Source organism: Acomys minous, assembly GCF_964271855.1.
Source record: "Acomys minous genome assembly, chromosome: 19".
NCBI classification, from domain to species: Eukaryota; Metazoa; Chordata; class Mammalia; order Rodentia; family Muridae; genus Acomys; species Acomys minous.
In genome coordinates this window covers 65,168,732-65,289,785 of record NC_140499.1, presented here as the reverse complement: position 1 = coordinate 65,289,785, position 121,054 = coordinate 65,168,732, and the positions used below count along the sequence as shown (strand labels likewise).

General features: G+C 50.2%; 3 protein-coding genes and 1 pseudogene across 11 annotated transcripts; 3 read left to right on the top strand and 1 right to left on the bottom strand.

The window, feature by feature from the left end:
* Nucleotides 1-11,476: 11,476 nt before the first annotated feature.
* LOC311590218 (small ribosomal subunit protein uS5-like) lies at nucleotides 11,477-12,410 on the top strand (annotated as a pseudogene). Its single transcript has one exon. The product of its transcript is annotated as a small ribosomal subunit protein uS5-like (transcript).
* Nucleotides 12,411-19,782: 7,372 nt separating this feature from the next.
* Nucleotides 19,783-20,197, bottom strand: LOC311589985 (large ribosomal subunit protein eL34-like; the record flags this gene model as incomplete). The annotated part of the gene is made up of 1 exon (XM_084768760.1): nucleotides 19,783-20,197. The coding sequence occupies one exon, from the start codon at nucleotides 20,195-20,197 to the stop codon at nucleotides 19,844-19,846; it is 354 nt and encodes a 117-aa protein (XP_084624886.1). The 3' UTR covers nucleotides 19,783-19,843.
* A 22,879-nt stretch (nucleotides 20,198-43,076) lies between these two features.
* On the top strand, nucleotides 43,077-69,768 carry CGN (cingulin). 5 transcript variants are annotated; one of them, XM_084769210.1, is made up of 22 exons: nucleotides 43,080-43,211; nucleotides 46,434-46,537; nucleotides 49,809-50,692; nucleotides 51,152-51,252; nucleotides 51,347-51,416; nucleotides 51,531-51,626; nucleotides 53,325-53,452; nucleotides 55,067-55,193; nucleotides 55,868-56,080; nucleotides 56,460-56,608; nucleotides 57,022-57,154; nucleotides 59,781-59,990; nucleotides 60,453-60,659; nucleotides 61,265-61,522; nucleotides 62,389-62,559; nucleotides 63,514-63,675; nucleotides 64,690-64,779; nucleotides 66,555-66,638; nucleotides 66,721-66,839; nucleotides 67,140-67,248; nucleotides 67,890-68,053; nucleotides 68,307-69,768. In XM_084769210.1, the coding sequence occupies exons 3-22, from the start codon at nucleotides 49,841-49,843 to the stop codon at nucleotides 68,446-68,448; spliced, it is 3,585 nt and encodes a 1,194-aa protein (XP_084625336.1). In that variant the 5' UTR covers nucleotides 43,080-43,211; nucleotides 46,434-46,537; nucleotides 49,809-49,840; the 3' UTR covers nucleotides 68,449-69,768. The 5 variants fall into 5 exon arrangements, with proteins under 5 accessions (XP_084625340.1, XP_084625336.1, XP_084625339.1 ...); XM_084769211.1 differs by lacking the exon at nucleotides 43,080-43,211 and adding an exon at nucleotides 43,282-43,417; XM_084769212.1 differs by lacking the exon at nucleotides 43,080-43,211 and adding an exon at nucleotides 45,669-45,747.
* Nucleotides 69,769-71,422: 1,654 nt separating this feature from the next.
* TUFT1 (tuftelin 1) lies at nucleotides 71,423-120,137 on the top strand. 4 transcript variants are annotated; one of them, XM_084769281.1, is made up of 13 exons: nucleotides 71,432-71,572; nucleotides 92,356-92,430; nucleotides 92,786-92,887; nucleotides 97,293-97,379; nucleotides 98,311-98,400; nucleotides 101,641-101,706; nucleotides 106,204-106,317; nucleotides 110,509-110,637; nucleotides 111,149-111,243; nucleotides 115,867-115,972; nucleotides 116,793-116,876; nucleotides 118,022-118,122; nucleotides 118,666-120,137. In XM_084769281.1, exons 1-13 carry the CDS (start codon nucleotides 71,513-71,515, stop codon nucleotides 118,727-118,729), a joined length of 1,173 nt encoding a protein of 390 aa, XP_084625407.1. In that variant the 5' UTR covers nucleotides 71,432-71,512; the 3' UTR covers nucleotides 118,730-120,137. The 4 variants fall into 4 exon arrangements, with proteins under 4 accessions (XP_084625409.1, XP_084625410.1, XP_084625408.1 ...); XM_084769283.1 differs by lacking the exon at nucleotides 92,356-92,430 and having other exon boundaries at nucleotides 71,423-71,572; XM_084769282.1 differs by lacking the exon at nucleotides 101,641-101,706 and having other exon boundaries at nucleotides 71,431-71,572.
* Nucleotides 120,138-121,054: the final 917 nt, after the last annotated feature.

Sequence of the window (121,054 nt, the reverse complement as noted above, 5' to 3'; positions counted from 1 at the left end):
TGCCTGGCAGCTCAGGTCTCTTCTTCCAGTAGAAGACCCTATTTCTAGCCAAGAAAACCTTTAAAAAACCTTTTCTGTAGTCAGCATGGTGGCGCACGCCTTTAATCCCAGCACTCGGGAGGCAGAGGCAGGTGAATCTCTGTGAGTTCGAGGCCAGCCTGGTCTGTAGAGCGAGTCTAGAACAGCCAAGGCTACACAGAGAAACCCTGTCTCGAAAAACAAAATAACTTTTTCTGCATCTGAGCCCCTTGAACATCATTTTTAAAAAATATTTATCTATTATGTATACAGTGCTCTGCCTGTATATATACCTGCACACCAGAAGAGGGCACCAGATCTCATTACAGATGGCTGTGAGCCACCATGTGGTTGCTGGGAATTGAACTCAGGACCTCTGGAAGAGCAGTCAGTGCTCTTAACCTCTGAGCCATCTCTCCAGCCACCTACCACTTGCTACCTCAAACATCTTGATGAAAAGGATAGACCATCTTTCCCAGAAAAATGCACACTTGAACAGCCTGAAGATTTTGCTGAACTTTCAGACTCAATTGTGAGTCTGCTGACCCCGAGGTTCTTTGGATAAGATTCTTTTCTTGATAATCATATGGCACATGTAGGCAAAGAACTGAAGGCTGTTCTGATCACGAGTGGCTTCTCATGATTACCCCATCGCTCACGTAGGATGTCGCTTAATATCTGGGATGTTGAGGAGCCTCTAGGTCCCAACAGTTGACCAGGAAGCCCAGCAGCTTCAGTGACTTGAACTGATTGTCTTTGGCGTGCAGGAAAGCCGCTCAGCTTCCACACCCCTGCAGGTTTGGAAGCTCTTCTGGAAGGCCTGGTCGTAGTGCAGTACCCGAGCCACGACTCAAGTGGTTGAGTATTTGTGCAGACTGCTCTGCATCCCCGAGAACCTGCTCCTGTTGGTATACATTGTCACCCTGATGGATGCAAGCGTCACCTAAGAGGAGGGAGTCTCAGCTGAAAGACGGCCTAGATCGGACGGGCTATGGCCATGTCTGTGGGATTATTGATTGATATGGAGGGTTCAGTATAAGAAAGATGAGCACAGCACAACGCCTTTAATCCCAGCACTTGGGAGGCAGAGGCAGGAGGATCGCTGTGAGTTTGAGGCCAGCCTGGTCTACAGAGTGAGTCCAGGACAGCCAAGGCTACACAGAGAAACCCTATCTCGAAAAACCAAACTAAACAAAAAACAAAACAAACAAAAAATAAAAACAGAGAAAGAAAGGTGAGCACTGGAGAAGAAAGGAGCAAGCCAGTAAGCAGCTGTCCTCCTGGGTCTCTGATTCTGGTCTCGCTTTCAGGTTCCTGCCTTGAGTTCCTGCCCGCCCTGACTTCTCTCAGTGACTGATTGTTATCTGGAATTGTAACCTGAAATTAACCCTTTCTTCTCAATTTGCTTTTGGTCGTGATGTTTATCACAGCAACAGAAAGCAAATTTGAGCACCTCTCTTGCAGCTGAAATAAGACTTCAAGAATCAGTTACGCTCAGAGCATTTGAGAGTTAATTTCAAAAACCACCAGCCTGGTGGTACACACCTGTAACCCCAATATTGGTTCCAGAAGCCAAGGCAGTAGGATCACAGGTTCAAGGCCAGCCTGAGCTACATACATAATTCTAGGCCATTCTGGGTATAGCAAGATCCTGTCTCAATGAACAAACAAATGTGATAGGCCCCCATCGGTAAGAAAGTACACCCCTGTCCCCAGCACTTAGGAGGCAGAAGTGGGCGGATCGCTGTGAGTTCGAGGCCAGCCAGGTCTACAAAGTGAGTCCAGGATAGCTAAGGCTAACACAGAGAGACCCTGTCTCGAAAAACCAAAAAAAAAAAAAAGAAAAAAAGAAGAAAGAAAGAAAGTACACCCCTGTCTTAGTTTCCATTCCACTGCTGTGAAGAGACACCATGCATGACCAAGGCAACTCTTATAAAAGAAAGCATTTGGGGCTGGAGAGGTGGCTCAGAGGTTAAGAGCACTGGCTGCTCTTCCAGAGGTTCTGAGTTCGATTCCCAGCAACCATGTGGTAGCTCACAGCCATCTATAATGTGATCTGGTGCCCTCTTCTGTCATGAAGAAATACATGTGAACAGAGTACAAACAAATAAATATTAAAAAAAAAAAAAAAAAGATAGGGTCCTGCTACGTAGCACAACTTGAGATCCTACTGTTTTGGCCTCCTAAAGCGTTGGTGCTGCAGGTTGAGTACCCTTTGGCCCTGCTAAGGCACATACCTGCACAGCACTCTGAACATTTTACCTAGAGAGTCCTGAGAGCAGTTTCCCTCCGGCTGTCTGTTTGCAGGCAATTTATCCCCTTTCACCTGGTAGGCCAGGAGACTGCTGGAGTAGGCCTGGTATGCGTCAAATGTCACTTAACAAGGTAAGACTATAAGGTTCTGAACGCTCTCACAGATGCCAAACTGTGTTTTAGGGAGTTGGCATTTAGGAGCAAAACTCATGCTTAGTGCTCAGTGAGTGCGTGAGAGCAAAGTGAAAGGACCAGGTAGAGACGAAGGCTCCTACCCGCATCCGTCTGTGTCAGCCTGAGGCAGGTGAGTCAGACTTCTGATGCCAAACCCTGCCTGGACCACCGGTTATCACGTCAACTTATCCAGGCCACCTTTCAGAGGAGACAGTTATAAGGCAAATTCATTGTCTTAAAGCATGTACAGTGTGAGTGCAGACAAGAACTGATGGGGCTGGAGAGATGGCTCAGTGGTTAAGAGCACTGGCTGGGGGCTGGAGAGATGGCTCAGTGGTTAAGAGCACTGCCTGCTCTTCCAAAGGACCAGGGTTCAATTCCCAGCACCCACATGGTGGCTCACAACCATCTATAATGAGATCTGGTGCCCTCTTCTGGCCTGCAGGTGTACATGCAGGCAGAGCACTGTGTACATAATAATAAATAAATCAATCTTGAAGGAAAAAAAAAGAATTTACTAAATTTTAACTATGAAAATAACTAAGGCTGGGTGGTGGTGGCGCACGCCTTTAATCCCAGCACGCGGGAGATAAAGGCAGGTGGATCTCTGTGAGATCAAGGCCAGCCTGGTCTGCAGAGTGAGTTCCAGGACAGTCAAGGCTACACAGAGAAACCCTGTCTCAGAAAACAAACAAACAAAAACAAACAGAAAGAGAATTCAGTCCCAAATCACAGGCCTGCTTAGCACAACCCTAAGCTCCTTTAGCTGAGTGGGGACAGAAGCAAATTCAAGCACCTCAAACTTCCATGTTCCCCAACAGGTGGGTGAAATTGTAGAAAAGTGTCAGCAACAGTGGAACAGGAGGAGCCAGAGACAGGTCACGCTACACGCAGAAAATTGAGACGTTCATTTCGGAGACCTCTCTACCGCGGCGAAGCCAGGGCTGTGCCACAGAAAAGAACTTCAGGGTAAGCCAGTTCAGAGCAGAGTAAGAGGCTTAAATTATTAATTTTTATGTTTTATTTTTTTGAGACAGGGTTTCTCTGTGTAGCCTTGGCTGTCCTGGACTCGCTTTGTAAATCAGGCTGGCCTCGAACTCACAGCGATCTGCCTGCCTCTGCCTCCCGAGTGCTGGGATTAAAGGCGTGCGCCACCACTGCCCGGCTTAATTTTTTAAAAAATTCTTATTCTGAGTGTGTGTGCACATGCCTTTGCACACATGTGGGGGCCAGAGGGCAACACTATGAGGCGGGTTCCAGGGTACAGCTTAGGTCACAGGTTTGCTTGGAAAACACATTGTCACTACCCCAGACACGGACTTTATTAAGAGGAGACTTCAGGATAGATTTGAGTATAGAAAAGAGATCAGAAAAAGGCTAGTTCACACCCAAGCATGCTGTGGGCTTCTCAAGAAAGAGTGCTGCTCAGGCATACGTATAAATCAGGTGGCCTCTCAATAGGTTGCTAAGAAACCTTTTTAAAAATTTATTTATTTATTGTAATGAGGTCTATCGTGTAGTCCTGAGGTGTGTTAGATAGGATTGCAGTCTAATAAATTAAAACCATAGATCATGGGCTGGAGAGATGGCTCAGCAAGTTAAGAACACATACCTGCCGCGCCTCCTTCGACCGGCAAGAGCAAGAAAAACGCGACCACCGGTTCTTCTCCTAAGCAGCTTTATTCAGGCCTTCTTTCTCGGAAAATCCCCCAAGCCACTCCCCTCACGCTCATTTATACCCCAAACAACCAATCACACTAAGCTACGTCTCACGTGCTGATAGGCTCGTGAGCAGCGGGCCTTTTTCAAATAAGGGGTTGTTTGTTTAAATCGAGGCGGCTCCGGCTGCATGCCAGGCGCCATGTGGAGGCGGGGGTCCACAAAGGGCTCTGTGGCTCCCCAAACATACCGCTCTTTCAGAAGATCAGAGTTCAGTTCCCAGATCCTATACAAGGAGCCGCATAACCATCTGTGACTCCAGGTCCAGGGGATCCACTGAGTCTCAACTCTAAGGCCACTGGTGCTCATGAGCACACCCCTCACACATTTACATATATATATATATATATATATATATATATATGGTTTCTCTCTATAGTCCAGGCTGGCTTCGAACTCATACAGATCCCTCTGCCTCTGCCTCCCAAGTGTTAGGATTAAAGGCTTAAAAATTCTGTCTCAAGCCGGGCGTGGTGGCACACGCCTTTAATCCCAGCACTCAGGAAGCAGAGGCAGGTGGATCTCTGTGAGTTTGAGGCCAGCCTGGTCTACAAAGAGAGTTCCAGGACAGCCAGGGCTGTTACACTGAGAAATCCTGCCTCAACCCCTGCCCCCCCCCAAAAAAAATTATGTCTTGGAGCTGGGCGTTGTGGCAGGTGCCTTTAATCCAGCCCTCAGGTAGGCAGAGGCTCCAGGACAGCCTGGTGTACAGAGAGAGTCCAGGACAAGCAAGGCTACACTGAAAACCCTGTCTCAAACAAACAAACAAGCAAAAATAGGAGTAGAGGAGCTAGAGAGATAGTTTAGTGGTTAAAAGCACTAATTGCTCTCCTACAGGGCGCAGGTTCAATTCCCAGCACCCACATGACTGCTAACCCTCTTCTAACCTTTGTGGGCACCAGGCGTGCACGCATGCGTGCGTGCGTGTAGGCAAAACATACACATAAAATAAAATACATAAAAAAAAGAGAGGGTAGAGATATAGGTTAGTTAATAGAGTACTTACTTAGCATGCAGACCCAGCATCCATAAACAAGGCATGGTGGCTCACACCTGCAATCCCAGTACCCAGGAGGCAGAAGCAAGGAGTTCAAGGTCATCCTTGGCTCCATAGCGAATTTGAGACTAACCTGCGCTACTTGAGACCTTGTCTCATAAAAACCCAAAATCACACTAAATAATAACAATAATAATAAATAATAAAAAAAAAACCCCAATTAAAATAGATTCACAGGGTATTTGAGTCCACGATAGCCCAGCAGCCCAGGCTTCTCTGAGAGTCCAGGGGTGAAGGCGGGAGAAGCGTGTGATCTGAGCTCATTTGAAATGTGTCCATTGTCCAAGAGACAGGACAGAAGGAGAAGCTATAGAAAGTGAGGAGCCTGGCAGAAGTGCCTTCCTATTTCAATTTATAGCCTTCCTAACTGAAATAATAGCTCTAAGGAAAGAAATTATTCGCAAAATATTCAGAGCAAACGTTGAGATGCAAAGATGATAAGAAAGATAATTAAGTCTGCACTATTCTTAAAATGAAACCCTGTCTAAGCAGAGGAATAAATTAGATGCCTTTTCAAACCTTTCAAATCTAAGCATCCTAAAAATATTAAGTGCACTGTGTAGCGTGGTGGTTTTCAGACTTTTTTTTTTAAAGCAGCAGTGCACAGTCAGACACACATCCTAGGGCTGGGGGGGGGGGACACAGTTCGGGCGTGGGACACTTGTCTGGCATGTGTAAGGACCTTGGTTCAAGGTCAGCGCTGCAAAAAAAAAATTATTATTGTTGTTCTTGTATTCTGCATCTTGATTGCATACGCACAACGTTCACTCCATATTTTCATGATTTCTCCATTCAGGTTTCATGAGAAAGCACAGATCCCGAATATGAAATCTTTCTTTTATCGCCGTCCTCCTCCTCCTCTCTTCCTAACACTCCTTTTCAAGCTGATTTTGCCAGCCGTTTTGACAAACGCAGGTCCAGTGGAGTTTCTTAATCATTAAATATCTCTGCAGGTGTACCCACCCACAATATGGAGACAATTTAGCAGTGCCTGAAAGGGCAGCGTGTAGATGTGTCATTTGTATTAAGCATGCAAGAATCCCTTCTCTGGAGACGTGGCTTTCTCGACCACTGAAAACTGAGGACTTGGAGGCAGAGCTTGACAGACGCAAGACCTGCGAGTCTCGAGACGACCATTTGTCTAGCGGAATCTACCCTCCGTCAATATTCTTTAACGCGTCTTAAGTGTTCAGCGCCAACGTGAAGACTTAATAATTAACCAACAACCACTACTCTGGCTCTTCACAGAGTAGAGAGAGAGCACTGTTTTTTTCCCAGACCCTGGCTCTCCAGGGTTACCCCCGACCTTCCCCCCCGGGGGCCCCCAGACCGGCTCCAGCCTCAGGTAACTTTTCCCTCCAGTTTGGTGGAAGGTTACATTGGAAGAAAATAGTCCCTACCGTCTAGAAAGTTTTCAGGGAAAAAGAGGGCGTCAGCCGTGCCTGCGGTGCGTGTGCCCCGCCGCTGCTGCTGCTCCGCGGACCCTGCACCCCGGAGCCCCCCGGCGCCCCCCGGCGCCGGGCAGCGACGCAGCGGGAACCTCCCGCAGCTGGAGCCCGCTGCGCTTGGCCACCACAAGTCTTTCCTTACTGATCAATTCCACTTCATGCACTCGGAGCCTTAGACTGTGCGGACAGAACCACAGTTTGGAGTGCAGAAAACGAGGTGATTTGGACAAAAACAATAGTTAGAATATAGATTTTTTCCCCCCTTCTTTCCCTCCTCACCCCCCCCCCAAAAAAAAACCTAATTTGCACGCAAATTTCGTCGTGACAGGCCCTCAGACCCTGGCAGGCCTTGTGGTCTGCACCAGCATAAGATTTTAGTGTGGCGGTAATTTTCCCAAATGGAGCCACACTCTCCAAAAAAATATCAACCGGGAGGGGGCGTGGCGGATGATGGCTTTGTATTTTGGTTCACTTCTTGCCACGCCCCCAAGCCCCTACCCCACCCCAGACAGAGTTTCTCTGTGTAGACTTGGCTGTCCTGGAATTACTTTGTAGATCAGGCTGACCTCGAACTCACAGCGATCCTCCTGCCCTTGCTGGGATTACAGGGTTTCATTTCTTTCTAATATGTGCCCTTTGTTTCAAACTGTAAGGCCCTACACCTAGCTCAACTCCGTGTAACCCAGATCAATTTTTAAAAATTTACTGATAAGCAATTTACATAACTTCGATTCATATTTAGGCGGTGTGGTTCTTGCCGTGTTAGTGTAGCAGAAAACGGCCTCATTCTGCCTCTTGACGATGTCAACAACAGACAGTCAGGATGTTGTTGGGTACCCCAGATCGCACACCTGACATACTTATCCACAGCATTAAAACAACATTAGGAGCAGCTGGCTGTGGTGGCGCACGCCTGTAGTCCCAGCACTCGGGAGGCAGAGGCAGGAGGGTTGCTGTGAGTTTGAGGCCAGCCTGGTCTACAAAGCAAGTCCAGGACAGCCAAGGCTACACAGAGAAATCCTGTCTCAAAAAAAAACAAAACCAAAAAAATATTTTTTTGGTTTGAATCTCTAGTGAGATGGAGTTCATCTCACTGCAGTGCTGTGCAATTAAAGAAGCCTGGGGGGGGGGGGGGAAGAAGCCTAGGAAATAGTACATATTTATTGATTGATTGATTTATATGTTGATTTATTTAAATGGATGTCTCCCAAAATGCTTTGCGTATGTAAAATAACAAATACCGGTTCAGAAGGGTGAAGGCTTCGTACTGCAGACTGTACACGTGAGAGGGGACTGAGGATGGGGACCTGCTCGCGCAGTAGCCATGTCACTGAAGAGTCCTGGTGTGGTCCTTCACCAGACGTCGGCCCTCTTGACCTTGTGATGTAGCCACTTAAACACGTTAGGGGGAGGGAGTGTGTCTAATCTGCAAGTAGGACCTCCCCTCCTGCCAGCATGGAGCCAGAGAAGTCGGTCTAAACACGGAAAGGCTAAGCTCATTTGATGAAGATCAAGGGTAAAAGAATTTCTACAAGTTATTCAAGCTATTGATGTCAAAAGCGATTAGGGCCCCGGCTTCCAGGCCATCGTGTAATGGAAAGTATTTTCCGGGAGGCCTGAAGTCATGTGACTTGCTGGGGGACTTAAGTCTGGATTTCTCTGCCTTGAACTGTATAGAGTTTCTGGGGTGTGTGGGGAATGACCGGAGCCCAGCTTGCTGCGGAGCTGTTTATTTTCGGGCTGTCAGCTAAACTGCGGAAACTTGTTGAAGAGATTTACTGCGCTGTTTGCTTAGATTAAGACTTCAGCGAGTTAATTAAAACAGGTTCCGAGAGATAGAATGTGCCAGACCCCTACTGGCTCCTAAGATTGTGCTTTCTTACTGATATGAGGTAACAGCTGAGCTCAGCACGTGGGACCTGCCGGGGAGTAATTCAAGAGCCGCCGCTAAGTTCAAAGGCGTGCAGGTGTTCAGAATCAAGCCGGCCCTGAAACCCCGGTCCAGGGAACTGGACTGTTGGCTTCTGCTCAAGCAGCCTCCGCTCAGACTGACAAGAGGCTGCTGCGCCATTTGCCAACAAAGGAGTCACAGCTTCAGAAGATTAACTCAAGGCCTCCCGTGTGCTAGGCCTCGCTCTATCACTGGCCCATAGCCACACCCCTTGTTTTGTTTTTTTCTTTCTCTCCCCCCCCCTTTGTTTTTTTTTTTTTGAGACAGGGTTTCTCTGTGTAACCTTGGCTGTTCTGGACTTACTTTGTCCAGGTTGGCCTCGAACTCACAGAGATGCGCCTGCCTCTGCTTCCCTAGTGCTGGGATTAAAATTGTGCGCCACCACCTGGCAAATATTAAAGCACTCTTAACCTTCTCCCGAAATGGGGGCAGTGGGCGGGGAGGGAGGGGGGCCTCAATATTCAGGTCTGGCTAGTTTTGAAGTCACATTCCTTCTCATGAAAACACCAACCTCAGGGCTGGGCGTGGTGGCGCACGCCTTTAATCCCAGCACTCTTGGGAGGCAGAGGCAGGTGGATCGCTGTGAGTTCGAGGCCAGCCTGGTCTACAGAGTGAGTCCAGGACAGCCAAAGCTACACAGGGAGACCTTGTCTCAAAAAACCAAAAATCAAAGCAAACAAACAAAAACCCCCAGAAAAACAGAGAGACACAGAGAGACAGATCTTTGTGATAGAGATTCATTCATTTATTTACTTCTTTCTTTCTTTCTTTCTTTCTTTCTTTCTTTCTTTCTTTCTTTCTTTCTTTCTTTCTTTCTTTCTTTCTTTCTTTCTTTCTTTCCTTCTTTCTTTCTTCCTCCAGACAGGGTTTCTTTGTGTAGCCTTGACTGTCCTGGACTTGCTTTGTACAGGCTGACCTCGAACTCACAGCGATCTGCCTGCCTCTGTGTGTCCTGAGTGTGGGATTAAAGGTGTGCACCACCACGCCCAGCTAAACTGTTTGTTTTTTTACACAGAGTGTCATATGTGATTCTTTTTGTTTGTTTGTTTGGTTGGTTGGTTGGTTACGATTTATTATTTTACAACATTCTACCTGCATGTGAGCCAGCCTGCCAGAAGAGGGCGCCAGATCTCTTTCTAGATGGCTGTGAGCCAGCATGTGGTTGCTGGGAATTGAACTCAGGACCTTTGCAAGAATAGCCGGTGCTCTTAACCTCTCAGCCACCCCTCCAGCCCAATATATAATTCTTATTGGCCTGGAACCCACTATGTAGCACAGTTTGGGTTTGAACTTGTGGTGCTGCTCCTGCCTCTGCTTGCCATGAACTGGGGTTACAGGCATGTATCACCACATGTAGTCATAAAGTCATTTCAGTCCACTGTAGTGAAAGCTGTGATGAGCAAACCATAAAGTACAAAGGGTGTACACAGATTGGGCCTCATACCTTTGTGTCTTCCCTTAAATCCCATATACTTCTGGGGTTTGTTTTGTTTTTTTTTTTTTCCAAATCTTTCCTGCCAGTTCTTATCCAAAGCAGATCATCCCTCTTTTTCACAGCAGCCTCTGTCTGTGCCTCTGCCAGCCAGAGGTCTATTAAAAACGTGTGTCAGGGAGCTGAAGAGACGGCTCAGCAGTTAAGGGCACTGGCTGCTCTTCCCGAGGACCCAAGTTCAGTTCCCGGCACCCACGTGGCAGCTCACAGCTGGGTATAGCTCCAGTTTCAGGGAATCCTATGTCCTCTAGCTCCCGTGGGTACCAGGTGTGCACAGATATAGATGTGGATAAAACACACAGTTGGCATATAAGCTGCTTGCCTCCTAGGTTGCTTAGCAACCTCTGACATCATGCCCTGTCTGACACTAAGTGTGTGCCAGGGGTCCAGGATGAAAGGGCAAACTCACCTGCATTGCTCTCTTACTTTGTCTCTCTTTCCCTTGCACTTTCTCTAAGGGTGCCTCTCTCTCTCTCTCTCTCTCTCTCTCTCTCTCTCTTTCTCTTTCTCTCTCTCTCTCTCTCTCTCTCTTTTTCTCTCTCTCTCTTTTTCTCTCTCTGTCTCTGTCTCTGTCTCTGTCTCTCTCTCTCTCTCTCTCTCTCTCTCTGTCTCTCTCTCTCCTGTGTGTGTGTGTGTGTGTCTGTCTGTCTGTCTGTCTCTCCCTACCCTCATGGCTCACTCAGGTCCTAACTCTTCCTCATTCCCTTCTTCCCAAATCTCTCCATATTCATATCTGTGTCCTGCCGCCTCATCTTCAAATCATAACACACACACACACACACACACACACACACACACACACAAAGTATGCCTGGCCGTTAGTCCCAGCACTCAGGAGGCAGAGGCAGGCGGAACTCGGTGAGTCTGAAGCCAGGTCTACAGGGCAAGTTCCAGGACAGCGAGGGCTATACAGTGAGACTCTGCCTCAAAACAAACATAGAAACAAAAAACAAACAAAAAGTGCTTGTCAAGAGATGTCACTCCCGGGCTGGAGAGATGGCTCAGAGGTTAAAAGCACTGACTGCTCTTCCAGAGGTCAATTCTCAGCAACCACATGGTGGCTCAGAACATCTACATGTGATCTCTGGCCTGCAGGTATACATGCTGATAGAGCACTGTGTACATAATAAATAAGTAAATCTTAAAACAAAACAAAACAAAACAAAAATCCCAGAGGCTGGAGATGGCTCAGAGGTTAAGAGCACTGACTGCTCTTCTAGAGGTCCTGGGTTCGATTCCCGGCAACTACATGGTGGCTCACAGCCATCTATGGTGTGATCTGGCGCCCTCTTCTGGCCTGTAGACAGAGCACTGTATACATAATAAATAAAAATCTTTTTAAAAAAAAAATACCGCTTCTTCTTCTTCGGGTGGTGGATGACGCCGGTGCAGCGGGAGGGCCCGAAGTACCCGGGGCCCAGGATAAGGAGGGCGAGGCGGCTTCCGCGGAGGACTTAGCAGCAGTCTTAGGGGCCGTGGTTGTGGCCGAGGCCGTGGCGGTGGTCGAGGCCTCAGGGCTTGTGGAGATAAAACCAAAGACAAGGCGTGGATCCCCGTCACCAAGCTGGGCCTCCTGGTTAAGGACATGAAGGTCAAGTCCTTGGAGGAGATTTATCTGTTCTCCCTGCCCATTAAGGAATCTGAGATTACTGACTTTTTCCCGGGCGCATCCCTAAAGGATGAGGTTCTCAAGATCATGCCAGTGCAGAAGCAGACACGGGCTGGCCAGCCGACCAGGTTCAAGGCTTTTGTCGATATTGGGGACTGCAATGGTCACGTTGGTCTTGGTGTTAAGTGCTCCAAGGAGGTAGCCACTGCTATCCGAGGGGCCATCATCTTGGCCAAGCTTTCCATCATCCCTGTACAGAGAGGCTACTGGAACAAGATTGGCAAGCCACACACTGTTTCATGCAAGGTGACAGGCCGCTGTGGCTCTGTTTTGGTGCGTCTCATCCCTGCCCCCAGAGGCACTGGCATTGTCTCTGCTCCTGTGCCCAAGAAGCTACTGATGATGGCCGGTATTGATGACTGCTACACATCAGCCAGGGCTGCACTGCCACCCTGGGCAACTTTGCCAAGGCCGCTTTTGATGCCATTTCCAAGACCTACAGCTACCTGACACCCGATCTCTGGAAAGAAACTGTGTTCACCAAGTCTCCTTATCAGGAACTCACTGATCATCCTGTGAAAACACACACCAGAGTGTCTGTTCAAAGGACCCAGGCTCCAGCTGTGGCTACCACATAAGGGTTTTTACAAGAAAAATAAAGTGAATTAATTCTGTTTTTTAAAAAAAATCCCAGCACTCCACAGGCGGAGGCAGGCAGATCACTGTGAGTTCAAGACCAGCCTGGTCTACAAAGTAAGTCCAGGACAGCCAAAGCTACACAGAGAAGCCCTGTCTAGAAAAACAAAAAACAGAAAAACAAAAAAACATACACACACTGGAAAAGGGGGAGAATTTAACAGAATCTCATGCTGGGCTAAAAAACCAAAAGAAATCTTTTTTTTTTTTTTTTAAAGACAGGGTTTCTCTGTGTACCCTTGACTGTCCTGGACTCACTTTGTAAACCAGGCTGGCCTCGAACTCACATTGATCTGCCTGCCTCTGCCTCCCAAGTGCTGGGATTAAGGGCATGTGCCACCATTTGCATATGTTTATATGTATTTATTTATTCTTTAGTGTGTGTGGTGGGCTCCTGGAATTGAACTGAAGTCAGCAGGCCTGGCCCAACTCACCAGTCCGTCCTGCGTTTTAAATGTAGAACTTTGAATACAGAAGTTGGTGACTGAAGCACACATTTTATAATCTTTTTACACTCAATACTATTATTGGCTGACATATGAAGGAAAGTAAACGGGAGTAAAAAGAAACTGGAAAGAAAGTAGAAGGAAAACAGAAATTCAGATGCTAAGAGTCCACTGGGCAACAGAGGCTGGGAGGATGAGTGGACGGGCCGTTGGGACCACACACTTTGTATCACCACACGCTTGCCTGATGTGCACGCAGCGTGCTGAGTTAAGGTTTTAAGTAGGGAGTGGCATCTTTTTTTTCCCCAAGACAGAGAAACCCTGTCTCAGAAAACCAAAAAAAAAAAAAAAGAAGAAGAAGAAGAAGAAGAAGGAGAAGGAGAAGAAGAAGAAGAAGAAGAAGAAGAAGAAGAAGAAGAAGAAGAAGAAGAAGAAGAAGAAGAAGAAGAAGAAGAAGTAGTTAAGCTCAGAGGCCAGGATGTAGCTCAGCAAGCATCAGCAGTTTGCTTAAAGTCACATAAGGGGGCCCAGTGAGACGGCTCAGTGAGTAAAGGCACTTACCACCAGGTCAGGCAGCCTGAGTCCAGTCCCCAGGCCCCACATGGTGGAAGGAGAGAACTGACTGAGGTCCTCTGACCTCTGCATGCTAAGCGGGGGCAGGGCTAGATTCAAACCTCGTACGCTGTTTGAAAGTGAGCATTTTCCACCCTGCGCCCCAGAACCTGATGCAAGCTCGAGAGAGTTGGTGCAAGATGAAGGAACAAAAGAAGAGAGCACCCCAACCTCTCACTCCTGGCCTGGCCTTCAAGTCCTCAGAGCGGAGGAGCTTCGTCCCTCTCGCCCTCTTGTGGTCATAGGGCTCACCGTAGGCTCTGGGTTTTCAGAGAAAGCCGGAGGGGCTGGCTAGCCTAGCAAAGAGCTCATCGCTCTGCTCCTCTCAGGGGCAGTGGGCTGTACCAGATGAGGGGCGGTTAGCAAGTTCGAAGGACCATGCCTGATGCCTGCTTCTTTACTTCTTTTCTTTTTCTCCCCGTTTCTCTCTGTCTCTGTCTGTCTGTCTGTCTCTCCTTCTCTCTCTCTCTCTCTCACTGGTCTCCCGTGCTGCCCAACTTCCGAGTCCCAAGTTCACTTACAGGGACAGGAGTGTCAGGTCAGCCTGCCGTAAAGATGAGGCCCAGAAAATGCTGGGCGGTTGATAAGATTTTTCCTGAGGACGCTACGGGGCTCCCAAAGGGAGAAAGTTGTCTCCTCACCTCAGAACTCACCACGTAATGTGAATCTACTTGAGCAACCAAGGGGCAGGATGACATGTGGCTAAAAGCAGATTCTAGAGCCAGACTCTGTGTGACCTCGGGCCGGACACCTATGTCACTTGTTTCTTTCCCCTAGGGCCCGGGGATGGAGGCGCTGGTCCGGGCTTCCCCTAAGGCTGGATCTATGGAGAAAGAGCACAGCGCCTTCTCTAAAGTCAGGATTATGGGAGTCGGAGCTGGTAATGGCCTGGGGCCAGGGCCCTGGGGGGGGGGGGGGCTGTGGCTTCAGATCCTGAGAACCGGAGGCTTCCCACTCTGCGGGGCTATGGTTATCAGTCCCAAGGCTGCTGGGAGCTCAGTCTGTAATGTTCTTGAGATAGCCTGTGTTCCCTTTGTGCAACATTGTTTAACTTCCCTCTGACCTGGTCCCTTTAAGTGATAGTTCCTGCTGGCTCTGTCCCATTTGCCCACTGTAAATAGTATACAAGATGCTGTATTTGTTTCTTTGTTGTTTTGTTTTTTGAGACAGGGTTTCTCTGTGTAGCCTTGGCTGTCCTGGACTCACTCTGTAGACCAGGCTGGCCTGGAACTCACAGCGATCCGCCTGCCTCTGCCTCCTGAGTGCTGGGATTAAAGGTGTGCGCCACCACGCCCGGCTCAGATGCTGTACTTGGCATAAGACATAGCTTGTGCACGACCTCTCACCCTGAGCTCATCCACCCTCTGATCTTCTGGTTTCCTGGTCCTGTCTCTCGGGACCTGTCACTGAAAAATGACCTGCTTGTTGAGGTCAAACGGAAGAACACTTGCCTAGCATGGACAAGGCTCTGGGTTTAATCCTAGCATCATAAGTAAGTACATACATAGATACATACATACATAGATACATACATACATACATACATACATACATGTTTCTTCACTTAAAATTGGGTTAATATAGCTGGGCATGGTGGTGCATACCTTTACTCTCAGGAGGCAGAGGCAGGCAAATTGCTGAATTAGAGGCCAACCTAGTCCACAGAGTGAGTTCAAGGACAACCAGAGCTAGACAAAGAAAACCCTGTCTCAAACAAACAAACATTAAAATAATAAATAACGGGGACTAGAGAGATGGCTCAGAGGTTAAGAGCACTGGCTGCTCTTCCAGAGGTCCTGAGTTTAATTCCCAGCACCCACATGGTAACTCACAACCATCTATAATGAGATCTGGTGAGCATGTGTCGTGCAGGAAGAACATAAAAATAAATAAATAAATCTTTAAAAAAATAATATTCTTAAAGATGGGGCTAATACCATCTACCTCATAAGGTCACTAAAAAGATCAAACAAGATATGGAGGCTGGAGAGATGGCTTAGCAGTGAAGAGCACTGGCTGCTCTTCCAAACGTCCTGAGGTCCCGAGTTCAATTCCCAGCAACCACATGGTGGCTCACAACCATCTATAATGAGATCCGGTGCCTTCTTGTGGCAGGCAGGCACACATGTGGGCAGAATACTGTACAAATAATAAATATATCTTTAAAAAATAATAAAGTAATTAGAATTTAATTAAAATAGTAACTGCTTAACATTTTTTTTCCAAGACAGGGTTTCTCTGTGTAGCCTTGACTGTCCTGGAACTCACTTTGTAGACCAGGCTGGCCTCGAACTCACAGCAATCCACCTGCCTCTGCCTCCCGAGTGCTGGGATTAAAGGTGTGCACCACCCCAATGACAAGTACTTAACGGACAGGGTTGGGCCAGGGAGAGAGGTGAGAAGCCATCCTGAAGGTCAACAGGCAAGTGTCCAGAAGCAGAACAGAGCGTGGCTCAGGCCTAGGCGGGCAGGAGGGAGAGCAGGCAGTCCCAAGGCTGAGACCTGCTTACACTTTGCAAGCCGGATCTGCTAGGCTGGTGATGAGGAAAATGTTCAGACTTTCCAGAGGCAAATGACGTAACAGAGAGGGTGCTTTAGGAGAAAGGAGGAGGGAGGGCTATTAGGAATTGATCACGGTCTGAATCTGGGACCTTAATTTATGCCACAGATGTAAAGGAGAGGCGAAGAATTTGATGGATACGCTTTCACACTTATTTTCAGAAAATAAGTTTTCCTTAGAGTAAAATCATCAAATAGCACATTAAGGTATAAAAGGGGAAACAGGGTTGGAGAGATGCCTCAGCAGTTAAGAGAACTGGCTGGAAAAAAAAAAAAAAGAGAGAACTGGCTGGATTTCCAGGAGACCCTTATAACTTCAGCTCCAGGGGACAGATGCCGTCCTCTGGCTTCTGTGGACACACTCACACGCATGACCTACACTCTCTCCCTCTATCTCTCACACACAAATACATGTAAGTTAAAAAAAAAAAAAAGTAAAAATAAGCCAGATGTGGTGGTGCACACCTTTAATCCCAAGACTTGGGAGGCAGAGCTAGGTGGGTCTCTGTGAGTTCGAGACCAGCCTGGTGAGTTCCAAGACAGCCAGGGCTACACAGAGGAACCGTGTCTTGAAAACCCTTATGTTGATAAACTGTTAGTATTACTAAATAAATAAATATTTATGATGAAAAACAAATTTTTCTTTCTTACTCCCAGTGCAGTTCTGCAGATGTGCAGAGTTACAAGCACGTACACATCACACTAAGGAGGCAGAGGCAGGAGGATCACTGTGAGTTCAAGGCCAGCCTGGTCCACAAAGCTAGTCCAGGACAGCTAAGGCTACACAGAGAAACCCTGTCTCAAAAAAACAAAATAAAAAACAACAAAACAAGCTGGGCGTGGTGGCGCACACCTTTAATCCCAGCACTCGGGAGGCAGAGGCAGGTGGATCCCTGTGAGTTCGAGGCCAGCCTGGTCTATAAAGTGAGTCCAGGACAGCCAAGGTTACACAGAGAGACTCTGTCTTGAAAAATCAAAATAAATAAATAAATAAAAAACCAACAACAAAACAAAACACGAAAACAAAAAAACATGGCGGCAGCTGTGTCAAAGAGTAGGCCTCAACAATTTCTGCCTGCCTCTGCCTCCCCCAGTGTGGGGGTTACAGGCTTTAGCCATCACTGCCTGATTTGTCTCGCACATTTTAAATTGACCAGTGTGCGAGATGTGTCCACTTACACTCATCTCCTGGGATGCATTTTGCGGGCTCCCTAACACTGAGCTCACAGGTAAGTCACGCCGAAGGAAGCGAATCTAGTAAACGCGGAAGGCGTCTCCGGCCGAGGAACTCGACACTGCAGTTCCACGGGACCCAGAGGATCATTTTAAATAACCACCCTGCCAAGCATGTGTCACACTAAATATAATACATTAGAGAAAGAGATGCTTATTTATGGAGTGAGCCAGGGGCCAAAACGAGAAGCAATGTTGCCTCATTTGACCTCAGCTGGTAATGTAATAGCCGGTGACATCCCCACTCCCCACCCGTACATGTCCATGAACGACCATGTAAGCACTCTGCGTCTCGTTTGGGAGATTATAAAATGATTTTAGCGCGTAAGACGAACCGGCAAATGCAGAATTAAATAATGACAACCAACTGCGTGTGGCGGGAGGCGGAGCCTCGTGGGCACGTGACCTGTGCTGGTGGGTTCCGGCCTTGCCTGGAGCTTTGCCGCAGTTATGTATGCTGGGGACTCTTGGGAACACGGGGCTCCTGCCCTTTAATTCTGCACTGAGCTGGGAACTATGGAGCTGTTCCTGCGTGTCTTTAACTTCACGCCTGAGACCGTATACACACACCACTCTGAACTTGGCTTCTCCGGCCCGCCCTGTCTTTTCCGTCTTTAAAGAACTCGGGCAATCTTATTGACACGTACAAATCTGTTTCCTTCTAACAGCCCAACACCTATGGTACAGGTAGGGGCACTATAATTTTTTTTTTTTTACTCATAAGCAAAATCTATTTTATTTAATAAAGATCTTTCCACATTTCCAAGGCAAGCACAGCCGAAGGAGAACACCTAACCTACATGCGGTGTAGTTAGAAGCTCCCTAGGACAATACAAAGTGCGCGAGCGCATCGCCGCTTTCTTCTTCAGACCTGTCTTAGGGATCCTTTGATAGGATTCGGGTCAGCGCTGATGTCACTGAAGAGAGCGAGGGAGTCAAGCTGGAAGCTCACAACACTTTCTCGCTTTGCTGCTCTCTCTTGCCTGCGAACACTTAGAACACTGTGTGGCCCCATCACAGTGAATCCTACACTGGTCCTCCTGACTCTGGAGCGTGCGGTGAGGGCGCCAGGCATCACAGATTTCCCATGGGGCTTCTCCTTCAGCTACTTCATCTGCTTCAGCTGCTTCATCTGCTTCATCTGCTTCAGCTGCTCCAGCTGCTCAGCGCCCATCTCTTGGCTTTTTCCAGACCCTTTGTTCCCGCTCAGCTCTGTCTCATTGTGATGTACTGGAACCAATCGTGGAGGGACATCTTTCTTTCTTTCTTTCTTTCTTTCTTTCTTTCTTTCCTTCTTTTCCTTTTTGGTTTTTCAAGACAGGGTTTCTCTGTGTAACACCGCTGGCTACCCTGGAACTCGCACTGTAGACCAGGCTGGCCCCGAACTCACGGAGATCCGCCTGCCTCTGCCTCCCGAGTGGTGTGCGCCACCACCACCTGGCCACGGGGGGACATATTTGTTAGACGCTCGTTTTACAGATTTCTTCCCTACAGCCTCAGACTGGCCTTCCTCTCCTTCATCTTCCTCTTCATCCTCAGAGCTCAACTTCCTCATATTGCTGGGATGAATGAAGCGGGCCATTCTCACCGAGGTCGGCCGTCCCTGCAGTCGTGACCAGTTTGTCAGCTTGATATTTCAGGGTTTCGGTCCAAGGTCCAAGTCTTTCTAAAACCGTGCGAATTTCCACCAACCTCAACACTGCAAGGTGTCCCCGCAGGGTTCCTCCAAGGCTTTGTCAAGGATGAGGTGGCTCAGGTCCATAAAGGTACTTGAGCAACGGCTGGGCTTTCACTTCCGGGAAGCGCTGACCGCTGTCTGTGGAGAATGTTCCAGCTCGAACCGTTTCTGTCAGACTGCAGTGTAGTTGTGCAGTCACAGCCATCACTGGCACCTGGAGGTCTTTCAAAAGTGTCATCAAACCGACTCCAGCGCCTCCAGAGCCGCCATCTTTGCAGAGGCCCCGCCCCCCTTAGTCCATAATGTATTTATTGACCCTTACTTTATTCATAGGTTTGGTTGGTTGGTTGGTTGATTTTTGGTTTTTAGAAATTATTGATCTGGGCATGGTAGCATATGCCTTGTGATCTCTCGGTACAGGCAGTCTAATTATGGGTAGCCAGCACCATATAGAAGCACATAATCTCAAAAAACAAAACAAAACAAAAACGTGGGGCTAGAGAGATGGCTAGCAGAGGACCCAGGTTAGGCTCCCACCATCCCTCTAGTTCCAGGGAATCTGACTCTGTGTTTTTGACTTCCATGGGCAACTAATACACACATGTTACACAGACATACATGCAGGCAAAACACTCATACACTGAAAGTAAAATAAAATTAATAAATAAATCTTTTCTTTTCTCCTTCCCCCAGACAGGATTTCTCTGTGTAGCCTTGGCTGTCCTGGAACTCCCTCTATAGAGCAGGCTGGTCTCGAACTCACAGAGAACCGCCTGCCTCTGCCTCCCACCGAGTGCTGGCGTTAAAGGCGTGCGCTACTACCACCTGGCATAAATCTTCTTTTTTTTGTTTTTCATAGACCAAGTCTTGACTTTTATTACTTAAAAAAGCTACATATTTATTTTGCTTTCTGACTCTGTACTTGTGCCTTCAACACTTTCACAACGATTTTCTGCTCCTCAATAAGGAAAGCTCGCTCGATCCTGTCTCGGACACACTTGGCACACGTGGAGCCACCGTAGGCCCTGCTGACATGCTTCTTAGTCTTGGACAGCCTCATCAGGACTTTAGGCCTCACAGCACGAACCCCGCGCAGTCTGCCTGAGCACACAGCGCATGCGGATTTAGATGCGTTCCCAACCTTCTTGGTGTACAGGTAAGCAATCCTGTTGCCAGGGGTTCGAGACAGCCTAGTTTTGTTAGAGGCTGTACTGTAGGAGAGCCTACAACGGTATGTCCAATGTTGGACCATTTTAAGTGCCTCTAAGCACTGTCCCCAGAAGAGCAAATCTTCTTCTTCTTTTTTTTTTTTTTTAAGGGAAAAGACTGTGGAGAGCCACAGATAGCAGCGCCCCCTGCTGCTTCCCTGGCACAATGCGCCCTTTTTGCGCATGCGCAGTGAGTAAACCTTATGCGCATGCCTGAAGACATGGCGTGAGGTGGCGTGATCCAAACGCACCAACCAGGAGGGACAACGTGGCAGTCTCTGATAGGACCAGGCACACTATAAAGGTTCTGTGGGCGCTTTTCCCGGAGTCACTCCGGTAGTCCAGGATCCTGAATAAAACTGCGGCAAGAAGAGTTCCCGGTGTTGGCGTCTTTCCTGCTGGATGGGGCGGCATCGACAAAAGACTGTGTCTTCACACACAGCGTGCACTCTGTCATACCTCAAAATCATGGTCATCCACCACTGTAGCAACGGGACTTGTGACTGAGTCAAAACGTTGTATTTCAGGTGACAGTTACCGGATGGTTGCTTACCAAAAAGATCGTGACTTCCACTCCCGACAAGAATATTTGAGATTGCCCGTTTTCTCACAGCATGCTCCCTTCAGAAATTTCCAGATCTTAAAACAAAGCAGTGGTGCACACCTTTAACCCCAGCACTTGGGAGGCAGAGGCAGGTGGATCGCTGTGAGTTCGAGGCCAGCCTGGTCTACAAAGTGAGTCCAAGACAGCCAAGGCTACACAGAGAAATCCTGTCTGGGGGAAGGAGAAAAGAAAAGATTTACTGATGTGCCTGCCTCTGCCTCCCCAAGTGCTGGGACTGCAGGCGTGCACCACCGGACCTGGCCACCCTTTTCATTGCTAATTTAGTGGGGGTTTTTTTTGTTTTGTTTTGTTTTTTTGTTTTTTTTACCCCATTCCAGATTCCAGGATCCTGGCCAGGACACCATATTTTTTATTTTACTTATTCATATTTCTGCTGCTTGTTTTTTTTTTAAAGTGCTTGATTTATTTATTGCATATGAGTGCTTTATCTGCAGAAGAGGGCACCAGATCTCATTATAGATGGTTGTGAGCCACCATGTGGTTGCTGGGAATTGAACTCAGGACCTCTGGAAGAGCAGGCGGCGCTCTTAACCACTGAGCCATCTCCCCAGCCCCCTGCTGCTCGGTTTTAACAGGTGAATTCCTGCTGCTTGTAGACAGTTACCGTTTCCTGTTGATTCTCTGACTGGTCAGAGCACAATCCCTTCTGTAGAGCCCTGTCTAAGACAGGAACCAGCCGGAGCCTGAGTCCAGGCTGCCAGCCTGGTGCTGCCTCCCACCCCTCCGTCTTCTCTAGGCTCTCAGAGACTTTTTTTCCCCATGTTTGTGCCCTGTACAGTCTGACTTAAGCCTAGCAGTGGTAAATCTTCTCTAAAGTCCCATGCTGCTTCCCAGCCTGCTTTGCCCAAGGCTGAGACTACTCTGCACAGTCCATAAAGTCACCCTGCACTTAAGTACTGGCTTGTTTTAAATGTTCCATATTCAAGGTAGCTAGCAGGTGGTTGCTAGCTTGGTTTGGTTTAGTTTGTTTGTTTTCTCTTTGATTTTAAATTTATTTTTATATCATTTGTGTGTCTATGGGGGTGTGGGGGGGGTATATGTGCATATGAGTGTAGGTGCCCTCAGAGACAAGATGAGGGCGTCAGGTCCCTTGGAGTGGTGGACACAGCAGTCTGTGAGTATCTAGATGTGGGTGCCTGGGTTTCTGTTTCTCATGATTGAGCAGCGAGCTCTGTTAGCGACTGAGCCATCTCTTCAGCCCTGGTTTGGTTTTTATCATCATCATCATTATCAATTTGTTTAAGGGATATGGTGTTTTGCCTTCACTTATGTCTGTGCACCACATGCCTGGTGCCTTCAGAGGCCGGAAAAGGGCATTGCATCTGTTGGAAGGTACAGTAGGTACTTTGTAAACATGAACCGAGTGGGTACATCTATGTTGTCAGCAGGTCAGTCTATGCTGGTGGACCCATAGGGCTTTGTCATCTTTTTTTTTTTTTTTTTTTTTTTTTTTTTTGGTTTTTCGAGACAGGGTCTCTCTGTGTAGCCTTGACTGTCCTGGACTCGCTTTGTAGACCAGGCTGACCTCGAACTCACAGCGATCCTCCTGCCTCTGCCTCCCGAGTGCTGGGATTAAAGGCGTGCGCCACCACGCCCGGCCTGGCTTTGTCATCTTATTGTTATAGTTGATTTTGTTGTTGGGTTTTAGTTTAGATTTTATGTGTATACATGATTTGCCTGCATGTATGTATGTATGTGTGCCATGTGCATGCCTGGTGCCCAAGGAAATCAGGATTGGGCATCAGATCCCCTGGAGCAGGAGTCCCAGATGGCTGTGAGCCACCATGTGGGGGCTGAGAAATGAACCTGGGAAGTCCTCTCAAAGAGCAGTAAGTGCTCTCAGTCACCGAGCCGTGTCTCCAGCCTCTCTGCTTTGGCTCTTTTGAGACAGGGATCCACTCAGTAGCCCAGGCTGCTATAACTCACAGCAGTCCTCTGATAGCACAGGTGTGGCCACAGTGCCTATCTGGTTTTCCCAATTGCTAGCCTCTAGAATAATCTAAAAGAGTCACTCACCCCAAATTTGGATGATCAGGGCTCTGAGAAGTGGACAGATAGCTGACGTGTGGCAGAAGTTCACACACCTAGTTTGTGCCTAATCAGAGGTCAGGTACGCAGGTGCAGTGGCAGCAGAAAGCAGCAAACAGATTTGGCCTACGGATTATGGCGAGGTCGGGGTGGAGGGAGTGGAGAGTTGTCTTGATTTAGAAGCCAACTTGGAAAGTATGAAAGTAAATAGGCACTGAAGGAGAGGAGCCAGGCACAGACCAAAGGGAAGACCTTTCCCAAGGTGAGGAAACAGGGGAGAAACACCGCAGATGGTCCAGGGGAGGGCCCGGAGCCGGGGAGGAACACACACACACAACAGCAGTTGCAAAGCCAAGGAGGAAAGAGGGCAGACGCCTGGGACTAACCCACAGGTTACAGCCCACCAGAGTCCAGCTTTTAGTTTCCCCACAGGAGGAAGCCTAAGTTCGGCCCAGGCAGGCGGACAGCCCTGCTTGACTTCTGCTCCCTACCCTGAGCCTGAAACAGTGTTGTACCTGGTGACAACTCACTGACTACTGCCGGATGGCGGGGAAGAGCAGGCTAGGAGGGTAGGCAGGCAGGATGCAGGCAGGAGATGTTTCCGCCTAGTCCACAGGGAGTATTAAGCCTCATGCAGGAGCCAGAGCTACTGCGGAGCTAAGGGCAGAAATTCTTGCTGCTCCCACAGCGAGCGCTGGGCTGGGGTCCCACTGAGCCCCCTGCATTCCAGCTGAGCCCTGAGTATAGCAGGGAGAGAGAGAGAAAAAAATGACAGCGTAGCAACAAGATTGCCGTTAATGAGCTAGTGAGCACCTGCCAAGTGGGTGGGTAAGAAGTCGCTTTTCTTCACTACTTTTGCAGATTTTCTGTGTGTGTGTGTGTGTGTGTGTGTGTGTGTGTGTGTGTGTGTGTGTGTGTGTGTGTGATTTTGTTTCATTACTCAGGGTACAAATGTGTGAGCTGATAAAGAGGTCAAAACCCAGGACAAACAGATCCACCCTGCACCTCCAAACTCTGCACTTGCTATCTTGTGTGGAGGAGAAATTCCATGGATGTGTACACACACGGGAACTTTCCCACAGTACACTTTACAACTGGAGTTTACCATATGTCGACCATACTTTAATAAGCCATCTTTCTTCCTTTCTTTCTTTTTCTTTTCTTTCTTTTTTTAGTTTTTCAAGACAGGGTTTCTCTGTGTAGCCTTGGCTGTCTTGGACTGGCTTTGTAGACCAGGCTGGTTTCAAACTTACAGTGATCCATCTGCTTCTGCCTCCCCAGTGCTGGGATTATAGGCGTGCGTCACCATGCTCGATTTAAGCTATTTTTCAAAAGAAAATAAGAAAATAAAAAAACAAACCCACTGAACCTATGTAAAAAATTTAATTCACTTAATCCCAACACTCAGGAGGCAGAGGCAGACAGATCTCTGAATTCGAGGCCAGCCTGGTCTACAGAGTAGGTTCCAGAACAGCCAAGGCTACACAGAGAAACCCTATCTCTAAACAAAAAAAAAAAATTTTTTTTTAAATCACACAGCTTAGATAGTTAATTTATATATGTTAATTTGCATATTAGAATGCATCTAATTCATGTTTGTGCTCAAACAAAAATTTGTTTTGGGTTTTTTTTTCCCCTCCTGATGCAAAGAAAGCAAGCCAGGGCCTCTCCCATGTTAGATAGTGCTCTTTCTCTGAACTACACCATAGCCCTAAGATTAAATAATTCTTTGAGAGGAAAACAAAGGACATCTCAGAGAAACAAGGATTTCTAGCCACACACGAGGAGGAGGAGGAGGAGGATCTCTCCCTTCTCTAGGAACCAAAGAGACGTCTTTGTGAGTGGGATGAGGGTGCCCCTTCTTTTTGTAAACAGTTTGTAACTTTCATTTAACTGGCTAGCTTCCTCCTGATACCAATCTTTTCTTTAATCTACAGAAAACCCTCCCTTTTACAGCCCCAAGGAAAGGGAGGCGCTCTCCTGGGAAAGCCAGAGGCTCTGGCGTTCTGCTGGCCGAGGGTCCTAGTGTGCTTGTCCTAGTGTGCTGTAGGATGCAGTGACCAGCGTAGCCCACTCCGCTCCTAGTGTGCCCAGGATGCAGCAGCTTGTCTGAGGAAAGCTTATTTTAGACGTTCCCAAGAGCTTTTGGCCCCAAATTTAAACACCAGTTGTCAAGAATTGAAATGGCTTCTGGTTGGGTCTCTGTCATTGTGGTCTTTGGGTTTTGTTTTGTTTTGTTTTTTGAGACAGGGTTTCTTTATGTTATCTTGGCTGTCCTAAAACTCTCTTTGTAGACCAGGCTGGCCAAGAAACTCACAGCGATCCACCTGCCTCTGCCTCCTGAGTGCTGGCACTAAAGGCGTGCGCCACCACGCCTGGCTCAGTCTTTGGATTTTTATGCCAGACTAAAAACACAAACGCTTCTGGGTTCTGTTTTTAATTCTAGAGACAGAAGTTAGTTTTCTTCTTATTTTTTAGGCTTATTTATTTGTGTATGGGTGTTACGCCTGTGGTGTGTCTGGGCACCACGTGCATGCAGTGCCCAAAGAGGCCAGAAGGGTGCAGCGGGATCGCTTGGAACTGGAGTTACAGCTGGTGCGTTGCAGTGTGGGTGCTGGGAATTGAACTCGGGTCCTCTGCAGGAACAGCCAGTGGTCTTAACCTCTGAGCCATCTTGCCAGCCCTGCAGCCAGTGTTCTTAACCACTGAACATCTCTCCAGCGTGGCTGCTCTTCCACACCCCAAAACACAAAGCTTTACTTTTTAAAAAGGGTTTTAAAATCATGGCATGGATGTACTTATTTACGGAGGAGGTGACTGCGGTGCACATGTGGGGGTCAGGGGTTGACTGAGGTGCACATGTGGGGGTCAGGGGGTGACTGCAGTGCACATGTGGGGGTCAGGGGGTGACTGCGGTGCACATGTGTGGGTCAGGGGGTGACTGCAGTGCACATGTGGGGGTCAGGGGGTGACTGAGGTGCACATGTGGGGGTCAGGGGGTGACTGCAGTGCACATGTGGGGGTCAGGGGGTGACTGCGGTGCACATGTGGGGGTCAGGGGGTGACTGCGGTGCACATGTGGGGGTCAGGGGGTGACTGCGGTGCACATGTGGGGGTCAGGGGGTGACTGCGGTGCACATGTGGGGTCAGGGGGTGACTGCAGTGCACATGTGGAGGTCAGGGGGTGACTGCGGTGCACATGTGGGGGTCAGGGGGTGACCAGTAGGAGCTGGTTTTCTCCTCCCCCCATGTGGGTTCTGGGTATCGAGCTCAGGTCCACAGGCTTTGTAGCTGAGCACCTCGTCTTTGTTGACTGTTGTTTGTCCGTTTTTGAGGTCCCACTCTGTAGACCAGCCTGCCCTGGAACTTGTACCAATCCTCCTGCCTCAGTCTTCTGAGGAGATGGGTAATAAGTCAATGTTTTCTTTGAAATTGGAGCTCATTTATGATTGTGGGGGGGGGCAGGGGGGTTGGCAGAGCTGAGCTCTAAGGAAAAACTAACGTCTTGAGCCAGCAGGCCTACACGTCGAGAAAAATCAGGAAGCACGGGGCCAAAGGTGCCTGTCATTGTTTCCAAATTGCCCAAGCTTTAGCTCAAAAGCTGCCTCCGCAGACTGACTCCCCCACCTCAGTTCCCAGCTCTACACCTAGTCCGCCTGCTGTAACTTTTAAGCTGACTTCATTGCGGTTATCAGCCTCTGAAAGCTCTAATTTAATCCACCTGTGCGGCTGCCTTGCCTTTTATAATACAATCTCCATTGACCTCTAAACTCAAGGCTAGGCAGGGTTACATAGTGAGAGCTGACTCAAAAAACAAAGAGCCGGGCTTGAGCAAGGCATGGTGGTGCATGCCTTTAATCCCAGCACTCGGGAGGCAGAGGCAGGCGGATCGCTGTGAGTTCGAGGCCAGCCTGGTCTACAAATTGAGTCAGGGACAGCCAAGGCTACACAGAGAGACCCTGTCTCGGAACCACCTCCCCCCCCAAATAAAGCACGAAAAACAAAAAATCAAACAAAACAAAGCAAAGAAGAAGAGGAAGAGAAACAAGAAAGAGGCAAGAACAAGAAGAATAAAAGAAGAGGAGGAGGAGGAAGAGGAAGAAGTTGGTCTTGAGAAGGAAAGGAAGGGAGAAGCTAGCACTGACTGTGCCTTCCAAATGCTGTGATATCAGTTGTGCCACCACGGCCGGCCAGGAGCTGAGAGCTTCCCCTTTTAAAAAAGATGAATTTACTTATTTATTTATTATGTATACAGTGCTCTGCCTGCATGTACACCCAAAGGTTGGAAGAGGGCATCAGATCACATTACAGATGGTTGTGAGCTACCATGTGGTTGCTGAGGATTGAACTCAGGACCTCTGGAGGAACAGTCAGCGTTTTTAACCTCTGAGCCATCTCGCCAGCCCTCAGACCTTACCTTCTGCATCACAATAATAGTGTAAAATATTGTCCTCCAAAAGATGTCACCATCCTAAACCCAGGAGGTTCTTGGTTTTATAGGACAAGAGGTATTATTGTCCAGTGTAATTAAGAATTTTAAAACTAGGGACTGGAGAGATGGTTCAGAGGCTAAGAGCACTGTCTGCTCTTCCGAAGGTCCTGAGTTCAATTCCTAGCAACCACATGGTGGCTCACAACCATCTGTAATGAGATCTGGTGCCCTCTTCTGATGTGCAGGCCCACATGCATACAAAACACTATACTTAATAAATAAATAAGTCCTTAAAAAATAAAAGAAAGAAAGAAATTTAAAACTAGGTTTGGTAGCCCATGTCTGTAATCCCAGCATTTGAGAGGCCGAGGCAGCAGGATTGCCACGAGTTCAGGGCCAGTCTGGGTTCAAGGCAACCCTAGGCTACATCTGAAACTATCTAGGAAGAAAAAAAAAGTGTCTTGAGATGGGTAGATTATTCTGAAAGGAAGGAGTTTCATAGTACTCAGGGAAGACTTGGTCAAATCTGAAGATGAATTCTCAAGACACAGATAAATTAGATTTAGCAGAGCTTATTTGGGCAACGACCGATTTATGAGTGAGGAAGCACTCAAGACTGGAAGGCATTTAAGCTTTTATAGACTGCTCACAGAAGCTAGGCAGAACAGTCATCTGCCTGGCCAGAGGCAGGTGCCTGCCTTACTTGGGCATGGATTGACAAGTTGACAGCCTGTCATTGGCTGATGCTGAGCTCCTCCCCCTTACTCCTAAGTGAGGATTCAGTTTGCTTACACACTAACTTAGGTTACAGTTTGTTACCTGTAGGAACTGGGGATGCGGAGACAGCCTGAGGCAAATGACCTCTTCCTTTACTTAACACTGTTACCATGCCGCCTTTAAAGATGTCTAAAAGAACCAGGAGCCAAGGAATGCGGACAGACAAGGAAGCCAGTCCTCCCGAGATCCTCCAGGCTGCAGAGGCCTGCTGGAGCAGGAATTGTGGATCTTTGGCCATAAATATGATAATAAATTTGTGGAGGGTTTTGTCTTGTTTTGTTTTTTTGAGACAGGGTTTCTTTGTGTAGCCTTGGCTGTCCTCACAAAGATCCGCCTGCCTCTTCCTCCCTGAGTGCTGGGATTAAAGTCCTGTGCTACCACATCCAGCTAGTTTTGTGGGTCTTCTTTTCTTCTTCTTCTTCTTCTTCTTCTTCTTCTTCTTCTTCTTCTTCTTCTTCTTCTTCTTCTTCTTTTCTCTCTCTCTCTCTCTCTCTCTCTCTCTCTCTCTCTCTCTCTCTCTCTCTCTCTCAGTTTTTCAAGACAGGCTTTCTGTGTAGCCCTCCCTGGATGTCCTGGAACTCACTCTGTAGACCAGGCTGGCCTCAAACTCAGAGATCTGCCTGCCTCTGCCTCCAAAGTTTTAGGTTTTTTGTTTTGTTTTGTTTGCTGGTTTGTTTGTTTGTTTTTTGATTTTTTTGAGACAGGGTTTCTCTGTGTAGTCTTGGCTGCCCTGGACTCACTTTGTAGACCAGGCTGGCCTCAAACCCACCGTGATCCACCTGCCTCTGCCTCCTGAGTGCTGGGATTAAAGGCGTGTGCCACCACGCCTGGCTAGTTTTGGGATTTTTAAAGGCATGCGCTACTACAATTTATTTATTTACTTTTTTTGTTTTGTTTTGTTTTGAGACAGGGCCTCTCTATGTAGTCCTAGAACTCACTATGTAGATCAGCTTTGACCTCACAGAGATCCACTTGCTTCTGCCTCCCAAGTACTGGGATTAAAGGCTTGTTTCATCTGGCCCAGGGACTTGCTAGGAGGCAGAAAGGAGATCCCAGCACTTTTGTGAGGCATGGGCAGGAGAATCACTAGTTTAAGCCTTTGTTATCTCAAAGTAACAATCAAACAAACAAGGGCAGAAGGTGGTACGTTTAGAAAAAATATCATTGTTTTTATTCTGTAATTTATTTATTTAGATTTATTTAATTTTATTCTTGGCACTTTGGTATGAGGGTGTCAGAATCCCTGGAACAGGAGCTACAGTCGTGAGCTGCCATGTGGGTGCTGGGAATTGAACCCTCCCCCACCCCTCACCCCCATCCTCTGGAAGAGCAGCCAGTGCTCTTAACCACTGAGCCATCTCTCCAGCCCTCCTTGTTTTTACTTTTAACTAATGCCAACAATAAGGGCACATAAAAGGCTATTTTACCATCCTTTCACGCTGCTAGGCTTCTTGTTACCTTCCTCAGCCCTCATCCACATATGTATCTCTTGTGGTTAATATAAACTATGGCTGTTTATTATTAGCCTGAGAATTATTGCGGTAGTACTATCTAACCTGCCATCACAATCAGTAAGGACACAGACACCTGATGGATTTTAGAACAGCCTTATTTCACCTGGGGCCTGGCAGATGTTGCCTCCTGCTCCCTTCCCACCTCCCAAGCCCCCAGAGCGTGGCATCTGTTCTAATCCTTTCTACCTGGGCTACCTCCCAGCCAGAATTCCAAAACACTTGCTGGTTCTGGGCAGCTTTCCTCCATCTGTGCCAATCTTGCTGGTCTCAGGTGGTTTTGTTTTCTTCTTCCTCCCTTTCCCCCTTCCCAAGATGCTTCTCTTCCCAAAGCCCTCGAACCTTCGCCAGGCCTACCTTCCTCCAGCCCTGCCCGGGTATCGGCTTTTTATTAGTCAAACAGGAGTAATTTCTTAGGCAAGGTTTACGCAACCAGGACAGGTGTACGTGAGAATGTGCTCTTCTGGGCAGCAACTACCGTAGATCTTGGGAGCCAGTAGTTAGCATCAGAATACACATCACCAGACCAACTCCCAACACACATCTCTTCCCCTGGTGCTAGGGACTAGATTCAGGACCGTACACACGTAGGCAAGAGCGCTACCACTGAACTATACCCCAACCCTAAAACAGTGTGTGCACACACAGATTTATAATTGCATTGTGTGTACACATATGCATAGTTATAGTGTTAGCCTGGCATGATGTCCCACGCCTTTCATCCTAACAAAGGCAGGCAGATCTTTGAGTTCAAAACCAGCCTGGTCTACAAGAGTGAATTCCAGGACAGCCAGGGATACACAGAGAAACCTCCTCTGAAAACCAAAAGAAAACAAATAAAGATGTCATTTTTTTCTGGGCGGTGGTGGCGCACGCCTTTAATCCCAGCACTCGGGAGGCAGAGACAGGTGGATTGATAAGAGTTCGAGGCCAGCCTGGTCTACAAAGCGAGTCCAGGACAGCCAGGGCTACACAGAGAAACCCTGTCTTGGGGGGGGGGGGAGGCATTTTCTTTTCTCTCTCTTTTTGAATTTTATTACTTTTTCACCGGGACACTGGAACACAGCAGAAGGTTCATTAGTGGTGTAAAAACAGCTGGGCGAGGCAGAGAATCATTTTGTAGATCTGACAAGGTGTCAGGCAACCCCACAGGAATGGCGCAAAGTTGCCAGAGTAGCTTCGCTGTCTTCAGAGATGACCAGGCCTGGGTGTGCACACCATGTCCACTCGTTTCTGGGGTGTGGGTGGGAAGAACATGATAGTAAATTCCAGACAGAGTTGCTTTTAAAGGAGTGAGATAAGGACATTCCATACAGTGAACAAAGAGTACTCTGTGTGTGTGTGTGTGTGTGTGTGTGTGTGTGTGTGTGTGTGTGTGTGTAGGAGGGGGCGGCTTCACAGTCCTCCTGCCTCAAACCCTGAAGTGTTGGAATTACACGTGTGTTCCATCACACCCAACCACACTCTCTCTCTTTCTCTCTCTCTCTCTCTCTCTCTCTCATCTGTCTCTGTCTCTGGGTTTTTGAGACAGGGTCTCTTTGTGTAGCCTTGGCTGTCCTGGACTCACTTTGTAGACCAAGCTGGCCTCGAACTCACAGAGATCCACCTGCCTCTGCCTCCCAAGAGCTAGGATTAAAGGTGCGCCACCACTGCCTGGAACATCTTTCTCTCTCTTATTTATTTATTTTTTATATTTATTTCTTTATTTAGGTTTTTCAAGACAGGGTCTCTCTGTGTAGCCTTGGCTGTCCTAGACTCGCTTTGTAGACCAGGCTGGCCTCGAACTCACAGCGATGCGCCTGCCTCTGCCTCCCGAATGTTCATTTACTTTGTGTGTGTGAGTCTGAGTGTGTGCGTGCCACGTGCCTATGCGGAGGTCTGAGGACAGCCTGCAGGAGTCTGTTCTCCCTCCACCATGTGGCTCCTGAGGAGTGAACTCAAGTTGTCAAGTTTTACCTGCTGAGACATTATGTTGCTGAAGGTAATTCAGTCTGGGCCTATGTGTGGCTACTCCAATCCACCCTTTGTGTCATGGGAGTTTGCGTCCGCATACGTGCTTGCTGAGGGTTTCCTGGCTCTCTCTTCCTGTGGGGAAGCCTAGACGACAGATGAAGAGAGCCAGCGGCCTGTGTCTGGTACCATTTCCCTCCTCTCCTCTTCTGCAGGGAGGACAGTGACTGGGTGTCATGCCTAGCCGAGGCTAGCCTGAACTTGCTATGTAGCCCAGGCTGGCCTCAGATTTTTACTGATCTTTCTGCCTCAGCCTCCTAAATGCTGGGATTACAGGTGTGTGCCGCCGTGCCCTGCATCCTTGTTTTCCTCTCTATGTTCTCTTTAGCCCATATTGTCTCCACGGCGTGTCAGATGCCAGCGTCAAAGCTCTAGTTCCTGAAGGTCTCAGGTCCCCTGAACATCCTGGGCTTGCTGCTCATGTTGTCATTCATGGCCATACTTAGCAAGGCAAAGGTGCCGAGAGGTACCTGGGTGTCACCACACACGTTCCTTTATTTTTATTTATTTAAAAATTTATTTAGTATGTATACACTGCTCTGCCTGCACGTAAACCTGCAGGCCAGAAGAGGGCATCAGATCTCATTACAGATGGTTGTGAGCCACCATGTGGTTACTGGGAATTGAACTCAGAACCTTTGGAAGAGCAGTCAGAGCTCTTTTTTTTTTTAAAAAAAGATGTGTTTATTTATTATGTATACAGTGTTCTGCCTGCATGTACACCTGCAGGCCAGAAGAGGTTACCAGATTTCATTGTAGATGGTTGTGAGCTACCATGTGATTGCTGGGAATTGAACTCAGGACCTCTGGAAGAGCAGTCAGTGCCCTTAACCACTGAGCCATCTCTCCAGCCCCTGGCTTCTGGCATCTTAAGGTCAACTTTGGTTTCCATATTTCAACAGGGTATTTGGTCTTTTCTTTCCCCAGTTACTAGGCAGTACAGCTATTTAATTTTCACTCAGCAAGGGTTGTCACTTCCTCTGTAGGAGTTCGTGGGGGCATGTCCTCACCAGGATGTTAATTCTAGTCCGAGAGAGTGATGACCTGCAACCCAGGGCTGGCAGTGCATGTCTGTCAGCCCCAGCACCTGAGAAGTGGAGGCAGGAGGATCAGGGGTTCAAGGCCATCTTCACCTGCATAGTGAGCTAGAGTCCAGTCTGGGCTACATGAAACCCCATCTCAAAAACCCAGTAAGGCTGAGAGTGATGGCGCACACCTTTAATCCCAGCACTTGGGAAGCAGAGGCAGGGGGATCGCTGTGAATTCAAGGCCAGTCTGGTCTACAAAGCAAGTCTGGGACAACCAAGGCTATCCAGAGAAACCCTGTCTCAGAAAAACAAAACAACCCCCCAAAAACCCCAAAAATAAAAGCCAAAAAACCCCAAAACCATAAAAAATGAAAGTGATGTCTACACCAATATCAGCTCTCTCTTATGCACTCTGATATTTCATTCTCTGAATAGAGCCCATCAAAACCCAGCCCGGGGCATGCCAGAGAGATGGCTTGGCACTTAAGAGTCATTGTAACCCAGCACCTCCCTGGCAGCTCAGCACCATCTGTAACCTCAGTTCCAGGGCATCTGATGTCTCTTCTGGTGCATAGACATATATACAGACAGGTACACACACACACACACACACACACACACACACACACACACACACACGCACGCACATGCACACAATAAAAAATATGTATGTATGTATGTACCTATCTATCTATCTACATATATTTTCCCCCCTGAAACAGGGTTTCTCTGTGTAGCCTCAGCTGTCCTGGACTCACTTTGTAGACCAGGCTGGCCTCGAACTCAGAGAGATCTGCCTCCCTCTGCCTCCCGAGTGCTGGGATTAAGGGCATGTGCCACCACCGCGAGGCTACAAATAAAATATATATATAAAAAAAAAAATCGAACCTCAGGGCCTTAGTGAATGAAAAGCAAATGAGGACATGATGGTCCTAGGAATGGTGGAGGAGAAAGTTTATTGTGGAGATGAGGCAGGGGCATCTCAAAGGGCCTGGGCAGCATGAACTGGGCCATGAGGGGCGTGGGGAGAGCGAGAGAGGAAGAGAAAAGAGAGGCAGAAGGGGAAGACTGAAAGGGAGCAGAGGACCAAGTGTCCAAGAGACCTCATGACCAAAATGGCTGAGGTATATAGGAATCAGAGAAGCTGAGGGGAGGTTTAGGGTAGGGCAGGATGCCAGCCAGGGTGACTCTGTAACAGGTACTAAGAGATGCCAGGAGAGCCTGGTGGCCAGCGTTCACTTTGATGTGTTAAATAGGCGCCTGGGTTGGCCATTTGTCCTGAGTCTCAGACCTACCACTTGGCAGGAGAGAGGGCCTGCATTCCCACTGCATTCCAGAGGAGGCCCAGCACTGCTCCCATCACATTCCCAAGCTGCTTCTCAGGGTTTTTGTTTTTGCTTTTTTTTTTTTTTGAGACAGGGTCTCTCTGTGTAGCTTTGGCTGTCCTAGACTCGCTTTGTAGACCAGGCTGGCCTTGAACTCACAGCAATCCACCTGCCTCTGCCTCCCGAGTGTTGGGATTATAGGTGTGCGCATGCCACCATGCCCAGCACTTTTTAGTTCTAATCACTCAGATATTTTGAAGCCTGGTTCCTTTCTTCCCTTACAGGCCCCTTTATAGCCTCACTGGGCTATGCTGCAATTTAACCTTAAGGAGAGATTCTGAGCAGGAAGAGGCAGGCCTTTGCAATATCCCTTCCCCGAGGAGGAGGGAGAGCTAGTGCCTAACAGACAAGGCTAGGCACTCTCTCTCTCTTTTTTTTTTAAAAGATTAATTAATAATTACATATACAGTGTTCTGTCTGCATATACACCTGCACACCAGAAGAGGGAACCAGATCTTATGATAGATGTGGTTGCTGGGAATTGAACTCAGGACCTCTGAAAGAACAGATGGTGCTCTTAACTGCTGAGCCATCTCTCCAGCTCTAGGCACCCTCTTAAGACAGTTCAGAGAAGTATCAATAACCCACATTTTTTTGGTGCCCTCCTAGACCTTCATCCTGTGGGTCAGGATCCCCCCCATCCCCCTTGCTCCCTCCTGCTCTCCCCCCCACACCCCCACACCCCCGCCAGCTTGATTGCAGAGCAGCCCCTGGGAACTCTGGAGTCTTGGTCTTCAGGTGTTTTTCCCTCACTCACTGCTGTAGATAAGGGCCCCTTTGTAAACCATCAAAGAGGCCCTCCGGCCCCCACGGTTGAGCTTTCAATGTTTGTTAACTGCTCTCAACTTTTCATTATCTCCTGGCAGGGCTCAAAGCAACTCCAGGCCAACTCCAGGCCCTCTGGGTTTACTGCTATCTCTCTGCCTAGCTCATAGGCCTGAGTTGCTGCAGAATAGGGCTTTCCCACTTCAGCTTCAGGGACAGGGCTAGCATGTGGGCCAACCTCCCCCCAGGACCACCTGTGCCTCACACTAACCAGGAGGTTTTTGTTGTCTAGCCTGACCCTGAACTCTTGGGCTTAAGGTATCCTCCTGCCTCAGTGTCCTGAGTAGTTGGAACGATACGTACCAGGAGGGGTCCTTACTCTTCTTTTTTTGAGACAGAGTCTGCCCGTACATGGTTCTGACTGTCCTGGAACTCACCAGGTATTCCAAGCGAATAATGCATTTTCTTTCTTTCTTTCTTTCTTTTTTTTTTTTTTTTTTTGAGACAGGGTCTCTCTGTGTAGCCTTGGCTGTCCTGGACTCACTTTGTAGACCAGGCAGGCCTCGAACTCACAGTGATCCGCCTGCCTCTGCCTCCTGAGTACTGAGATTAAAGGCGTGAGCCACCGTTCCTGGCTTGAATAATGCATTTTCAGACCGCTCCTGAAACAGAATCTTTGGAGGCCAGTGTTGAGACGACGCTAGGAATGAAAAAGCTGTTTTGGGCCGTAATGTCTGTGTAGGACAGGGAGGAAGAGGAACAGAGCGTGAGTCTTTGTGGGGTGGTGCGGACCCGATGCCTTTCACAGAAATCGATTTGGGAAACAAAACCAGGCAAGGTGGACCTCAAGCCACAGAGCAGATCCTACCAACGGGAAGCCCTAAGGAGTCCAGCAGTGGTGGGTGCCCGCCCCGCAACCCTCCGTGGCATTCTCGCTGTCCTCACTGACTGGAGGCCATCTAGGAACCGTGCTGCCTTAGCTCTGACACTAGAGCAGTCCCGAAAGCCGGTGAAGCTGAAGAGCGGATTCTCTCTCAATGGTGCCAAAGCTGCGTCTCTGAATCCAGCGCCCCTCACCCCCTTTTCAGTGTGTGTTATTTGTGTACGGGCCCACATGTGTGCCCATGGAGGGGGTTCTTCAGGAAGCCTCACCTTTTTTTTTTTTTTTTTTTTTGGAGACAAAGTCTCTTTGGCCCGAACACGTAGAACACCAGGTAGGCTACCTGGCCAGTGAGCTCCCGGATCTTCCTGTCTCTTGCCTTCAGCCCTGCGTTCTCTGGGACTGCGAGTATACACACCCACTGCACCCAGCCTTGCGAGAGGCTGTATCCTCACAGCCTAGTCTAAACTTCAAAGATTCAGGCGCAGAACTGAGGCAAAGCAAACAATCAGATAATTCTTTGACGCAGTGGACGGGGAAGACTGGGGAAGCCTTGAGGCTTTGGGATGTGTGTGGTTTTCAGCTGCCAAGCTTGTCTCCCGCACTGACAGGAGAAGGAAAGCTATCGGAGGTGGGATCAGCTGTTGTTTGGGTATGTGTGGGAAAAGCTGGCTCTCTGCTCAGAAGGCTGTGTTCACAACTCTGGAAGAAAAAAAAAACTATGTGGAAAGAGCCTGCTCCTTTTAATTTCATCATAACTGGAGGTATATAGCTTTCTTGGCTGTGGCTTTTTCCTTCCAAAGGACACTCTCATTTTCAGTTTACACTGGAAATGTTGAGGATACTGGATTTAGTTGCCCAGGGTATTAGAGATACCTGGGCACATGTTGGAGGACAAAGGGATTGGAGGATGTAGAGCAACGCAAGGAGCTTCCAGATGGTTCTTTCTCCTGACAGGAATTATGCTGGGGAAAGTGGCCTGGAATTCTTTGTTCCCAAAAGTTATCCTGTTATGGTTGTGCTTTCTTGTGCTGCCAGCCAGAGGAGGAAACAACATGAGCCACGTGCCCCTAGGAGTTCCCAAGAACATTGTGACCGTGAGCTTGGTAGAAGACAGAGGCGGGGGATGGCACATGACACCAAAAATATAGAACAAATAAAAAAAAATAATATATGGACATAAAGTCTGGGTACATTTTTGGTTTTGTTTTGTTTTGTTTTTCATTTGTTGTTGTTGTTATTTGGTTTTTCAAGAAAGGGTTTCTCTGTGTAGCCTTGGCTGTTCTAGACTCATTTTGTAGACCAGGCTGGCCTCAAACTCACAATGATCCGGCTGCCTCTGCCTCCTGAGTGTTTTTTTTTTGTTGTTGTTGTTTGTTTTTTGTGTGTGTTTTGTTTTTTTCAAGACAGTTTCTCTGTGTAGCCATGGCTGTCTTTGACTTGCTTTGCAGGGCAGTCTGGCCTCAAATTCACAGAGATCTGCCTGCCTTTGCCTCCCAGGGTGCTGGGATTACAGGCTTGTGCCACTTTGCCCAGCCATTTTTTTTTTAAAGACTGGGTCTCCGGACTGGAGAGATGGCTCAGGGGTTAAGAGCACTGTCTGCTCTTCCAGAGGTCCTGAGTTCAATTCCCAGCAACCATATGGTGGCTCACAACCATCTATACTAGGATCTGATGCCCTTTTCTGGCATACATGTGTATATGAAAACAGAACACTCATATACATAATCTAAATAAATAAATCATTGGCTGGAGAGATGGCTCAGAGGTTAAGAGCACCATCTGTTCTTCCGAAGGTCCTGAGTTCAATTCCCAGCAACCACATGGTGGCTTACAGCCCCCTGTAATAAGATCTGGTGTCTTCTTGTGGTGGGCAGGCACACGTGTAGGCAGAATATTGTATAAATAATAAATAAATCCTTTAAAAAAGACTTTAAAAATGATAAAGAAAAAGAGAGAAAGAAAGAAAGAAGACAGGGTGCCACTGTGCCGCCCGGCTCACCTGGAGCTCACCACCATGCACCTGCTCCTCCTCCCGAGGGCGGGGCTCGGGGAGTGTGCCGCCACACCCAGCCTGGGCTCATCTCTTTCATTCTCAGAGGAAGCTGAAGATGGGAGAAAGTAAAACACTATGATGACTTACCTGGCTGGACGATAGCTCTCCTGGAGCTACGGGAGGTGACAGCGTTTTGAGTCCAGAATCAGTGTCCTGCTTGGTGCTGCCACAGCTCTCTGTGGCTGCGCTTCCCAGCTGAGAACTGAGAAAGGGTCAGGGGAAGGAAATGGCTTCGGGGGAATCTTGGAGGTCCTAGACCCCAAAGTTGGAAGAGCATATGAAACATGACTGTAAACCACTCCCCTTCCTGTGAGAGTCTATGACAATCATGGTGAGGACCATGGAGACAGCCAGGCAGACACCATGCTGGAGACAATAGCTCAAACCTTGATGCATATGCATAAGGCGGAGAGAGAGGAGGGGGAGGGAGAGAAGGAGAGGGAGAGAGGGGGAGGGAGAGAGGGGGAGGGAGAGAGGGGGAGGGAGAGAGGGGGAGAGAGAGAGGGGCAGGGGCCACAGTTTTTTGAAACTTCAAATCCTGACCCAGTGACACACTTTTCCAGCAAGACCACACCTCCTAATCTTTCCCAACCAGTTTCACTAATTGATGACCAAGTATTCAAATATATGAGCCTAAGAGGCCCTTCTCACTCAAATGACTACATTTCACTCTGTAGCCCAGGTTAGTCCAGAACTCATTATGTAACCCAGGCTGGCCTTAAACTTGTGGCCATCCTCTTTCCTCAGTCTCCTGCACGGTAGGATTGTAGGCATAAACCACCACGCCTGCCTCATCAGTGACTTAAAAAAAAAAATCTTTCTTGGCCTGGAGAGATGGCTCAGAGGTTCAGGGCACTGGCTGCTCTTCTAGAGGTCCTGAGTTCAATTCCCAGCAACCACATGGTGGCTCACAGCCATCTATAATGTGATCTGATGCATTCTGTTGGCCTGCAGGTGTACATGCAGGCAGAGCACATAATAATAAACAAATAAATCTTTTAAAAAACAAACTTTCCTAACCACACCCAGAATAGAAATTCAATTCAACCAGGAAAAGCCCATGAGTTAGTAGTGTAAGTTACTCTTGTTGGAGTATTGAGCTGAGCATGATGCTTTACACCTATAGTCTAAACACTCCAGACAGAAAGACAGGAGGATTGTCACAAGTTCAAGGCCTCCCTGAGATACATAGTGAGTTTGATGTTTACCTTGGCTCCCTGATCAGACTCTGTCTCCAAAAATTAAACAAATAATAACCACAATAAGACGTTTAAGTAAAAGCCAAGAGATAAGCAACAAGAAACATGCAGGAAATACCACAAGGTAGTAGCCTCCTGTCCTGAAGACCCAGCTTGCCTCCACCTTAGACTTAAAGGCTTATTAGTAAAGACAAACTAGGCTCATTCCTGTTTATGACTAAACCTCTGTTTTCCGAGGACTGGGCTATGCCCCACCTGTCACCTTAACTGCTAATGGCTCTGCACTGCCTGCCCCAGGAATGGCAACCAGGTCTTTGTTTCAAAACGTTGCTTATAACCATCTTGCAACCCTACCTTTGTTTCAAAAGATTATACGGCTACCTGTTGCTATGACACCTTGCTATGCCCACCTTGCAACCACGTCTTTGTTTCGGGAGGGAATAACCTGTCATGCTTATGTTCTGTACTTGTAACCCCGCCTCTGCACCTGTAACCCCGCCTCTGAGCCTGTAATCCCGCCTCTGCACCTGAAACCCCGCCTCTGAGCCTGTAACCCCGCCTCTGCGCCTGTTCTGCTCACTAAATCCTCCATTCGGAAACTTCTATAAAGCCTTGTCTTCCTTGTATCCAATGCTGACCTCTCAAATCCTGCCTTTTGGGGAGGCAGCCGAGCGCGCGCGCGCACGCGCACGCACACACGCGCACACACACACACACACACACACACACACACACACACACAAGCTTGCCTTAATTAGCTGCTTGCTTTATCTAATTGGGCCATGATGAATTGGTTGGTGGTCTTTCTCCTCCCATCCTTGGGATTAACTATCCTTCCCTTTGCGCTGCCCTACTGTGCGGGGCTGGCTACCCCCCTCAAGCTACCACATTGCATCTGTTATACAAACCCTTAGATTAGCCTTGTGCCAGGGCAAACTGGCTCAGAAGCCTTTGGTGAGTCGGTGTCTTGGTACACTCTTGCCACCTCATGCTCTGAGACTGAGATTGGCGGATGGAGAGGGCCAGCCTGGGCTACATGTAAACTAGAGAAGTTTATCTTGGTATTTAACACCCTTTGTCTTCTCACTGTTTTCCCTGCTTGTTCTATTGACTCTCACTCCTTCCTGTCCCTCAGCAAACACGTTTTTCTGCTCGGGACCTTTGTACATTTCTTTCTTTCTTTCTTTTTGGTTTTGTTTTCCGAGACAGGGTTTCTCTGTGTAGCCTTGGCTGTCCTGGACTCACTTTGTAGACCAGGCTGGCCTTGAACTCACAGCACTCCGCCTGCCTCTGGCTCCCGAGTGCTGGGATTAAAGGCGTGCGCCACCACTTGTACATTTTCTTATTCCCTTTGTTCTTTCTCTACTTACTTGTTTTCTGGACGAGTGCTCCCCACGATACCCTTCCTCCAACTGCTTCAACCTAGAGACTTGGCCGTGATTGGCAAATACTTTTCTGCTGAGTCACATCCTCCGCCACACTTGTGCTGGGCAAACACTATCTGAACCACAAACCCACTAACCTGTTCTTTTTCTAGACATATAGAGACATTTCTCTAGTATGATCTGTAGAAACAATCCCTGCAAGTATAATCTTACCTGTTTTCTAGAGGCTCAGGTCAGATCGCATCTTATTTTGGTTGAAAGGGACCTTCCCACAAGCAAATCGTTCGTGCCTTTCCACTGCCCTTTATCATACGCCGCCTTCCACCCCCAGCTGGAGATAATTTCAACAGCTCCAAAATTTTTTGACAAAATGTTCATCCTCAGAGAGAGAAACGCTGTTCTCTGTGGCAGGCCCAGTTACCTGGTGTCTAAAGTTATCCGGCTTAATTTCTTCAACTTTCACAAGTGTTCTTCCAGAAAAGGGGTTTCGCCTTTCTTTCTTTCTTTCTTCTTCTTCTTCTTTTTTTTTTTTTTAATATTTATTTGGGGCTGGAGAGATGGCTCAGAGGTTAAAAACACTGCCTATTCTTCCAAAGGTCCTGAGTTCAATTCCCAGCAACCACATGGTGACTCACCACCATCTATAGTGAGATCTGGTGCCCTCTTCTGGTATGTATGCAGGCAAAACACTGTATACTTAATAAATAAGTCTTTTTTTTTTTTTTAAAAAAAGCAAGCACAAAAAATTAAGAAGGGAAGCTGGGCACAGTGGCGCATGCCTTTAATCCCAGCAGTCGGGAGGCAGAGGCAGCTGGATCTCTGTGAGTTTGAAGCCAGCCTGGTCTACAAAGTGAGTCTGGGACAGCCAGGTCTACCACACATAGAAAAACTCTCTTTCGAACCCCCCCCCCCCCACAAAAAAAAGGGAGTTGGAGAGATGGCTCAGCAGTTAAGAGCACTGGCTGCTCTTCCAGAGGTCCTGAGTTCAATTGCAGCAACCACACTTATTTATTATATATACAGTGCTCTGCCTACATGTACACCTGCAGGCCAGAAGAGGGCACCATATCTCATTATAGATGGCTGTGAGCCACCATGTGGTTGCTGGGAATTGAACTCAGGACCCCTGGAAGAGCAGCCAGTGCCCTTAACCTCTGAGCCGTCTCTCCAGCCCTCGCCTGTCTTTATTTAAGTCCAGGAGGTTGAATTCTTGGGGGGCAAAGGGGAAAGCTTCTTTTATTCATTTATTTTTTTCACCCAAGCTTGATGCTAATGTTCCTCTGAGTGCTCCTCCCAAGGAGGAAAGTTTGACGGTCGGTGGCGCAGAGGCTCCCATTCCCCCACCCCCATTTCTATTTACTACAAATGCATTAAGCAGCAGTCTAAGGGGCTATCCAGGAGAATTAATTTACCTTCACTTTTCCAGTATCTGGGCCAATTCACCAGTTTCTTTCATTCATTCATTCATTCATTCACTGTTAAGATCTTTTTTCCAAATCACCCTTGGATCTAGAGGTAACCTGATCCAGGAGCGACACCACCTCTGCAGAAGGTCACGCTAACCGCACCTTCTCGGCCATTCCTCCCCGGGGCTCTATCCCTCCTCGAAAGCTCCCTTTGGAATGCGGAGACCTAGCAACCCAGCTACAGAACAGGTAGGTGGACTTTGCCCTCCAGGGTCCACGCCCAGCTTTTGAAAGCTGGGGGAGGGGGAGTGAGTGAGCCCTAGCGAACGCCCCTGGAATGCTGGTTGTATCCAAGATGAGGAATCTTCAAATCTAAACATGTTACAATAAATATTTACCGAACAAATAAAGGGGAGAAGCTGTTCAGAGCCCAGCAAGGTAAGCCAAGCCAGTCTTGTGACATATCTCAGCCGCTTACACTGGGAGCCGGCTTTAATGCCAACTGCCTCAGTTGGCAGGCGAAGCAGCATCCCCGAATCTTTCCGGTGTGGTGGGACCAAAAGCCCTACTTATTGACAGGCTTCCAAAAACGGTGGGCTTACAACCTGTGGTTGGGTCCCTTCCTGCTTATAAAGATCACTCTGATACACGTAAACTTACAGCACTCGCTTCCCAAGTCATTCGTTCTACACATATTTTATTAAGAGCCAAATACGCGCTGGCCTCGTTCTAGGCATTTGAAATGAGGCGTACAATAATACAAAAGAAAAGGAAGATCTCGGCTCTCCGGCCGACTCTACGCAGGGAAAAAAAAGATGAACGTGATTTTTTAGAATGATGTAAATGAGGTGATAAATAATACAAAACAAAATTAGGTGATAAACAGTACAAAATTGAAAAAAAAAAAGACTATGGAGACCAGGAGCCCCGGGGATGAGAATCCACAATTGGGGGTTCTGGTTCGGACTGCCGATAGATAACGCAGGCGAGCGGAGATGCAGGACGCGCTGACGTCGGGAGACTACGAAGAAATTTTCTGCGGAAAGTGACAGAACCGAATTCTGGATCACGCGGAGGGAGACGAAGGGCAAGAAAGGGCTGCGGTGGCTAGATTTGCGTTGAGAAGAGCACGCGGGAGGCGCTCCTCACGCACCCCAAGGGATGCTCTGGCGATAAGATACCCCAAGTCCGCAAAGCCCCGACGCCCCCAAAATGGCCTCTTAGGCCCCTCGGCGCCCCACCCCCGCCCTCCCGCCCACGTGACCTCCCCTCCCACCCACCCACCGGGCCGGGGGAGGGGGGGGGAGACACCCCGGTTCTAGGTTCCCGCGGTGTCTGCCCCGCCCCTTGCGGAAATCCGACCAATAGAAGGAGGGGTGAGGCGGAGCGGGAGGTGACGGCCAACGGGGCGGAGCTCCCGGGGAGTAACAGGTTGGTGGGCGGGAGAGAGGAGGGAGCCCCAGAGCTCGGAGGGGCTTGGCCGCCGCCGCGCGTGCTGCACCGGCGGGCGGACCCAGCGCTAGCCCCTGGCCGGGGGGTGTGCGAGCCTGGGAGCGTCGAGCTGGCCCCCGGTGAGTGAGCCTGCCGGGCGCGAGGACACCTGCGATGCCTGGGCCGCGGGGCGGAGGCGTCGGATGCCCTCCTCCTGGGCACAGGTGCTGAGTTTAGGGAGGAGGGGCGGTCGGAGTGCGGCGGCTGAACTACGGGCTGGCCCCTTGCGCTCCACGGTGGCAAAAGCGAGTGGCTGGGGAAGGTGCTAGGTGTGGAGCACCCGAGGGTAAGGTTATTTATTCCCAGGGCATGCTTGCGTTTCGGCGCTACGATCTCTGGAGGTCAGGCGTCAGCCCTTGGGGCAGAATTTCTCTTGGAGACCAGCATGGGGGCGGGGGTGGGGAAGAGTGCCGCCGGAGGTGCAGAGGCTGAAGTGGAGATGTCAGCATGTGCTGCTGGTTTTTTTTTTTTTTTTTTTTTTTGGAGGGGAGTGACCCTCCCCGTCAGTCCACGCCGGCCTCTGACACCCTCCTTTTTGCTTTGGAAGTGCTCTGAAATGTGGGACCCTTCTCTGACCGTTTGCCTACAGGTGAAAACAGTTGCCAGTAAGACGCTAAGGTCAGAATACCAGGGCATCCCGCCTTGCGGCCCCCCACCCCCCGCCCCTCCGCCCCTTTGCTAGGTGTGAGGTTTCATGCCAGGGAGAATTTTTCCTTCTTCCTCTAGAAAGAACTCTGTGTGTGTGTGTGTGTGTGTGTGTGTGTGTGTGTGTGTGTGTGTGTGTTTATGCGAGAGGAATGAAGAAGCATACATCCCTGGACCCACAAGATAGCCGAATAATGTTTGCCTTTTTCGGGGGTGTGGAACGAGGGTTGATCTGGGTTTCAAGGCAGCCCGATGCTGGCCTTGAACTTGCTGTACAGCTGAGGCTGACCTTGAACTGATTGTCTGCCTCCAGCTGCCGGTGCCAGATTTACAGGCTTGTGTCACCACACCCACCTAGAAATAAATAGTCGTCTTTCTTGGAGGCCTGATGTCAAATCTTTCCTTCCAGCAAGTAAATAAATATATATATATATATTTTCTCCTCCGGTTCTAGATTTGGGTTTGGGGGACGACAATGGTGAAGTTTGGGAGTGCAGCTAATTTCCTTGATGCCCCCCCATAGAATAGAATCCTTCCGATTCCCTGAAACCCTAGCAGGCATGCCTGATTCATAATCTTTGATAACTGGCTGTAGGTACTAGTGGTGTAAAAAACGTAGGCAGAACTCCCGAGGAGGCCAAAAGACTAGGGGAACTACACCTCCAAATTCCCGGGCCATATGAGAGGCGTGTGTGTGTGTGTGTGTGTGTGTGTGTGTGTGTGTGTGTGTGTGTGTGTGTGTATGTATGTATGTATGTATGTATGTATGTATGTTGGGCCCAGGCTACTTCTGAGTGAATTTCCTTGCCTTAGGCAGCAGTGGAAGCAGAGTCAGCCTTAGCTTGGCCCCTTTGATGCTCTGTCGGAAGACAGTTGCTGTAATTGGGAAATAATTAGCCGCCGCTATGTAGACACGCTGCCTACATATCCCAGGGCAGCGGTCCTTTCACCCGGGGTATTTGGGAGTTTGGGTCTGGCTCTGGAGGCCCTGCTGATTCAGAGATTTGCCTGATTCTAAGAGGATTCTGGCTCCCTGTGGTTCCCAAGCTGGCCTGCCTGCCAGTGGCCCTTGTGGGAGAAGAGAGGCCCAGGGCTGGCTTCTTTTTGTCCTAGGGAGGGGAGACCCAAGGGCCTGGGAGCTGACGGCGGTAAGTGTAAGACCGAGAGCGCAGCTTTGGGAGTGGTGAAGGGAGACAGTCTTCCGGCCACGCACTGGCCTGTCACCAAGTTCTCTGTGTATGTGTAACTACTGTCCCCTCCTCCAGAGTCTAGGCCTTGGCAGGTAGGCTGGGCAGAGCTTTCCACTCTTGGTCTTGTCCCTGTGCCTTAGGTGGGGGACCTCTCTGGTCTGCTCTGCAAGGTTCCAGAGTGGCCTTCCGAGGGCCTCCCTTCGCTTCTCAAACCAGTCCGGCCAGTTTGTAGGAGCCCAGTGCTTCATTGTGTTGTCTTACCCCCACTGGCCCAGCAGCTCTGGTTTGGCTATCGGGTTTCTGCTTCTCCCAGTGTGGACCTGGGCTGGTATCCACTCGGGGAGTCCTGTTCGGGCCTATGAGGAGCCTTCTTATCAAACGATAAGGTCACTAAGCTGCTCTGTTTTTATTTTGACCATTTGCTTGCTGTCTCGCTACCGCTGAGGTGGTTCCAGTTGCTGTCCACTTCCTAAGTGCTCCAATTATTCAGCATCCATCATTTGCCTGTCCCTGTGTCTACACCCGAAACCACCCCGCCCCCACCCACTTCCTGCCAGAAGCCCAGGGACCCTGTCACTCCTAGTCGGAAGCCAGATGCGTATGGCTGGGCCAGAGGTGATGGAATTGGGGCAGGGCGAGCTAATGAGTAACTCGGGGAGGAACGGCTGTCCGGCTGGTACAGGTGTAGCGTGCCTTCTCCCTGCATTCCGGAAGGAATGGCAGAGGCAGACAGATGGCGCTGACTTAACTTCTGCCCTGGCCTTTTCCCAGAGTACAGTTGGTGAGAAGTGCCCTGGGCATGTGCCAGGGGAGGGAAAAGAGGGTCAGGCATCTGGTGAGAGCACAGGCCCCGGGCTTAGAGTTGTTGGTCCTGATTCCTGTTTACCTGCCTAGGCCCTTATGCAAGGCCTGGGACGCTGCCCTGCCGCCTTGGCCCCGCCCCACTGTCCTCTGTAACTGAAGGCGGGTGGGTAGGGTTCGGGTTTTCCGTGTTGAATCATTTAAAGGTCTATTTTCTGACCCAACCCTGAAGATCTCTCCGTCCTGGCCCCTGACCTACACGTCCTGGAACTGATAGTGATTGAGGCTGTGAGGGAGGGGGCGTGTCTTTGGAACCTAGGGGAGCCCTGCATAGCACCCCTGCCTTGTCTGGCACTCTGGCCCAAGGGGCTGGGCGCTTTGCTGTGCCTACCCACTAAGGAGCTCCTTGACCTGATCTGGGAGATCTGCAGATACATCGACAGGGCAGAACTTCGTCATGAATAAATCATGTGATCTCTGAGAGCTGGCAGTTTAGGTACACCTGATTGTGAGATCAGGACTGCCCAGGGCACAGAGTCCAGACCCGGAAGACATCTTGTTACTGAGGCCCAGAGAGTGCCGCGAGGCGTCCATGGCATATCTTTCTGCTGCTGGGAGAGTCCACAGCCTTGGAAAAAGTATTCATTTGCATTCTCCGTGTTCCAGGCAGAGGACAGCCTTGAGTCTCAGTGTTTGTCCTGGAGGGCCCTCTTGTGTAGTGGAGGACACAGGAAGTTATCTCTTCAGTAGATGTCTGGAGACCAACTGAGGTAAAAACAAAAACCAAAACCATGGTGGAAGCTCAGCAAGAGACCACCTGCTTTTCCCAGTGAGACAGACACGCCTTGCCTCTGTCTTCTACTTTTTCTTTCAGATTTCTTCCAAAGCTTGGGCATGGTTACACACACACACACACACCACGGCTTTCTCTTTCCCTCTGAAGCCCTTTCCCCTTCACCGCACAGCCGCTTTTTCTGCCATGTGGGTGGTGCCGTCTCCTGATACTGAACCTGTCTCCCCTTTTCCTCTTCTGGCAACTTTTTTTTTTTCGAGACAGGGTTTCTCTGTGTAGCCTTGGCTGTCCTGGACTCACTTTGTAGACCAGGCTGGCCTCGAACTCACAGCGATCCACCTGCCTCTGCCTCCCGCGTGCTGGGATTAAAGGCAGGCGCCACCACGCCCGGCTCTGGCAACTTCTTTCTATTCCCTCCTCCTGGCAACTGTTGAGACTGACAGTATCCCTCTCAAACTCTAACAAACTTGTCTTTAAGTTTTCTTCTGAGCGCATTTATAAACTCTAGTATTGATGAAACCCAAAGAAGGAACCTCGATTTCCTCAGCAGCAATCCCTAGCTATAGATGAGTTCAGGACCAGCCTGGGCTACATAGACCTTGTCTCAAAGAAAGAAAAGAAAAATAAATAAAGAGAGAAAGAAAAAAGAAAAAGAAAAAATTACATGTTATAAAATTAATGCATGTGAAGGTAGAAGGAGGCTGTGTGACTGAAGCTGATCTTGAACTCATGGCCATCCTCCTGCCTCAGCCTCACAAGTGCTGGGGTTATATGTACATAGTTTTCCAAGTGAGATCCTGACTCTAGTGCCGTGGTTATCAACCTTCCTAATGGTTTTCGACCCTTTAATACCTCATGTTGTGGTGACCCCCCCAGCCATAAAACTATTTCCCTTGCTACTTCATAACTTTAATATTGCTACTGTTATGAATCATAACATAGACACCTTAGGTGACCCCTGTGAAAGGGTCGCGACCCACAGGTTGAGAACCACTGCTCCGTTGGGAGGGCTCCTTCCCTCTGCCTTCACAAACTTAAAAAAAATTCTGTGTTGAAACTTTGTGTGGGCTGCGTCCTTGGTGGGGAGGTGGATTGCTTTGCTCTCCCAGCCCCAGGGCTGCCAACGTGAATCATTCTCAATAAAGGGTTTCTCCGTCCCATCCTTTCTCCAGATGGGAAGGGCTGGGGGTGCTAAGAATTCCCTCAGTGTTCATTTCTCCCCCAAACCCTTTCTCACCTGGACTCGGCCCCTCCCCTCTCCCCTCCCTTCAGCTGCCCTGGGTTCCTGGCTTCCTAGAGCTTCTACTGTCTCTAGGAGGGACCTTGCCAAGTTTCCTTGGCCAAGAGCCTCTACGGGGAGGTTTGGGTGCGATTGTTTTTCTGTCTGGCACACCTGAGGCTCCTCCCTCCAGCTTGGTGCTGGGCTCCTGGAAGAGACTAGCAGGAGTAGGGCAGCTCCATTTGCTGGTGGTAATGCGCTTGGAACAAAACCTCCCTCCCAAGTTCCATGAGCCAGGGCACACCTGTAACACATTCCATTCGCTGACTGGAATCGTGGGCAGTGTGGACCAGGAAGTTGGCCTGCGCATGGCCTAGTCTCTTTTTATTTGTTTTGTTTTTTGAGACAGGGTTTCTCTGGCCACCCTTGGCTGTCCTGGACTCCCTTCGTAGAGCAGGCTGGCCTCGAACTCACAGCGATCCGCCTGCCTCTGCCTCCAGAGTGCTGGGATTAAAGGCGTGTGCCACCACTCCCAGCATGGCCTTGTCTCTTATCCTGCAGCCTGCTTCTTTCGGGTCCTTGGACTAGCACACTAACACCCACATTTAAAGGGCTGGAGACGAAGCTCTGTCAGTAGAGGGCTTGGCCTGGGGTACACGAAGTCCTGAGTTTCATCCCTGGCCCTACTGGCTTACGTTTGTAATACCAGTACTCAGGAAGTGGAAACAGAAGGATCGGAAGTTCACGGTCATCCTCAGCTGTGTGACCAGTCGTGAGGCCAGGTTTGACCACTGAAGACGGTGCCTCCAGCTAGGCGTGGTGATGCACACCTTTGATCCCAGTGCTCGGGAGGCAGAAGCAGGTGGATCTCAGAGGTGAGGCCAGCCTGGTCTACAAAGCGTGTCCAGGCCAGCCAGAGCTCTGTGTAACAGAAACGTCATATTTAACACCTCCCTCCTCCGTCCCCTGCTTTCTGTGTTCTTTTGTTCTCTTGGTGCTGAGGAGCAAGTCCCAGGTCTCACACATGTTAGACAGATGCCCCCCATAGCCCCTCCCCCAGTCACAACCCAACCCAAAGTCTTTTATCAAATAGGTAGTACAGCTACACAGTTCCAAGTTAAAAAGGGACAGAAGGCGGCACCGTAGACAGCCCAGAGAGTAGAAGCTCTTCTGTCCTTGTCTAGCCCCCGGTACCCTCGCTCCAGAGACATCACAGATGTCACTTTAAAGATCTTCCCAGGAATGGGATGCCACATTTTGTGGTTTGTTTAATAAACTCTTCAATAGGGAGGTTTCCTTTTTTCAAGGGAAAGGAAGAACCAGACGGGTTTTGGGGGTGTACCTTTACTTGGTGGACCCATGGCTATCTGTGTTGTATGCGAAGATCAGAAAATTATCTTCAAAGTCTTAGTAAGCCGCAGTCCTCAGGACTGTATCAAAAGAAATAATTATTTTGGGTTTGTGGGCCTCAAACTATATTATCTGTTTATTTTTTATTTTTTTTTTTCCTTCCTGTGTTAAAGTTAAACACAGGACGTTGCATACACTAGGCCAGCTGTCTACTACTAAGAACTACCTTCCTAACTTTTCTTTCTTTCTATTTTTCTTTTCTTTCTCGCTCTCTTTTTGTTTGTTTGTTTTTCGTGGCAGGGTTTCGCTGTGTAGCCTTGGCTGTCCTGGAGCCAGCTCTGTAGACCAGGCTGGCCTCGAACTCACAGAGATCGGCCTGCCTCTGCCTCCTGAGTGCTGGGACTAAAGGCGTGCGCCACCACTTTCGGCTTCTTAGACTTTTCTAACTGTACTATCTGGATGGAGAATTCCCCGACACCCAGGAGAAGTTGCTGAGGAACACAACACTCCAGGACTAATAAGTCAGAAACTGGTTAGGACTCCTATACACTGCATTTCTCCTGCCCAGAGAAAACACGAGAACCATTTTCTGCAAAAGGAGCTGACTAGGCAGTCAGCTTCCGGGCAGCTGGGTTTCTACTTCCGGCTCCTTACTAAAACTCTTTTCTTCATCTTCTAGGACCCATCCTTCATGTGGAGCAGGCGCGCATCATGGCTGATCCCCGGGGCCCTGTAGACCATGGAGTCCAAATTCGCTTTATTACAGAGCCAGAGGATGCTACTGAGATGGGTACCCTTCGTCGTGGTGGGAGGCGCCCCGCTAAGGACGCCAGAGCCAGTACCTATGGGGTCGCTGTGCGTGTGCAGGGCATTGCCGGGCAGCCCTTTGTGGTGCTTAACAGTGGAGAGAAAGGGACTGACTCCTTTGGCGTCCAAATCAAGGGGGCCAACAGTCGGGGGTCCCCAGGAGCGCTGAGTTCTGATTCGGAGCTCCCTGAGAACCCCTACTCTCAAGTCAAGGGATTTCCAGCCGCTTCTCAGGGAAGCACCTCTGATGAGGAGCCCAGAGAGCACTGGAAAGGAAGGCTGCTCCGTTCCCAGTCGCAAGCCTCCCTGACAGGCCTTGCTTCTGTGGGTCCCAGCAACAGGAGCACCAGCTTGCTCGAACTAGCCCCTCAAAAGACTGTCCCAGTGAACACCATCGACACTGCCCCGTTGTCTTCAGTGGACTCGCTCATCAGCAAGTTCGACAGTCAGAAGGGAGCCCAGGTCCGGGGCCGCACTGGCCGCCGCACGCGGACCCTTCCGCAAGAACAGCGCAAGCGGAGCCAGAGTCTGGACAGCAGGCTCTCGCGGGACACCCGCGAAGATCGGGAACGCCGGTCACCCAACCACTGGACCCCAGGCACAAAGTGTGACCACTATGTGGACAGCTCAAAGCAGCCAGCGTCCAAGAGCCAGAGCCCTCTCAGCAGCTTTAGCCGGTCCCGTCAGACTCAAGACTGGGTGCTCCGGAGTTTTGAGGAGCCGCGGGAGAAAGCACAGGATCCCTCCATGGTGCAGGTCAGATGTCATCTCTTCCCACTTCCAACACCCCCCCACCCCCCACCACCTTTGCATCAGCCCACTTAAGGAAGGCTTGAAGGGTATGGAGAGCTCCCCTCATGGTCTTGCGGAAGTCCGTTCCGTGCTTTCTTTTTTCGACTCAGTGGCGTTTCTAAGTGGCCAGCGTCTTTGCTTCGAGACAAACTTACGTGCATCTATAGCTGCACACTTATAAGAGCTAGTACATCCTTATGACGCTGGTTCTTGAGAAAAGTGTCATCTGCAGCAGTAGCGCCGAGGTCTGTGTGGCCTGGTCTTTTCTCTGGGGCTGTTCCTCGGGCCTGAGCAGTGTGGTTCATCCTGCCGAGAGGCCTTGTCTCTCCACCGCCACCTCTGTTCCATGCAAACCACACACAGACACTTCTGGCCTAAATCCCCTCCCTCTCCTCTTTCTTTTCTTCCTTTTTCCTTCCCCAGTTCAAATCAACTCCAGACCTTCTGCGAGACCAGCGGGAGGCAGCAGCACCAGGCAGTGTGGACCGTGTGAAGGCCACCATCTATGGCATCCTCAGGGAGGGGTAAGTGGGGCCCAGCCTCCGGCTTCATTTCCTGTCTTCCTTGCTTTGCCCCTTTCCTCTGTTCACCCTTGCCTTCTGTCCTTGTGTCCCCCAGAAGCGTGGAGAGTGAGGCGTCCGTGAGGAGGAAAGTCAGTCTGGTGCTGGAGCAGATGCAACCTCTGGGGGTGAGTGGCCTTCTGGGGGGTCGGAGCAGGGGTCACGGCTAGAGCCTTGAGGGCTTCAGCCATCTGGATGCGGATTCATTTCCCACTCCCTTCCCTCCCCCGTACCTCTGGCAGATGGTTCCTCCTGCTTCTACTAAGGCCCTGGCAGGGCAGAGTGAGCTAACCCAAAAGATGGAGGAGCTCCAGAGAAGGCTGGACGAAGAAGTGAAGGTGAGGCAGGTCACTCTAGGGGTGAGGGGCCACCGGGAAGACGCCCCGCCTGGGGACGGACGAGGCTGGCTCTTTCCTTTGAGTATGACTATCCCTGGCTGGCCTTGAATTCACCGACATCTTCCTCACCCTGCCCAGATGGTCTGGCTCTTCTAGGCCAAGTACTGTGTGTATTATTATGTGAGACAAGAAGTCAGTGTTCTAGTCCCAGAAAGGACTTTGAGTTTCTCTGGAACTCAGGGGGGGGGGGGGCACTTCCTTTTCATTTTCCTTAGGATTCTGTATCTGGGCCTGCTGTTTACTGCTTATATAAAGCTTGAGAAGCTTGCTCTTGTTCTCCATGCAGGGGTGTAGCTCAGTTGATAGAAGGCTCACCTTGCATGCATGAAGTCTCGGGTTCGATTCCCAGTACTGAACACAACCAACTGTGGTTATACTTGCCTGAAAACCCAGCACTCAGGAGGTAGAGGCAGGAGTTCAAGGTTATCAGGTCTGAGGACAAGACTGGGTTACATGAGACCGTGTCTCCAGTTTTTTTCTTATCATAATTATGATAGCAATTAAATAGTGTCAAGTTTTTGGGTATAATTTTTATGGCAGATGCTGTCCTGGGCTATAATCATTATAGTGGTGGTGGAAAGTATATGGCAGGACCTTTTCTGATGAGTAACCTGGAAGATCAGAGAGGTTGGTGGAATTGCTGCGGCTGTAAAGTTGCAGAGATGAGACGAAAAGGTGCAGCCACTCTTCCTCTAAAACTTAAACTTTTTTGTTTTTACGTTTTGCTTCTGGAGTTGGGAGAGCAGGGTCTCAAAAGAACTGGCCGTGGACCGGCTATGTTAGCCAAGAGTGACCTTGAATGACCTTGAGCCTCGGATCCTCTCGCTCCTACCTCCTACATTTCGAATGGCAGATGTCCATCACCACCGTGCCCAGTTTATGCGGAGCTGAGGGTGGAAGCCAGGGCTTTGTGCCTGTTAGGCAAACACGCTGCCCTAGCCGCGCCCCCAGCCCCGCGCTGCCATCTAGCCACGCCCCCAGCCCCACTCTGCCATCTAGCCATGCCCCCAGCCCCACGCTGCTGTCCAGCCACGCCCAGACCCCACACCTTTTGCAAATGCTTTCTCAGCTTCCAGCCTGTACCTAGTTGGTTCGCAATCCTCTCCTTAAGGGGAGAGCGGTGCAGGTTAATGGTTAAGTGGAATCAAACCTAAAGGTTCAAACCTCGATTCTAGCTGTTGCTGGCTGTGTAATTAATCTTAGTTAAGTTCTTAAGTATTCAAATCCTGTTTCCTGAACAGTAAATGAAGATAATAATATACTGTTTATTGCAAAAACAGATTACTCCAAAACTTAACAGCTTAAAACAAGCATTTCTCGGTGTCTGAGGCTGGAGATTCTGGGATCAGCTCAGCTGAGTAATTCTGAGTCATGCCTGTTATTACTAGAATACCTGCGGAGCCTCAGGGTGTTTGGTAGCTTGCTTATTTGCTTATTTATTTATTTTTGAGATAGGGTTTTACTCTGCTGCCTAAAAACTGCCAAGCTGGCCTGGGATTCTAGACCACCCTAGCCTTGAACTCACGGTGATCCCCCTGCTTCTGCCTCCCAAGTGTCAGGGTCACTGTCATGTGCTACCGTGCCGAGGCTATACTGGATCTTTCTACAAGCGTTTCCTATTCTCCATTTCTTTTGCAGGAGCGGCAGAAGCTGGAGCCGTGCAGGGTTGGGCTAGAGAGGCAGCTGGAGGAGAAGGCAGAAGAGTGTAACCGGCTGCAGGAGCTGCTGGAGAGGAGGAAGGGGGAGGCCCAGCAGAGCGCCAGGGAGTGAGTGCAGCCGCAGGGGCGCACGCGGGTCACATGGGCAGTGTAGCCGAGGGGGCACACGCGGGTCACACTGGGTAGTGCAGCCGCGGGGGCGCACGCGGGTCACACTGGGTAGTGCAGCCGCGGGGGCGCACGCGGGTCACATGGGCAGTGCAGCCGAGGGGGCGCACGCGGGTCATACGGGTAGTGCAGCCGCGGGGGCGCACGCAGGTCACACGGGTCCGCACGGGGACAAGGCTTGGACCTAGAGGGCGATGACCCTCCTAGGGTCGAAGGAGGCAGAGAGAGGGGAATCAGCAGAAGCTAAATGGGCTGGCCGTGGTGGCGTACGCCTTTAATCCCATCCCAGCACTCGGGAGCCAGAGGCAGGTGGATCGTTGTGAGTTCGAGGCCAGCCTGGTCTACCCTGTCTCGAAAAACAAACAAACAAACAAACGAACAAAAAAGAAGCTAAGTGGGCCCGGGTTGCCCTCTCTCCGTTTCTATGGTAACGGTGATAGTGCATGTCGTGAAGATAGCCAACCTGGGTGTGTCTGTCTGGGGTCCTTGGTTTGTAAAGCGGCCCTACAACCATCAGCTACCGCCCAAGATTATTGGGAGGGTGCTTGCTCACATTCAGCAGGTGTCTTCTGTCCATGAATCATGTTGTTTATGTGACAGGCTCTGACATGGGCTCCTGAAGCGCTCAGTGAGCCAAGCAGGTAGGGCTCCTCTCTCCAGAATCTTAGCTCCAGGTGACAGGGAAGAGACAGTAACCAACGTGAGGCATGTGAGCAGTCATAATGCTTGAGAAGGCGGAGAGTGCGGCAGGCTAAGACAGGCCAGGAGGGCCAGCTCACAGTAAAAAAAAAAATTATTTATATGAATGTTCTATCTGCATGTACACCTGCACACCAGAGGAGGGCATCAGCGGGTATAGATGGCTGTGAGCCACCATGTGGTTACTAAGAATTGAACTCAGGACCTCTGGAAGAACAGACAGTGCTCTTAACCGCTGAGCCATCTCTCCAGCCCCCTGGCTCACAGTTTTAATTGAAGCAGTTGGGTATAAATGTTAAGATTTGAACAGCGGGGGCCGGCGTGGTGGCACACGCCTTTAATCCCAGCACTCGGGAGGCAGAGGCTGGTGGGTCGCTGTGAGTTCGAGGACAGCCTGGTCTACAGAGCGAGTCCAGGACAGCCAAGGCTGTTACACAAAGAAACCCTATTTTGAAAAACAAAAAACAAAAAACCAAAGAAGATTTGAACAGGGGCCTGGAGATGGATGGCTCTGCTGGTGAAGATGTTTACCACTGGAGCCTGGGACCTGAGCTCAGTGCCTCGGACACACGAGTGGGAAGGAGAGACCTGCCTTCCTGGAAGATGTCCTCTGACTGCCACTCGGATGTCTCCCGCACACATATACCCACAGTAAACAAATAAAATAAAGGGGGGAGGTTGAGTAGCGACATGGTGTGTACTTCATTGATGACATGCTTGCCCAGTTGGGCAGCGCCCTCCTATCGCCCACACTGCAAAACCAAATGTGCAGGAAAGAAGAGATTTTAGTGAAGTTTGGTGCACGGCAGGTGTGTAGCTGCCCAGCGCAGTCCCGGCCATGCTGTCTGTCCTTAGGCTTCAGCACACGAAGCTGCTCCTGAGCCAGGAAGAAGGTTTGCGGCACGGGCTGGAGAGCCAGGTGAGGGAGCTGCAGGCCACGCTGAAGCAGAGTCCAGAGCCTGCGAAGGAGACGCTCCTGAAGGTAGGGAGAGCGGGGTGGGGGGCGGCTGCTCTAGCCTCGGTTATCCCCGCCCCGCCCCGCCCCGCCCCGCCCCGCCCCGCCCCGCCCCGCCCCCTTAGTATCCTCGGGTCTGCTCACCCACTGTTCCCTTCACGTATGGGAAGCAGGTGAGGTTTTCACCAGCGCTCTTCAGTGTGCTTTCAGGCCGACTCAAGGCGGGGTGAGGCTAGAGCCCGAAATAGCAGTTTCCCTTTGTGGTCCAGGCAGTTTAGAGGACCGCCGTCACCCAATACTAGACTAATACGGAGTATGAATACATTCTCGTTTTGGGGGGTGGGACTTGGCTAAGTTGTCCATTCTGGCTTCTAGCTTGTGACCCTAATTATCGGGCTCAGAAGCATGTGCCACCCTGCCAAGCTCTTAATAAATACCTTTTTGCTAAATGGGTGAGTTATTTATTTATTTTTTTTTTAATTTTTGGTTTTTTGAGACAGGGTCTCCCTGTGTTAGCCTTGGCTGTCCTGGTCTCGCTTTGTAGACCAGGCTGGCCTTGAACTCACTGCAATCCACCTGCCTCTGCCTCCCGAGTGCTGGGATTAAAGGTGTGCGCCACCACACCCGGCTCTGGGTGAGTTATTTAATAGAAAGAGTGCCCAATATGGTCACCGCTGTGCTTCCACCTTCTTTTTCCTCAGGACTTGGTGGAGACCCGGGAACTTCTGGAAGAGGTCTTAGAAGGCAAACAACGCGTAGAGGAGCAGCTGAGGCTGCGGGAACGGGAGCTGACAGCCCTGAAGGGGGCCCTGAAAGAGGAGGTGGCTTCCCACGACCAGGAGGTGGAGCATGTCCGGCTGCAGTACCAGCGAGACACGGAGCAGCTTCGCCGGAGCATGCAAGATGCGACCCAGGCATGTGACAAAGAAACCGGGGCTGGGAGAGGAGGGGCACTGCCAGGGAGTGTGTTCCTGGCTTTTTCTTGATTGCCACGTGATCCTTCCCTAAAGGACCCGCGTGAGATGTAGTGACAGCCTTGGTTAGGGAACTTACCATGGCAGAGAGAGGACCTTAAGGATGCGTGGCCAGACTCCACAGGGAATAAATAACGGAGGGAAGCTTCCTGCCCATGACAGAAAGAAAGGCAGGCTGGGCTTCCCAGCGTCCCACCTGCAGAGTGTCAGGGTGTGGCTGATACCGTGCTCTCTGGCCTCAGCTTGCTCTCCTGCCTTAAGGTGAGCTTTGCCCTCTGAGCTAACTGGTGCCCGTTTTTTTTTTCCCCTCTTTCCATAGGACCATGCTGCAATGGAAGCTGAGAGACAAAAGATGACTTCCCTGGTGCGGGAGCTGCAACGGGAGCTAGAGGAGACCTCAGAGGAGACAGGGCATTGGCAGACCATGTTCCAGAAAAACAAGGACGAGCTGAGAGCCACCAAGCAGGAGTAAGAGCCTCTTCCCTTTTGCAGGGGCATTTCCCCTGACTCTTGTACCCCACTGGCTTTCTTTTACGCTGTGCTTTCACACTCTTACTATTTATTTGTTTGTTTATTATTTGTACAGTATTCTGCTCATATGTATGCCTACACACTAGAAGAGGTCACCAGACCTCATAGATGGCTGTGAGCCACCATGTGGTTGCTGGGAATTGAACTCAGGACCTTTGGAAAAATAGACAGTGCTCTTGACCTCTAAGCCATCTCTCCAGCCCCTACTCGCGGCTTGCTTGGTCTCCCTGAGCTCATGTCTGTGGCCCTGGGCCCCAGAGGGCTGGTTCACGCTGTCCAGTGAATCTCCTCTAAGTGGGAAGTCTGACCTTGATCTTTTTATCCCTTGTTTTGGACCACGCTGCGCTCAGACTGCTGCAGCTGCGGATGGAGAAGGAGGAGATGGAAGAGGAGCTGGGGGAGAAGATGGAGGCCTTACTGAGGGACTTGGAGCAGGCCCGAGCCGGTGCGAAAGATAGTCACCAGGTTGAAGAGCTTAGAAAGGTGCTTGGCTCTTGGGGTACAGAATGGGGTGGGGGTGGGGTTGCCTGCCTCACTGAGGAACTTCTGTACATGCTGGTGAGAGCGTTTCCGTGAGTGGGTTTCCAGGCTTCAGCTCAGCAGCTCAGTTTTGGCTTCCCAGCTCTGCAGGGCTGGTTGTCCTGAAGAAAGCCGTTAGCAGCCAGGTTGTGGCAGAGGCAGAAGCTGCTGGCTACTGCCTAGCCGGCATCTTAGGTAGCCGAGTACAGGCAAGTTTGTAAAACTCCAGGGTCGTTTTTGCAGGCTCAGAACCGTAAGTTGGCCAGCACTGGAAAAATTGCTCTTTCAACAGGAAATTCATTAGCTATGAGATGAGACAAATGTTTTGTTAGGATGCCCGTTTATTTACATCGAGAAATATAATCCCTGGACTGTCATGCTGGGAGCAGCGTGGCTAGCTGACCTTCTTCAGAAACAAAATAGTGATTTAATTTGAAGGCTATTTAGAAAACACTATCTGGACATGGTGCTCAAGGGGCCCAGTGGTTGGCCTGCATCTCCCCAGTATCCCAAGCCATGGTCTTGCTGGCAGGTTGGTGACACAACACTCCAAGATTCCTAGTTTTTTTATTTTTATTTTTTAAAGTCAATCCTTTTTCATCACAAACGGATGGTAGTTCATAAAAGAGTCATGAGAAAGTCACAAAAATTGAAATAAACCCAGTTTGATACTCTTGATGTTGTAGTTTATGAAGAATAAGAATGCAGCTAATAGGCCAGGTGTGATTGCATACACCTTTAGTCTTAGCACTTGGGATGCAGAGGCAGATGGATCTCTGTGAGTTCAAGACCAGCTTAGCCTATAGAGTGAGTACCAGGACAGCCAAGGCTCTGTAGAGAGACCCTGTCTCAATTACCACTCTCCCTCCCCGCCCCCAAAAGAACCCCTGTGTAAAAAAAAAAAACAAAAAAATCAAACCAAACCAAACCAAAAAAGAGCACAGCTAATGATTTTTGGATGACATAAAATTATGCTGTTGGGAAGTTACAAATACCACAGAGAGCCTGCGACCTATTGATGTAGTAGCTGACACGGGCGAGTTGAGGAGTCCTCCAGACAGTCTCATTGGTCACTGTGCCTCAGACAGGCTGGGTGTTTTATCAGGTACCTAAACAAAGTACAGGTTAGGGAAGGAGACAGCCGAGCCCAACAGAGAGCGGACAGCTGCTGCTTTTTGTCCGTGGTGAGTTGCCTTAGTGTCTACATTGTAGACTCACTGCATATGCCATGCTCTTCAGTCTCACTGGCGATCTCCAGACTTCAGAAGTGCCTGATAGCGGAATAGCAGTTTATAGTTATAAACTGTAACTAAAGAGAGCCGTATTTATACTTTAACCGCCCTTTAAAAAGACGTCTAAGATAAGCCGGGCGGTGGTGGCGCACGCCTTTAACCCCAGCACTCAGGAGGCAGAGGCAGGCGGATCGCTGTAAGTTCGAGGCCAGCCTGGTCTACAAAAGTGAGTCCAGGACAGCCTAGGATACACAGAGAAACCCTGTCTCAAAAAACCAAAAAAGACGTCTAAGATACATTAGTATTTATTGTGTCATATTTTTGTGTTTTGGTATATATTTTTATTTAAAATTTTTTTAGTTATGTATATAGCAGGCCAGAAGAGGGCATCAGATCACATTACAGATGGCTGTGAGCACCATGTGGTTGCTGGGAATTGAACTCAGGACCTCTGGAAGAGCAGTCAGTGCTCTTAACCTCTGAGCCATCTCTCCAGCCCAATTGGTATATATATTTAAAGGCAGCCAGTCTTGTTTTATAAAATTCTATACTATATAGCTAGGCGTGGTGGACTACAAAGTGAGTCCAGGACAGCCAAGGCTACACAGAGAAACCCAGTCTTGAAAAAAAAAAAAATATATATATATATATATGTATACATACTATAAAATTTCTCTATTTATTCATTTTTAGTTTTTAAAGACAAGGTCTCACTACATAGACCAGGCTGGCTTTGAACTCACAGAGATCCACCTGCCTCTTTCCCAAGTGCTGAGTTTAATGTACCACCACATTTGACTTAAAATTTCTACTTTTATTTTATTTATTCATTTATTTATTTTTAAATTACGTATACAGTGTTGTGCCTGCATGCACAGTTGCACTCCAGAATAGGGCACCGGATCTCATTACAGATGCACTTGCTTGGAATTGAACTCAGGACCTTTCTTGGGTGTATCACGTAAAAATAGATTGCTCTCTGGGAGGCAGAGGCAGGTGGATCTCTGTGGGTTCGAGGCCAGCCTGGTCTACAAAGTGAGTTCAGGACAGCCAAGGCTACACAGAGAAACCCTGTCTTGAAAAACAAACACATAAATATAAACAAAAACAAAAGAATAGGATTGTCATGTGGTTAGTCTGTAATTTTTTTTCCCCTGAGACAGGGTTTCTCTGTGTAGCCCTGGCTGTCCTGTACTCACAAAGATCCCCCTGCCTCTGCCTCCCCAGTGCTGGGACTAAAGGCGTGCGCCACCACATGTTCAGCTGTTTGTGAATCTGCCCACTTGTTCTCTCAAGCAGCCCTGTCATTTACATTTCTTTCCATCACAAGTGAAGAGTTCTTGTCTCTCCCCTTCTAGGAGCTGCGCCGCACCCAGGGGGAGCTTAAAGAGCTTCGGGCAGAGCGGCAGAGCCAGGAGGTGGCTGGGCGACAGCGGGACCAGGAGTTGGAGAAGCAGCTGACCGCGCTGAGGGCCGAGGCTGATCGAGCCCGAGACCTGGAGCAGCAGAACTTCCAGCTGCAAAAGACGGTGCAGCAGCTGCGGCAGGACTGTGACGAGGCTTCCAAGGCAAGGGGAGTGGGCCCAGGGCTCAGGAGGTGGAGGCTGAGGGGTCAGGAGGGCGGACAAGCTCAGAGGGCCTGCACAGTTACTGTGATGGGTATGTACCGAGCAGCTCTGGAGCGCGTGGGTGCGCGCGTGTGTGCATGTGTCGTGTGTGTGTGCGCGCGTGCGTGCGTCGTGTGTGTCATGTGTGCGTGTGTGTCGTGTGTGTGTGTGCGTGCGTCATGTGTGTCTGTGTGCGTGCAGCTGTGTGCGTGTGTCTGCGTGCGTGTGGTGAACAGCAGATTTTGGCAGGGTGGCTGCATCTGTGTAGGGGGAGGGTTATCCGGAGGTTCCTTGCGGGGGGGGGGGTCCCCCCTCTATCTGTGCCTGGCTCCTCTGAGCGTTTGGTGGGTTCTCTCTCAGGTGGCCTGCTTGCCCATCAGTGAGAGCTGCCCGGTCTGAGCCGATTCTCTCAACTGCCCGCAGGCTAAGGTGGCATCGGAGGCAGAGGCCATGGTGCTGGGGCAGCGTCGGGCAACAGTGGAAACCACGCTTCGGGAGACCCAGGAGGAAAACGATGACTTCCGAAGGCGCATCCTGGGTTTGGAGCAGCAGCTGAAGGAGGCCCGGGGCCTGGCGGAGGGCGGGGAAGCGGCGGAGGCTCGACTTCGTGACAAAGTGCGTCGGCTGGAGGTAAGGGGCGGCTCCTGTCCACCCCGGGGGGGGGGGGCGGGACGGGGGGGGGGCACCTTGCTTAACCGCCCTGAGCCCCGGTAGATGCTCCTTTTCTCAGTGGTGTGCCCACACCGCGTCAGTATGCCCGCATGCGCATGCGCTGTGCTCCCATCTCAGTATGCGGCGGTGGTTTTTGCTCCCAGCGCGCATTGGTCTTCTGTTCTCACGGCATGTATTAGGCATGGCAGTGTTCGTTTCCTGGAGTGACTTGGTGTAAGCGTCTCAGACCTTGCACTGGTATTTCTGTCTCCTGCCTCGCACCCTTTGCTTGTTCTGTGCTTTGATTTCTTTGCTAGTTCCCTCTGAGCCTATTTGCTTGTCCTTTGAGGCAGAACCTCGCTGTATAACCCCACCTGGCCTGAAAACTCACTATGTAGACCAGGCTGGCCTCAAACTCACAGAGGCGTGCCTGCTTCTGCCTCACACGGCCTAGGACCGGGGGCGTGCGCCACGACGCCCAGCATTACCTTTTTCATAAATAACTTCCACCACTCCCTCCAGTGCTTCCTCAGCCTAAGCTTTGCCTTCCCTGGGCCCAACCTTCCCCTTCTCCCCCGTGCCAGGTAGAGAAACAGCAGCTACAGGAGGCCCTGAGTGCCGCCCAGGAGGAGGAGGGGAGCCTGGCAGCCGCCAAGCGGGCCCTGGAGGTCCGGCTGGAGGAGGCCCAGCGGGGGCTGGCGCGCCTCGGGCAGGAGCAGCAGGCACTGAACCGGGCCCTGGAGGAGGAGGCCAAGCAGCGAGAGGCTCTCCGCAGGAGCAAGGCAGAGCTGGAGGAGCAGAAGCGCTTGCTGAGCAGGACCGTGGACCGACTCAACAAAGAGGTGAGCGTGGGTGGCGTGGATCCCCGGCAAGAGCCGTGGGCCCTGCAGAAGCCAGCCCTGGAGGCCGGGCCAGGGTGTGGGACCTCGGCTGTCCTGGAAGTCATGTTGTGTAGACTAGGCTGGCTTTGAACTACCCACCTGCCTCTGTGATTCCAAATGCTGGGATCAAGGGTGTGTGCCACCACGCCCGGCCCGAATGTGACCCACGACTGTGTGGCAGTGGTTTTTGTCTTGGAGAGTAGCCCTAGGAGTTTGCTTTAGAAGAGTCTAGAAGACCTAAACATAAGGCTCTGCAACAGTAAAGCTTTAGATTGCGGGGAGAGGAAGAAGCAAGGGCGATGAGGACATCAAATTGCTTTTTGCTGGTAAGGTTCTTCCTCCCAGGCTTATTTTCTAAAATAAGGCCAACTACTAGCAATGTTAATGGAGGAGGAAAAAAGCCAAAACCAAGACAACAGCAGCAACAACAACAACAAAACCAAAAACACGCATACATCTTATTTTCTCTGAAATAGCAATTGAGGGTTTGTCATAACTTAGTTGCCAGATTTTCTTTCTTGGTGGTATATCTCATAACCATGTTGCCTTGAGTTTGCAGAAATATGGTCACTGAAGGGTTACTTATTATCCCATTTTACAGATGGGGGAGATGAGGCCAGACATGATATGTAATAAAGCTAGGATGTCCAGACATTTGACCACAGCTGCTAGTCTTACCAGGGATCCAGACCAGGAGACCCACAGAGGGCTGCTTGGCCGAAAGGACACTCTGGGAAGATCCCCGGGAGCTCGGTCTAGGGAAGGGGCGGGAGGTTTGCTGTGGCGGTGGTGCAGTGCCGAAGCAATGCCTTCCCTCTGCGTTTCAGCTGGAGCAGATTGGGGATGACTCCAAGCTAGCCCTGCAGCAGCTCCAGTCCCAGATGGAGGAGTACAAGGAAAAGTCCCGCAAGGAAGTGGCTGATGCCCAGCGCCAGGCCAAGGATTGGGCCAGTGAGGCTGAAAAGAATTCAGGGGGCCTGAACCGGCTTCAGGATGAGGTAGGAGCCTACACGGCAGGAACAGACTTAGGCAGTGTCCTGACTTAGGTGTAAACTCTTGGGGTGGCACACCAAGGAAGGGGGCCTTGTTCATGCTGGGCAGCCAAGAGGGGATCGTCTATAGGGCAAATCTCTCTCTCTGTCTCTCTCTTGTTTTTTTGAGACAGGGTCTCTCTTTGTAGCCCTGGCTGTCCTGGAACTCAGAGATCTGCCTATTTCTGCCTCCTGAGTGCTGGTATTAAAGGCGTGCAGCACTACTGCTCAGCCAAGATTAAAAAAAAAAAAAATCTTGTTGCCTAAACACCGTCTCATATTACTTAGATCATAATTTGGGACCTAGGATCAGTTGATGTTTTGGGATAGGGTCTCAGTACGGCTGGCTTTGAACGCAAAGAGATCTGCTTGCCTATGCCACCTAAGTGCTGACATGCCTCCACCATGTCTGACAGGATTGGTGTTTAAAAAAAAAAACTCTTTAAAGGCTGGAGAGATGGCTCAGTGGTTAAGAGCACTGGCTGCTCTTCCAAAGGTCCTGAGTTTAATCCCCCCCAACCACATGGTGGCTCACAACCATCTGTAATAAGATCTGGTGCCCTCTTCTGACCTGCAGGTATACATGCAGGCAGAGCACTGTATACAAATAAAAAAAAATTAAAAACAACAACAATAACAAAAAACTCTATAAATAGCCAAGTGATGTCTCCTCCCCAATAAAAACTCTCAAATGATCCCTGTTTGTGGAGGACTGTTTTAAAACAGTAAAGAAAATGAACTTGAAAGTGATTCTTCATCACCCTGAGCTAGCAAGCCTAGGCAAGTGCGCCAAGCTGTGGTCCCAGCCTGGCGCTAAAGAATTTCAGTGGTGAAATACTCCTCCCCAAGCAGACTGCTCTCACCTCCACCCTGCGTGCGCTTCAGCTAGGCTGAGCTGTTGTCTGTTGCCCTTGGTCCCAGCTGCAAAGGCTGCGGCAGGCCCTCCAGACATCCCAGGCTGAGCGGGACACAGCCCGGCTGGACAAAGAGCTGCTGGCCCAGCGGCTGCAGGCGCTAGAGCAGGAGACTGAGAACAAGAAACGCTCCCAGGACGACAAGGCCCGGCAACTGAAGAGCCTCGAGGTAAAGATGGCGGGACAGGCCGAGCGGGGGCGACGCTTCCCAAGCCCTTTTCTGTACTAGAGAATAAAGCTTGAGAAGCCACAGCTGATGGTTTGGCTGGGAACTGGGAACTTAATTTCATGTAAAAACTTTTGAGTTTTTGTCATCTTTTGTGTTTGGACAGTGGTAACACTGACCTTCTAGACCTGAGTTCTGCATGCCAGTAGCTGGCTGGAACTGAGCAGTGGCTTTCCTCTCTTAGAGTAAATTGTAGTCTTCAGTTTGCTGTACTTGAAAGTAAGTTCAGGGTGCTGGAGAGATGGCTCAGAGGTTAAGAGCACTGTCTGCTCTTCCAGAGGTCCTGAGTTCAAGTCCCAGCAGCCACATGGTGGTTCGTAACCATCTATAATGAGATCTGGTGCCCTCTTCTGGCAGGGAGGCACACATGCAGGCAGAACATTGTATACATAATAAATAAATAAATCTTTTTTTTAAAAAAGTAAGAACAGTAGCAACAAGCGTGTATCACTGTGGATGTGGCACATAAGACTCATCCTCTGCATCACCCTGTGAGGTAGATGGTTTCATCTCCATTTTGCAGATAAGGGAAGCTGAGGCACGGGGCTTAGTAGCTTTCCAGTGGAGTGGGTCTAAAATTAGACCAAAGTAGTAGGTCTAATTTTAAGGCTGAGGTGGTCTGCCCAGTACTGAGTGGTTTGGATTTGCTCCACACTCTGGAAATGCTGTCTGAGATTTTTCAGTCTTGGCCTCTGCTGGGGAACTTGAGTTTTACACTTTTAATTTTTCCTTTCGGGAACTAGTTCTCTAAGAAGGAATGGAGTCTGGCATTTGCCTTTCTTGGCCAGCAGAGGGCGCCAGCTCCACAGCGACTTTGAGCCAGCATAAGAAGGCTCTGAAATGTGCCAGGGAGAAAAGTCTGTGGGGCTGAAGTTTTCACAGGGCCTTGATAAGAGTTTGGTGTTCTAGGGCCCAGAACTTGGCACAGAATTGACCTTTTTTGCCCTTCTGCCGCAGGAGAAAGTCTCACGACTGGAAGCAGAGTTAGACGAGGAGAAGAGCACCGTGGAACTGTTAACAGATCGGGTGAACCGAGGCCGGGACCAGGTGACTCCTCCCGACCCCTTGCTGTGCCTCCTCCTCACTGTAACACCCCAGCTCTCTCAAAGACGATTTAGCTCTCCCGCCTTTTACAACCTGGCAAGGCAGGGTCTGGTTCAGGCTCTCATCTGCTTTGGAAAGGGTAGACACATGTCCTTAGGCGGAAGGAAGCCAAGAATTGGAGTCGGAGGAAAGAGTCCTGGTGGCCCAGGATGCTCTGACCCTAGTGAGGACTGTTTCAGTTCAGGAGTTCTGCTTGTGGGATTTCAGGAGCCATCTGAAAGGCTACTGGAATAGCTATAATGTCTTCCTTTAACTTGACACCCAAATCACATCACCTTTTTTTGTTTGTTTTTGTTGCTTTTTTGAGACAGGGACTCTATAGGCAGCTCTGGCTGGCCTTGGAACAGTATAGACCGGGCTAACCTCAAACTCAGAGCTCCGCCTGCCACTGTGTGCCTCCCAAGTGCTGGGTCTAATCCACCACCACGCCCACCTCCAAACGTCCCTTACATCTCTCAGCGGTCCGCTCTCCATCTCCCTTCTATCAATATCGTAATGCAAAATGCGCTCAGTCCGATTTCAAAAGCCTGTGGTCTTCTAGTTCCAATACTGCTCAGGAGTCTAAAGTTCAGAGTCTGTTCTGAGACTCAAAGCAGTCTTTTAATTGTAAGCGCCACGCCCACGTCCAGCATCCTGCGCTCAGGGTGACGTCATCTGGCCCTAAAGGTCTTGGGCGTTCCTCCCTTCCAGCTTTGTTACCCGCAGCACACAGAGCCTCTCTTCTCTCCCTTCTCTCCCCTGCTCCTCTCGGTGCCTGTATCTTTCCACTGCAGATGTCCCATGTTCCTGGTTCCTCAGACATCTTGGGGTTTCCAGGGCAACTTGAGCTTTACGTTCACCGAGGGTACAATAGCCTTTCAGGGCTCCTTGCCGGAAGTCTTAACTGATTTTCGGGGGTACAATCCATCATTGCGGAGAAGAGAGGACGACCAGCAGCTTCATGGCAGCGCGGACTGTGATGGCTTTCTCAAGTCCAGTCAGGCTCGGGAATGTTGAGGAGGGTGCTTGTTGAAGTAATTAAAAAAGCGGCTCGCAGCCAATCGCTGAGCAGGGGAAGAGAATAGGGCTGGACTTCCTGCCAGCCAAGGGAGGAGGAGTCAGGGGCGGAAGCAGGGGATTCAGCTGCGGGCAGAGGTCCAAGGAAGATCAGGAGGAGGGAGCTGGAGCCCAGGAAAGCTACACAGTGCAAGTATTGCAGGGATGTTTGCTGGGAGTGAGACAAAATAGCACAGAGGGCTAAGAGCGGATTTAAACTAGTCAGATTACGTGCTGAAGCCTCGTATTATAAAAGAGTCTCGATTATTTGTATGATAGCCGGGTTAAGAAAGACGCTAAGAGGGGCTGGAGAGATGGCTCAGAGGTTAAGGGCACTGACTGCTCTTCCAGAGGTCCTGAGTTCAATTCCCGGCAACGACTTGGTGGCTTGTAACCATCTGTAATGTGATCTGATGCCCTTTTCTGGTGTGCAGATGTACATGCAGACAGAGCTATTGTATACATAATAATAAATAAAAATCTTTAAAAACTATAAAAAAAAAAGGAAAGAAGCTAAGAGAAACAAACAGTTCTATAAAAACAACTAAAACAGATACCTGGGATTCTAGGGTGAGAGAGAGAGTTACCTAGTTGCCTTAGAATTTGGGGGATTGGGGTTCAGCGCGTGTTGTGCAGGGATCTGCTTCTTCCCCGAGTCTGATTCCTCTCGCCCACCCTAACAGGTGGATCAGCTGCGGACAGAGCTCATGCAAGAGAGGTCTGCGCGGCAGGACTTGGAGTGTGACAAAGTCTCCTTGGAGAGACAGGTGCAAAGGAGTTTTTGGGGTGGAGCCAGGGGTCCAGATAGGGGACCAGCCGGAGAGATAACCATGGAAACTTCTCTCTCAGAACAAGGACTTGAAGACCCGGCTGGCCACCTCAGAAGGCTTCCAGAAGCCCAGCGCCAGCCTCTCCCAGCTGGAGTCCCAGAATCAACTGTTGCAAGAGCGGCTGCAAGCCGAAGAGAGGTGAAGTGCGCCCGCCGCTCGGCCGCCTCGCCTCCTCCCCTTTCTTCCTGTGGGTTTTTTCTCCTCTGGGTTCTTCCACCACCTCACACCCGCCCCAACCTGGCCTCATCTTCAGGGAGCCCCCCTTGGCCCTGGTAGAGAGCAGAGTTGTGGACACTCTGGCATGCGGACGGCTTCTAGCCCCCTGGGTCTTTGGCTTCTCCCATCTGCTGGTGAGGCTCATGGAGGCAGTCCAGTGCTAAGGAACGGCCCGTCAGGAATGTCAGCAGCCTCAGACCGCCCTCCCCCTCCCCCTCTTAGAGAGAAGACAGTCCTGCAGTCCACCAACCGGAAGCTGGAGCGGAGGGTTAAGGAGCTCACCATCCAGATCGACGATGAACGGCAGCACGTCAACGACCAGAAAGACCAGGTGAGGATGTGGCACCCTGGCTTTTCTGCGGCCAGGGGAGGCCACACTCCCCCACACGGCTTGGCTTTTGCTCGCGGAAGGACACAGACTAGCCAAAGAGGTCTAGCCTAGAGTAGTCATAGCCTCTGTGTTGCGTGTGCTAGTTTCTCTAAGTGTTTCATGTGCATTAATTTCATCGGATCCCCAAATAACCTTTGTGCCGTGCTTGTGTGGGGTTGTGTATATATGTGTATGCACGTGCGCAAGTGTGCACATGTGTGCCGAGGCCAGAGGACAACCTTTAGTGTTATCCCTTTAAGCAACGTCCAGCTTTTTTGGCAAGGTCTCTCACTGGCCTGGAACTTGTCAATAGGTTAGGCTGGCTGCCTGGCTGGCTCCTGTGCCCTAAGGAGACTGAAATTTAGGTCCTGTGCTTTGCTTGCATGGCGAACACTTTATTGTCTGCGCTATCTCCTCAGCTCTTTAACCTCTTCTTGGCAGCTCCCTGAGGCTAGAGGGTCAGGACCTGTTTTTGTGGGGGTGGGGGTGTAGGGGGAGTTGGGGAGACTGTGTGGATCGTCCCTTGTCAGGATCAGTGCAGGGCAGGTGCCAGGCCTTGGTAGTGATGCTTTTCTGATGCGGGGACGTGGTTTCCGGTTTAGCTAACCCTGAGAGTGAAGGCTCTGAAGCGTCAGGTGGATGAAGCCGAGGAGGAGATCGAGCGGCTGGACAGCCTGAGGAAGAAGGCGCAGCGGGAAGTGGAGGAACAGCACGAGGTCACCGAACAGCTCCGGGCCCGGATCAAATCCTTGGAAAAGGACGCCTGGTATGGCTGCCCCTCCGGCACCTGCACCATGCTCCTCAGGGCTCGGGCTCCTCCCAAGCTGGAGAAGGAGAAATATGCAGTCCCTTGTCCCTGCCAGCCAGTACTGTTAGCTCGTAGTTACCTTAGCTTCCGCCCTTCACGTCATCTCCCCAGATCCCTGACTAGCAGGCGGCCACGCGAGGACGAGCCCTCGGTCTTAGGGGAGTTCCACAGGGCGACCGGCTCAGCCTGCCCTCCTATCTCTCTTACTCAGGCGAAAAGCTTCCCGTTCCGCGGCCGAGTCAGCCCTCAGAGAAGACGGCCTGAGCTCGGACGAGGAGTTTGACGGCGTCTACGACCCTTCATCCATTGCGTCACTGCTCACCGAGAGCAACCTGCAGACCAGTTCCTGTTAGCGCGCGCTTAGGTTCCGAGGACCGCGAACGGGCTCGCCACGGTCAAGCCTGCCTCAGCCTCTTCGCGCCGTCCTGCCTGCCTCAGTCTTTCCTTCTTTTTTCTTTTCTTTTTTTTTCTCTCCCCTATGGCTGACTTAAGACTAGAAGGGGTGAAAGCGGTGGTGACAAACACACACATTAGCAGTGAGCTGCTGAGTGGCTTGTCCTTTTCACTGGAAGAGTGGTGGGTGTTCAGGCCTTCCTAGAAGCCTGGGTGACCGCGGGGAATAACGGTCAGTGTACACGCCGAGGCGGTCTGCGAGGGACAGAAAGGGGTGGATGCTGCCATGTGTGTAAAGCTTTAGTTCTTTAATATTTAACCATACGGCTCAGGGAAATGCCCACTGTTCTGCTCGCTGGATCCCTGCAACCTTTATTCCCCCAACTCTGGAGCAGGGGAGGGGGCATTATGGGTAACGGGCATGCAGGCGTGGCGCTACCCACTTCTCAGATCCTCCTCCTTGCACTGTCGTGGGTCAGTGTGGTAGTCCCTGGCATCTCTTCGGGTTGCAATATTTTTGTTTTTGTTTTTTCCAAGTCACTGGGTCTGGGGGTGGGGGTGGGGACCTTCCGTCTTTCTTTTCCATCTTTACCGCCCCTGCCTTGCGGCTTTATCCTCAGTGCCTTACCAGTATGAGAGACGAGGATGCTGTTCTTGCCTTTCATAAACCTGCACACTCATACCTCTCCAAAGACCAGCCTTTCCTCACCGGGCCCCCCAGCCTGTCTTCCTGCCTCAGCTGCAGGCTGCTCTGCCAGCCAGCCCCTGGGACAGGGCTTGGATGGGCCTTGGTGAGCTGACGGGGACTGGTTCTGCTCACCGTCTTCCTCCTCGTCCTCTGTGACCGCGGACGCTGCCATAGGTGGTTGTCCTTGGGAACCATGACCAATGCTGACAGAGGTTCTAAAAGCAAACATCTAGTCCCTGTGGCCTCCTCGTGGCTCCTCAGACCAGATGTGCCCAGCCTCTGTGGGAGCCAGCAGATCCCTGCTTTTCTCAGAGCTTTGCCTGAGGTTAGAAGCTGACTCTAGGTAGAGATGGGAAGGGGTAACGGAGAATATATTCCTCCTTTGAGTTTTGGAGTGTGCCAATCTCTGGTGGGTGAAGGTAATGGGGACGCTTCACCTCTTATTTCCAAAGTAAGTTCTGTTCTCATCAATGACATGTAATTTCATGATTTAAAAAAAAAAAAAGATATTCTGCAAATCAGATTATTTTCTCCCAATCCAGCCTTGGTTTATTTCTAATTAAATATTAAAATGGCATATATATATATATATTGAAGGTCTTGTCTTCTTCATTTTCCTGGCTAATTTGATGGCCTACTCTAACATTTGTTGTTGTTGTTTTAAACATTTGTGTGTGTATGTGTGTGTGTGTAGAGTGTACACATGCATGCGTGTATGTACATATGAATGCTACCCTTGTGGAGGTCAGAAAACAACTTTTAGAGTCAGTTCTCGATTTCCACAGTGTGGATCCTGGGGATTGAACTCAAGGCGTTGGGCCTGGCAGCCAGGCACCTTTACCTACTAAGCAAGCCCTATTTCAAGAAGTCATTTTAACTGGACATTAAAATAAGGCTTTAGCTCATTTTCCAGCAGTCTCTTATGGCTGATCGGGGTCCAGGAACAGACAGACTACTTACAGTAGACCTCTCCTAGCCTCTGGGAACAGCAAGCAGTGCTCTATTTGTTTGTTTGTTGTTTCTGTTGCTGTGATAAAACACGCCAACCAAGGTAACTTACAGAAGTGCCTACAGTTCCCAAGGGATAAGAGTGTATCACCATCATGGCGGGAGGCAGAGCAGCAGGCAGAAAGCGTGCATCTCAAGCCACAAGCAGGAGGCAGAGAGCAAACGGAATGGCGGCAAGCCTTTGAACTCTCAAAGCCTGCCCCCAGTGACAAAATTTCCTTGCAAGTCTACTTAACTGAGAGCCAGGTATTCAAATGACAGAGCCTATGGGGGACTTTCTCATTCAAACGGCCACAAACAGCATTTCTGAGGGATAGGAGGAAAGGTTAGAGTTGAGCTTTTTCTCTTCCGGCGCCACTATCTCCAGCATTTATCGTCGAGGTACAGAGTTCTGCATCCATTTCTAACTGGCAAGTGACTCAAGAGTCCAGTTCCACGCCCCTCACTTGAAGAAGCCAGCTGCTCACCAAAACAAATCGCTAGCTATATTGATACGGCCTACTCAAGCTGCTCAGACCTTACGTGCTCTGCCTGCTGCCTCTGTGGACCATCAGCCAGTGAGGTAGCCTTCTAGTAGCGTTCAGCCCACAAGATCCTAGTCCAAGCTTCAGCATCAAACGCCATCGCTGCAGTTGGACGCATCTTTCCTTTAGGGTGCAAATTCCTTTTAAGGCAATGTGGCCCGCCTCTCCCTACCATATAAGGCTCGCTTCTGAGAAGCAAGCCCCACCCAGAGCTTAGCTGGCTTTGACAACGGCCTGGGCGGCATGCCAGGAAAAGAGCACCTGCCAGACTGGCTTAGACTAGTCCGAATGAGCTGGCCCTTGGAGCCTGCCTTTCTACCACAGAGGAAAGATTTACTCAGCTCTAAAAAGCCTACAGGCTGGCTTACACATGGGGAGAGAGGAAGGCCATAGAAGATGGTGCAGGACCCAATTCGCCTTCTACAAAGGACCAGAATATTTTTCCTTGCACAGGTCCTGGAGAACCGAGAGCAGGCAAGGCTAATGAGTGCTGAGATACCACTGCAGACACTACCTCGTCTTTCCCCCTAAGTAAAACCCTTAAGCGGCCGCGGGACCCTCGCCCCTACGCCCCACCTTTATGGAAATCTGCCACAGCGCGGGTGGGCGAGTCCTGAAGCCTCTCGGCACCGCCCACCTCTCGCTTCCGCTCGCTCTCATTGACAAAAGCCCGCCCTGGGCGAGACCCACCTTCGGCCCCGCCCCCGGCGCGCCTATTACATGGGGCGGGCGGTTCCGCGCGCGCCCGCCCAGTTGCCGCACGGACCTCGGAGCTGGGGACGCTCGCTCGACCTCCGCGGAAAGATGAACGGGACGCGGAGCTGGTGTACCCTGGTGGACGTGCACCCGGAGAGCCAGACCACGGTAGGTCGTCGCGCTCGCCCCGCCTCCCCGCTTCGGCGCCCGTGGCTTTCCTGCTCCACGGCTCCGGGCGCCTCACGCCGAGCTAGCCGACGCCACCTGACGACGTCTCCGGCTCGGCGCGCTCAGCCCCGCGTCGCCCCGTGCGCTTTCTTGCCTTTGCCCTGCGGGCGGGCGGCGGGGTGGCGGGGCGCGGGACTAAAGGCTGGCGGCCCCAGGGCTGGGGAGTGCCTGTCCTTGGCGGGGACGCTGCAGCCCCGGCTCGGGCTAGACCTAGATTGGATCGAGGGAGACGAGCTCAAGGGGACCGGGTCCTTGCGCTGTTTAGGACGCTGTTGCGACGGCCCAAGCCGGTTAGGTCTTTCCGTGTTCCCCGGTGGCCTCAGAAGCCCTTCAAAGACTTTTACGATGCTTCGGGCTGTCCTTTAACTAGGGGGGAAAAAGTGCGCAGGAGGTGGTCTACTAGGGCTGAGAACCGAGAGGCGAGAGCCTGCGAGGGGCGGTAGGTCTTAGACAACTCCGGCTTCGGTCCTAGATTCTGCCTTTCGCTAAGAGGATGCATAGAGCTTCCCATTCGACGGTCACTTCTTTCGGGTTTCACCTTTTTCGTCTTGCTTTTTGGATCCCCAACCCTCTTACTGGCCAAGCAGTAGCTTCCTGGGTTTTGCTTCCGTGTCCAGTTGCCAAGTCCTGGTAGGGTTTGAAGGGGATGCCTCGTAACCCGGGGTGGGAGGCGAAGAGAGAGGGAGGGAGGGAGGGAGGAAGGGAGGGAGGGAGAGAGAGAGAGAGAGAGAGAGGGGGGGGGGAGGGAGGCGTTCTCCAGTGCTAGCCAGTTTGCCCTCCTCCCCTCCTGGCCAGCCCACTCCACCACCCTCAGCTGACCGCAGATTTTTCTTCCTTCAGAGGGAGGAAAGGCCGGTAATTTGATGCTGAATGTTTCTAGGCGTTGCTGAGGGATCCAAATACACCATAGATCTGTACTAATTAATTTATTTCCAAGTTGTTGTGGGAGAGTGAAGGGAGAGCCAAGGTGATGGAGAGTTTGTGTGTCGTCCTCCCGTCCTCCCCTTCCCCCCAATCTGATTCCTTTGCTTCTGCCTGTCTCAGCATGTCCCTGAGGCAAAGCTAACCCAGCTACGGCTGGATTATGGCTCTTCTTCAAAGAATAGCTGTAGAATAGGTGCTCATTTGAAGTTTAGAGTTAGATCACTGAAGTCGGTGCGCTGTCCCCTTGACATCTTTGCTTAGCAATGCGAATGTCTCTTCTACATTATTAGTCTTGACACTGCCTAAAACCGGAGCCTTTACCCCTAGGTAGAGATGCTGACTAAATGGGAAAACAAAACAAAACAACCCCCCACCCCCAACCAACCATATCCTATTGCCTCGGCCTTAAATGCTCTATGTTGTTGGTGTTTTTGAAATGGTTGAGTCAGGGAAAGATTGTGGAAAGAGTAAGAGTGAGGGGCCCAGGGCCACACCATATCGAAGAAAGACCTTCAAAACCACATCACCAGCAGCACAGAGAACAGGCCATCTGCTGCTGTCCCTTGATACTTTTGATTCTTGTTAGGTGGGCCAGGAGACAGAAATGGAAACTAGCAAGGAGTTGGTCCTCAGGTGAAAGTGCGTTTAGAGCTAACTATAGAGCTTTATATCAGAGAGGGGCCAGGCTAGACTTGAGACTTATTTGACTCTAAAGCTGGGACTGAAATAATGCTTGCCTGGGTTTGCTCTTGGAGACATTCCTGGGCTCATGAGGAGGAAGGGCCGACGGTAAACAATCAATCAGTCAGGAGACAGGCCTTGTCCTGGATTCCTCTCCTCTGAGCCAACCTATAGATAGAATTTATGGCTCGGGACAGTCCCTGGGAACCCGTCATGTAGTCGTGTGCTCATGCCATTGAACGGTGCTCAGGGATGGTGCAAACGCTGTGAGTAAATAAATGAGTCAGCAGGTACCTGATTTATGCGGTGTCCAGGGTCGACCCCGGGGCTTTGGGCATACCAATTCATCTAATTGAGCTGTCTCCCCAACCTACCCTGAGTCCACCCCCACCAGGAGAACACTGTAACTACTGAGATTTGAGCATGGGGCCTTATTCACCCCTAGGGCCCAGAATTTGTGGGTCTAGATGGTTGGAGTCAGAATCCTGGGACCGTGTGTCGCTGGCCACGTGCCTTTCAGTGCTTCCCACAGTGATGTGGAAGGTACAACTTGTGGTGTTCTCATTGCTGGGCAGACACAAGGACGGAGTTTGACCCACTAGTGGGTCTGAAATCAACATAGGACTTAAAGCTTTTGAGCTTCCGCCCATTCCCAGCACTGTACCCCCCCACACACCTTTGGTTTTTTGGGAGTGCCTTTCTCTTCCTCAATCATCCATCTCTATTATTGTCACTAAGCAAACAAGTAAACAAAAATATAGTGGGAAGGCTGGGCATAGTGGTATAAGCCACTTCAGAGAACTTGGAAGGCCGCAGAAGGAAGGATCCCTGAGCTCGAGGCCAGCCTAGTCTCTATAGTGAATTTCAGGCCAGCCATGACTACATAGCAAGACCCTGTCTCAAAACAAAAAAACATAGCAGAGGAGAAACCAAATTAAAAAAAACAACAACAAAACAAAACAAAACAAAAACCAACTAACATCGCTGGAGTGTTGGTGAGGATAGTCTGTCTGACAAAACTTTGTGTCTGTCATATGTATGTTTGATGGGATTAAAAGTGTAGACTACTGTGTCTAGTTGTGAAGTGTATTTTAATGTAAAAAATGTTTGAAAGTGACTTTAGTAAATTATATTGGCATAGAAAAAAAACCTCAAACTCATTCTTTCTTTTCTTTTTTTTTCTTTCTTTCTTTCTTTTTTTTTTTAAAGACAGGGTTTCTCTGTGTAGCCCTGGCTGTCCTGGACTCACTTTGTAGACCAGGCTGGCCTCGAACTCATGGTAATTCACCTGCCTCTGCCTCCCGAGCGCTGGGCTTAAAGGCGTGCACCACCATGCTGGCTACCTCCAACTCATTCTTATCAGACACTTCTATTACCTTCTTTTGGTTATAGTAACCAGCCAGGAGTAACTAGCTAAGGAGGATTTATTGGAAGGACAGAACAGTGCACAGATGTTAAAAGAAAGCTTCAAAAGTTCAAACGCAGGGGTCCTGGGAAGGAATGCCTGTGCTTCCTGCTTCAGGGCGGTTCCAGCCGCTTCTGAGTCTGCCGGAGAGGTGCCACTGTCTCCTGGCAGCCTCCTTCACTAGAATAGGGCTGGTTCCTTGATCGGCAGGCTTACAAGGTTGCCCAGTGTGCTCCAGAGCAGAACCCAGCTTTGGCCATCAGTGGGGGACCATGGAGGCTGTGTGTAAAAGAACACATGTGCTGGGGCTGGAGGGATGGCTCACAGCTTGGGAGCCCTGGCTACTCTTCCAGAGGTCCTGAGTTCAACTCCCAGCCACATGACAGCCCACAGCTGTCTGTAACTCCATTCCAGAAGTACCAATGCAAATAAAAGAAGAAGAGGAAGAAGAAGAAGAAGAAGAAGAAGAAGAAGAAGAAGAAGAAGAAGAAGAAGAAGAAGAAGAAGAAAAAGAAGAAATGTGGCCGCGCAGTCTCTGGCATGAGTGATCACTGCCTTCATCCCTTTGACTTTTTAAATGAGACGAATATATGTTAGAGAGATGGAGAGATGGCTCGGTAGTTCAGAGCACTAGTTGCTCTTACAGAGAGATCCTGATTTGATTCTCAGCACCCACATAGTAGCTAACAGTCATCTACAATTTCAGTTCCAGGAGATCAGGTGCACTTTTTATGGGTACCAGGAGTGTGTATGGTGTAATACAAACATATGCATGTTCATACATACATACAGGAGAAGCAGTCACACATATTAAATAAATACATAAATAAAATGTGAAAGGTACTTGTACACAATTTATTTTTATTTTTTGGCATTTTGAGACAAGGAGTCATGTACCATAAGCTAACCCTAAGCTCCGGGTCCTCCTGTCTCTGCCTCCCACGTGCCCGGATTTCAGCATTTGCCACCACATCCTGCTCTTGTACATGATTTAAAAGACAAAACTAATACCAACGGTTTTGAAAGAATATACTTGCTCTCTACTTTAAGTTCTGCTACATGGAAGTAGCCACTCTGAGGTTTTAGCTGTTTTGTCTGGTGCAAACCTCTGCTTCTAAATAAAATTCTCATGGTAATGTTTTTCTTTCCTCTTTTGAAAATTACAATCATTTGTTTACTTAGGGGCAGGAGTGTGACCATGCCACGCACATGTGTGGCAGCCAGGAGACATGCCAGGGAAGTTCTCTCCTGCCACGTGGGTCTTGTTAGGTTTGGCATCAGACACCGTTTTAGCTGAGCCATTAAGTTAGGTCCGGCTCCTCTCCTCCCCCCTCCCCTTTTCCTCAGTTCTTGTACTGAGGCTGCCCTCGGACCCAGTGTTGATGTCCTTAAACCTCCAGTCTTCCTGCCTGCACGTCCTGAGTGCCAAGGTTACACCCATATGACATGACTGGTTTATGCCGTGCTGGGGGTCAAAACCAGAACTCTGGGCATGCTGGGCGTGCTTTTTTGTAGTTGAGCTGTATCCCAGCCCCCACCCCCTCCAGGAAAACTCTGGGGGTAGGGAGCCTTGAACCTGGGGCCTCATGCACACCAAACAAGTGCTCTGCCACAGAGCTGTGCCTCCTGGTTTTGAGTTGTTTTGTCAGTTTTAGATATCTATTGGCTCCTATTGTAGGAATTATAGGGAGGCGACTATTCCCATTTTTTAGACTCCTTTCTTGCGAATGCAGTGGAGTCACGATTTTTAGCTAACTGGTGATTTCCATTAATAGCGTTATCGTTGAGAGTGTGGCCCTGGGGCTGCTCCATTACTTGCCTGAGCATGCACGAGGCCCTGGATTGGCTGACCAGCACTGTACGGGCAGGGTGTAGTGGTGCGTGCCTGTAATCCCAGCAGTCAGAGCAGTAGTCGGGAAGATCAGAAGTACAAGGCCATCCTTGGTACACGTGGTTCAAGGCCATCCTGGCATTCATGAGAACTGACTTGTCTTTAAATAAGTAAATAAAAAATAAAAGGGGGGGGCAGATAACTTTGTGAGTCTGACTAAGTGCTCTGCCAGAGCACTGTGGTAACTAATCTCTTCATTATCAACTTCCTCATATATAAGAAGAGGCAGTAATCGTGCCTTCTCATGAGATCATTATGAGGATTAAGACAGTATGTATGAGACATTAAACGCAGCGCTTGGCATGTGCTAAGCGCTCAGACGTGAGCTGCATTTACTGTTTGCTGTTGGTGTGGACTGGATTGTCTTAACTGCATCTGGGCAGCCAAGCCTTGGGGTGGAGGAAATCTGAGGAGTCTGTGTGTGAGAGCGCAGGTGTAGGCAAGGGCAGATGTTGGCGTCAGGATTCCTCGGTCTCTGAGGATCTGTACTCTGTTATCACCATCTTGTAGAGCAAGCACTTTACCCTTGGGCCATCTCCACGCCCCCTAACCCCAACAGGATTTCACACTGTTCTCAGGCTGGCCTAGAACTCATGCAGCCCAGAATGGCCTTAGGTTTGCTGTTATCCTCCTGCCCCAGCCTCCAAAGTGCCACAGCTGCAGGCATGTGTCACTATGCCTGTCCTGACTTGGGTCACTATTTACGCCTTCTCATGTGGTACTTGCTTCTTCTCACCGGCTCCTCTTTCTTTGGTAGCGCAGGCCCCTCTTCCAGGCTAGGGTGGCAGGTGAAGCAGGCCCTGAAGAGACCCAGGCTAGGGTGGCAGGTGTAGCAGGCCCTGGAGGGACCCAGGCTAGGGTGGCAGGTGAAGCAGGCCCTGGAGAGACCCAGGCTAGGGTGGCAGGTGAAGCAGGCCCTGGAGAGACCCAGGCTAGGGTGGCAGGTGTAGCAGGGCCTGGAGGGACCCAGGCTAGGGTGGCAAGTGAAGCAGGCCCTGGAGAGACCCAGGCTAGGGTGGCAGGTGAAGCAGGCCCTGGAGAGACCCAGGCTAGGGTGGCAGGTGTAGCAGGCCCTGGAGGGACCCAGGCTAGGGTGGCAGGTGAAGCAGGGCCTGGAGGGACCCAGCCTAGGGTGGCAGGTGAAGCAGGGCCTGGAGGGACCCAGGCTAGGGTGGCAGGTGAAGCAGGCCCTGGAGGGACCCAGGCTAGGGTGGCAGGTGAAGCAGGGCCTGGAGGGACCCAGCCTAGGGTGGCAGGTGTAGCAGGCCCTGGAGGGACCCAGGCTAGGGTGGCAGGTGAAGCAGGCCCTGGAGAGACCCAGGCTAGGGTGGCAGGTGAAGCAGGGCCTGGAGGGACCCAGGCTAGGGTGGCAAGTGAAGCAGGGCCTGGAGGGACCCAGGCTAGGGTGGCAGGTGTAGCAGGCCCTGGAGGGACCCAGGCTAGGGTGGCAGGTGAAGCAGGCCCTGGAGAGACCCAGGCTAGGGTGGCAGGTGAAGCAGGCCCTGGAGGGACCCAGGCTAGGGTGGCAGGTGAAGCAGGCCCTGGAGAGACCCAGGCTAGGGTGGCAGGTGAAGCAGGCCCTGGAGGGACCCAGGCTAGGGTGGCAGGTGAAGCAGGGCCTGGAGGGACCCAGGCTAGGGTGGCAGGTGAAGCAGGGCCTGGAGAGACCCAGGCTAGGGTGGCAGGTGAAGCAGGGCCTGGAGAGACCCAGGCTAGGGTGGCAGGTGAAGCAGGCCCTGGAGGGACCCAGGCTAGGGTGGCAGGTGTAGCAGGGCCTGGAGAGACCCAGGCTAGGGTGGCAGGTGAAGCAGGCCCTGGAGAGACCCAGGCTAGGGTGGCAGGTGAAGCAGGCCCTGGAGGGACCCAGGCTAGGGTGGCAGGTGTAGCAGGCCCTGGAGAGACCCAGGCTAGGGTGGCAGGTGTAGCAGGCCCTGGAGGGACCCAGGAGGAGAGCTCAGTAACATTTGCTGGTCAACAGGGCTGGGCTTTCACAGTGGTGCTGAGGGTTAATGGGTCCTTTTCTTTTTCTTTTCTTTTTTTAAAATTTTAATTAATTTCCTCAGATTACATCTCAATTGATATCCCATATCTTTTATCCCCCCCGTTCCTCCCTCCCACTTTGACCCTATTCCTCTCCTCTGTGTCCGTGACTGAGGGGGACCTCCTCCCTCACTAAATGATCAAAGGCTATCAAGTCTCATCTTGGTAGCCTGCTTATTCTTTCTCTGAGTGTCACGAGGCCTCCCCACCAAGGGGAGGTGGTCAAATTTGCGGCAACAGAGTTCATGTCCGTCTTCTTTTTCTTGTGGCCAAGGCAGCCGGTGAACTCTGACTCTCTGGTCATTCACTCTGGTCACCCTTCCTTGCACACGATACTTTTCCCTCCCAATCCTTCCTCCCTTCCTTCCTTTCTTTCTTTTTTCTTGTTTTCAGACAGTCTCTCTCTGTTGCCAGTCCTAGAGCTTGCTATGTAGACCAGGCTAGCCTTGAGCTCACAGGAGATCTTCTGTTTCTACCTTCCAAGGACTAGGGTTAAAGGCTTATACCACCACACCTGGCACCCTTGGCAAAACTGGTTAGGAGTGGAATTTGTTTTATCTGCTGTAGTCTGAGCCTTTGTCCTAACTGTGGACCAGGTGCTTCCTGCAAGACTTCAGAAGCTGAAGTAGTTTATGCCTGAGGCTTTTTATTAGTTAGAAATTGGGTTGTAAGGGCTAAATAGGTAGCTCAGCAGTTAAGAGCACTGGCTTCTCTTGTAGAGGACCTAGGTTTGATTCCCAGCCCCCACAGGGCAGCTCACGATCATCTGTGACTCCTGTTGTAGGGGATCTGACACCTTCTTCTGGTCTCTGATATACGTGTACATAAAATACTCATGAACATGAAACAAAGATAAATATTTTTAAAATTGGGATGTGATTTATTATAAGCCTACTGTGAATTTCAACCAGCTTTATAAGCTTTATTAAAACTATTATGCCACATGATTCACCAGCTTAAGGTATGTAATCTGTGTTTTTCAGTGTATTCAAAGTTACATGGTCATCACTGAGCCAATTTTAAAGCCCTTTGCTTACTTCATAAAGAAATTTTCATCTGAGGGCTGGAGAGATGGCTCAGAGGTTAAGAGCACTAGCTGGTTTTCCAAAATGTCCTGAGTTCAATTCCCAGCCACCACATGGTGGCTCATAACCGTCTATGCTGTGATCTGGTTCCCTCTTCTGGCCTGCAGGCATACATGCAGGCAGAATAATACTGCATAAGTAAGAAATAAATCTTAAAAAAAAAAATAAATAAAACCTTCGCCAGGTGTGGTGGCGCACGCCTTTAATCCCAGCACTCAGGAGGCAGAGGCAGGTGGATTGCTATGAGTTCAAGGTCAGCCTGGTCTACAAAGCGAGTCCAGGACAGCCAAGGCTACACAGAGAGACCCTGTCTCAAAAAAAAAAAAAAAAAACAAGTCAACAACAACAACAAAACCCTCATCCATCTGCAATTGCTCCCGTTCCCCCGAGTCTCCCAACCCCAGTCTAGTTTGCCTGTAATTTACCTTTCATATTTGTGTGTCACCTAAGTGGGGTCATGCAGTCTGTGATCTTCCTGACTGGCTTCTGCTTTAAAGGCTCATACATGTTAACATGTGGCAGTTTCTCTTTCCTTTTGTTTGTTTGTTTTGGTTTTTGATTTTTTTTGAGACAGGATTTCTCTGGGTAGCCCTGACTGTCAAGAAATTAGTGCTGTAGACCAGGCTGGCCTCGAACTCAGAACTGCCTCTCAAGTGTTGGGATTAAAGGCACGCACTACCACTGCCCTAAGAGCCGAATGATATTCCATATTTAACTATATTCCTCTTGGAATTACTAAAGGACTTTTGAGTCGCTTTTACTCTTTCAGTTTTGTAAATACTACTGTTAGGAAGTTTCATAAGTTTATGTGGACTTAGGTTTCCTTTTTACTTGGGGCTGGAATGGAATTGAACATTCTACTTTTCTAGGAGGAGCGAGGAGCGAGGGGCAGGGGACATAACTCGCCTAGCATGCATGAAGTCCCTGGATTCATTTTCCAGCACGGGGTGGGGTAGAAGCCAGCAGATTAGAAATTCATCCTTGGCTCCATGGAGGCCAGCCTCAGATATACACAAAATAAGGGCGCCCTGTGGTCATTGCTGCCTACTCCGACGGGATGCATTCTACACTGGTGGAAGTCCTGTCTCCGTGACGCCTGGGTGGGGAAGACACTCTCGGGTGGAGGACTCTTTCGGGCTTGGAGACTATTGTTTCACTTCCTGCCGCTGCCCCAGACTCACCCAGGAAGTTTCTGTTCGTACCACGGACCCTTCCCCTTTTACTGCCAGCCCTGACCCTTCAGTGAGGTCTCAGCCGCCCGGTGTTTGGGGACGGCTTGCCTGGCAAGGGAAGGGAGGGTATGAGGGAGGAAGATTACTTAATCATTAGGCATGTGGCACCAACACTGCCCATATTTCTCTGGGGTGGAGGGAGGTGTGCACCGGATGGTTTCGGTTCCAGGGCCTGTGCTCAGAGCGGGTGGGACGTGCTCCCTCACCTGTTAATAATCATGGCCTGTGCCTCTTTGGGTCACGGTGCAGTCTTGTGAAACACCTGTTTCTTAGGTGGGGGGGTGGATGTGTGCCAGGAAGACTGTTGGCCCAGATGTGAGCCTGGGCAGCAGAGGCAGGAAGAGAGGACACTATGGACTGGGCAGAGCAGGGTGGAGATGGTAAATAAGAGAGGAGTGTGAGGACAGGAGAGCCAAATCACCAGGCAGTGGCGACACTGGAGAAGCTGGGCTTGAGGGAGACTAGTCAGCAGCAGGTAGCTTTCTGGATCTGGAGTTGGGAGCCCACCCCCTCAGTGCACGTACTCTCACTGCCCGGGGTGGGTGGGGGCGGCAGGGCGCTGCTCCAAGCCTCCTCTTCTTGTATTTCCTCTCTTGTACCTGTCCGTCCATGCTGTGGGTGGGGCCAGTGTAAAGGTAAGCTCCTCTCGTGTTTTGTTGGTCTAGCTGAGGAAAGGGAGGGATTCTTTGTCTCCTGGAGGACCAGGCCCACATGCCCAGTGGACTGGGGGCCTCCCTAGGGGAGTGTGGGCACCTAGCCATCCCATTCTGCCCCGTCCTCTTCTGTGACCTCATGGGGTTTCCCTCTGCTGGCCTCTCAGGAGCCAGTGTTACCAGAAGGTAGCCATTCTCAGATTCAGGTGGGCACAGGCTGGCAGAAGTTGGGTACACGGTGAAGGTGACTCAAAGGTTTTCAGCTTAGAGGCCATGTCTGTCTCTCTTCTCTTTGTGACCGTAGATTTTTACCCTGACCTCCCGCTCCCAGCATTAGTGGCTCCCTAGGAGCCTGGAGAGGGTTCCCATGGATCTTTTCCCATTCAGTAGGCCTGTGGCGTGAGAACCCCTGGGGCCCCCCTGATTATCTCCTGGGGCCTCCCTCTTTATCTCCTATCACCTCTTTCTGAGCCTCTTGATCTATTAAGCCCTCAGCTATGTGTTTACCCCCTCCCTGCTCTGAGGAGTGAGTCACCGCTGGTTTGTTTGAACAGAGACAGAGGCTGTTGTAATTGGAGGTCGCTGGGCTTCTCCCAGGAGTGTTTATGAGGTTAGAGGCCTGCTCACCGTGTGATTAGTGCTGCTCTTTTTCCCCTAGAGAAGACTCCACTTCCCATGTAGCCCCAGTAGGGACCATCCTGCCAGACACTTGGGGGTGTTTCTAAAGGTCTCTTCTGTCCAGAGCACAACGCTGAGGCCACTCTAGCTCCGGAGGGACAGCTGGTCTCCCCAAGCAGACAGGAGCCCTAGGCCTTCCGTCCTTGGCGCTGGTGTGCAGCTGTGGGGTGAGGGCTGCGGCTTCGTAGCATCCTGGAGAGCCTTGGGCAGTAGCTGCTTGGGTACAGCGCTCCTGCCATACTTTTGTGACTATCGGGCACCCACACACCTCCTACTCGGCCCCAAGCTGAGCAGGGTGGCTTTGATCACCCCCACTCTACAAACTGTAAACAGGGACCAGAGAGAGCAAGCAGCTTGCAGGATCCGTGGATGCCGGAAGGAGCTCACACGCTCCACTCTGACTACACAGTACTTTTCTTCTCTTCACTGTCATTTTTGTCACAGGAGTGTTAGGCAACATTTCCACTAGAGTTTAAAATATCACAGGAGGGGCTGGGGAGACGGCTTAGGCAGTGAAGTACTTGCTGGGCAAGCTGAGGTCCTGCGTTCCATCCCAAGAACCCATGTGTTTAAAACCAGGCATGGCGGCAGGCCACCTGAGGTGCCGGCGCTGGGAGACGGAGACGGGAGGGTCTCTAGGCTTCACTGGTCAGCCAGTCTGGCCCGAGAACTCCAGGTCAAGGAGAGACCTTGTCTAGAAAGAGCAATGTAGAGGCCACTGGGGACTGACACCCGAGGTTGACCTTTGGCCTCCGCATGCATGCACACCCATACGTGCCCACCTACACGAACATACACACAGATAAACACACACACTTGCAAACCCCAAACCTTGGAAATATATGGAACAAAAGGCCTTCATATTCCTCCCCAGGCTCTCTCCTTGTCCCACCTCTGCTGTTCTTCCTTCCTTTCCAGGGTCTCATAGTCTAGGCCAACCTCACAGTTGCTGTGTAGCCAGAGAGACCTCGAATTTCTGATCCCCCACCCCCACCGCGTGTGTGCGGGTCTTAGGTTTGAGTCTTGGCTCTGTCTCTGATTAGTTGCGGGATGAGACCCTTAACTTCTGAACCTGTTTTTAAAATTTGAACATTGGTGCCGACTGTATGGAATTGCTGGAATTAAATGGGTTAATGGGTTAGCACATGCGGAGTCCTTGGAACAGAGCCCAATAGGGTCCCGCACATAGTAATCGCAGTGTGTAGGAGTTAGCAATTACAGTGTATTTGTGTACTTAAATAAATGAAAGCCATGTTTTGTGAATTAGTGTCTGTTTTTTTTTTCTTTTTTCTTTTGTTGTTGCTTTGTTTTTTGAGACAGAGTTTCTCTGTGTAGCCCTGGCTGTCCTGGACTTGCTTTGTAGACCAGGCTAGCCTCGAACTCACAGAGATCCACCTGCCTCTGCCGCTCTGAGTGCTGGGATTACAGGTGTGCATTGCTGTGCCTGGCTTTTTCCCCCCTTTTTCCTTCCTTCCTTTCTCTGTGTGTCTGTCTCTGTGTGTCTGTCTGTCTGTCTCTGTCTCTCTCTCTCTTTAAGCCCAAGCTCCCAGGAATTCGCTGTGTAGCCCAGACTGGCTTCAAACTCTTGTTAGTCTGTTAAGGATTAGGATCACAATTGTGGCCTTTTTATGATTTGGTTTTTTCTAAACTTTTTATTTTATTTTATGTATATGGATGTTTTGCCTGCACATACAGACCGTGAGCCACAGTGCTCATGGAGGCCAGAAGAGGGCGTCTGATGCTGGAAATGGAGTTATACACAGTTGTGAGCCGCCATGTGGCGCTGGGAACTGAGCCAGGTCTTCTGCAAGAGCAGCCAGTGTCTCTTAACCTCTGAGCCATCTCTCCAGCCCCTCACTATGCAGCCAGACTGGTCCTGACCTCTCTGCCTCTCTGTATTGCAGGTGTGCCCACCGCAGCAGAGCCCCCTTCATGGATCTGTAGGCCATTTGTATTTCTTCTTAGGCTTGATCGCCTTTTTTGGTTATTGCTGGTCTTTTTCATGATATTCCTCAGCCACTCTCTGTTGGCTTTGTCTAGTGTTCCTGTTTTCTCTAGATAAAAGAGTCTGGCTGGGCAGTGGTGGTGCATGCCTTTAATCCCAGCACTCAGGAGCAAAAGCTGGTGGATCTCTTGAGTTTGAGGCCAGCCAGGGCTACACAAAGAAACCCAGCCTCAAAATAACCAGCCAGCCAAACTAATCAACCAACCAGCCAACCAAAAAGCCTTCATTTTTCTTAAAAGAAAGGGAATCAGGATGATCTCTGGCTGGATTGCCTGAATTCGTTCAAATGTCTTCAGAGCAGAGCTGCTGCATGCCGGCCACGGGTAAATACGCTGTCTGCGTTCAAGGAACTGTGGGGGGGGGAGGGGGTGGCGAGGGGTCAGTGCAGGTCACAGAAGAAGCGGGTGTGCTGGTTCATTTCCGTCTCAGCGCTCGGGAGGCGGAGGCAGGCGCATCTGTCCGACAGTTTGAAGACAGCATGGACTATATAGCAAGCTCTGGGCCAGCCAAGGTCACACAGTGACATTGCTACGTGAAACAATCAAACAAAAATAAAAAGTTATAAAAGATCAGTCAGGTGCCTGCAATGCCAGATGTGACGTTTATAGCAGGAACAGGTAGCAGACTCTGGACCGGTACTCACACTGAGTTGTCTACTTACTTTACTTTATTGTTGAATTCTATCTTTCTATCTGTCTGTCTGTCTGTCTGTCTGTCTATCTATCTATCGTCCATCTATCTTATCCTCTCTCTATCATCTCTATCACCTATCTATGATCTATCACTCATCTCTCTCCCTGCTACCTTAGCTCTTTGAGCATTTTGTATGCTGTGTTTTGATTCTACCCGCTCCTTTCCTCTGGTTCCTCCCAGATCCACCCCATCTTCCCTACTCATCCAAATTTCTGCCCTCTTTTTTTGCAAATCCTCTGTCTTAGTTTGGGTTTTATTGCTGTGCAGAGACACCACGGCCACAGCAGTTGTTATAAAGGAAAGCATTTATCTGGCTCTGGCTGAGTCCATTATCATCGTGGCAGGAAAGATGGTGGCAGATAGGCAGACATGATACTGGAGAGATCGCTGAGAGAGTTTTACATTTGATCCATAGGCCACAGCAAAAGACTCTGCTTCACAGCGGGCCTAGCTTGAGCATATGGTACCCCAAAGCCCACCCACCCAGTGACACACTTCCTCCAACAAGGCCACGCCTTCTAATAGGTCCACAATTATTCAGACTATCACATCCACCGAGTCCAATTTGTGCTGCCCATATTTTCTCTGCTGTGCAGTCTCCCACTGGGACGTCGACTTACCAGAAGCTACATACACTCTCCAAACTGACTCTTCCTCCCCTAGTAGGTGTCAAATGCTAAGAGCTCCTCAGGGTGGTGGTTCAAGGACACGCCTGTTTCTAGTCCTTTACCTCCCTTGGCTCCTACACTGTTTCTGCTTTCTTTTCTGCAATGGTCCAGAGCCTTAGTGATATAGGTGTTCTATTTAGGGCTTTTTATTTATTCTTTGACAATTTCATATATGTGTATGCTGTGCCTTGGTCATATCCACCATAACCTTATGTTCCCCACCCCCTCTCTCAGACATTTCCTGATGTATCTCCCCACCCTGCACTCTTCTTTTTTTAAAAATTTATTTTATGTGCACTAGTGTTTTGCCTGTATGAATATCTGTGTGAGGGTGTCAGATCCCCTGGAACTGGAGTTACAGACAGGTGTGAGCTGCTGTGTGGATGCTGGGATTTGAACCCAGGTCCTCTGGAAGGACAGACATTGCTCTTAGCTGTGGAGTCATCTCTCTGGCCTCTCTAACCTCACTTTCATGGCCCTCCCCGAGCCTGCTGCCTGCTGCCTGCTGCCTGCTGCCTGCTGCCTGCTGCCTGGTGGACAGGTGCCTGGTCTTGTGGACTTGATCTCCCTTGTACAGGTAGCCGCAGCTGTGCAAAGGGCAGGCAGGTCCTGGAGACAGCATCTCACAGCCCTCCTCCCCATCCTCCGGTGACCACCTTCTCTTTACCGCCTCTTCCACGGTTGCTTTATTTTAAATTTGCATTTTATTTTCATTTGTGTGGTTTGTTTTTGAGACAAGGTCTTGCTCTACAGCCTCGGGCAGCCTGGAACTTCTTATGTAGATCGAACTGGCTTTAAACGTACCAAGATCTATTTATCTCCACTTCTGAGTACTGAGACAAAAGCTGTGCTTCCCCCCCCCCCCAAAAAAAAAGCTGTGTCCCCAACGCCAGGTGTGGTGGCGCACGCCCTTAGTCCCAGCACTCGGGAGGCAGAGGCAGGCGGATGTCTGTGAGTTTGAGGCCAGCCTGGTCTACAAAGTGAGTCCAGGACAGCCAGGGCTGTTGCACAAAGAAGCACTATTTTGAAAACCAACCAAACAAAGAAACGAAAAGCTGTGCCCCAATCCCGGAATATGGCTCTGAAGTTAGAAGGTACTGGCTGCTCTTCTAGAGGACCTGGGTTCCATTCCTAGCATCCACATAGCTGACAACTGTCTGTCTGTTAAGGACAGGGTCTCAGCTGGTTACAGTGGCGCACGCCTGTAATCTCAGCACTCGGGAGGCAGAGGCAGGTGGATCGCTGTGAGTTCGAGGCCAGCCTGATATACAAAGTGAGTCCAGGACAGCCAGGACTACAAAAAGAAACCCTGTCTCAAAACACAAAGTATTTTTGGCTGAGGCAGCAGGATCACAAGTTTAAAGACAAGCTAAGCTACCAAGTGAGATCCTGCCTTGAAAAATAGAGGAAAGCATGTCTGGAGAGAGATGGCTCAGAGGTTAGGAGCCCTGGCTGCTCTTCCAGAGGTCCCGAGTTCAATTCCAGCAACTATAGATGGTGGCTCACAACCATCTATAGTGTGATCTGGTGCCCTCTTCTGGCGTACAGGAACACATGCAGACAGAGCATTGTATACATAGTAAATAAATAAATCTAAAAAAAGAAAAAAACATAGAAGAAAGAATTTCCTATACCTATTACTCAGCGTCAAATTCCAGTACACTGTATTGCAGGGCATGGAGAGAAACCAAGCGACCGAGCTTCTGTAGTCACCATCAGAACCCTCCATTGCTGCTTCACAGCCACGCCTGCCTCCCACTCCCCTGCATCTGCTCCCAGCAGGCTTTAATGTGTTCTCTCTCTTCTTCCTTCCTTCCTACCTTCCTTCCTTCTTTCTTTCTCTTTCTCTTCTTTTCTTTCTTTTTTAACATTTATTTTGTGCTGACTTTATTTCTGGGCTATAAGGAAGTCTCTTCTGTGCAGCCTCCTCTTACGGCTTAAAACTAGTTTGTTCGGGCTGGAGAGATGGCTCAGGGGTTAAGAGCACTGTCTGTTCTTCCAGAGGTCCTGAGTTTAATTCCCAGGAACCGTGTGGTGGCTCACAGCCATCTATAATGAGTTCTGGTGCCCTCTTTTGGTAGGCAGGCACACATGTGGGCAGAACATTGTATACATAATACATAAATAAATTCAAAATAGAAGAAAGAAACAGTTTGTTCCTTTTCAGTGAAGGGTCACCTCCACGTGGCAAGGGGGCTCATATAAGGGTTAATGTGATCAGGAGCCCTGATGGCGGTGCTTTGTTCACTTGGGTGTGTTCGGTGACTGAAGCATCCACACCTTGAGCTTTACTTCCTACACTCTGAGCACTCTTGAGCTGGGTAGTACATGTGTCAGTATTGGTCTCTTTTTACTGCTAATAATGTTCTCAAATAATGGTCACAAATCCAACAGTTCACAGGGCTGGAGAGTAGTGCCTGACTGTCCTTCAGGGACCTGGGCTTGACTTCCCACACCCACACGGTGGCTCACAACCACCCGTGACTCCAGTTCCGGGGCGCTCCTTGGTCATCCTATGCACGTGGTAGACAGGTGTTATGCACACCCGTACTCATAACAGTTGGTCTGTCTGGGAGTAGGGTGGTACCGGACACATAACCTTGTGTGCCTTGAGCGTGTGGACGAGATCTTTACCCTGAACTATAACCCTTAAGGGTTTTTTGTTTTGTTTTGTCTGCCTTGTTATTTTAAGATACAGTCTCATTATAGCCCAAGTTGGCCTTGAACTTGAGAATTCGTGTGAGTCTGTGCGCATGTGTGCCATGGTGCCGATAAGCACAGAGATTAGCTTGCCGGAGTGGTTTCTTTGCCTCTACCATCTGAGTCCTGGGATGGAATTCAGGCCTTCAGGCAGCAAGACTTTACCCCTGGGCCGTCTCCCCGACCCTGGTGCAGTGGTAGTGTATGTGATGCCAAAATGTGCGCTATTTCAGTAATTCTGACAGGTATGCAGTGCGGTTCAGTGTGGTTTTCATTTACATGTGCTTCATATTAATGATGTTGAATTTACTTAGAAACACTCATTTGCCATCTGTATCCCTTCATTAGTAAAATGCCTCTTCATATTTTTATCCAGGCTATAATAAAATATTAGGGAACAGATTATATCCGCGTGTGTGCCTGTGTGTCTGTACGCATGCACATTTTTTTCTGTCTTTGGTAGTGGGTTATCTTAGCTTCATCAAGTTCTTCAACAAGAACTGCACTGTCTTCTGTTCTGGGTGGGATCGTACAGGATTGGCGCTGCTTCTAGAACAGTCTGTGAGCTGATAGAGTGGAGCCAGAGTTGTGCTGTGAGAGTTTAGAGTATAAACCCGACTGTGCGCTGGTCCCACGTCATTCATGGGATTGGGTGGCTCATAGCGGTAGGTGCTTTAGTTTGCTGTCCCGTGTCCCCCCCCCCCCCCAGGAATTGATCCATTTAATCTAAATGACCAAATTTATGTTCAGAGTTGTTCGTAGTGCTCCTTTTTTCTTTAGATAGCTACAGGGATTTTAGAAATGTCTGACTCATTGTCTTTGGAGGCAGGAACTTCACTGTGTAGCCCAGGCTTGTGCTTTGCCCTGTTTCTTCTCAGGTGCCAGGGTTACAGGTGTCCTCAGCATGCCAGGGCTCATGCAGTGCTGGTAATGACGCTGGGACTTCATCCATCCTAGTCAGGCATTCCACCAAGTGAGCTATAGCTCTAGCACACAAATACCATGCTTCTGTTATTGCTGGTTCTGGCTTTTCCAGACAGGGTTTCTCTGTGCAGCCCTGGCTGTCCTGGCACTCACTCTGTGGGCCAGGCTGGCCTCGTCTTCCTGCCTTGGCTTCCTGATTGCCACATGTCGTCTGAATGCAGACAGTTCTGATTGAGACTCCTTTCCCAGTGTCATTCCGAAGCCTGGGGTCTGCTTCCTCCCCTGGAGTGTCTTGGCAGTGGTGCGCACAGGTGCTGGACTCAAAGGCAAGGGGTCAGAGGATGCTGATTGGGCAGTGATTTGGGGGGGCGCCTTCTAGGATGCTGTTCTTTCAGTGACGCGGCTCTCCTTATTGCGGGTGGGTGTAAGAGCTATACAAACCTTGGGGAGATGCACAGGGGCTTTTGGGGTGAGTGTACATCATTGGCTGGGGCTGAGGTGCTGAGAATGCTTCATTCGCATGGAGAGGAATTCCAGGTGCTAGCTGGACACGTCCTGGTCACCAGGCAGTGTGACTACCTCAAGGGTGGTGGAGGTGGGAGTGTCACAAGACTGTGCACGGGGGCACACAGGCACAGAAAGGCGGGGCAGGGGGAGCCATCTTTATCCCCGATGATCTCAAGATTGAGATTTTTGGGGTTTGGACACATCTCAGCCTCACTGCTGCTTCAGGCCAGTCTCCCCAGTTGCACGGGTCACGTGCCCCACACCCAGTGTTCTTGATCGTGTGAAGCTGACAATTAAAACCAGCCATCACACTTTGCAAATCTTCGTCCCTCTCTGCTAGCTGGTAAGATGAACGTGTGCTAAAGGATTGTCTTAGTTGTCTTGATTGAGGTTGCTGGTGCGTGCTGCTAGTCTCCGCACAAAGACAGGTGTCTGTGAGTCAAGGCCAGCTTGCTCTGCGCAGCAGATCCTAGGCTACATAATGAGAACTTGTCTCAAACGGCGTGTGCTGTCACACCTGGCGTAACATGCTGTTCAAGGGACGGATACGATCGTAGGCACTATTTGAAGTGTGTGTCTAGTGTGGAGCGATAGGAGTTGGCTGGCTAGTCAGCATACGCACTCCTCACATAGCATTCTTGTGGGAAGAATGGGTCCTTAAAGAAAAACAAAAACCTGGGGCCAGGAGGCTGGAGAGAGAGACACTCCGAGTGTCAAGCGCTGGAGAGGCGCGCCGAGTGTCGAGCGCTGGCTGCTCTTGCACAGGACCTTGGAGAGGTTTGGTTCCCAGCACCCACATGGCGCACAGCGGCCTTTAACTTCAATTCCAGGTGATTTGGTGCCCCCTTCTGGCCTCCACGGGCACTGCACACAAATAGTACACATGCGAATCTGCAAGAAAAGCACTCACATAGCATTAAAAAAAAATCCTCCAAAACACACACACACACACCTCCTGGAGCTGGCTGAAGTGCTTGCCACGAAGTCATGAGAACCTGAGTCTGATTCATGGTGCCGTCATCTCAGTGCTACAGAGTGGAGACAGGAGGATTTGGGCGTGCTTAGCTGGCTTCCTAACCTGGCAAAATTGGTGAGCCCTAGGTTCAGCAAGTTACCTTCGTCTCAGAAAATAAGGTGGAGTCAGGTAGATCTCTGTGCCTTCAAGGATGGCCTGATCTAAATAGTGAGCTTGGGGCAGCCAGGGCTACCTAGTGAGAGCTTTCTTTCTTTCATTTATATATTTGTGGGGAGAGAGCATGTTCATGCATGGAGGTCAGAGTGCACCTTACAGGAATTGGTTCTCTCCTTGGACCATGTGGACCATGGGAATTGAACTAGGCCACCAGGTTTGGTGGCAATGGCCTTTACGTGCTGAGCGATCTTACTGGGTCTGCTAATTGTTTGTTTCTTTCTTCTTTAAGTATTTTTTAAAATGTTTATTATTTAATTCATTTATTTTGAGACAGGATCTTCCTCTAGCTCTGTGGCCTGGAACTCGCTGTGTGGACCCGTCTGACCTCAAACTCAGATCTTGTGCCTCCCGCCACTAGTTCAAGGTTGCTTTCATCCTTAATGCCCAGGGCACCCATCTTCTGAGGGTTGGGGTGCAGTTGAGCAGTAGAGTGTTAACGTGAGCAGCTAGCTTGGGTTCCATCTTCAGCAATGTGAGAGAAACAGAAGGAAAGGGCGGAGGAATGTCTGTCTTCTCTCCACTCTCACGCTGTCGTGTCACACTGACTGTCCAAGCCCTTGCTTTTTCCCCATTCAAACTAGCCCAGCATGGCCACGCCCCTCGTGCATCCTAAATTCCTAGCCTTCTACTTTTCTCTCGCTTTCATTTTCCTCTCTAAGGTTTTTAGTTGTCCCCACCGGTGCGTAATCTACCTGGAGTTAGGAAAGAAACTCGGCTTTGTCCTTTGAAATTAGATTAGTTATCTTGCCTTCTGTAATTTGGATAATTTCCATATGGCTGAGAGAGGCTCAGTTGGATTTGTGTTTTTGTTTTGTTGTTTGCTTTTTGCTTGTTTTGGTTTTTTGGACATGCCTCACTTTGAGTGCTCCAGGTTGGCCTTGAACTGACGTTCTTTCTGCCTCAGCTGTTAAGTGCTGAAATTACAGGGCTGTGTGTTTCTGTGTGTGTATATCTATGTGTGTGTCTATGTGTATGCCTCCATTTCCAACTTAGGACTCAGGTGCATCCTTCTTGTTTGGTTCTAGAAGGCTCTCCTAGGCTTCAAAAATTTTGTGGCTGCTTGTCAGAAGCAGACATTCTGTCGTCAAGAGCCAAGTGCCCTGGTGTAGACCTGTGATCTTAGCACTGGCGAAGTGGGGCAGGGAAATCTGTTCAGGGCTGTCCTGCACAACATGAGATCTGGTCTCCAAACAAACAAACAAACAATCTGGCTTGGAAATGACAGTTCAGGGTAATTTCTCCACTCTCTGGGGGTGAGTACTCCATGTCCTATACTCCTGTGATCTGAGAGTCAAGCTATGTCCCTGGAGCCACGTGGGGCATGCGCTTGTACAGTCATTCTCATGTGTGAGGGACAGAGGCCTCCTAAGAGATGTGCCGGTGCCCAGGTGGTTGCTCTTGTAGCTTGAGAGGGGAGGAGTCACTGTCGCTGTTGTCGTTATTAGGGCAGCATGGACATTCTCAGGCTGGGTCTCCAGAGTGAACTGACAGGAGACGGACTTGAGCACATAGCACAGAAGGTACGAAGGCGTCTGTTGTGGCAGGACTTCCTCGCAGCCAGCGCATCCTTGCTGCTGACCCCATCCTAGCGGTGCCTGCAGCCACCTCTGTTGCTCAAGCCTGAGAGCATCTCCTTTCAGACACGCCCAGCTAGCTGAGCTTCGTGCTTTGGGAAGGGGGAGACCCCCACTACAACTAAAGCCAACCCAAGTTTCCTCCTGACGTTCCCTGCCCTGTGTCCTTGTGTCTGTGTGGCTGCTCTTGGAGAGGACAGAAACCAGCCTGACGCTTCTTGTCGGGCTCCGTGTGGGCTGAGGGCAGGAAGCCCTCGTTGCCGCGTGGTTTCTGAGTCACTTCCCTCTGTCTCTCCGGCAGGCGGGCAGGAAGACCTACGCCATGGTGTCTGGGCCCTCCTCAGGGCACTCTCTGGCGTCGGAACTGGTGGAGTCCCATGACGGCCACGAGGAGATCATTAAGGTGAGCTCAATCCACTTTCCCGTTTTCTTTCAGCTTTCTCCCTGCAGGTCCAAGAAGGGAGCTGTTGGCTGGCAGTGCTGACTGAAAGGAGGAGGAGGAGGGGGTGCTAGCTCTTGCTCATCTCATCCCGCCCAAAGCCCAGAGTCTGTGACGAGTGACTTTGGCTGAACCAGGATTGGGGATGAAGTTTTCCTTCCTTCCTTCCTTCCTTCCTTCGTTCCTCCCTTCCTCCCTCCCTCCCTCCCTCCCACCCTTCCTTCCTTCCTTCCTTCTGAGCAGGAAGGGGAGGTGGCTCAGTGGTTAAGCACTTCCTGCTCTTGCAGAAGACCTCTTAAGTCGGGTTTCCAGCACCAACCATGTCAAGTGGCTCAAAACTGCCTGTAACTCCAGCACCAAGGGATCTGCTGCCCTCTTCTGGCCTCCCTAGGCACCTGCACTCATGTGCAGTCTCTTACAAACATAAATGCATACACATAATTAAGAATTTTTAAATAGGTGGCAGGAGAAATGGCTTAGAGGTTGAGACCACTGGCAGCTCTTCCAAAGGATCCAGGGTCACTTCCCAGGTCCCACATGGTGGCTCACAACTGTCTGTAACTCTGTCCCAGGAGAGCAAATGCCCTCGTCTGGCCTTGCAGGGCACCTGACACATGTGGTGCTGCACAGACGTATGTGCTGGCAAAACTCCAATGCACACATATATAGAAAATGATTTTCTTATTAAAACTACTTTTTTAAAAAGTAAAAATAGCTTTAGAATATAATATGTAGTTAGATAATCCACCCACGATACAGTGAACTCAGGTACCATAGTCAGCCCTGGTGTTTGGCAGCCGTAGAGTTCTGCAAACATCACCACTTCACACTCCAGGCTTCTTCTTTCTTTCTTTTTTAATTAAAGACCAGGACTGTGTAGTAAAGTTTTGTCTCAGACTTGCAATATTCTCCTGCCTTGGCTTCCTGAGTCTTGGAACTTCAGATGTATACCACCAGCCTGGCTCCCAAAGCAGAGCACTCCTCCAGGCCTGGCTCCCAAAGCAGAGCACTCCTCCAGGCCCGGCTCCAGAGTGCTCCTCCAGGCCGGGCTCCAGAGCACTCCTCCAGGCCCGGCTCCAGAGCACTCCTCCAGGCCTGGCTCCCAAAGCAGAGCACTCCTCCAGGCCCGGCTCCAGAGTGCTCCTCCAGGCCGGGCTCCAGAGCACTCCTCCAGGCCCGGCTCCAGAGCACTCCTCCAGGCCGGGCTCCAGAGCACTCCCAGTTCTTCCTCCAGGCCTGGCTGCAGCTCAGTGTCTCTCTGGACTTACCTGTTCGGGACACTGCTGTGTATGGAGTCAGCAGCTGTGACTGTTTCCTTCTACTCCGCCCATCAGTTCATGTGGCATACCATCCTGAGCAGTGATTGCTAATTATGAACTTGTCTTTTGTTAGATTTTTTTTTTTTTGTCAATACCCAGGGCTCCTTAACATTTCTCTGTGAATTTTAGGCTCAGGTTACGAGTTTCTGCAAAGAAGCAAACTAGAGTGTCTATATTTGGAACTGTGTCGAGTCTGTTGGTCAGATTGGGAGGGATTGCTTTCTGAGTTTTCCTGTGCAGAAAGACAGGGTAAACTATGAAGTTAATTTTTTTAAAGGTTTTCTTTATCTTTTTTTTTTTTTTTTTAAACAATACCTAGTGGTAAATCTCAAAATAGAAATGAGGTCAGGCGTGGTGGCGTACGACTGTAATCCCAGCACTCAGGGGGCAGTAGCAGGCGGATCTCTGTGAGTTCAAGGCCAGCCTGGTCTACAAAGAGAGTCCAGGACAGCCAAGGTTGCTATTTAAAAATATTTATTTTGGCTTATTTATTTTATTCTGTATGCATGAGTGTTTTGCTTGCATTTATGACTGTGTACACGTGGTGCCCACTGTTGTTGGCTATTTATTAGCTTTAGAGGATTTTTCTAACCCTGCTAGCTCCCAAACAGTTGAGACAGAGACTTGTGGATTTATTTAACAAGCTTAAGCATCATAACTGGGCAGGTACGATTTAAACTAATTTTCTAAGCTAGTCTGACTACTTCCCAGCCACACACCCCAGGCTGCTTGCCAACATTTGTCCTGTCTGGGCTGCGTCTGTTTCATCAGGTGACGTCCCCTCTCCCCATCCTCTCCTTTCCTTTCTCCTCTCTTGGCCTCGTGGTCCCTACCTGAGACCCCGGTTACAGGCTGTCCACCCTTCCTTTATTAGCCAATCAGAGATAACTGGGGAGCAAAGTTTACCCAGCACTGTTTGGTGTACACGGAGAATGGACTCTTCTGGATTGCAGCCAGATCTTGGGTCCCGGAATTTGGCATCACAGTACATACAGCACAGGCCAACCCCCAACAGCCCACACGGCTCAGAGGAGGGTGTTGGCATGCCCTGGGCACTGGAGCTACGGGGGGGAGGGGGGGGCTGTAAGTTGCCATGCGGGTGCTGGAAATCAAACCTGTGTCCTCTGCAAGAACAGGTGTTGTTAATTGTTGCTCCCAGCCCCTTGCTTTGCGATATATTTTAGGTAAGGAAGGTCTTACATTATAGGCTGGGCTAACCTGGAACTTGCTGTGTAGCCCAGGTTGGCCTCAACTCTTGGTTCTCCTGGCTCTGCCTCCTCTGCTGGGTTCAGAAGTGTACACCTCTATACCCAGCTTTGGAATATTTTAGTATTTTAAGATAGGATTTCACTTTGTAGTTCAGACTAGCCAGAAACTCCTGTTTCAACCTCCACAGTGATAGGATTACAAGTGTGAGCTACCACACCCAGCTGGAAATGGAATTTTGCTTATTGTTTTATTAACATATTTTGTGTGCATGTGTGAGTGCGTGTGTGTGTGTGTGTGCATGTGTGAGTGCGTGTGTGTGCATGTGTGTGTGCATGTGTGTATGTGGGGGGGGAGGGGTGCATGTACCTATGTACCTGCGCACATACACAAGGACCAGAGGAGGCCATTGGGTGTCTTACGCCACTGTCTGCCTTTTTTCTTGAGGCACGGGTCTCTTCCTAAACCTGAGGACTGTGCTTTCTCAGCTAAATTGTAAGCCAGCAAACCTGGCAACCTTCCGTCTGTGCCCGACTTGGAGCTGGGGCCACAGGCACTTGTGGGGAAGCTGGCTTGTCACCTTGTGCCAGACTGTGAATTCCAGTCCCCGTGGCGTCAGAGAAGTGCTCTAGGCCATGGAGTCGCCGTCTCTCCAGCTCCCGCAAGTGAGATTTCATCTCTGGATTGCTAATTGCTGAAGTGCAGGAGGACACCGGTTTGCACATCGGGGTAGTGAGTGTCCCTCAGCCCTGTGGCTCTCCACTTGCCGTCCATGCGTTTCTTGGCTGTTCTCGCTGTAGGGTTGTATCATCTGCAAATAGGAATTGTTTTACTTCTTTCTTTCCAAACTGGATGCCTGTAATTACTTTATTTATTTTCCTTACTCATAGTAATTGCGTGCTTCTTGGAGAAGGCAAAGCTATCCCATAATCTAGCAGGGTAACCACTGTTGGCGTCTTGCTGTACGCCCTCCCAGACATATATGTGCTCCTCCTCCTCCTCCTCCTCCTCCTCCTCCTCCTCCTCCTCTTCTTTTTCTTCTGGTTTTTCGAGACAGGGTTTCTCTGTGTAGCCTTGGCTGTCCTGGACTCACTCTGTAGACCAGGCTGGCCTCGAACTCACAGCGATCCTCCTGCCTCTGCTTCCTGAGTGCTGGGATTAAAGGTGTGCGCCACCACGCCTGGCTCCGTGTGCACTTCTTTAAAAGAGAAAATGAAATTGTGTTAGTATACTCTGCCCTACCGTTTCCTTCCACATTTAATGACACATTGTAACATCTATAAGTATCTGGCATTTTGATGACTGCATGATATTCCTTTTAAGATTTACTTTAATTTATTGAATTAATGACTTATTGTTGGACATTTTGTCTATTTTCACTTTTTGCAACCATATCTAATGCTTGGCTGAACACAAATGTGCCATTTCCTCAGCTGGAAAATGCTGGTATGCTGAGGAGAGCCCGGCGTACTCTTGCGGCCCTCTTTCCATGGCCGCTGCAGGGCTGAGACAGAGTTCACCCTCCCCACTGCTTTTCCATCAAGCCACATTCGTACTGGTGTGGTTGTGTATTGTGCGGCTGGGTTTGCCGTGTTAGGACAAACGTCTAGGAGCAGATTGAGTAGGTCTAACAGTGACACTCTGGCTGGGCTGTAGCTCAGTTGGTAATGCTTGCCTCGCCTGTGTGAACCCCAGCACTCCTACACTGAGTGATAGGAGTCCACTGTTCACTCTGCCGAACCGAGTCACCAAATCGTCCCCCAGTGAGTTGGTGGTACTAGGGTGTCCTTCCTTCCGGGACGGGCTGCGTGTCCCTTAGCTGACAGTGCTGTCCTTTGCTGCAGGTGTACTTGAGGGGGCGGTCCGGAGACAAGATGACGCAGGAGAAGACCGTCAGCCAGCTGAGGAGTGAGGTCCAGTACATCCAGGAGGTGCGGGCCCTCCCGGCACGGGCACCTGCGTTCCCCGAACCTTATGTTTTTGGGGCTGCCGTCTTTTATGGGTTCTGATGTCTTTTTTTGTTTGTTTGTTTGTTTCTTTTATTGTCACTGAAGTTCCCTATGCCCTCCTATTTGTCAAACTCTGTGTGTGTGTGTGTGTGTGTGTGTGTGTGTGTGTGTGTGTGTGTGTGTGTTTATTTGTTATTTGTATTTTGAGACAGGATCTCTCTGTGGAGCCCTGGCTGTCCTGGGAGTCGATGAAGACCACACTGGCCTTGAACTCACAGAGATGTGCCTACCTCTGCTTCCTGAGTGCTGACACATGGCATTTTTGACCTTTTGGATCTAACCAATTAGTGAACAAAGAATTAAGTGCCCTGCACCTAGCCACGTCTCTGAGCTCCCTGGTGTGAATGGTCAGGACGTTCCCCCAGTGTTTCCCAGCCCCCACTGACCTGTGCTTCTCCTTAGCACTTTCCACTGGACTCCGTGCCACCCATCTTATTTGTCTTTTGTGTCATGTGTCTTTTCAACTAGCATGCCAGCCAGGCAGTGGTGGCACACGCCTTTAATCCCAGCGCTTGGGAGGCAGAGGCAGGTGGATCTCTGTGAGTTCGAGGCCAGCCTGGTGTACAGAGTGAGTTCCAGGACAGCCAGAGATATACCGAGAAACCCTCGAAAAGCCAACAGACAAACAAATGAAACAACTGAAACTCAGCTAGCATGTCAGCCCTGCCAGGGGAGGGGATTGATTTGTCCTGTGTGTACAGAGAGACAGGGTTGTCACCCAGTGAGCACAAGTCCTCTGTCTGCAGGCTCTGTGTAGAACAATGCCAGAGTGGAAGTGGTGGGGGGGGTGGTGGCCCAAGGGTTGGTTACGGTCCCTGCCCTGACTCTCAAGTGTCTGGCCCTCTTGTTCCAGGCCAGGAACTGTCTGCAGAAGCTTCGGGAGGATATAAGTAGCAAGCTTGACAGGAATCCGGAAGACCCTCAGCGTCAGCAGGAAATGCAGGTGCCCTGACGGCGTGGCCGGGAGGGGGGGTATGTTGGGGATCTGGCTTCTTGAGAACTCTCAGAGATGGGGTTCCCAGCACCTAGCCATAGACAGTCACCTGTTGGTCCAAACTTCCTGTAAGCTGATCTTGCGGAACTTGGGGGAGCTTAAGTAGAAATGGAAGTCTTTTTTGTTGTTTGTGTGTTTGTTTTGAGACAAGGTCTTTCTGTGTAGCCCTCACTATCCTACGGCTTGCTATGTAGACCAGGACTGCCTCCAACCTACAGAGACCCCCTAGCCTCTGCCTCTCAAGACTAAAGGTGTCACCACCACACTCTGCTAAGACTTATTACTTTTATTTTATGTGTATTAGTGTTTGCCTGCCAGTGTATTTATGTACTGTGTGTGTGCCCAGTGCCACAGAAGGCCAAGAGTGCTCAGGTGCTCATGAGCTGCCGTGTCTTCAGGCCACAGTGGAAGTCTTGTTCTAGTCTGTCATTTGTATATGCAGTTATCTCAGTCCAGGAGGGAAACTGAGGCAGGTGGAGGCAGCATTGGTGATTTGGGGTCAGTCAGACTGGTGACTGACATCTCTTTCTCTCATTTAGGGTCAGTCAGTGACTGATGTTTCTTTTTCATGTTCTCTACCTAAAATTTTAAAACCTTTGAAATTTGGAGACTGCAAGAGGCAGCTAGTAAGGCCGGGGGAGCGGGGAGGGGACAGGGTTCCTCTCTGGCTCAGGACAGGCTGCTCCACCACTGAGGAGGAGAGCTTAAACTGACCACCGCAGGAGCAGCCAGGGCTGCAAAAAGCAGCTGCTAGCCACAGAAATGCAGGGGATTGTAAAAGAGACTCTTGGATCTGAGAGCAGCCCTGAGCAGGAGCAGGCCGCGGCGGAGAGCTCTGCAGGCTGAGGCAGGCTCCAGCCTCTTTCCTTAGAGGCTGATGGTGAGGCCTGAGTCTACTAACTTATTTGTGAGAGAAAGAAGAGAAGTAAGCAAAGACCATTACACACACACACACACACACACACACACACACACACTCAAGAAAGGTGGATGAAACTTTTAAAAATTTCAACCCTATTCATTGTCTGGTCACAACTTTTATGTTCTTGAGTCAAAGCTCTCTATCACAGAAAAGGAACTACCTCATAGTCAAAAAGGCAAAAACAGATGAATTCTAAAATACAGCAAGTTACATGTTTTTTCATTAAAACTAAATCTCTCTTATCTGTGTATCCATTTCATGAGTCCATAAGTTCAGAAGGACAAAAGTTGACAAGGCCTAAAGGTTAACAGGGTCCGAGAGGTCACAAGAATATATGTCTTTTCAATAAAGACTGACTTGGCTACACATTATCCAGCTATCTCTTAGTTTATGGTGAGTTCAGGACAATAGTTTTATCTGCCTTCCATTCCCAGATACAAAGTACATTTAGAATGACAGCATTTTATGCCATAAGCTGACAAGGTATAAGGAATTACAACAAAACAGTTTGTGTTTTTTGACATTAAGGTTTGTACTTAATTTAGACTTTTTTTGTAGTCCCATTATATTGTGGGTTCATGGGAAGGTTAAACCAACTTGTATATTCTTAAGGTACATGCCAGGATTTGTGGTGCCATCTCTAGAGTGAAAGCTTATCTGTGGTCATAAATCTGTTGTTAGCCTGTCTCCTCGTGAGGCATCTGGAGGTCCACAAAAGCATTTACTGCAACCATAAACTTTCTTTCAACTATTTTAACTTTTTAGCTTCTAAAATTGTTTGGATCAAATCAGTAATTAATTCATCTGACCAGCAGTGCCTCGTCACAAAGATCCCGTAGGAGGTTTGTTCAGTCAGAGTGGGTAAATACCCAGAAAAAGAGATGCAGCAGTGCCGAAAAGAAGAGTTGTGAGGGGCTGGAAGCAGTTCTGGGGGTGCATCACAGCACAGACCTTGTGAATACCGGGCTACCTTCTAGAAAGCACACATGCTATTGAACTTCCCCAAATCAATGGCTTTTGACACTCTGCTGTCCAGCCTTTTCTAAGTTCCAGGAAAGGGGTGTCCTCAGAAGCAGAGGGCTGCCTTCTTGACCTCTCACTTGGGCTTCTGAGACCAGAGTTTTGTCTCTTTTGTTTGCCTTTTGACTTGAGCCAGGTGGTCTTTCTCCAGCAGGCCCCTCCCTGTTCTGAGAGGAGAAGTGGCCTGGCAGCTAGCTCCAGATGGGCTCTTCCTGTCGTGACTGGGTATTTTGTTTGTTTGCTTGCTTGCTTGCTTTTTGTTTTTCAAGACAAGGTTCCTCTGTGTAACTTTGGCTGTCCTAGACTCACTTTGTAGACCAGGCTGTCCTTAAACTCACAGCAATCCACCTGCCTCTGCCTCCCTGACTGCTAGGATCACAGGTGTACACCACAGTACCTGGCTTGACTGGGTTTTGCATGCTGGACATTTTCAGATGTATTTGCTCTGGCTGAAAGCAGCACTATCAGGCCAGTTGTCACACCTGGCTTGGTGGGGGGTGAGTGGGGGGCATCTTGTTGAGTGGCACCAGAACCTTTTGTGCACAGTCAGAGTCAGGCCACAAAGCCCGGGCCCCTTGGATGCACAAGCAGCAGTCCATGCTGAGCCGTCTGGCTTTGGCTTAGACAGAATGTAGTAAAAGCTTCCTCCTTTCTTGGTTTACACCCTGTCAAAACCTGTCAGGATCCCTCCACAGGGAGAGCTCAGGGTTGTGGCAAGCGGCAGCTTGTATTCCTGGGAGGGATGCACTCACACATTTTCAGTCCACTGCAGGCGTTAGCCTGAGGTCTGTTCCATCCACCCGACTGGTTCCAGTTCCCTCTCTAGGCCGCCTAGCTACCCTCTTCCTCCTGTCTTCTCAGGGAGCACTGGAAATCTGCCTCCCTCCTCGCTCCTTCTCTTCTGCTTGTTCCCACTTCTTCGCCTCCTTCCTTTTCCCTCTCTCTTTCCCTAAAGATTGAAAACAGGTTTTACATTTATTTTGCATGTGAGCACGCATATATAGCATGCATATGTGCACTCATGCATAACGTGCATACGTACACTCACTCATGCCGTGACACACTTGTGGGTGTCAGGAGGGCTTGTGGGGTGAGTTCTCTCCTCTGCTAGGTGGGTTCTGTCAGGTTTGGTGCCTCTGAGCCACCTCACAGGTCAGTAGGGGTTGACATCTGAGAAATACGATGCTTCAGAATTATTTGCTTGGTCAAATGGTTCTTAACTCCGGGTTTTGCTTCTCTCTGAACAGGTGGTGCTAGAAAAGCCGAATGGCTTCAGTCAGGATCCCATGGCTCTCTACAGCAGCCCACCTGAGGTAGGCACCTGGGAAGAGACCATGCTGGGCAGCCCTTAGCTGGCAGGCAGCACCCTCTGCTCCCTGGCCATCCCACCTCGTACTTCCGTGGTATAAAAATCAAACAGCAGAAACAGAAAAGGCAAAGCCTTTCAGGCTAACTGCATGGAAGCAGCTGCTGTTGGTGGGTGGGCCCCCCTAGAGCCGTGTCTGTTGGCTGCCCTTGCATGAGCCTGAAGAGCTTAGGAGGCGTCCCTGAAGACGCAGTGACTGACTGTTCTGGGATGTGACCTGAGCATCAGGACCTTTTTAAAAAAATGTTGATGAGTGCTTTGCCAGCATGTACGGATGTGTTCCACATGTGTGCAGAAGAGAGCAGAAGAGGCTGCTGAATCTCCTGGAACTAGTGGTAAAGACAGTTGTAAGCTATTGTGTGGGTGCTGGAGCTCAACATGGTCCTCTGGATGGGGAGGAAGAGCCCTTAGCTGCTGAGTCATCTCTGTAGCCAGCATCAGGATTATTTTATAGCTCTTTAAGTGGTTCTAATATTTGTCCAAAGTCTAGTGCCATTGTTTCCTATGTATAAGTCTTATTTTATTTTATTTTGATGGGGGACATGGTCTGTCTATGTAGTGCTGGCTGTCCTGGAACTCACTATGCATGTAGATCAGGCTGGCCTGTAACTAACAGAGATCCTCCTGCCTCTGCCTCCAAAGTGCTGGGATTAGAAGTGTGTGCCACCATGCCCGACTTTATTTAAGCCTTTTCATGTTAGTTGATAGACCTTCATTCTATTGCTGTGATTTTAAAACATGATACTTGTGAGGCTGGAGAGATGGCTCAGAGGTTAAAAGCACTGTCCGCTCTTCCAGAGGTCCTGAGTTCAAGTCCCAGCAACAACATGGTGGCTCACAACCATCTATAATGAGATCTGATGTCCTCTTCTGGCCTGCAGGTATACATGCAGATAGAGCACTCATACATATTTTTTTTTTAATGGTACTGGTTACCTTGTGTGGTTAAATAATAAGATATACTAACTGTAGAAAATCTTGGAAATTCAGAAACACAGAAAAGTAAAACAAGAAAAATCTAACAGTTTTAGACTATGTGTCAGTGGCAGCAGTAAGCTGCCTGTGAGCAGCCACTGAGGAGGAAAGGCCAGATTCCTGACTATTCTGCAAAATAATTGCAGGGCTGGTCAGAGTGAAGCCAAGTTAGCAAGTTTATTAGTAAAGATGAGGAATAGTGCACATTTCAGACGTCTGTGCAGGCATCAGGGAAAGCGAGAGGCCGAGGAAGAAGACAGCACACATGGCGGTATAGGCAGTCAACTTGGGTGTCTCTACAGCGGCGGCTTGTGATCTTGTGGCTTTCTAATTACATTGCTTGAAGGATATGATTTATGATTTGAAGACTAAGCAAAACTCAAATTTTAAGTTTAAAAATTAAGTAAAACTATATGAGGTGGTTTATTTCTTGTCTTAAGAAGAATTTCTTTTTGTAAATGAAATTGTCAGGTGGTTTAAAACACTGCTCTTTACGTTCATTTATTGTGTGTGTGCATGTGTGTGGAGCTCTGAAGACAGCTTGCAGGAAATGGCTCTGCCCTTCCGCCGTGTGGGTTGCAGGTGTCAGCCTTGATGAGGTGGTAGCAGACTCCGGCATCCACGGAGCCTCTTGTCCCTCTGTAAAGTGGCTTTCTGAGGTCTGGGTTTGGGGGATGAGAGAAGAGATGATTTGGTCACATGTACAAACGTTTTGGCCGACAGTGAGCCTGGTCCATTGTCGTCATCCGTGTCCTTGCTTAACTCCCTCCTGGGAAAGTGAGTGCGTCTCTAAGCACTCTGTGGTTTATCTCCCGACAGATTCCAGAGTCCCCGGGTTTCTTTCTCTCTGCATGCCCTTCCCCCCATTTTTCCTGTCTGTCCTTCTGTCTCTTCTCCAGAGAGAAAAAGGTTAAACTTCGGTGACGTTTTCTCTGTCTTTTCATCCATGCAAATACTTAGTTACAATTTTGAGGTGGAAGCACATACCACATTTCTTTGTCTCCTGTTTCTTTGGTGGGGGGCTTTTTGTTTGTTTGTTTTGTTTTGTTTTTAAGGGGCTCTGTTTGCTTGGTGCTGACGGTGAACCTAGGTCTCTTCAGTAATTATGGCCTCTACCACTAAACTACACACCCAGCCCCAAGGCCAATTTTTTGGGGTTGGGTGTTTCTGTATAGAACTGAATCACACCTCTCCATTAGTCACAGCTTATCATGGTTCAGCAAGGCCTTTCCCTGGTTCAACTGTTTTTTCTTCTTTCCCCACTAACTATAAAATACTTAATATATGACTTTAAATGTGGCTGTCAGGTCCTTTCACTTTATATGATGGGTTTATATCTTTTTTCCTGTTTTTTTTTTTTTTTAATTTGCTTTTTCTCAAAATACGTTTTTAGGGTCTATGCACATTACTGTATGAAGTCTGGTTTGTTGAGTCACGAATGATGGCACATTCCTGTTACAGTCTCAGGACTTCGGAGACTGATGTGAGCTTGAAGCCTAGTTTGTCATTTGTTCCTCTCACATGTAGTTTTATACCTTCCTCTTTTTGCTGTTTTGTGTTGTGTTACATTGTAAAAATCTCTCTCTGCATGCTGGGAATTAAGCTGAGGGCCTTACATGTTTATCAAACAGCTGCCATTGAGCTGAACCTCTGACATATTTTAATGGCAAAAATATCTCCATGTTGTCTTCTGAGGGTCTTCTGAGAAGACTAGTTGAAGCAATGCGTGCGGCACACACCCGGCAGCCCGTTGCCGTGTGCGGCACACACCCGGCAGCCTATTGCTGCGCTTTCACTTGGCCTAGGTGCTAGAGTGAGGCTAGAGAGCAGTTGACAAGGCAACCTAATCAATGTCCAGGTGTTAAGTGTGGCTCCAGCCATGTGCTCAATGCTAAGTGTGCAGCTTGGGCTGCTCATTTCCCACAGAGCACCACACCACATTTGGCAGATAAATTATTGGTAATAAATTATAGTAACACCTGGCAACGTCTGCCTAAATTCTTCTTACAAGCTCCAGACTGTACCAGATACTGCCTTCCCAACTTTGGCGGCAGCCTGTGAGATGGGGTCTGGTGAGGGGTCTTCCCCGGCCCACACGCGTACAGATGGAGGCGCACGGGAGCCAGGAGAAGGAGAAGGCTACAGAGCGTCTCCCTCCACCCCGTGAGAGCTCTGAGCTGGGGTGAAGAGGGTCTTGCCGCTTCCTACTGTGCAAGACCCGGAGTCTGCGCCAGACTCAGGGAGTTAAGCGGTGTTTCATACCTTCGCAGCAAAATGAGAGCGAGACCCTACACGCCTGCTCAGCCTTACGCCAGCCTGCGTTTGGGTGTGTCTGGGAGGGACAGCCAGCAGTCACCTCAGCAAGACACCCTTTGCTTCATCACGTCAGATCCCTGAGCTTCAGGTTGTTGCTCTCAACCTGTTGATCCAACAACAGCCCTTTTTATGCTGATCCCTGCGTTCAGTGTGAAAACAGCAAAAGGTGCCTGCGGGCTCTAGGGCTGCGGCCTCCATGTGGTGGGAGCCAGATGGCCACTGTCCCTGGGACTGGTCGTCCCTAAGCAAGGAAGGCCGATGGCCACAGGTTTGAGGCTAGACTAAGACTTATAGAGAGTTCCAGATCAGCCTGGGCTAGAGAGTGAGACCTTGTATTAAAACAACGACAACACAAAAGGAGATTCTCATCTGGAGGAAGGCAGGGCACGCGCACGTGCACACGCACATGCAAACATACACCTCTGCTGGGGAGTCATTCTACGGAGCCAGTGAGATGGTCAGATGACCGAGCCTGTGGCCAGGTTTGGGTTTGTCCTGAAGTCTCTGAGATCCACAGGTAGAAACCTCCCTACGTGTTCTGCGGCACGCACATTGCCACCCCAACACACAAAATAAATGTAAAAATGCTTTAAAGTAATTCATTCCTGGCTGGGTGTAATCCCTGCAGAGGCAGGCAGATCTCTGTGAGTTCGAAGCCAGCCTGGTCTAGAGTTCCGGGGCAGCCAGGGCTGTTACACAGAGAAACCCTGCCTTGGGAAAAAAAAAAAAAAAAGAAACTATCCCCTTGATGTGTTAAAAGTTACCTTGTCAGCCAGGCTGGTGGTGCACGCCTGTAATCCCAGCCCTTGGAAGGGGGAGGCAGGCAGATCGCTGCGAGTTCCAGGCCAGCCTGGTCTTCAAAGTGAGTCCAGGACAGGGCTACACAGAGAAACCCTATCTCAGGGGAGGGAAAAGTTACTGTATCCTAAATAGTTGGGTGATTTGAGACTGGCCAAGACGCTTAGGGATTAAGGGGGAACGTTTTTTTGTGTAAATAACTCAAAACATTTGGTTGCCCTTTCCTGTGTGCTGCTAATTCTTTTGTGAGGGTGGTCCCAAGAGATGGTCCAAATCCCAGGGGTGCAGGGGCCACCGTCTCTTACCAAGGCATAGATTCGGCAGCTTCCTCTTCCTTTGTCTGCCCCGGTTCTAGGTGCACACCAGCATGAGTGAAGATGTCGAGAGCTTGAAGAAGACCGTGCAGGACTTGCTGGCCAAGCTGCAGGAGGCCGAACAGCGACACCAGTCAGACCGTGTGGCTTTTGAGGTAAGAGCTGGTGTCTGGAGAGAAGGCGCCCTGAGGGACCGGCTGCTGGATGAGGGGCCAGTGACTCTCTCAGCATGGACTCCGTTTTCTTGGGTGGATGCCAGCCAACAAGAACTGCAATCCTGCGAAGCCTTGCTCACCTGCCTGCCTCTGCTTTCCTTAGGTATTAAGGTGTTTGCTGTCCAAATCTGGCAATAGTTCAGAGGCCAGGTGTTTTGTTTTTCTCTGCAGTGCTGAGGACGGAACTGTCTGTGCCTCATGCATGTTAGACAGTGCTCTACCGCTGAGCCACAGGGCTAGCCATGAAGGTCAGACCTTGTGCATGTTAGGCAGTGCTCTACCGCTGAGCCACAGGGCTAGCCATGAAGGTCAGATCTTGTGCATGTTAGACAGTCCTCTACCGCTGAGCTACAGGGCTAGCCATGAAGGTCAGATCTTGTGCATGTTAGGCAGTGCTCTACCGCTGAGCCACAGGGCTAGCCATGAAGGTCAGATCTTGATTCTCTGCTCTGCTGAAGTTGAGCATAGTTCTGGTCTGGGACAGCAGGTAATTCAGAAATCATTGCTGTGGACCATAGTAAGAATCACAGAGCCCGAGGCTCCTTGTAGGCAGCGCCTGTTGCTCTCGTGCTCATGAACCCCAGTGCCTGGTACATGGCGTAGGGTGGTGTTTCATCAGTGTGGGCTGGGTGAGTAAATAAATCTGTCTTCTCAAAGAAATAACTATGCCAGTGCACACACAGGGCTGTCACCTTAATTATTGTTATAGTTGGGTTGGGTTTTTTTTTATTCCATTATTTTATGTGTATGGCTTGCATGTATGTTTGTCACATGGGTGCCCGGTGCCTGAGGAGGTCAGAAGTGAGCATTAGAACCCTGGGACTGGAGTTCTAGATTGTGTGAGCCGCCGTGTAGGTGATGGGAATTGAACTTGTGTCTTCTGGACGAGCAAGTGCTGTACTCCACTGAGCCAGCCTGTGCTGCACTCCACTGAGCCAGCCTGTGCTGTACTCCACTGAGCCAGCCTGTGCTGTACTCCACTGAGCCAGCCTGTGCTGCACTCCACTGAGCCGTCGCCAGCCTGTGCTGCACTCCACTGAGCCGTCGCCAGCCTGTGCCATCATTCCTTTAGAGATAGAGTCTCATGTAGCTCAGATCAGCTTTGAAAATTCCTGGGTCCCTCTCTTCCCAAATGCTGGATTATAGGAGTCTGTCATCATGCCTGGTTTGATTTTTAAAAATTTTTGTGTGTGGTCATGGAAAATCGAATGCACACTAGGCAGGAACACTATCAGGAAACTACATTTCTAGTCCTATAGTTGATTTTGTTAAAAAAAAAAATCTGTACGGGCATGGTGGCGCACGCCTTTAATCCCAGCACTCGGGAGGCAGAGGCAGGTGGATCGCTGTGAGTTCAAGGCCAGCCTGGTCTACAGAGTGAGTCCAGGACAGCCAAGGCTACACAGAGAGACCCTATCTCAAAAAAACAGAGCAAAACAAATTCATTCATTCACTCGCTCACTCGTTGGTTCATTCCTTCACATGGCGGGTAGGGCACACCTCACTGCCATGGCGAGCCTGTGGAGGTCAGAGAACGGTTTACAGGGGTCTGTTCTCCCCCTCTACCATGTGTGCCCTGGGGGCTGAACTCAGGCCATCAGATTTGGTGGCAGTACCCTGCTGACCCATCTCACCAGCCCAACCCCCACCCCACCCCAGTAATCTAGATTGTTTAAGGAGAATTAAAAATATATATAAAGTCTATAAATATCAACCCCCTTTCTATTAAGAGTGTGCAATGTCAGCCTGGTGTGGTGGCGCACGCCTTTAGTCCCAGCACTCGGGAGGCAGAGGCAGGTGGGTCTCTGTGAGTTCGAGGCCAGCCTGGTCTACAAAAGTATACAAGGTCTTCGGTTCTCCATGGAAAAGTCTTTGGGTATAAAATGAAGTGCACTGAGCAGTTTTCTGTGCTGTGTGCAGCTACCCTTCTGTTATTGCTCACTCACATAAAAATATGCTACGATGGGATTGCGTTCATCATAGGCTCACTGAGAGTTTGTGGACGGGGGCCGGCCGGCTGAGTTCTTCTTCGTGGAACTAAAGCAGGAACTTTTTCTGTCGTGGGTGGGTGGTGTGTCCGTGGAGGTCCGGCTTCTTTGCTGGGGTTGGTTCTTTCCTCCCACTGCATGGCTTCTTGGCATCAAACTCAGGTCTCTAAGCTTTGTTGGCAACGCCTTCCCGCGCAGAGCCATCTTACCTAAGCACAGGATGTTTGAGAGGAAGATGGAGGATGAAGAGCAGCTCCAAGGATGGTGAACTGCCCTGAGGTTGAGGAAATGGAGCCCATGGCACGGCTTCCCTTAGAGCCGATTTCCAGTTCTGTTGGAAGGATTCATGAACTAGGCCGGCATCTGGATTGTGTGAGGCTGTGTGTGGTGAGCACTGCCTGCGGGTGGGTGTAGAAGAGGGAGCTAGGCTTTGTTTTCCTTGGCGCTTGGTTTCGAAGCAGACTTTCCTGTTATACATAGTTCAACTTGGGACGGTTTTAAGGCCAGTTTGTGAGCAAAGCAGCCATTTGACCATGACCAGTTTAGATAATACAATTATTCACGTATCACTCCGATGACCACCTATTTCCTCTGTTCTCTGGAGAAGATACAGGGAAAGGAGGCTGAAGGTGCAGCCCGAGCAGGGTTAGGGTTTTGGAAGCTTTGAGAAGTCGTGGCATTTCAGACACACTTGTCATTTCTGACTGCCCTGGGAAGGAAGAGCTGCGGGTGGGAGGCTGGGGATCTCGGTTTGTTTACCTGCCTGCAGGAAGTGCTGCTTAGGTCAGCGTCCTTCCCGCAGGAGCAGGGCAGGCAGCGCTGCTGGGAGAGAGGAGCCTGGTTGTTGTGTGTCTGCTTTTTTGCGTCTCTAATCTGTGGTAGATGTTAGATATTTAGATCGTGGCTCTTTTAACTCCGCTCTGGCGCACGTCAGCCTGCGTGTGCTGTTTCTCTACTGAAAGGAGCCTTTTCTAAGCTCCTGCCCACGAAGCTGGCCCATTTCAGGCCAATGCCTGGTACTGAGGGTTTCTTAACCTGCCCTGACGAATAGGATTGTCCAGGCTGCTTTTCTGAACCTGGGGTACGAAGGACAAGACTGACAGTTATCCTAAATGTCTCCTGTCCTGTTGTCCTGGCTGCCTGCTGTGAGGAGGGATTTGCAGTGGCCTTGCTTGGCTGGGGCAGGTGTGCTATGTGGCCTGAGGTCCCCTCAGCCGTTTCCTGCATAAGGCCCTGACTCTGAGATCGGGCAGAGCCAGGCAAACTGCTTCCTGTCACCAAGGCCTCCCAGGGCTTGCCTGGATTCTTTTACAGGGCCATCGATCGGGTGGCTGGGTGAGTGGGAATCGGAGAAGTGGATGGTGAAGCACCAGGGGCAGCACGGGCCCCGCCGGCCCTGCCTTCACCTGACACGGGCAAAGGACTGGGCTAAATGAACGCGCTTAAGGCTCACCGAGGCTGCAATCAAGGAACTTTGTGGCTGTTTGGACGTGTGGCGGGACTAAGGCCTGTGTGGCGCCACTGTGCACTGTGCTCAGGGATACGCAGGGCCTGAGAAGACCCTCCCGGGGCGAGGAAGGTGTTGGGAAGAGCTGTCTGTGGGGCTGGGGATGAGCAGGACTAGGGAGCTGTAACTAAAGCAAACACGTTCTTTCTTCACTTTCTCTTCCTAATGACTGCAAGTCCTGCTATTCATTCCTGAGTGGTTTCCCATTGGCTGAAGGACCAGCTGCCCACTGCATCAGCGTGCGCAGGCGCTGTGAGGCCTTGGCATGGAGGCGAAGGAGCAGGGAACTGGGAGGATGGGGTGCCTCTCCTGGGCCATTTGCTTCTGACTAGCAGGGAAGCCACAGCGTTGGGTTAGGCTTGGTCCGCCCTGGAGGGGGCTGTGGAGGTGTTGACGATGTCAGCCAGGGGGTGTTGGTGAACTGTGTGCCAGTTGACCTTGGAGATGGAGTTAGTCTGTGAGGGGCCAGTTGATCTCCACAGCAGCCCTGGATGGAGATGAGAAGTGACACTGCGCACGTGACAGTTGCTTCCTCTGTCCCACCCCAGCTCCAAAGCCACCTCAGGTTCCCTGTCGAAGGCTTAGCTGTGCGAGCCCTTTTCCTTCCACCATTGAACACACACTTCTGCGTCACAGGTCACACTCAACCGGTACCAGCGAGAAGCAGAACAGAGTAACGTGGCCCTCCAGAGAGAGGAGGACAGAGTGGAGCAGAGAGCCGCAGAAGTCGGGGAGCTGCAGAGGCGCTTGCTGGGCATGGAGGCGGTAATGGAGGCGCCCTGGGCAGGAAGGGACCCCAGGCTTCTCTCCCTAGTAGCTCCCCAAAGCACTCCTTCCCCAGCAGCCATGCGCATCCTGTCTGATACCTTCCAGCACTTTCTGAACGGAAGGTCTGTCATGCAGCCTCAGTCTCCTTCCACTCAGGGGAAACTGCTCCCTCCTCGGGCCTGCCCCTACCCAGATGCCCCTTGTGGGTTTCTGAGACTCTTCTCAGCAGCAGCCAGTCACTCCACCTGTTCCATCCAGGACTGGCCGGAGCCGGGAGGTGGGCTTGCACAATGCCGGGCCTCTTCTCCCTCGGGCAGATGGGCGAGGCTGGGAAGTTTCTGTAAGCTGAGAGTGGAGAGGGCTAGCCCTGACAGGGGAGGGCGCCCATCAAACCAGCCCGGCCTGCTGCTCTCTGGCAACTGTCCCAGACCCAGTAGCAGCCAAGCTACCCATTTTACCCCAAGGCGTTGCCGTCCCTGCTACAGGCCTTCTCTTTTGTCCCACCCAGGAGCATCAGGCCTTATTGGTGAAAGTGAGGGAAGGGGAGCTGGCCCTAGAGGAGCTTCGGACCAAGAACGCTGACTGCCAAGCAGAAAGAGAAAAGTAAGGGCCCTGTTCACTGAAAAGCTGCGGTGGTGCAGACTGTCAGGCCTCCCAGGTTAACTCAGTGTGCTCAGTTGGGGAGGCCCTCCTGGCAGGCACTGATCAGAGGGCTGCCTTCCTCAGGGAGCTCATTTAGCATGGGGGCAGTGACCTGAAGACAAGGATTTCTGGCTTTAGAGCTAAGGTGAGTGGAGCGGAGGCAGCGGGGAGGGCAGCATAGCTGTCCTGGCTCTCAGTGCAGGAGGCTTCACTGGGTGTGTCACTCCGTGTCTCCTACCCCTAAAGCAGACACACTAGACATTCCTGAAGGTCGTATAAACTTCTCCAGTCCTTCAGAACCAGGCGGGTAACATCATGAGGATTTCCTGTTGCTCTAAGCAGTTCAGATAGAAACGAAGAACCACCTGCTGTCCTCAGAGGCCTGTACAGGGATTACTGAGCGTTCTTTTCCTCCAAGGTTAGAGTTTGGCAAACCTCCTGTGAGGAGAGGGGATCAGAGGCTCCAGATCAATGGGACCCTCAGAGCAAAGAGCGCTTCCTCAATTGTCAGGACCGAATGAGACCTTGACAGGGCGTGGTGGCACATGCTGTGATCCGAGCACTTAGAAGGCTGAGGCAGGAGGATTGCTATGAGTTCAAAGCCAGCTTGTGTTACAGAGTGCGACTATGTAAGTAACAATGCTCCTTCTAGATGAAGTAGTGGTGGTCTGTACCTGTTGTCCCCGGTACTCAGGAGGCAGAGGCAGGGGGACCATGAGATCCAGGCCAGCCTAGAAACTTAACACGATTTGGCTCAAAGATAAATAATAAACAAACAGTTAAATCTCAGGGAGCCACCAGACGGTGGTGGCGCACGCCTTTAATCCCAGCACTCGGGAGGCAGAGGCAGGCGGATCTCTCTGAATTTGAGGCCAGCCTGCTCTACAAAGTGAGTCCAGGACAGCCAGGGCTACACAGAGAAACCCTGTCTCTAAAACAAACAAACATCTCAGGGAGCCGTAGTAGGTCTGTTCACCATTATATAAGTGACTTCTTCAAATTCCACAGACATTACCTAAAGGGCGAAGATGAGCAGACCCTGCCACAGCCCCTCTGTCTTCAGAGGGTCTTTTCTCTTCCTGAGAACAACCCAGGTTTGGCCTTCCCGGCTTGGAAAACGTGGGCACCTTTTTTTTATTGTAGCCTCCTTTTTAGTTTGACGTCATATCCTCAAAGTAACTTTAAGAGAACAGTTGGAACTGTATTAGTGTGCTTTTTATTTATTTTATTTGGGTTTCTTATGCCTCTTCCTTCCTCCCAGCCCTCCCCCAACACTAGGCAGGAGGGAAAGAAAGAACGTTAGAGGGGAAGGGCCCGTGACAGGCTTTTCAGGCTCCTTCCTGCTGGTTACGGTCATCGGGTTCCTTGGGGCAAGTCCGGTCGTTGTCATCAGGGCATCTTTAACTTCTTCTCCTCAAACTGAACCAACAGCACCCAGGGGCAGCAGGTGGAGCAGGAGCCACCTTCTTCCGAGCACCCCTGACCCTCTCCAGGCTCTGGCATTTATTCCCTTTCTGAGCCCCCAGAATTAAACTATCTGTAGCTGGCAAAGATCGCGCCCTTCTCGGAGCCTGCAGGAGGCAAATAGTCTGCTGCCGTGGCCAATCTGGGGCAGTGTGTATTCCACACATGGGTTGAAACAGAAACATGTTTACACAACACAACTGAGTTTTAAAAGACATCAGAACTCCCACAACAGAGCTAGGAATGGGGGCCCACGCCTTTAATCCCAGCACCCAGGAGGCAGAGGCAGGTAGATGTCTATGGACTCTAGGCCACCCTGGTCAACATAACAAGATCTAGACCATCCAGGGCTTCACAGTGAGACCCTGTCTCAAAGAGAAAAAACAAAACAAAACCCAAGAAACCGGAAATGTCTCTTTACTGAATATCTACAGTCTTATTTTGTTGCCATTGGTCCCCAAAACAAACAATAAAGAGTTATGTGGGTGGCATTTATATGGCATCGGTATCCTACATAGTGTAGAGGTGAGGTGTAAGGGGGGTGCACACACACAGACGGATGCAAATACTAAAGAGAAACAGAAGCACATGGCTGGGGGTCTCTGCGATCACTCCCCCTCGGGTGCTGGGGGATGGCTGCGTTCAGAGCTCCCACCTCCTCTGTGTGGAAGGTACCTAGGGCAGAGTAAAAGAGAAACAAAGGGCGAGATAATCCAGACGAACGTTCTGGAATAGTGTTTGACACGTGTGGAGCGCCGAGGGTGGGATTCACACCGTTTGAAGTCCGAGAAGGATGAGGGGGCAGGTGCATTGTAACCAACCCACCCCGAGCGCTGCCCATTTTCTTTTTGTTTTGTTTTGTTTTGTTCTGTTCTGTTTTTCAAGACAAGGTTTCTCTGTGTAGCTCTGGCTGTCCTGGAACTCACTCTGTAGAGGAGCAGGCTGGCCTCGAACTCAGAGATCCACTTGTCTCTGCCTCCCTAGTGCTGGGAATAAAGGCGTGCGCCACCACCGCCCAGGTACTAGCATGTACTTGTCAATTTCTTCAGGCAGAGCTGGGAAGGAGCAGTGCCTGTGGCCTTTCAGGGTTCTCCGGGCATCCTCAAAAGTGACTAAGGGAAGCTTTCTCTACTACTCAGCACCGTGATGTCAGCCAACCTTCTCCTTCTCTGCTGACACTGACTGTGGGTCCCACAGTCTCATTCAAGTCTGAGACTATCCAGACCAATGCAGGCCCCTCATGTCAAGGGTTCAGTTTTACCCCAACTTTAACTGCCAGTCAAAATTAGTGTGCTCAAGGGCACTCAGTCCACCTTTCTCATTTGCCTACAAAGTGTGAGTGTGTGAGGTGGGCTTCTTCCTAGTTGCTTCCTCATGCTCAAGAATTTGTTGTAGTGGCTCATGCAACTGATGAAACAATATTATAAGTTCCTTTTGCTTTTTTGAGAGAGGGTTTGGCTGTCCTGGACTCATTTTGTAGACCAGGCTGGCCTTGAACTCAGAGACCTGCCTGCCTCTGCCCCCTGGATGCTGAGATTACGGGCATGCAACACCATGTCCAGTTTATTATTATAAATTCTTTTTTTTTTTTTTTTTTTTTTTTGGTTTTTCGAGACAGGGTTTCTCTGTGTAGCCTTGGCTGTCCTGGACTCACTTTGTAGACCAGGCTGGCCTCGAACTCACAGCGATCCGCCTGCCTCTGCCTCCCGAGTGCTGGGATTAAAGGCGTGCGCCACCACCGCCCGGCTCTTATTATAAATTCTTAAAGGATCCAGGTGAACACAAGATGAAGTGGTGTATAGGGTGAGGTCCAGAGGGTCCAGTGCTGCTGTCCCCAGAGGGCAGGTACATACTGTCCCCTGAAGTGTGTATGGGGATGTTGCAGTGTGCAGGTACTGTTTCTCCCCAGACACTGGAGAAGGGCTGACGTTTGTAACACATTTTAACTATCTACAAACCCCAGGCAACAGTCCTGTCTTTTTCTTTCTTTCTTTCCTTTTTTTTTTTTTTTTTTTTTTTTGAGACAGGGCTTCTCTGTGTAGCCTTGGCTGTCCTGGACTCACTCTGTAGACCAGGCTGGCCTCGAACTCACAGCAATCCACCTGCCTCTGCCTCCTGAATGCTGGGATTAAAGGTGTGCGCCACCACACCCGGCCAGCCATTTGTTTAGTGTACTAAGACCTTAGCACTTCTGCAGATTGCAGGCCTCTTGTCAGAAGGTGGAAACCCAAGACCAAATACTGTAGAGTAGAACATGTTTCCTTAACTCCTGTGCTTGGAAATGTATAATGGTTTGAGGAATTCTCTGTTAATAATCAAGGACAGAGGGGCTGGAGAGATGGCTCAGCAGTTAAGAGCACTGGCTGCTCTTCTACAGGACCAGGGTTCAAGTCCCAGCACCCACATCGCAGCTCTCGCCTGTCTGTGACTCCAGTTCCAGGAGAGCCAACAGACACACAAGCGACAAAACACCAATGCACATAGAATATAGAAACAAATCATTGAGATAAAAAGAAATAAGGACAGAGCAGCTGCTTCTTATTGAGGATCCTGGCTTTGTTTGCTTAGAGTGATCCTAGTTCCTACTTAAATCTTCTAAGTAATCAGAAACTTAAAATAACAAGACAACCAACTTTCTCCTAGCTTTAATACTGAACAATTTTAATAATAATGTTAATTTTTTTTTTTTTAAGCCAACAGTGGTGGTACACGCCTTTAATCTCAACACTCAGGAGGCAGAGGCTGGTGGATTTCTGAGTTTGAGGTCAGGCTGGTCTACAGAGTGAGTTCCATCACAACCAGGGCAGCACAGAGAAACCCTGCCTCGAAAAACAAAACCCAAAGCCAACAAACAAACAAACAAGCAAGCAAACAAATCCCTACCCCTGGCAAGGCATGTTGCCTTGTGTCTGTAATCCTAGTAATTTGGAAGGTTGGTTCAGGCCTACCACGTAACACAAAACTCCTGCCCCCTAGTGGCATGCAAGTGACTTACCCTGTCTGTGTCAGTGAGGCTTTAAAAGTGCCTGGTTACTTGTCTCTAGGCAGGCCATGGGGCTCAGGGACTCACCCTGGGTGGCAAGTGTGACTTCACCTTGGCCTCCTGGTCTTTCTCCCCAGGGCTGCTGCTCTGGAAAAGGAAGTGGCCGGGTTTCGTGAGAAGATCCACCACTTGGATGACATGCTCAAGAGCCAGCAGCGGAAAGTTCGGCAGATGATAGAGCAGGTAGACCGGGGGTCCTGTCTCAGCTGCTCTGTGTACACCCCCAAGCCTGTGCTGTCATTGTGTACACCCTTCGGCACCTGAGGCCCCGTGAGCGTCCCGGCTGCGGTTGCTAGGTTCCGGGCAGTGGCCCCGTGAGCGTCCCGGCTGCGGTTGCTAGGTTCTGGGCAGTGGCCCCGTGAGGGTCCCGGCTGCCGGCTGCTAGGTTCCGGGCGGTGCTCTTGTTTCCTATCACTGTTTTTGCATCTAGCTTCTGGCTTCCCCTTGGGAAGGGGAAGGCTGGTCTCACATTTCCTTGGTGAATGAGTAGTGGAGTCATAATAAACTCAGTTACCTGCAGAGATTGTCCGTCCTCATGCCTCCTGCAGATCTCCTGCTCAGTTCTGCCTGAGCATCAGGGTAGCGTGTTGGGATAGGCCTGGTGGCAAAACTGTTTGGAGACTCTAAGGTTACCTCTCTGGATAGAGAGGGGTCCCCTCCCCGCTTCCTGCCAGCTCCCTTATATGTGTTTCTCACTGTCTAGAACTGTGTCTGTGATACAGTAAGCACTCAGCAAACGTTCCCTAGGTGAATGTATAGACAATTTATACTTTCCAGAACCAAACGGAATAGGTGTGGAATTGTCTGTTTGGATTTGAGATTGCCCCCGCCCCCCATCTGGGTTCATTAATAATGACAACAGAGGTTCTGTAGAAACACCATAACGCCAGAGGCGCAGACCTCTCCTCTTGCCTCCTCTGCCTTCCCTGCGCCCAGGGTGGTGTTTGGGGAGGATGTAGCTCATCTTTGCAAGATGAACTCCATGTCTCTTACATCTTTGCAGCTCCAGAATTCAAAGGCTGTGATCCAGTCGAAGGATGCCACCATTCAAGAGCTCAAGGAGAAAATTGCCTATCTGGAGGCTGAGGTCTGTGGGGACAGCCCCCAACGGGGAGCTGGGCTCTGGAGAAGCCTGGGCACGTGGAGGGGAGGCTGAGGTCTGTGGGGACAGCCCCCGACAGGGAGCTGGGCTCTGGAGGAGCCTGGGCACGCGGAGGGGAGGCTGAGGTCTGTGGGGACAGCCCCCGACAGGGAGCTGGGTTCTCGAGAAGCCTGGGCACATGGAGGGGGCGTGGTCCTGTCCAACAGCTGCTCCGAACTGAGTATCTAGCAGCGTCGAGTTAATAGTTTCCAGGGTGCAGTTGACAGCATCCCCACTGTTGAAGGCAGAGCGTTGTGGTACAAGCCACCAACCATAGCACATTTTGACCAAACAAGCTTTGCTGACGGTGGAGCCAGTCTTTGAAGGAGGAGGGGACATTCTCTGCTTTGCATCTCCTCATAGCTCTGGTGAAGGGTTCAGTCAGCTATCAAGATGACTTCCTAGTCCCATCTCTGCTTTGCTGCAGAGCCCTTCCGGTGTGTTGACCACCCTTGGATCACTTGCAAGCCACTGTGTGAAGATCTCTGTAGTAGGGGAGACAGGTGGGAGACAGGGTAGAAAAAACATGGTCGAGAGTTAAAGATGGGATATGTTGGGGAAAAACAAAACAACACTGAAATTATTTGGGCTGGAGAGATGGCTCCAAGGTAAGAGCTTGCTGTTTGGTTCCCAGCTCCTACATCTGGCTGCCCACGACCATGTGTGTGTCCAGTTCCTAGGCTGCTGACCTTTTCTTCTGAACTCCAAAGGCACCTGTATGCATGTGGCACACACTCACACAGACATGCATATAAATAAAAAGTAAAAGTAAAAACAAACCAAGAAGCTACAGATACTCAAAAAAAACTAGGCTGTTGACAAAGGCATAAGACTGTTTTAACTGAAGACACAAAGCCATGTTCAGGACACATACATGGAGGAGGAGGAGCCAGAAGTGACTGGGTTGCTAGGTTACGGAGGAGCAGGCACTTGGGGCAGAGAGTGATCCGTTCTGAAGATGATGAGGGGAAAGGACACCCCTGGCTAACGGGAGCACCCGTGCGGTGCTCCTGGCTAACGGGAGCACCCGCGCAGGTTACATGGGGCACTCAGCAGCCCCAGAGACCCACTGACCTGCGCTTGCCTTGCAGAACTTGGAGATGCACGACCGCATGGAACATCTCATAGAGAAGCAGGTCGCCCGCGGGAGCTTCAGCACACAGACCCGAGCCAAGACCGAGGATCTGGGCAGGTGAGCGCCTGCAGAGCCTGGGCCCAGGAGGACGGGAAAGCTCCGAGGAGCTGTGTAAAGCTTGCTGCCCTGAGGCCCAGCTTCCTGCCCCCATCTCCCATCTGTGTTCAACAGGCTGCTTCCTAGCCTGGGAGGAACATTCATGGCTCCTGGAAGTGTATGAGCCCCGCGATTGCATGTGAATTTTATTTATAATATTTGTGTATTGCAAATTTGTACATATATTTGCATATTTCTAGAGGAGAGTCTTTTGTTTCTAAGAGAGTCACAAAGAGGCCTCAAATCTTGGGGGAAAACCAAGACCCTGAGCTCTGTACACTCCTCAGGTGTGTAGCTAGCTACTCCATCTGTACCACCCTTGCCAGCAGATGAATGGGCCGTGCCACAGCTTCTCCTCCATGTTACTGAAAATCACATAAGAGCTCACGAGATGAGCCAGCCCTGCAGTGTAGTATTCCAGAGACACCGTGGAACCAGGGAGGGGAGGCTCTGGGAGGCGGGGTGCAACGGCACAGCCCTCACCATCTACTCCTTTCTCTCCAGTGTCAGGATATCCAAGCCCCCCAGCCCTAAGCCTCTGCCTCTCATCCGGGTGGTAGAAACCTGAGCTGCCGGGAGACGAAGTTGCCACTGTGTCGCCTCAGTCCTGCAGAGAAGCCCACCACCCCTGTAGGCCGCTGACGCTGGCTTCCCGACTACCCTGGTGGCCCCAGGTCTTGGGCTCATGCCCCGGGCTTCTGTCCTCTGCTTGCTGGCAGATGGGGCGGGGGCATCTGTCTCCTCGGGACACTGCAGACCTTGGGAAGATGGTCTCCTGCCAGCAGGAACAAGGCAATATCCTTACTCTCAGTTAGTGTTTTCCCATGTACCAGAGCTCCCTGCTGCGTACACTGGAGTCTAGCTGCCCAAAGACAGCCCCTCGTCAAGTCCAGAGAAGGGACAAAATTTGTCTCAGCCTGAAAGACTGGAAGCACAGACGTCCAGTGGCTGGAGGTGTCCCGGGGGAACGAAGTTCCTTCTGCAAACACAGCTCAGGTCTCAACAACAAACTGTTTGTTTTCCCACTTGGCTCCACCGTTGTGCCATGCTGACCAGGGCCTCCTACAGACAGCCAATGGGAGCTAGCTGGACAGGTCTGGTCTCAGCCGGGCAACCTAAACTAGCTAGTGTGCCTTCCTGAAGACAGAGGAATGTGCATCCAGGGAGCAGTTTAGCAGGAAGATTCTCTAGGGCCACGAATAGTTTTTGGGGCTTCGCTGTCTTGGAAGGTCCCAGGCTGTGGGTTTTCCCCTGCAGTGCCCTGAGAGGCACAACTCAGTCTTCCTAACCCAGAGCTAAAAACTTTCCTCCGAGTCGCATCAGTCCCAGCAAAACCGCCACTGTATTTATTTTGCTAAGTTATTGCTGGTTTTGCTTACATCTCATAATTGATTCAGTACCAGTGTTGTACAGGCTTCTCTAAGGTATTTGGGTTTTCCTGACTGTGGGGAAAGTGTTCTGGTTTCCCAGGGGCGTACTAACTCCCCATTCCGCCCCTCTATCTCTGCTTTTCACTTATTCCTCCAGAACCAACCTGTATCTCAGAGGGCTAGCGTCTGTCCCTGAGTGTGTGCTGTCTGCGGAATAGGACAGTTGGGACTGTTTGGGGGGCCCAGGTGGGTTCTTCTAACCCCTCGCACCCCATAACAACCTCTGTCCCACCCCGAATGACCCTGTAGCTCATTGTATTTCCTGGAGGCCTAGTAGCCTCAAGAGTGTTCAGGCACGTGACTGCGGGGCCATGGGGACAACTTCAGTCTTAGGTATACTTGCCCCACGGCCAGAAGCCTTAAGTCTGTGTTTCTACGTCAGGACTCAGCCCAGGGCCTGGCTTTGTCTGCACAGTGTCCTGAGACTTCAGGCAGTCTCTCTGCAGAATGAGGGCGTTCGGTGTGATCTCTGTGCCCCTTCAAATTCATTTCCTGTCTGTGACACTCAGTCTTTGTATGGTGACTTTAATAAATTATGCTAACATATCTCTTTGCCCTATGGGCCTCCTTTTCCTTCTTGGAGAGGATGAAAGAGCACACAGTACACCGTCTCTTGAAGGTGGCATCCTGTTGTCAACGTCTGAAAGGTATGTCACAGCTCTCTCAGACCATGACGTGTGGGTGTTGTGGCATTCAGAGAAGTCATGAGCCATCAGGCCCTGCGGGATCACCGAGCTTGGCCATTCTGTGTCCTGATTTGGAACAGCACTACCCAGAATCCCAGGTCCTGAGACTGCAGGGAGGGACACTAGCCCCAGCAGAGGGACAGAAGCGAGCAGCTCTCATCCTTTGCAGAAGTGGAAAGCTCTGAGAAATGCTGACTGCAACTCTTCCGAGGGTTTATTAGTTGCTGGCAAGCTCTGTTCTGTTAATGCAGTGATATTTCTCCCCTTTCTGCCAGGAAGGCAGTTGGCTGCAGGGCCAAACAAGACATAGCTGAATTTACACAACCCCTTCTGGGCCAAGCAAATGGGAAGCAACACCCCCTGGCCCCTGGGCCCTCTGGTTCCCCTTTTGTCCTTCCAACTGAGAATGTAACTCCTTCCCCCCTACACCCCCCACCCCAACTTCTCAGCATAGGCATCAAAATACCCAGGCGGCTTTCCACCCGGCATCTGGATCTGTCTCCCGATTCCCAGGCTGCTCTTGGCCCTGGCAGTCTTGCTTGCACAGAGCTATTCAGACGCCCTGTCTCAGAACATTAGCAGGGTGGGGTTGGCAAGGGTGCCAAGGAGACTGGCCTGGCTGCAGGATACAGGAGTGAGTGTGCTGCCCTGCAGGAAAGGGAGGCTCTGCAGCAGGGCCTGCTGGGCTACATGGGAAGAGCAGAGATGTGGGGTGGAGATAGGGAGCGGGTGGAAGGCATTCTGGAGAGCAGAAGCCAGGCTTGGGGTGGTGGGGCA

Bases quoted from the DNA above. Each gene is read 5' to 3' on its own strand.
- CGN (XM_084769214.1), top strand. From the start codon at position 49,841: ATGGCTGATCCCCGGGGCCCTGTAGACCATGGAGTCCAAATTCGCTTT. The intron at 51,417-51,530 runs GTGAGTGGCCTT...TACCTCTGGCAG, and splicing joins AGCAGATGCAACCTCTGGGG to ATGGTTCCTCCTGCTTCTAC. The intron at 56,081-56,459 runs GCATGTGACAAA...CTCTTTCCATAG, and splicing joins GCATGCAAGATGCGACCCAG to GACCATGCTGCAATGGAAGC.
- TUFT1 (XM_084769283.1), top strand. From the start codon at position 71,429: ATGGGGCGGGCGGTTCCGCGCGCGCCCGCCCAGTTGCCGCACGGACCT. The intron at 106,318-110,508 runs GTAAGAGCTGGT...TCTGCGTCACAG, and splicing joins CAGACCGTGTGGCTTTTGAG to GTCACACTCAACCGGTACCA. The intron at 111,244-115,866 runs GTAAGGGCCCTG...CTTTCTCCCCAG, and splicing joins TGCCAAGCAGAAAGAGAAAA to GGCTGCTGCTCTGGAAAAGG.